Raw genomic sequence first — 144,179 nt, 5'->3', positions numbered from 1 at the left:
TGCGACTGCATTCGATGATGGACGAGCGACTGGTAAAAGCGAAGGACGAGCTCAGACTTAGCGTGCGAAGGAGTCATGCGCACAAATGAAGGAGAGTGACATGTTTATAAGCGTGGGGAGCATGGATGGATTACACTCGTGGCCAACCTATACTTAGAACAAAAGTCGACATGTGTTTAAGAGCGTTTGCGATGGAGTATAGGGCATGGGCAGGTCGGCTGGGTAGCTAAGACCTCACCCAACACACGATATAAGTTAGCAAAGTGTGGAGGTCATTTGGGACATCGCTCAAGCATTCAAGCGAGTGTCTTCAAGCAAGAAGTGCGTAGATAAGGCCAAAGCAAGGAGATAGGCGCAGATTGTATGTGCCCAAGTCTTGGGCGAGTCATTTAAGTGTGCATGGTCTTGAATGAAGGCATAGGGAGAGGAGCGCCCAACGGTTGAACGAAGGTGTGGGCACCCGGTTGTGCAAGGCGTGCACGGGTGAAGGCGTGGGCACCCAGTTTGTGTGAAGACTTGACATGGGTGTCTCGGGTAGCTCGAGTGAGCACCTGCCTGTCTTGCAAGGGTGCACAGTGCGAAGTTGGTGAACGATTGTGTGAAGGGGGTGTCTTGGTGACTTGGTGGAGTCACCCACCCGTCGTGCATGAAAACAAGGTTCGGTTGTGAAGTGCCGAAGGCAGCTCATGTGAGGGTGCACCCGCCTGCCTTGGGCAAGGAAATCTTGGTTGTCACACGGTGGTGTGACAAGGTTGTAAATTTGGCTAAGTATGAAACTTGGGGTTTCCAAGTATACTTGTAAAGATTTGTAATATTGAAAATATTGTATAATATATTGTTCGGGTAGACTCATTGTTCAGGGAGTTGCCCCTCCCTTTATAATGTGCAATTGTGTTCTCTTGTATAATTGTTGATGTTAATGAATGTGTATGGGTGTTCATTGGTATAAAGGAAACATAATAATTACTTGGTTGTGAAACACAAACTAATTAGGATAAATGGTTAGGCGTAGTCCACGAACATAAGTATTGGTGAAAAGAAAGTGTTCGGTGGTGTTGCACCTCGCCAAGCATGGTTGAAAGACTACCGGCAGCCTGGGGGCGTGACACCAGTGGCCCAACGACCCGTGAGGGTGGCAGGATGATTCTGGGAATCACCTCGTCCTCCACCCCACGCCAACGACCCAACGGCTTGCGAGGGTGACAAGGTGATTCCGGGAATCACCCCACCCTCTGCCCCACCTTGGCGGCCCCAACAGCTCGCAGGGGTGGCAGGGTGATTCCTGGAATCACTCCACCCTCCTCCCCACGCTGGCGGCCCAATGGCCCTCGGGGGTGGCAAGGTGGTTCCGAGAATCACCCCGCCATCCCCGCGGGCCATTGAACTGCCAGAGAATTGTTATTGTCAAGTTTCAAGGGGAAAAAAAATTTAAGGATGCATCTGGCATGGTAAGATGTTTAAAATGCATATTTGATTAATGTTAAAAAATTCATTTATGTACAAGTTAAATGAACTTTTACTATTTCATCTTACAGGCAAAAGTCAAATCTTCTTAACCGAGAAGATCAACTATTTATAAATGATTGTGAGCTCATCCATATTGAAAGTTGGGCAAAAGATGATAGCTATATGTCTATGATTTTTAATCGGGTAGATGGAAAGAGTCATAGCCAAATACTGACTTATGATGTTGTTGTGGAAAAACTAACATATGAAGACAAAGAAGCAAAAGGAGAGATAATTAACATTGATCAAAAACCACAATTATTGATTACCTATCTTATAGACGTATGTTCAAATGAAAGAGATTGAGTTCTGGATTATATTCTGGCTCAAAGTTTTATTATACGGAATTGAATTTCAATATGTTATTTCTTAATTTATATGTCATTGTACTAATTTACTTTATTATTTCTTTTGTGCTTGATAATTATGTACAACACTAGCATGTTGTCTTCAAAAAGGAAGAAATTGCATTTCCATTGAAAAAGATCCAATACAGTGCAATTTTATTCAGCAAAGGATTAATGCTTTTCAATTTCTTCGAGATGCAATGCAAGAAATTGGGTTGAAGAAAGGGGACTTTAGTGAATCACGTGTGACAAAAAAGACAAAGGAACCCCAACCACCATTACACAGAATGATTGGAAAGGCATACATTGGGAGATTCAGAGACATCAAAGATCCATTAGAAGAGGAAAATGAGCAAAATGAGGCAGAAAATATTGTGGAAGAAGACAATGATGAAACTCTAGAGGACGAAGAGTTTGGATTACGTGACATTGTTGATTAAATTTAAGTTATGCTTGGAAAGCAAGCTTATTTTTTGTAACTATTAATTAGTTATACTTGTACTGTTTTGACTTTGACATTTTATGAGAAGAATAAGCACTCAATTAAGGTTGTTATGCATTCAATATTTATATTATGTGATTTTCGCATTAATTTTTATGTTAATCATTATTTTTTGAAAAAACGGTGATTATTATTTTATTTTTTTACATGAAATTCATAAAAAAAAACTATTACTTAACCATTTTTAGTTAAAATTTTCCTATAAAAATTGTGATTTTGACATGTCATTTCTAGCAAAGAATTACAAAAAATTATGAAAACATGTAGTTTTTTAGTTATATTTGTATTAAAAATGGTTATTTTTATGTTAATTGTTAAAAATTATTGTTTTTTAGAGACAACTATTTCATGTGGATTGAAAAATTAATTAACGATGTATAAATATGTAGAATATCGAAAATTCAAAATATCGACCTTCTTCTTTAAATATACAAAACAATAAAACCTCACTACAAAAAGAAAAAAGAAAAAAAAAAGATATATATATGAAGAAGAAGACCACTTCAAAAATTATTAAATTTCTAAAATAATTATTTATATTTCATACATTAGAAAATTTAAAGTAAAAAAATAGGTCTTTTAGAAAAAGAGTCTGATGCAGAATTACCACTTTTTAAAGTCAGCATGAAAATCACTACCATTCTAAAACGCAATGTACATAAAAAAAAAATTGAAGTGCCAAAAACTATGCTCTAAAAAAAACATGTGTGTTCTGCATCACCCCTTTTCAAAATCGAGTCACGTTTTTGCTATCTCTACGAAACAGGTAATAGTATCAGTTCCCGTTTCAAAGTTTACATTGTTAGAACCTGTTGATGATCAGGTTCTTTTAATTCAAAGTATGTTTTCTCAAATCGCTGAGAGAAACCAGAAGGTGAAGTTAAATATGGAGGCTCAATCTGAGTCTCAAGTTGCTCCTGAACAAACTAGATTGTTATCTATTATGGATTTGGAGAAGAGACAACTTAAAATTGCTTTTTCTCATCCTACTAAAATATTAATTGGGTCCACTAGTAATTTCAAGACTGTAAATTTGACTGTTGACACTCACAAGCTTCCAATGCTTGATAAGATCAATTTGCATATGCAAACTGGGGAACTGATCATAAATCATCTACATAAAACAAATGCAGCAGCTGTTAAGGAAGAAAAAATGTTAAATAAGGTAATTCAGCAATTAAAGTTGGATAAATCCAACTCCAAAGCTTTGAATGCTTAGGTGGATGAACTAAAAAAAATTATCATAAAAATAGGTGTCAATCTTGATGATCAACCTACCATTCAGAAATTATTGCAATCTGCTAGGTCAAAGATTGGGGTTTTGAAGAAGAAGTTGAATCTACCTACAAGTGAGCATCCCATTGTTGTAGGGATAGCTGAAGTAGAAAATGAAAAGGAAAATCTCCTATAGGATGTGTTGCAGAAAACTGAAGAAGTTTCTTTACTTAAAGAATCTTTGGATAAGCTGCAACGACAGGTAGACACTCATGTTTGTACAATAGTAATGCCAACCAACATAGATGATCCAGCAGCACAGGTTTTACAGTTGGGAACATAGCTTAAAATGGTTGAGCATGATGTAAAGAAAGCACAAAGAGAATTGGAAACAGCTTGAAAGCCATTGAATTTGAGTGAAGAAGAAGCAAGAAGGGAGAAAGAAAATGCAAAGAAGTACATGGAAGATCTTCTAAGAGGTGAAGATGAAATTAAAAGGCTAAAGGAAAAAATGAAGGGCAATATGTCCTTGATTCAAGCCAAGGAAATCCTATGGGATGAAGTCATTGAGGTTATCAAGGGCATTTGGGAATTTCTTGTTATTATATCTGAAGAGAAAACACTAGTCCGAGACATGGAAGAGATGGTCATGAAAAATAAACAAAAAGATTTAGATAGATCAAAGTTTGCAAAGAGGATGATAGATTTCATTAATTCTAAATCTACTGCAGAATTGAAGGAGCATGACTTGCCAGACAGAACATTATGTGCAATAGATTTCAATAAGTTGATTGTCAGAAATATTTATAGGAATATTGCTAAGAAGAAGATAAATGAGATGAAGGAAGCAATTTCCAAGTTTAACATCCTGTTTGATAAAATAGTTAGAGTTGGACCTCCCTCTTGTTGGGATCTACAAGGAAACTTGTTGCCATGGAAGACATATGAGACTTTGCTAGTTAAGGCAAAGAGCAAAGTTGATAACACTCATGAAAAGACAACAATATTAAAGGGAGCCACCATTGAGAACTACCTTAATAAAGATTTTAAGCTTCTTTGGATGTGAAGAATCCGTTTATAGATGAGCCTACTTATAGTAGGATTATAGCTTGCAGAATAACACTTGACAAGTTAGAGGAAGCACCAAAGTCAAATGTACCATTATGGAGAGAATGAAAAGAATGGATGATATAGCAGACCAAAGATGCATCAGTAGGACCATCTATTCAAGCCACAGATTCAAACATCGAGCAACAATCAGCAATCATACTTTAATTTCTATTACTTCATGTTATCTTATTTCTTGAGGAAAATTAGGTGTCTTTTACCCTCTAATGTAATATTCTGTAATGACTTTTACTTTAGACAGTTAGAAGGTAGTTAAGCAGTTTGACAGTTTTGGTAGTTACCAACTATCCCATGATGTATAAATAGAGGCAAAATTATAGAAGAAAGGTTCGTTTGAAGAACCTGAAGACTATGCTATTGTGTACTTGATAAATTGATGATTAATGAAAAATGAGGAGTTTTCCACACAGTGTTGGGTATGATTTTGTTATTTCTCTATTATGTGCCATTATGTTTCTTCCTTTCTTTAAATATGGTAATGAAGCTGCAAGTCTTTGTTTACTTATGTGAATAGAGTTAAAATTCCTTAAAAGAGTGCTCCCATATTTAAAGCTCCTACCTCTGTATTTCTTCTAAGTTACAGATAATAGTTCCTATCAAACACAACATATTATCTTTAATTTTTCAAGACATTCTTCACACAACATTTATATCCAGCATCACATGGCATTTTGAGATTTTCATATCAGCTAAATATTAAAGGTTAAAAGTCAGGTCCTTCAGGTCCTTCACATGAAGATACATTATACAAATAAGTGGCATGCATAATAAAATTTAATGTCTTAATCACAATTTCTCCATAGCCATGAAATTGGTTTCTTAAGGGACAACATTAATTGGCGCCATTGACGGGGATTGAAAGCAAGAACATTTTTCCCTGGGTTTTTAATATTTTCCTCTGGTTGTTCAGTGAGGAGGAAATATTTGGTTGTATTGAACAAAAAATAACAACTCTGGCTTCAAAAAGGCCTCATACAAGGTTAGATACCTCACAGCAGAAAGCTCAAGTCCTTTCGGACCCTAAGAGATTAGTTTCCAAGAGGGTTGGAAAGCCAAAAACTCCATTTACACCAAGTCCTACACTGTCTACACCTGGCAGCAGTTCAACACATCTTTCACCCAAACATTCACCTCTTATTGATCAAGAATTATCTTTTACATCCACTTTATTTCAAGAACCCAACTATCAAGAACAGTCTTTAGAGTCTGTTTCTTTCTCAGTATTCAAAAATATATTTGCTATAGTTGTTCAACTTGAACCTATATCTACATTTCCACCTTTTCATACTCTATTTACCCCTCAAACAGGTTCTACATCTACTGGTACTGAAGGTTCAGTAAGTTCAGGTGCAAACATGGCAGCACCTGCATTCTTGTTAAATAGGTATGCACCTATTAATTTGCCTCAACAATTGAATCCAATGCCTCAAGAATACCTAAAAATTCTTCCTCGTTTCTCAGGGGAAGATGAACAAACAACAGAGAAGCATATAGCAGTGTTTTGTAATTTTGCAGAAAATCTGAATGTTGAACACCTTGATGTTGTTTTAAGACTTTTTATGCAATCCTTAGATGGTGAAGCAAGAAATTTGTTTAAAGGGCTTCCTAATAACTCTATTCCTACATGGGAAGAGATGGAGCACCAGTTCACCAAGAGATGGGGAGAGAAATGAGATCATGGGTATTCACTTACAGAGTTCAATTCTATTAAAAAGAAATCTGATGAAAGTGTTGTTGAGTTCATCAGAAGGTTTAATAAACTTTACAATAGTCTTCCAGTGGAGATCAAGCCCCCTCCTACTGGTGCAAAAATAACTTTTGCAGGGGCATTTGAATCAGATTTTGGGCTTACATTAAGGGAGAGAAGATCCTCAACCCTTGATCAGATCCAAACTGATGCTTTAGGAATAGAAGCAAATCTAGTGGTTGTGGGTAAAGGACAAGAGGCACAACCTACCCAAGATGAGAGAAAGGCCAAAGTGGAATCCTCTCAAATTCAAACATTAGATGATATGAATAATGTGATTAAAAATTTGTCTAGAAAAATGATTAAATTGGATTTGGAGAGTAAAAATTCTCAAAGGCAAGTACAACAAAATAGAAACTTTAATACCAAATATAGAAGACAATCTCTGCAGATTTTGTAGAAGGAAAGAAAATACCAATATCAGGTTCAAGCACCACTTTACTTAGAAGCATATCCTGATGAAATTCAGAAGAGCATTCTAAGGATCATGATGATCATATTTCCACATTGTATGCAGGAGATGAAGATGAACTAGGTGTTGAGGGGGAAGAATATACTGAAACAGATGTCATTTATGATGAAAATGAAATTGATGAATACTGGAAGCAATTTACTGATTTTATGCAAGCAGAATTATGTAAGAAATATGACTTGAGATCAAGGTAAAGGTCTAGAATTAAAAAAAATGAAGGTGAGTAGCAAGTTCCTGCTCCCCTACAAAAGGCGACTCCACAAGAAACACAACTTGCAAAACAATTAAATAAAGGAAAGCAACAACAGAATACAAATAGAAAAACTCAGATACTTCAAGGTGAGTCTTCCTAGGATAAAATTGATAAAATTCCTTTAGAAAAAATTGTTTCCATTCCACAAGAGATTAAAGTGATGAAGAAACATAAAAGAATACCAAACAAGTCCATGCATTTAGTCTCACTAAAGAATTGGAAAAAATCATAATTTAGGTGCCTCTCACAGAGTTGGTCAAAACACCAGTTTATAAAAGAGAGATTGTTGATTTTATCAACTTGTCTCAGAATATAAATATAAATGACACTGTGAATCTACAAGAAGATAAACCAATAGTTGTTTTTGCTCCACATGTGGAGGAGGTAGACTCTTCAACACCTCCTTTCTACATTTCTTTATTAATTCATGACTCCCTCTTGCATAATTGTATGTTTGATTCAGTAGCTTCACACAACCTTATGCCACTATCAGTAATGAAACAATTGAACCTACAAGTTACTAAGCCTTACATATATCTATGTTCTTTTGATTCAAATAAAGTCAAGTGTCTCGATGTCATTATGGATATGGTGGTGTCATTAGCCCATATCCCAACTAGAAGCTTAGTAATTGATGTAGTAGTAGCAGATATCCCTGTTAGGTTTGGAATGTTGCTATCTAGGTCATGAGGGGCTAAATTGGGGGGAGTCCTGAAGTTGGATATTACTTATGCTATCATACCAATTTTTAGTGGAGAGGACAGAAGGCTGTACAGAGAAACAAGGTTTGTTAAAACAACCACAAAGAAAGGAGTAAGTAATTCACCTGTGTACAACCAAGAAAAATATGACTTTTCTTGTTTTATGTTGCATGACAATGCAGAGTTGGCTGAAGATAATCAAAGGCAGCTTACTTCAGCCTGTGTAAATACAAAGCCGCAAACAGAAGGGGTGTGGAAGTGCTTCTGTGATGGAGCCTATTCTAAAGAAGGAACAAGTGTTGGTTTCTTATTAATTACACCTGGAGGTAACATGATCCCATTTTCTTTTAAATTAGAGTTTGAAGCAACTAACAATGTGGCAGAATATGAATCCTTAATCATTGCTCTTCAAACAACAAAACAAATGGGAGTCCAGTCTATTTCTATTTTTGGAGATTCATAGTTGATTATAAAGCAAATTAAAAATCATTGTCAAACAAAACACCCTAGGCTTAGGGCATACATAAATGAAGTGTGGGATTTAGTTGAGAATTTATTTGAGGCTTTCAACATACAGTTCATCCCAAGAGATGAGAACAGGTTAGCAGACTCCTTGGCTGTGGCTACCAGTACCTTTAGGCCTCCTATAAATCCAAGGCTGAGATATGAGGTTGAAATGAGGCACAGGCCATATGTTCCAGATAACATAAAACAATGGAAGGTTTTTTAGGATGATCAACAGATTAAGGAATTCTTGACTATGATTGAAGATTTTCAAGGCACCTAAATTGATTAAGATGGAGATGAAACAACAGAAGTTGCAGAAGTAAGTGGTTTTAAAAATTCTATGGTTAATCGGAAAATTATTCAATTGAAAGATAATATTTGCCAAGAGGACTTGTCCCTCTTGAAAGGCTTTTTAACTCTAATGATGTAGTTGTTAGTTCAAAGATAGTTTCACAGGATGAGCAGATTCAAGATCACAATATTGGAACACAGAAGGAGCCCAAATTAGTCAAATTGTTTAAGGGAGTTCCATTTAATTATAAAGAGAGATATATTGAGATTTTCAAGAGGTACACTGATGTTTTTGCTTGGTCCTATGAGGATCTCAAGACATATGATGTGAGCATTATTCAGTATAATATTCCCTTGAAAGAATGGAGTAAACCATTTAAGCAGAAACTCAGGCAGATCAATCCTTTACTTTTACTATTGATTGAGAAAGAAGTTAAGAATCTTCTTGATGCCAAGATAATAGTTCCACTCCGATACTCTGAATGGGTGGCCAATTTAGTACCTATAAGGAAGAAAAATGGAGAAATAAGGTTATGTGTGGATTTTAGAAATTTGAACAAAGCATCCTTAAAAGATAACTATCCATTACCTAAAATGGATCATGTGTTGCAGAAGGTAACTAGATCATTTAGAATGTCAATGTTGGATGGTTTCTCCAGGTATAACGAGGTGGTTGTTGATAAAGAATATCAGAAAAAGATTGCATTCACAACTCCTTGGGGAACCTTCATGTATGCTCGAATGCCCTTTGAGTTGATGAATGCAGGTGCAACATTTCAGAGCGCTATGGACATTGCATTTGTGGGTGATAAGTTTGTAGTGATATACTTGGATGATATCATTGTTTTCTCTAAGTCAGATAAGGAGCATTTGGACCATCTTAAAAAGACTTTTAAGAAATGTAGAAAATTTGTGCTTTCTTTGAATCCTAAGAAGTCTATTTTTGCTCTAGAAGAAGGCAAGTTGTTGGGGCACATTGTTTCAAGAGATGGAGTAAAGATAGATCCAGCAAGGGTGCAAGCTGTGCAAAAATACCCCTGCCCAGAAGTAAGAAAGACATTCAAAAATTTCTGATAAAAATAATTTTTTTAAGAAGGTTTGTGTCCAATTATGCTAAAATTGTAAAGGAGATTACTAATATGTTGAAGAAGGAAAATGAAGTAAATTGGACCAAGGAAGCCAGAGAGTCATTTTTCAGGATCAAAGAAGCATTACAAGCAGCTCTAGTTTTGATTGGCCCTGATTATCAAAATCCCTTTCAAATATTTTCATTTACATCACTCAACTCAATAGTTGTTGTTTTGTTACAGAAAAATGATGAAGGAAAAGAACAACCAATTGCTTGCTTTAGCAAGGTTCTTAGAGATGTTGAACTCAAATACAATATTCTTGAAAAATGGGTATATGCCTTGGTAAAGGCCCTAAATGCCTTCAGGACTTATGTGTTACAGTCACAAGTCATTGCTTATGTGCCAAATGCTGCAGTGAAGGATGTTTTAGTCCAGAGTGATATGGAAGGTAAAAGAGGAAAATGGATAGCTAAGATCCAAGAATATGATATGGACATAAAGCCCACCAAGCTAGTGAAAGTGCAGGGATTGGCAAAGATGATGACAGAGTCAAATTTTCAGGCATTGGGAATCAACTTGCTAACACCTGTAAATGAGGAAATTATTGAAGAGGGTAAAGAAAAATCAAATCCAGGATGAAAATCTGATATAAATTTTTATGTTCAGAATGGTACAAGCACATACTTCATTATTTATGTTTTCTTTCTTGTCCCCAGTCATTTGATAGAACAAAATATAGATCATTAAAAATCAAGGCCCAACCATATGTGATTGTGGAGGGCAGATTGAATTGGAAAGATCCTGTGGGAACTTTATTGCTATGTTTAACAAAAGATGAATCTACAGAGACAATTAAAGATTATCATGAGAAGTTATATGGTGAACATTACAGTTGGAAGGCTACTACACACAAAATCCTCTAGGTAGGCTTTTATTGGCCCACCTTATTTGGTGATATATATAAGTTTGTCAAAAGTTGTCAAAAGTGTCGGCTTTTTGCTAAGAAAAAGAGGTTAGCTCCCTTGCCATTGATCCCAGTCTTCATAGAAGAACCATTCAAACAATGGGGGTTAGACTTCGTTGGAGAAATTAACCCACCTTCAAGTGGGCAACACAAGTGGTTTCTTACAGCTACTGATTATTTCACCAAGTGAGTAGAAGCTATACCTAATAAAAAGGAAAATGACCAGGTGGTAATGAAGTTTTTAGAGGAAAACATTTTCAGCAGATTTGGGTGCCTTGTCAAAATCATAACTGACAATGCACAAGTGTTCAATTCAATTAAGTTTGTTGTTTTTTTTTTTTTCAGAAATATAATGTCATTTTATTTCATTCAACAGCTTATCATCCTAAGGGAAATGGATTGGATGAATCCACTAACAAAAAATTGATGAAAATTCTTAAGAAAACTATTGCAGAGAATCAAAAATATTGGGATTCAAAATTAAATTTTTCTCTTTGGGCTATCCAAGTGACTACAAAAAGGTCTACAAGCAAATCACCTTTTGAGTTAGTGTATGGAACTCAAGCTCTATTTCCTAGTCAGCTTGTGAAGCATGTGATTGCAATGATTCAGGAGGCAAAAGAAGAACCCAATGCTCTAATAAGAAGGATGCATAAGGTAGTGGAGTTGAGTGAAAGCAGAGATAAGGTAAGAGATAATTTGATTATGTATCAATAAAAAATGAAGGGTATTTTTGACAGAAAAGCCAAAGAAATTGATTTTAAAGCTAGAGACCTGGTGTTAAGGTGGGATACTAGAAGAGAAGATAAGGGCAAACATGGGAAGTTTGATCCTCTCTGGTATGGCCCATTCAGGATTATAGAATTAAGGGAAAATAATACATTCTTCTTGGAGAATCTTGATGGTGAAACTTTACAGCTGCCTGTCAATGGGCAGTACCTCAAACATTATTTCCAATTCTGAATCACAAACACCCTGTCATTGTAGATACCGGAGTGAATTCATTGTACAATTTCCATGGAATTAAAATTGGCAAAGAAATATATGACTCTATACCCGAGGTGAAGGCACTAATATGCGGTTCTTAGTGCTTCTATGGTAAAAGCACTATCCCCAGGTGGAGCTAGATGTTGTAGCATCCATCGTCATTTGAACTTCATTTGTTATATTATCACAAAAAAAAATCAAATATTATGTTTTTAAAATTAAAAGATTATTTGAAAGTCCAAAGCGGTGATTTAATTTATACTACCGATGGCATTCAAATATAATATAAGGTGGGCCCGACCCATATGCTAAAGTTCGAGCGGTATTATGAAATGTAAACAACAATGGCTTGAGAAGCGGATAAAGTACTATGTGGGGGAACAACGAGCACTGAGTTATAACGCAGGCTCAACCCTCGCAGTTGACCATGACGTTGATGCAGTTGACTAAGATCTACGGCCTGAGATCGTTGCAGGGGTTCAAGCCTGACGAACCTCTCGTATGCTCCCTACCCCTGCAGCGGGCCACCCCCATCGTTTCACTCCACCTCGTCTTCTCCATGTCATTTTCCACTCTCATGCATTACTGTCCAGCTCACCCACCGTACCCCGTCACCTCATCTGCCACTCCATTAATTAGTTACATTAATTACACGGTTTCCCTCTGTTTTGCTTACTAGATATATAAAAGAAAAGTAAAACCCCATTGCATTAATCTTTTGTTTTTAGTACTGAGCAACCTCGCCCCCAGTTCGACATTCTGAGTCAGCAACTATCCCGGCAACTGTCATCAACAACTGTCACCAGCAATTGTCATCTACAGACACCATGGCCAAACAAGTAAGTTCTTCTTCATTCATCCATACCCCATTAATGGATTTTGAACGTGATATTTCTGATACTGTCTGCACAATTAAACATCTTTCACTGTATCAAGAAGTCATTCATAACCCCTAAAAGTCCCCTATATTCATGGCAATGGTTAGGTCATGTGTTTTAGCAGCTTTTGTCCCAAGGACTCATTTGTTCCTTGAATTTATTCAATGGCTAGCCTCAGCAATGTACCCCAAGAAGTGTTTTGTAATGAATCAGTCAGGAGAGAGTGTTTTTCAAGTAACCTTACAATTAATTCACCAAGCTTTGAATTACCCTGTATTTGGAACTTACACCACCTTTACTGAATAGTCTTTGGTTTCATATTATTATAACCTGTGTCCTCAGGAGTTTTCTCATGTTACCTCTTTCCTCGCTCCTAAATCTAGTCAATTCTCCCTAGATGGGAATCTATTCTCTTTAGAAATATTTGCAGTTGATGTAAGACCTGTTTTGCAAATAATTTCTAAGATTCTAGGAAAAGAAGACTCCAAGTAGGTTGATAAAGTAGTGTTGGGATTTTTCTCTTTAATGATGAAGCCAGAGATAGTCCTAGATATTCCAACATTCTGGGTGGCAACTATCAATACCCAATTCATGACTTTGCCTCTCACTGGGTCCTTCAAGTTTCCTTCAGTTGTTACTTATTTATTTCTGTACCAGAATGTTGAACATTTTACAGATTTGGGACTAAATGTTGTTGACATCAATAAAAAGAAGCAGCCAATGGTATTCTGGACAAACCTGATAAGGGGTGATCCAGGAGATAGTGATTTATTTGAGTTCACTTCTTTATTCCTTCCAATGGCTTATAAAATCTTGAATGGAACCTTGCCCCCAACATTTCTTCCTAAAGCTCAAGAATTTCTTCAATTGAGTAAGGATGTGAGATGTGGAGATTGGTTCATCTTTGAAGAGCATGCAGAGATTAGGCTTTATGGAGCCTCTGTCAAGCCTTACAGGTTACCAAAATTTGTGCCAATGAGGCTTTTTGCCCTTGAATTTATCAGGAAAAGCTTGAATGTAGATCAAGTTCATTTTGTTCCTATGAAGAAAGGCTATTTCTTTAAGTTTCCCAAAGCAGTAGGACCCTTCATTGTGAACACTAGACAAGCTGCCCAAGAGGTGGAGAGGATTATTGAATGACATGTGTCTTTTACAGGTGGTTGAGTGGGCTTATGACCCTCATCAAATTATTTCAAAGAGAAGGTTGGAGAATGGATATTTAGCCTTTGTACATGAAAGTAGACCTGAAACAGAGAAATTGGCAAATGGAGGTTTGCAAAACACTCAGGGGACAGAGATTGAAACCCCTAGTATCACAAAAAAAGGTGTCAAGAGGGTTAGAGAAGAAGTCATTGATTTAGATGAGGAAGAATCTGAAGCAGCAAAAAGGACTAAACTTATGGATGCAATGTCTTTAGCACAACCTGGTTTGGTGATTGAGTTAGGAGAAACAGAAGGTGCCCCATCTTCCAGAGAACCTGTTCATGATCGGGTTCCTTTAATTCAAAGTATGTTTGCTCAAATAGTTGAGAGAAACTAGAAGGTGAAGTTAAATAAGGAGGCTCAATCTGAGTCTCAAGTTGCTCCTGAACAAACTAGATTATTATCTGCTATGGATTTGGAGAAGAGCCAACTTAAAATTTCTTTTTTCTCATCCTACTGAAATATCAGTTGGGTCCACTAGTAATTTGAAGACTGTAAATTTAACTGTTGACGCTCACAAGCTTCCAATGCTTTACAAGATCAATTTGCATATGCAAACTGGGCAATTGATCGTAAATGATCTACATAAAACAAATGCAGTAGTTGTTAAGTTAGAAAAAATGCTAAATAAGGTAATTCAACAATTAAAGTTGGAGAAAGCCAACTCCAGAGCTTTGAATGCTCAGGTGGATGAACTAAAGAAAATTATCATAAAAATAGGTGTCAATCCTGATGATCAACCTGCCATTCAGAAATTATTGCAATATGCTAAGTCAGAGATTGGGGTTTTGAAGAAGAAATTGAATCTACCTACAGGTGAGCATCCCATTGCTGCAGGGATAGCTGAAGTAGAAAATGAAAATGAAAAGCTCCTACAAGATGTGTTGCAGAAAACTGAAGAAGTTTCTTTACTTAAAGAATCTTTGGATAAGCTGCAACGACAGGTAGACACTCATGTTTGTACAATAGTAATGTCAGCCAACACAAATGATCGAGCAACACAGGTTTTACAATTGGAACATAGCTTAAAGTGGTTGAGCATGATGTAAAGAAAGCACAAAGAGAATTGGAAACAACTTGCAAGCTATTGAATTTGAGTGAATAAGAAGCAAGAAGGGAGAAAGAAAATGCAAAGAAGTACAGGGAAGATCTTCTAAGGGCTGAAGATGAAATCAAAAGGCTAAAGGAAAAAATGAAAGGCAATATGTCCTTGATTCAAGCCAGGAAAATCCTATGGGATGAAGTCATTGAGGTTATTAAGGACATTTGAGAATTTCTTGTTATTATATCTGAAGAGAAAACACTAGTTCGAGACATGGAAGAGGTGGTCATGAAAAATAAACAAAAAGATTTAGATAGATCAAAGTTTGCAAAGAGGATGATAGATTTCATTAATTCTAAATCTACTGCAAAATTGAAGGAGCATGACATGCCAGACAAAACATTATGTGCAATAGATTTCAATAAGATGATTGTCAGAAATATTTATAGGAATACTGCTGAGAAGAAGATAAATGAGATGAAGGAAGCAGTTTCCAAGTTTAACATCCTATTTGATAAAAGAGTTAGAGCTGGACTTCCCTCTTGTTGGGATCTACAAGGAAACTTGCTGCCATGGAAGACATATGAGACTTTGCTAGTTGAGGCAAAGAGAAAAGTTGATAACACTCATGAAAAGACAACAATATTAAAGGGAGCCACCATTGTGAACTACCTTAACAAAGATTTTAAGCTTCTTTGGATGGTGAAGACTCTGTTTAGAGATAAGCCTACTTATAATAGAATTACAGCTTGCAGAATAGCACTTGACAAGTTAGAGGAAGCACCAAAGTCAAATGTACCATTATGGAGAAAATGAAAAGAATGGATGATAGAGCAGACCAAAGATGCATCAGCAGGACCATCTACTCAAGCCACAGATTCAAACATCGAGCAACAATCACCAATCATACTTTAATTTCTGCTACTTCATGTTATCTTATTTCTTGAGGAAAATGAGGTGCCTTTTACCTTCTAATGTAATATTCTATAATAACTTATACTTTTAACAGTTTTGGTAGTTACCAACTATCCCATGGCGTATAAACAGAGGCAAAGTTATAGAATAAAGGTCTAAATTTTGAAGAACTTGAAGACTATGCTATTGTGTACTTGATAAATTGATGATTAATGAAAAATCAAGAGTTTTCCACATAGTGTTGGGTATGATTTTGTTATTTCTCTATTATGTGCCATTATGTTTCTTCCTTTCTTTAAATATGGTAATGAAGCTACAAGTCTTTGTTTACTTATGTGAATAAAGTTAAAATTCCTTAAAAGAGGGCTCCCATATTTAAAGCTCCTACCTCTATATTTCTTCTATGTTACAAATAATAGTTCCTGTCAAACACAACATATTATCTTTAATTTTTCAAGACATTCTTCGCACAACATTTATATCCAGCATCACATGGAATTTTGAGATTTTCATATCAACTAAATAATAAAGGTTAAAAGTTAGGTCCTTTAGGTCCTTCACATGAAGATACATTATACAAATAAGTGACATGCATCTTAAGCACAATTTATCCACAACCAAGAAATTGGTTTCTTAAGGGACAACAGAGGCAATGGAAGGACAAAAACGACTGGCCACACACGAATGCAATCTACCCCTGGGAGGAGTTCTAAGAAATACTTGATAATAAACAAATTAGAGTCTCTTAGTATCAGGATATTATATGATGGGGGCAACAATTATCTGACACCTTCTCATTAAAAGAAGCATATTTCTTACTTGCGGGGCCTCAAATAACTCATAATGCAATTCTATGGAAAAGATTGTGGGATGGCTCATGGTGGCCAAAGATCTCAACTTTTCTCTAGTTGATTTCTTGGGGTTGCACTCTCACCTAGAATCGCCTTCAAAAAGAGGGCTATGGGGGCCCGTCTTCATGTCCACTATGTTTTCAAGCGGAAGAGTCAACTAGAAACACATTTCATTACTTGTCACTTTGCAAAATTTATTTGGGAACTCATCCCACAAATATTCATATGTATTTTACACTACTTAGGAGATGTCAAAACTTTATCAAATCAATGGTTTGGTAGAGGATTTAAGAATATTGTTGTTTTACGAGCCTAACAATTGGTTCTTGGCTTCACCCTATGGAACTTGTGGAAATAAAGAAACCTGAGAGTGTTAAATGAAGAAAAGGACTACATATACATTAAAAGAAACCATCCTTCTCAACATTTGGGAGATTTTTCTAGTGTCCTCCTTCACTATGAAAAAATGGTTAGTTGACGAGTCTGAGGCTCATTTTTTTAAAATCCTTGATCTTCACCACTCTATGTTGATCCCCTCTCTAACTATTGCACAAGGTTCTAAATATAGCAATGAAAATTCATTTACACCTCCTTCGAGAGCCTTCATGAAATTGAGTTCCAATGGAATTTCCAAGGGAAACATGGAGCGACTGGTTATAGTGGGATGAACTGAGACGAAAATTCCTTCCCTTTGCATGTCTATGCGTTCTCCTTTGGCGTCACAACTAATAATCTAGCAACATTTCATGCTCTTGAGAAAGGTTTACAAACTGCCTCTAAAGAAGGGTATCGTTTGATACAGGTCCATGGAGACCCTCAACTTGTCATACAATGTTTACATAAGATGATTCATGGTCACCCGGTGGATAAATTGAATCACAACTGGCACCTTTAGGAAGTGGTATTAAATATTTAAAACTTGCTTTCAAAATCTAACTATATTATTCCCTAGCATACGCGGTGGGAAGGCAATAGGGCAATGGATACATCGGAAAATTGGGGTAGTCTCAATCAACACCTGGCCTTCAATGAGCCATGGTGGATTGAACGACTTAATGAATACATCCAAGAAATTAATTGGTGTGGGGAATAAGACAAATCATAAGCAGAGGCTAACATCCCTGATGGGGGTGGTATTAAGGGTCATAATGGAGTCTGACAACATGATTAACATATCATACATATGAATGGAAAATAGGTTGGTGGACCTGGGATCGAGAGCCATTCTCTTCACCTATCATGAGCTGATCCATGTGTGGCGCCCCTATTGTCCACAAGCCCTGAATCACCTACCCTAGTCCTATCGGCTTAAATACGAGCAAATCATTGCATATGGGTTTGAGTATGAAATTCCTTTTGGCACAAGGTTTCATCCCTCAGCGAATGTAATGGGTAGCCTTTCTCATGGTGGATTTGTTATGGGTGGAGGAGGCCCTGACATGCAAATTATAGAGCTCATTCATGAGCACATGATTTTTGGGTTTAATGTGCTTGTTAAAGAGCGTGCCTTGTCCTACACATGTCTCTCCACGAATTTTGCACACTCTGGTTTTCTGACTCAATGACTTGATCCTCTCATGTCTACGCCCTATTATAAATGCATGGGAAATGTCTCAGGGTGGCGACATTTCTATGTTTTAGGCTCTAGTGATGAAGGGTTCCAACTGCCGCGTTGCTCCTAGATGCTGAGGTTAGTTTCTTCAGGTCTTAAGGAAGTTTTGTTTCAGTACCTATTTCCATCATGTTCCTACTATTGTTTATCATCTAACTGCTTATTTGTTTGGTGTCATCTCTGTAGTTTCTTCAATTTATGAAGGGTTCAATGTTCTTCGTGCTTTTTCTCCATAACTCGAGGTCAAGTCTTGCTTTTGAACTAGTGGTTGTGTTGCCCACCTTATTGCCTCAAGTCTCTAATTCGACTGGAATCTTGTTCAACTGTCTAGTGTTGGTGTGTGGAGTTTGGTATCCATGTACCTTATCCAATTGGTTTTGATATTGTCGAAGGTCCAGTTATTGGTGCAATGACCCTAAGATCTTTGGCCTCACTTTCTTTCCGTCCCTTGCAAATTACGGTCTTTTGGGAGTTGGGGTTAGCTTTTGTGTTCAAGCCCCATTGAATCATTTATATCCTCCATTAAAACATAGTTCATTCTTCTTTCTCATGGTGGATGATGTTTCATTGTTCTCAGTTTCACTTCACCCTTAACATTGTGTATCCTTAATTGTCTGTTGTCGGTCTCTCCCTTATTCTCCCACTATCCTAGTTCCTATGTAACCATGGCCCAGATGCAAAGATTTCCTAGTTGTCGTCATGGTGCACCAAGTTCATCTTCTTCTCGTTGTCGACGTTTTGATTAGATGGGAATCAATGGCCAACCACTTCAATTTAATTCCTCCTGATGTGAGGAATGAAATTCTTCACTTAGAGGCAAACGAGTTTGGGGACCGCTTATATTTTTTCGATTCTAAGGTTGGTGGCAATCGCCTTAAGTTGATTCTTGATCCAGGGAAATTCTGGAAGAGGAGGCTCCACTTCCTTCATTCCCTATCTATGCATTGTTAGTTGGAAACACTGCTCCATATGGTCATCAATGAAAAACAAGTCGATAATTCAAACTATTTGCAGGTGAGGAGGAAATTAAGAGAATTCTTCAGGATATTCGCTACAATTTGGATGATATTGTGGCCAGGCTAACAAGGGTCGAGTAGTTTGTGGTATTTGACTCATATACTGAGTTTGATGAGCAACATGAAGTTCCAAAAATCATTAATGCTCCTGCTGGGATTTCTCCTTAGGAGAACTCCTCTCCCCTCTCTCTGATCATCATTTCGGACTAATGATTCACCATGGATATTGAAATTCTCTTTGTAGCTGGTTATTATTGTTTTTTTGTATTAGTTTTTATAATGGGTTGATGGCATGCCACTTTGGAACACTGGTTGTTTTTTGTTTGGGTCTATTCATAGTAAAATGGATGCAGCTTGACTGTAACTGGGTAGTTGGTATAGTAGTAATCACCATGTTTTGCATAGTCCCGTCATCTCAATATCGTCTTCTTTTATGTTTGTAAAAGTCTTAGGATAGTCAAAATATGGTATCTTTGGATTTCACTACTAGTAATGGTGTATTTTTGGTCACCCCTAGTTGAAGATATGAGCTCTCAAGGTGCTTTTATTTTTATGTAAAAGGAGCTATCAATGTAATATCTATTATCAATAATGGAAATATATTGACCAAGCTTACAAAAAAAGAAATTTTACTTCGACATTATATAATATTTAGTATTTTAATTTAATTCAATCTATGATATATCGACGGTTATAGTGGTAAAAATGAAAATGTGGAAAAGAGTAAGCTAACAGGCATATCTGTAAAAAGGAAGACTTAGCATTACCTATCTACAAACCTAATTATCACATAGAAAGTACACACACACACAGTAGTTGGTTATGGATTTTTATTTTTTATTTTTTCTTAGAGATATATTGTTCTTTGCTTTGGTAATTGCATTTCTTCATTTACACATTAAATTCACCCCATAACATCAGTGTTCAACAACATATGCAACTATGTAGAAAGAACAATATCATTATTGATGTAGCAAAACATAAAGGAACAACAGAAGAAAATCATTCACACATAGAGACAACAGGATTGGTCGAAGACTAGGGCAAAACCAATCGTTGGGGAAAACCCATTCAAATTCTTCTTATTATTAGATTGTCATTGAATGATTCAGTAAATGAGAGTATAATAATCCATATCTTCAACCATAAACATATCCAAAAATAATCAACTAAACAATATTCATAAAATGAACCATCAATGCTTATACTCAAAAACCCTGATTCAGAAGCCTGTAATGAACTGTCACTGTCTGCAGTCAACCGTCGAACCCTGCGGTCAACGAGTGAAAACTTCGGACAACTGAAAAAACAACATTTAGGTCTCGGTCGCATGGAGGAGTCATGCGTGCGACTAAAAGGGTCCATTCACTCCCTTGAGCCTATAAGCCAGTGATTGTGGTGGAATTCAACCTTTGGAGAGCCTGCAATTATGATTATGAAACCATAGATTCTAGTCTTATGGAGGACGAGTTGTGCGTGCGACTAAGATGATTTGGTCACACATATGAGTCGGTTAGCTAGCGACTATGGTCGAGTTCTTCTTGTGTTGTGCCTGCGACTAACGTCCAAAACCCTAAAATAAAAATGCGAGCTTCAGACCCTATAATTTCATCTTCGAGTGAACTTGTTTCTCTGTGGATTTGCCTTAGACTTATGCGAGCCAAAATCAAGAAAGAGAAATAGAAGAGTGTCTCATGATGATATCCAAATGAGGTAAAGGTCACTTGTATTTATAGCCTTCCAAGGGTGTCCACTTTGCTTTAGGGCCGACCTGATCAAATATGCACATGTGGGCTTATAATTCAAAACACACTTTCCTTTATCCAAATTAGATGGCCTTTAGGTTGATTTTGGTCCTCTCAAAAAGAGGAATTCGATGCAATCATCATCTCCATCAAATGAGTTGTTCAAAGTGGAATTTGCCTGCTGTTGCATATTTTAACACTCCCTCTCAACTAGGGAGAATTCCACTTTTCAATATTTGACCATCGATCAACATGTCATCCTATCATCATATCATATCCAATATCATCATTGTTCATCTCGATTCATCTCTTGCTTATTCCTTCTTATTTCTTGATTGTCCCTACTCATATGTTGAACATTATCGAATCTAAAAGAAGAAGAATTTGACATCGGAGGGGATATCAATCTACCACCCTCTATCCATCGGGGAGCATGGAAAATTTTAGGGGCTAATGTTCGCCCAGTGGGCTAATTTTCCTTGATTTTTCCAAAAAAAGATTCGCCAATTACCAGTTTTTATAAAAGCCGATTCGCCCAAATTTTAGAATATAAAATTATTTTACCTCAAAAATCGCCAAAATTATATAGAGACTATATATAAAATCATTATAGATTTGAATAATTTTACAAATATATCAATACACATTTTATAGTTTGCATATTAGGGATTAGTGAGATTCGCCAATGTTTTTAAACTTCAAGAAAATTTTCCATCCTTAAAATTTTCCTTGTCGGGGAGCCACTGCTACCATGCGAAATCTCTAGCCAACAGGGAGCCCAATGCTACCACTTGGGAAACATTAGCGGGGAGCTAAATCTACGATCCACATCATCAACAAAGAGAAGATCATCAAGGAGCACATCTCAACCTGGAACCACATAGGGCAGCATATCTCAACCCAAAATATCACGGTGGAGCTAAACATCTATGACCCCATATCGAGCAATAGGTGATATAGGGGAGCTACTACTCGACCCATCCTATTGCCTACTGATCTTCCCAACAATGACCCTCAATAGTCATGTGGTAGAACAACTCCAGTATAATTAACTTTGGCTGTACAACCCCAAGTACACTCTCAACCCATTGACTAAACACATGTAACATGTTAATGTGTATCACTTTTTCCCTTTTTGTGGCAAAGAAGTTTTATAAAAATAAATGGAGTTGGAATGTTTACTCTTAAATTCACAAAATCATCAAAAACTAGGTGGTGGTAAAAGAAGACAAAACATGTCAATTTAAATTCAATTTCATGTCATATTTTTTCTAAAATTTAATATATAATTTTTATCTAATTTATTCATTTTCTTTAAAAGGTATCATTAATATTTTACATAAATTTTTAAGTAGTGACAAAACCGCGACCCCCCATTTCTCTATTGATTTATGTTTTTCAATTCCAATTTCTTTAAGAGATGTGTTGTAAACATTCTAAAGATTGCTAAACAAATTTAAAAATAAAAAGTAAGCATATTTTTTAATTATTATTAAAATACTAGTAAAAATGATCATATTTTCGTATATATAAAACCGCGACCCAAGAAACTACCCTTTCAAGTTTATAAAATCATTTTTTTTAATAGAAATTTGAAAATAACATATAACAAAATGTTAAAATTATTTTTTGAAATTTTTTAAAAGATATTTTATATTTTTTATAATAAAATTTTTAATTATGATTATAATAACGTATTTTATATTATTCGAAATATAATATATAAAATTATTTGTTTAGAAATTCTACTTTTATATATATATATATATAAAAAGAGTTTTAGCATTTCATATAACTTTACATTAAGTTATTTATATTTTGTAAGTGATTAACCATAGCTTTTACCAATATTTACTATCAGTTGACTTATTTGCAAATTTAGTATTTACTTTTTATAACATTATTTATATTTTCTAAACCCATTAAATAGGTTCACTATAGCTTTTACCAAAATTTATTGTGAGTTAGCTTTGTTACAAATTTAGCATTTATTTTTTATAATTAACAAGTATGAAACTCAAATCATTTAATTGATATTTTTATATTATTTTTTTAATCTTTTTTTATTTGAGTACTTTTTTGCTTTTGCCATATAATGAGACATATTAGCATGTTTTTACCAACAAGCTAAGCTTGTGGGTATAATGATAATTGGGGTATACTCTACAAAGACCAAGATAGGGGAGCAACATCTCCAACCCTATGGGTAACATATACGAGAGCAACATCTATGACCCTATTATTTAGAGATCCCTCAACCCAAGGAGCCCTCTATCTCAATTTCTCACCTGGGAGCTCAGAAAAGGGAGGAAAAACAATATATTTGCCAACCATTTCCAATACAACTTCACCACACTTACTAAAAATACCTCTTTTATTACAATTTCTAAAATCTATTTTAATAATTTACTTAAACTTTAAACTAAAAAATTCTATAAATCTTATATCCATCTTAGCCATCAATCTCAACAATCAAAACTATAAATCTATTCATCAAAATTAAAAATATAATGACATATAAACATAAATAAAACCCCACTCCTCCATTTCCATAATAGTTACATACATTTAATTAGCCAAATAAAATAAAAGGAAAAATGCATAAGCCAACAAAAAAAATACCCACTCCTTTAACCTCGTTGGCAAATGATTCCTTCATGCCCTTTTCTCTTTCACACGCTGACAGAGATACTTTTCATGTAAAATATGTTCAAAGGAATAGCAACAATTACAAAAGCAACAAAAGCAGGGGAATTCAAATTATGTAAAGTATGTTCAAAATAGCAACATTTACAAAAGCTACAAAAGCAGAGGAATTCAAATTTTCTTTCGACTGCAAATTCAAATTTGCGTGAATTCGAACTGTAAATGAGATGTTGATGGCATGTCCACTCCTCCCTCCCAAAAAGCTATCAGTTCAGAGACATTGGAACCGTTTGAGACGGAGAGTATATAAGACACTCTCTTACACATCGCTGTCTCATTTTCATCTCATCTTCTTCTTTTCTCCTCTGCATTGTATTGGCTGCCCTTGTTTACTGTCCATGTTTGTTTCCTCTGTTGCATGGCCATGCATTTTGGATTTTACTGTATTTCTTTGTTGGATTTTCTGTTTTGATTGTAATTGATACTCTTCGTTTCGTTTGTTTGTTTTGAATGTAATTGATACTCTTTTTTCTTCCAATCTGTTTGCATTGTTTGCCCAGGAGATTTTATTTTGTTGTTGTTATGTAGAGGAGAAGAATCGGTAGGGATGAAACTGTTATTATCCATTGAAATGGAGGAGCAGGTATGCGTTCGAAAAGTTTTTCAGCATATATAATTTTGACTAGTAATTTGTACAGTTAAAAACCCCCTGGTAGACGATGGCTATGCAGAAAACTCAAACTGTTCAACAATTTTTATTCATTGTTTCTATTTCACAGTGAAGCCATGGAAATTTGCAAGAGCTATCACGGTAGAGATCGTGCTTTTATTCTATTTGGCGGTTCTTGCTTAATGGTTTTGTCCTTCTTACTAATTTTGCAACAGGGGAAGAGAAGAGGTTACCATGAAGGGAGAATTTATTCATTGTTTCTATTTCACAGCAAAGCGGTGGAAAATTGCAAGAGCTATCACGGTAGAGATTGTGCTTTTATTTTATTTGGTTGCTGTTGATTAATGGTTTTGACCTGCTTAATAATTTTGCAACAGGGAAAGAGAAGGGATCGCCATAGGGGGAGAATTTATTCATTGTTTCTATTTCACAGTGAAACCGTGGAAACTTGCGAGAGCTATCACAGTAGATAGTGTGCCTTATTCTATTTGGCGGTTCTTGCTTAATGGTTTTGACCTGCTTAATAATTTTGCAACAGGGGAAGAGAATGGTGGAGAATTTATTCATTGTTTCTATTTCACAGTGAAGCCGTGGAAATGTGCAGGAGCTAACACGGTAGATGTTGTACCTCTATTCTATTTGGCGGTTCTTGCTTAATGGTTTTGACCTGCTTAATAATTTTGCAACAGGGGAAGAGAAGGGGTTGCCGTGGAGGGAGAATTTATACATCGTTTCTATTTCACAGTGAAGATGTGGAAAATTGCAAGAGCTATCACGGTAGATATTGTGCCTTTATTCTATTTAGCGGTTCTTGCTTAATGATTTTGACCTCCTTAATAATTTTGCAACAGGGGAAGAGAAGGGGTGGCCATGAAGGAAGGCTTTATTAATTGTTTCTATTTCACAGTAAAGCCATGGAAAATTGCCAGAGCTATCACGGTAGAGATGGTGCTTTTATTCTATTTGGCGGTTTTTGCTTAATGGTTTTGACCTGCTTAATAATTTTACAACAGGGGAAGAGAAGGGGTCCCCATGGAGGAAGAATTTGAGACAAGAAGCTACGGATTCTTAATCTGTAATGTGTTTTCTTATTTTGTTCTATATCTGTTTATCGTTGTGTTTCTCTGTCAACTCTGTCTAAGGCGGTGTTTAAACTTTAATGTTTGACAGTGAATTTGGGGAGATGAGAACACACGCTGGAGAAGAGTACAATAGTGCCAGAGGATGTTCGTATACCTTTTTGTCTTGTTCATTCTATTTTGTTAGGCGAGCAATATTAGGTAAGTACTGATTCTTCTTTTCCTGTTCCTTGAGAGAGAGAAAGTATCGATTCTTCTTTTCCATTTCCTCAAAAACAGAGAAAACATTTTGTCATTCTCGCTATACTATCTGCAGGCACAAATTCAGTCAATCTATGTAGACAGGCATTCCATCATTTCTTAGATACTTACAATAGACTTATCCCGTAAATCTATATAGTAAAGCTAACCCAGTAGAGGATGAAGGTTAAAATTAATTTATTTAGTGTTGCCCTTTGCTGCGGCATTTTTATTTTATTTTGTTGCATATTAGCCAGAATTGATGTTTCTCGGTATTCTTAACATGGTTCCAGAGTTAAAACATTTTATCTATTATTTAACACTAGTAAGGGCTTTAATTTTTTGCACAGAGCAGCGATAGTTGCCTTATGGTCTTATTGATATAAACCGTGTGCAGCTTTTCATATTTTTTTGGCAGTTGCTTGCATTTTGGTTAATTACTTGAAACAGGTAAAAAGGTTTATAACGGGGCTCACCACAAGGAATCGAAGATGACAGCTCAGGTTTGTTTTGTTTTTTTTTAAGCCGTGACTCTATACTTGTCTTTCCCTCTCACAAATCGTTTGCAGTGGAATTGCAGGGAAAGGATGAGGTAGAGTTACTTGATTTTCTTGGAGGAAGAAGAGGACACGAAAGCCTTTCGTACTTATTTTGTCAGTGAAATTGAGAACAGGGGATGGGGATGGTATACATAAGATCTTTTCATACTCATTTTGTGCGAAGATGGGGTAGGTATGTGCCAAATCAATGGATAGTCACTCATGTAGCCCTTTCTGTACTTTCCTGCTAGGTGAACCGTTAACCCCATAGAAGATGCAGTTAAGCCAGTGAAAAAGTCATGCTAAACGGATGTAAAATAACTATCTAGAAATCTGTTTTACCAAATTTCACTAAAGATATTCTGAAGTAAGTTCAACCAGAAGTCATATAGATGAAAGGCATATTGTGAGCTACGCTACTTGTGCTTCTGCATTTGTTTAATTGGGGGATTATTTGTTGCAGGATGTACGACATAATGGAAGAAGGATGGTAGAGATGAAACTCATTGGAGTGGAAGAGTTTGATAGATGATTTTGTTGGGTGGATTAATATACTTATAACTTCGAAAGTTTTGTTTGTAAGAGTTGTTTTATAATCATAAGCTTTTTATTCGTAAAAGTTGTTGCATACAGAGGTTAAAGTTTGTTGTTGTTGTTTATTTCAATTATAGATTAAATGTTTTTATTGATTATTTCATTTTAGAATGATATTTGTTTCAACAATAGATTAAATATTTTATTGATTATTTCATTTTAGGATGAGATTGGTTTGTTTTTAATTTTTTTAATAGGTTTTGGTTATTTATTTTAGCTTGATTTATGGTTTGAAATGAGTCACGATTAGGTTACTAGGGTTAGCTATCTACGAAGAAGATGAAATCAAGAATATTTTGTTTCAACTTAAAAGTCTCGGATGTTTTTCCTATGTAGGTTTGTTTATCTTGATTGATTATATCATTTATATTTAATCTTAATCACTTTGGAGATTGATTCATTTTCAATCTTTCTTTGCAGTGGTTGCAAAGATGTGATTACGTGTTGAAGAAGGAGAAATGTTGATAAAGAATACGATCAGGCTACTAGTCAAAATCAGGTAGGCAGACATTTTTTTTCATATTCTTTGTTAGATGGTTATTCTATAGCTAACTCCATAGGTTATTTGACTACTCTTATTATTGCTAGTTTTCTATTAATTTGATGGGTGCTTAAAACTATTATTTAGAAATATTTTTGTTGAAATTTCATTAAATGATATAGATGACACTAGTATTTTTGTTGAAATTTCATTAAATGATATAGGTGACACTAGAAACAAGGTTAGTTAGAAGTTATATTATTATAGATGGTTACAATGACCAAATATGTAAATGTATTAATATCATGTATTGGGTATGTCAAATTTTAGTTTGTTCATTTATTTGAGACGTTTTCCATAGAAATTGCTTGATGTCCATCATTTTTCAGCAACTCATATTTCCTCTCTGGTCAGAAATTGGTGTGGGTGGTCATGATTGGGATAAGGTTAAAAATTTATAGAATTTTTAGTTCCAGTGAGGAAAATAAGCTTCCTAAATGCAAGCTAGTCTTTTCTTCGAAATGCAAAATATCATTACTTCGATACCAAATTAGTGTGAACTTATTCACCATAATAAGAAATTAGAAGTGTAATAAATCTGAATCCATAATCACAAATGTAATGCATTAGAATAAAACAAGATAGATGATAATTTGATTAATACAATAACAATAACTAATCTAATACCATATTTGTCAAGTTCTATTTTTAATTATGTTTTTATAAAATATGTGATATCTATTTACTTAGATCACTTTACTATGGTGATTGTCACATATAGTGATAAAGACTTCCCCAAATTTAAAACAAGGCTAAGTAATTATTAAAACTAACTAAAAACTCATTTAACACAATTAATATATTCATATCAATAATTTACCAATTAATTCTTAATCAATGAGCCATTATCCAATAAAATTCAAAAAATAATTAACCAATGCCTTATCTGGCTTCCTGCCAATCTCGAACAATTATCTTCACCACTTATTATAATTCCTAAACACCCACTTATTATAATTCCTAAACATATTATTGTCATTCAGTTTATATAATTTTCCCTCAACTTATTATTGCTATTTATTTCATACAATTTTTTTTTAAATAAAAATAACTGATATAAAGAAAATATTGATCAATTATCACTTTTATTACAATTTCTGATTTTTAGATGTTTAAATTATACATTATATAAATCTTATATACATCTTAACCATCAACATTTCCATATAGCCACAAATATTTAATTAGGAAAAATGCAAAAGAAAAAAAAAAACTCACTCCTCTAACCTCGCTAGCAAAATATTCCACCATGCTTTTTCTCTCACGCGCGAACAGAGATTATGCTAATGAAAAATATGTTCAAATAAAACACAGCTTGATAGAGTTTGAAAGAGAGAACAACCATATTCTAGCAACATTTACAAAAGCTACAAAATAGAGGAATTCAAATTTGCTTTCGACTGCGAGTTCAAATTTGTATGAATTCGAACTGTAAGTGGGATGTTGATGGCATGTCCACCCCTCCCAAAAAGCTATCAGTTCAGAGACATTGGGACCGTTTGAAAGGGAGAGTATATAAGACAATCTCCTACATTCATCTCATATTTTTCTTTTCTCCTCTGCATTGCGGCCTTGTTTCCGGTCTATGTTTGTTTCCTCTGTTGCATGGCCATCTAAGTCACCGGATTCGTCCTAAACCCCCTGCGAATCCCGAATCCGGCGAATCCGACACGATTCGGTCCGGATTCGTGTCCAAATCACAGGACACGTCGTGTCCGAGGGCGTGTCGCGATTTTCAAAAGCGTGTCATGATTTTAGGACACGTGTCCGGTTTCCAGGACTCGCTAAGCTCAGCGCGGGAATGAAAAGGGCGTGTTTGCTCATTAAAATTGTCATTTGGCAAGTGATTTGTGCTGTTGGAGCAAGGAGTAAAGCATTTTGGCAGCTTCATGATCAAGTCTAGGCCCTAGTATTGATATGCTATTCATGGTAATGTTAAATTCTTAAAGTAAAAGTGACATTCTCCTTAATCTTCATTTTCATCCTTTTACTTAAATTTTTAACATTACCATGAAATGACTCAGGATGTTTGAGAGTGGTTCCGGCCTCATTGGATTTCATATGGAGAAAGTAGAATTTTAGATTTCATTCAAAATCCAGCAAACTTATCAGTTTTTCAGGATTTTAGGATTGGGGGATTGCAATGTTTCCATTGAATTTTTTCATTTATTAGGGTATGGAACCCGTATTTAATCAAGAGCACCAAACCAAGAGCTTCTGAATATGTCGCTCCCGCTCCCATTTTCACTCCCACTCCTCGCTTTCGCTCCCGCTCCCAAGTAACACTGTTCCTGATGATATGCGTCTGGACACCACTGTTGAGTTGGCATTGGCCAACATGGATCTCAATGATCCAGTGCTAGAGCCTGTTAGATTTGATGACTTAGAGGGGTCAACCTCCATACCAGCAGATGCAGAGGCGGGGACCATGATGATGGGGACAGTGATGCTGATTCTGATGCTGATTGATGCCTTGAGGCTTGTATACCTGTAGTTGTTTTATATTTTCTATTTCTATTTTCCATTGGCATTGCACCAACACTACCTATGTAACACATTTTGATTTGATGACTTAACGAGAAAACTACAGTTGTCAGTGTGTTTATCTTACTATCTTGTAGTTGTAAGTTGTCTTTCAGTTATGAATTATGAATCATAATTTAAATTTTTAATAGATTTATCATTTATGTGACCAGTACCACTGACATTTATTTGAATTTTGTATGTACTATGAATGCTAATAGCTATAGATGAAGATCTATGTTTGAAATCAATAAATTTGTATCATTAATTAAAATTTGTGTAAGAAATATGATAATATCTAATTTTTAATATATATGTATATTTTTTAAATATATATATGTATATTTTTTAAATATATATATATATATATATATATTTAATAAAATAATATATAACGTGTCCTAACGTGCCCTGTTCCGGGGGGTCAACGTGTCTGAATCCGACACCACGAATCTCGAATCCTACGTGTCCCGAATCCCCGTGTCAGGTGACTTAGATGGCCATGCATTTTGGATTTTACAGGTTTTTCCTTTGATTTTCCGTTTTGATTGTTTTTTTTTCATGTCTTCTTGCATTGTTTGCCCAAGATATTTTATTTTTTTGTTGTTATGCAGAGGAGAAGAATGCTAGAGATGAAATGCTTATTATCCATTGAATTGGAGGAGCAGGTATGCCTTTGAAAAGTTTTTCAGCATATTTAGTAAGTTTGTACAGTTAAAAGCCGACTGGTAGACAATGGCTATGCAGATAACTTAAACTGTTCAACAGTTTTTATTCATTGTCTCTATTTCACAGTGAAGCTGTGGAAAATTGCAAGAGCTATCACGGTAGAGATTGTGCTTTTATTCTATTTGGCGGTTCTTGCTTCGTGGTTTCGACCTGCTTGATAAATTTGCAACAGGAGTAGAGAAGGGCTCGCCATGGAGGGAGAATATGACACAATAAGCTACGGTTTCTGAATCTGTAATGTGTTTTCTCATTTCTTTCTATATCTCTTTATCCTTGGGTTTCTCTGTCAACTCTGTCTAAGGTGGTAGTTAAACTTTAAATGTTTGTCGTGGTTAAACTTTAAATGTTTGTCAGTGCGTTGGGGAGATGAGAACACATGCTGGAGAAGAGTACGAGCGTGCCAAAGGATGTTCGTACGCCTTTTTGTCTTATTCATTTTCTATTATGTCAAGCGAGCAACATTAGGTAAGAAGCAGTATCGATTCTTCCTTTCCCATTCCTCAATATATACGTAGACAGGCATTCATTTCTTAGATTACTTAGAAAATAGAGTACCCCGTAGAGTTATTCAGTATTGCCCTATGCTCATTGTTTGCTGGGGCATTTATATTTTATATTGTTGCATATGGTCTAAATTGATGTTTCTCGGTATCGTTGATAGGGTTCTGGAGTTTAAACGTTTTTATCTATTATTTAACACTCATAGGGCTTTAATTTTTTTCACAGAGCAGCGATAGTTGTCCTATGATATAGACCATTTGCAGCTTTTCATATTTTTTTGGCAGTTGCTTGCATGTTGGTTAATACTTGAAACAGGTAAAGAGGTTAAGAGCGGGGCTCGCCACAAGGAATCGAAGATGACCGCTCAGGTTTGTTTTGGTTTTTTTTTGAGCTGTGTCACTATACTTATCTCTCCCGCTCACAAATCGTTTGCAGTGGAATTGCAGGGGAATGGATGAAGAATACTTACTTGGGTGTCTTGGAGGAAAAAGAGGACACGAAAGCCTTTCGTACTTATTTTGTCAGTGAAATTGAGGACAGGGGGGTCAGGCTGTGAGATTACGACATTTTGGTGGTTTACATAAGATCTTTTAATATTCTTTTGTGTGAAGATGGCGTAGGTATGTGCCATATCCATGCAGCCTTTTCTGTACTTTCCAGCTAGGTGAACCGCTAACCCATAGAAGATGGGGTTAAGCCAGTGAAAAAGTCTTGCTAAACAGATGTAAAACAACTATTTAGAAATCTGTTCTACCAAATTTCACTAAAAATATTCCTAAGGTTGGTTAACCAGAAGTTATATAGATTAATAGCATATTGTGAGTTGTTTTACTTGTGTATTTGCATTTGTTTGATTGGGGGATTTATTTGATTGCAGGATGTACTACAGAAGGGAAGAAGGATGGGTGGAGATGAAACCCATTGGAGTGGAGGAACTTGATAGATGATTTTGCTTGGTGGATTAATATGCTTATAGCTGTAAGAGTTGTTTCATAGTGTAGGAGAGGTTAAACTTTTTCTATGATTATTTCAATCATAAAATAAATGGTTTTATTGATTATTTCATTTCAAAATGGTGCTTATTTGTTTTTAATTTCTTTGATAGTTCTTTGTTATTTATTTTGGCTTGATTTCTGATTTGAAATGAACTCTGATTTGCAATAGGTTATAGGGTTCGACGAAAAAGATGAGACAAGGGATGTTTTATTTCAATAAAATAAAAACTGTCCAATGTTTTTCCTAAGTAAGTTTGTTTATTTTGGTTGATTATATCATCTATATATAATTGTTATCACTTTGGAGATTGATTCCTTTTCAATATTTCTTTCCAGTCATTGCAAAGATAAGATCACATGCCGAAGAAGGAGAAATGCTGATAAATAATACAATCAGACTACCAGTCAAAATCAGGTAGGTAGACTTTTTTTTCATATTCATTGTTTAGATGGTTATTCTATAACTAACTCCATAGGTTATTAGGTTATTCTTCCTATTGCTAATTTTCTATTGATTTAATTGGTGGTTAAAACTATTATTTAGAAATATTTTTGTTGAAATTTCACTAAATGATATAGATGATTACACTGGCCAACTATGTAAATTTATTAATGTCATGTATTGTGCATGTCAAATTTCAGTTTGCTCATTTATTTGAGATGTTTTCCCTAAAGATTGTTGAATGTCTATCATTTTTCAGCATCTCATATTCCCTCTTTGGGTCAGAAAAATTCGTGTGGGTGGTCATGATTGGGATGAGGTCGGTTAGTGCTACTTTGTGTGTAAGCTTGGATTTTGTGGTGCACAACTTTGTTAGGATGAGGAGAACTAGATGCCACCTGAAGTCCCCAAAGATACTAGGGTTGTAAATTCATCTTTGCTCAGAGAGAGACTAGCATTTTAAATTCATCTTCACCCCAATTATTTGATGTCATAAATGTAGCCATTGATCATTAATAGAGTTAAGAATCCTTATTTTTTCACAATTAAATACGACTATTTGTGTTTCAATGAGGATATCAAGACCCTCCCAAGGGATCTACGGTGTGGAATTTGGTAACCCGGAACAAACACCTTATCCAATAGCATGCCTTCTGGGAGGTTTGCAATGGCAAAACGACCCGATTTTGGACGGAATCTTGGCAGCAAAGGGAAAAAATAGTGGAAAGATAGGAACTCAGGGAGATATACCAGCAAACCAAGGATAGTAATATGCATGTGGTGAAACATTATTGGAAGGAAGAACAAGATGCGGAAAGTTGGAGGAGATGGAAGACAAAAGATGACTGGGAACAAGCGGCAGAAACAAATCAATGGGAAAACCTAGACAAAGAACTAAGGACAAGGCAAATAACAATCCGTCAAGACCCGGGCATCTTGAGATGGGGCTACACCACTAAAGGTACCTTCACCATAAGCGAAGCCTACGATATCCAAGTTAGACAAGAACAGGAAGGGCAAGATATCATATGGAAAAAAATCTGGAAAGGTGGGTGGTGGCCAAAGGTAACCCACTTCCTCTGGATGGTTAGTAAAGGACGCATATTGACCTGGGATTAGTTGCAGAAATGAGGCTTCCAGGGGCCCTCCTTCTGCTGGCTATGCCACCAACACTGGGAAGACATGGAACATATCCTCAACACTTGCCAGTTTGCAGAACAGAAGTGGAGGCAAATGCAAGGAGTTTTTGAAAGGATGGACAGAGACCAAAACAATATCAAAGGAACAATTCTCCTGTGGCGAAATCATATCTATTCCAGCCCTGTAGTAAATCGGGCTTGGAGCCTAGGCCTAGGATTCACCCTCTGGGCCATATGGAAGGAACGAAACCATAGAATCTTCAAGAACAAAGTAACTCCGCAGGAAAAAGTATGGGAAGGTATTGTCCAGAATATAAGGGAAACAATCCTGGCAGAAACATGGCACAAAGAGGACTGGCAAGTGCCGCCCCAAGAAGCCCGAATCTTACAAAAGCTAAATCTAGCCCCGAGGATGATCGACACCAAAGCATGGAAGACAAGCAACGTAGGCATGACCTCCGGGTCCCATTTTACCCCCCCGAAAGAAGGGTTTATAAAACTTAACTTTGATGGGGCTTCCAAAGGAAACCTGGGAGAGGCAGGTCTTGGTGGCCTCTTTAGAGACCCCCAGGCTAACACCCGTCTCATCTATGTAGAGAGCTGTGGGATTGCCAGTAACAATGAGGCAGAGTTTGCTGTAGTACGACAGGGCCTCTTAATAGTTGTCAGAATGGGATATAGAAACCTGGAAGTGGAAGGGGACTCAAGCCTAGTTATAAATACAGTGGCAAAATTAAACAATGGCACTAAGTGGGACAAACTTAGCCAAAGCTGGAGGACTGCAAGACTTATCCAGGAGATAGGAGAAATCATTCCCAAATTTGACTATATACAGGTCAAACATGTCTGGAGAGATGGAAACAAAGGGGCTGATTTCTTGGTTAACTGGGGATGTAAGCGTCAACAGGACATGATGGAAAAGCAATGGCCGGTTCGACCATGGGATACAACATTTGAAACCCTGGAGGCAATTTTGGCCCAAGACGTCAGGCAGAGCCAAGAAAGCTGAAACCAGACAATCCAAGCTCTTGATCGGGATGCGGGTCGATGTTAGAGAGGCTAGGTTGGGAGGTGATATGGGTAGTACGAAGGCCATAATGACCGTTTCCCCCCACATGCTCAAGGCAGGGGGTGTGGTGTCCTTCAAAATGAATGCATGGATGGTGAGTGGGCAAGGTGGCAGAGAAAGGAATAAGGAAGGGTGGCGGAGAAGGTTAAGGCATTCAACGTGCAGGATAGGAGAGAGCAGTTGTGGAGACGGGAGGCGACTCAGAGCTGGGGAGGGGTGAAGGCAAGCAAGGAACCTTGGCTGCGGACAAGAAATGGATTCCCGGTATGTAATTTGGTCCTGCTCCTGTGTTGATTCCATGATTTGGCTTGGGGGAAGGGAGGGGCAAGCGACCGTTGCAATGGGGATTAGCTTTGTATGGGATGCATTGGGGGCGGAAAGGGTATGCCATGGCCTGGTTCTGCGTTCTGATTCTATCCCAATCGAACCAGAACCTTGGTTGCGGAATTGGCAAATGCAGGCTGAGAAGATATGTAGGTCTATCCTTAGTCTCTCAGGCCAGGGGAATAAGGGATAGTGGGATTGCCATTCTTGGGGGGTTGGGTGCTGAAGAGAGAGGCACGAAAGAGATGAGGGCAGGGGGATGGGAATTCAGCCATGGCAGTAGGATGCAGAGAGATCCTTGGGAAACTGGGCACCCGCATAGCACTGAGGGCAAAGCTAGGGATCCCGGGCAGTAATCTGGGTGGAGGGGCAAGCAAAGCCATGGCTCGCATCTGCTGGTTGAGGGTGCAAAAAGTGGGTATAATTGCAGGTGTCCTGCCAGGCTTTGGACGGGCCTGTGGGCTTGGCTCTAGATGCAGTGGGACGATCGACAATTGAGCCATAACAAGGGGGAGGGGTACTATGAGGAGCCCTGGGAGAAGAGTCTGAAACCCACTTCCCTTGGCCACTTGTAGGCTTTGGGCTACCTTAACACTTAGGTGGAGAAGTATGTAAGAGCGACACTATATGAATGGCACAGATGGGATGTTGAGCAAGGTTTGACGAACCTAACTTTGTTTGGATGTCAACAGGGCTCCACTGCACAGGTTATGGCTCGAGCAGCGAGAGGACGAGGGCGTGGTAGGAGAGGTCCAGCTCCCGGACAGACAAGGGGCTGAGCACGTCAGAAGCTCGCAAGGGTCGTAAGCTTGTCGAGAACCTCATAGCAGAGGCAACAACGGCATACCGAGACGGGACAGACATGGAAATTCAAAAGCTAATTGAAGATTGGGAAGCGGAGATTAAGCAGGAAAGTGAATTAGAGGAAGAACTCGACAATTGGAGGACGTTGGTCCTAGACCCAGGGAATACCTGTGGGAGAATTACTTAGTTTAAACACACCCTTTCTCTGTACTTCTTAATGAAGAGTCTTCTTGGAAAAGCAATGGAAAAAATCTTTGTGGGGATGGCGGTTACAGTGTAGGGCCTGCCAAACTATAAAAAAGATATGGAGAAAATCCTCTTCCAGTTGCACAAAAGACATCAGGATGGATCGAATCGACCACAACATCCCTTGCGTTTTGGAGATGTATGGAATGCCAGGGGCGACTGCTGAAGATCCTGCTCCTGTTGCTTCTGTCTTAGATGAGCAAAAGGACTAGACTCCCCATGCATAGTTTTTGTTTATGCGGTTAGCTTTTAATTTTCCTGTTGCATACGCTAGTTTTTAGAGTTATGTAGTATCTGGACATGAGATTGAGACTTATCTAGCTTGGCTAGAAAGACTGAAAAATTCTGTTTTTGGATGGCTTATAACGCTAACCGGTGGCCAATAGACTTGGTTTCCCCTTGGGGCAAGTTGAGGCCACCTGGTCAACCTGTGTGGTGTAAATTTTCCTATATATAATAGAAAATGGATGGATCTGCCAAGCTTAACAAAAAAAAAGGTGTTTATCCAATTGTAGGAGTCATAGAGATGAACTCTAGATAACAACTATATAAATGCTATTCAAAATTTTGTACTTTTATAGCAAAGCTTAGGTGAATTTCGCAAAACCATTTTAATATCATAATTTGATTTTGTATTTTTATAGCGAAGCCTATGTGAATTTGTAAACCATAATAGAGAATTTTCACCATAACTTGAGCATAGATACTATTTTGGCCATACTCACACCCATCTTTAAAAAGATAAAAAAATACCTATCAAATCACATTATACTAGAAAAGGATTTGAAAAAATTGCAAATTGGGTTCACAAAATTGACCTAGACTTGCATAGTGCATATTCTACATGGTGATCAACCTAACTCAATTGGTGATGGGAGTTTTTCTAAACACACCAAAGTTGAAATTTATAACTTTTATTACATGGTAATCTCTAATTTTTGCGTAGGTGTTGCTTGTAATCTCGTGAATAGCGAAATCAGATAATGTTTTCCTTGTATCAATTATAGTCTTGTTCTCCCAATCCATTGAAAAGATGCACTTTTAGTTTGTTTTTCAAGAGGGTCCTCAAGTCAATCTCAAATGCGTTTCCCTCCATCCATCATTGTAGAGATTATTTATGAAGGAGCATGAGTTGTGATGCACATCATAATCTCATTTTTTCGTAGTCCATCCATCTTGAGTCTGACTATATCTTTTGCATTGGAGCTTTCCTTAATTCAAATAAATATACTTTCTATTTTAGCCGGATGATTTTAGGATTTTCTTTTTAAATTAAATGTCAATTTTTTTTTGAAATAAAATGTCAAATTTATGCCACTCATTCAAGTCACTTGGTGCTCAAAGGCTTTGAATCTTTGTACTAACAAGATGAGATTTATTATACATGCTTCCCTCATTAATCATGGCATCAGACTCCATATTTTCAAACTAAACATTGTTTTCTCAGAATGAAGCTTTTGATATTTGAATGCTATAAGATTTAAACTAGTTACCAAATATATTTTCCCAAATGAGAGGTAAATATGTGTTCCCTCATGAATCCCCATACACAATCATTTTCTATCAGATCCCATTTAATTCTTTTGGATTGCTTTTTGTCCAATCATATATCCCACTTCCCTCATGGATTATTTTTTAAAGCATGAGTGCAAGTCATGCATCTTGGTCGGTTTGTCTACTTGCTACCTAGAGTTTAACTAATTTGAATCAAGCTTTGTTTGTGTGCCTACTATTTGGATTATTTGTTGTTGCCATAAATGAGATTGACATCCAAACTTGCAAAAATCTTTCTTTCTTACTTATTTTTACAACTTAATTATTTATATTTTGCAAGGGGAGCTCAATGACTTTGTTTATTGCAAGGGGAGGTCAATGAATTTGTAGGAAATAATATATTTGCTAAACTCATCTCAGACAATGGCCTAAGGAACCAATTCAATTTTGTTTTGGGATTTTTCAATGGTTGTGAAGGAATTTATCCCCCTTCTTTCAGTTTGGTGTTTTTACTAACTCATCTAAACATAATAGGCTAATGTGAAAGGAGTGGATAAATGACGTAATTATTTTTCTTTTACTATGACATATGCAAAACATGGAAAACATGAAGCAAAACGCATCGAAACAAGTACAACTCCAACAACCTATATTATTAAATCTTCTCTTTTTAGCCTATCATTGCTTTGTCCTCATATTTACCTTGTACCTTACTTGGCTTAAGCTAGCTCTTGAGCCATCTGCTTCCTTTAGATTGTGACAAGTATTTTGACTTCTGAACTATTTGTTACATTTTTTGTTACCCCACTATGTCCCCACATTAGAGTCTTGAACTAGTTCATAATTTAAGTGGGTTCCTTGTGGTTGAATCCCACTATTTGTGGGTTGCATTCATTGCTTTTTAGGTAAAAACCCTTCCCCCCCTCCCATTCCCTTTCTAGTTCCTTTACCCTCCCTTTTAAATAATTGCTCCCCTTGTCTCCCAACAAGGCCTTTTTCATTGGTGAATCCTTTGGTATCTCTTCTAACCCTTGTGGTTTTTGTCCCAAGTCCACATTGCATTGTTTTGAGAAAGATTTTGAAGAATGTAACTAGGTTCGGTCTTCATAATTGTATTTGAGTCATAATGAAATGTATTTATCAAAAGAATGAAAAATAGAATTTTTTTAATTATTATTGTGACACATTAAAGCATGGGTTTCATGCTTGGGTCATCATGTTTTAGGTCAAAGTTCCCCATTGAGGACTTCTAGGATTTATACTGAGTCATTAGAGTCATTTTCCATTTAAAGAGACGCTTCTTGGGCTTTTGAATCATGTAAAAAGAATTAATATTGAGTAAAATAAGTCATTTGTCACGTCCACACCAAGTTGACCTCAAGGAAATCAATTCAGCCTCAAACAGGGTAATTCGACCTCATCAGAAGGCTATATATTGGAGTAGTTCGATATCCAAGAGAAGGAGCAAAAAAAGTGCGAAGTTGTAGAAGAAGTAGAAGGATTGCTGGAAGATCGGATTTCTAGAACATCTCTTTGAGACGTGTAAAATTGTTGGGTTACTTCTAGAAGATCGAAGATTTTGTTGGGCTACTGCTGGGTCGAAGTTCTGTTGCTGTTGCAAGTTAGGTCGAAGTTATTACTGAAAGGGTTATCATCTACTGAAGGAAGAAAAGGCTGCCTTGGTGTGGAGGAAGACTATGTCTAGGTCAAGAGTCTTGGATTATCTCGTGAAACTATTAAGGAAGAGTTGTTGACTAGGTTTTCCCTAGATAGGGGTTTTCCCTAGCTGTTTTCCTACATCTGGTGTCTGTGATCTTTGTGTTATTGTTTTGATAATTACTTGGTGAACTACAGATAAAAGAGGAACATAATAAAACATAAGAATATCACAAGTAATTATCAATATAAATAAAATATTTCCGCCTTTCTGATTTTCTAACAAAAGAGGCCTTCTTGTTCCTTTTCATTTTAGGACCTTGTCTCTCTCCATGTCCCTTGGTGCATTAGATTTCTTATGCCCTTCCTCTATTTTTGACTAGCATTGTCCTTACCTAAACAATTATCATGCCTACTCTCACCCATGTTGGTGAGGCCTCTTTTCCTTTCTCTAGATTTATAAGACAACTTTTGCTCCAATCCCTAATACTCACTTGGCCTTGCTTCTCTGGTTGTTCCTTCTTTAACCTTGATTTGCTTTCTTTGTAGCCTTTGCTCTTTTCCAAGGGAATCCTCTACTACATTGTTTTGTTCCCTCTTTATTTTTCTCTTGTTCTATATCTTTTAATAAGTAGGGTAGTTTAGTAGATCCCTTTCTATAGGCAAGATTACATCCTCCTATCACTGTTAGTGGCGTGGAAACTTGTACAACTTTACTTTGCACATTGCCTCCATTGATCCATTAATCGTCCATGAAGGTTATAAAGAAGGTATTTATCCTATTATCATTGTCAATAGCCTAGAAGCTATTACAACTTTCTTTTCCAACCTTCCTCCATATGCTCATTCTCCCCTCTTTGGTTTTCCGTTTCTTGCAATAGCTTGCCCACTTGCATAGCCCACATGGTATGCCTCACCCTAACTAACCTTTGACTCAAAACCATTGTGTGCCCTACCTCTTAGGCTTGTTTGCATCCCCAAGTTAGTCTTAGCCTTGCCAATGACACGCTTTTATGTCATAATTAGTGTGAACCATTGCTCTTGTAGTGTTGCCCATCATAGTTTCATGACTTTATCTCATCTATAATTTGTTGTCCTTTGTGCTTGAAAGTGTGTTTGTGGTCCACATGTGCCAAACCCTACATTAGTCATTTGTTCTTTTGCTATTTGTCACTCGACACTTCCTTCCCTCCATGCCTTGAGCATAAGCCTTCCTACTTTGGCTTCCTTGCCTTGAGTTATTCTAATACTTCTTTTGGGCACCTCCAATGCAATGAGGGAAAGTTTTCTTGTTTTTTTCTATTTTATGAGTGGCAAGTCCATTGGTTGTTTTCTAAAATGTTGGCTTAGAAAAACTTGGGGGCTTGGTGCTCTTGCATGGTCATTTTTGACCTCTCAAATGCCATTTCAATCTCTAACCTCTTCTTTTGGTCTATTCCTAGTATGGTGTCTTGGTCTCCCTTTCAACCTCACTATTGCCCTTTTTGGCCTCATGGCATCTCTTTTTGGTCTCTTGCCCCCTCTTTTGGCGTTTCGGCCTCCCTTTAGCCTCTTAGCCCTCTTTTTGGGCCTCTCAACAAACATTTAGACTTTTGGCCTACCTTTGACTATTATTATCTCAATCCATCTTCTCCTTATCCTAATATGTTTTTTGTTGCTATAGGCGATGTTAGAGCACAGGTCTAGTTTACTTGTTGGTAAAAACGGAAGCACATCCTTCCTCCTCTTTTCTTATAATCACCCAATCATCATTTCTCTTCATCATTACCCCATTGTGTGAAGGAAATATTGGTGAAGAGTCAAATAGTTGGGTTCATTAGTGGTAGAAACCATGTTTTCACTATATAGGTCATTTTCCCTTGACGACGAGAAAAATATAGCACAAAAAATTTGACATTTCATGCTATTTTGCCCAATGACTTTGGAAAGTTCTCCAACTTGACACAATGGTTCATTATTCTTTTCCTATCTCTTTTTCTACCCTTAATTTAATTTATTTAATTGGTCTTTCTATTGTAGTGGACACTTACCAACATTGACTAATCACATCATATTATTAGCCATTCCAATACTATTGTCACCGCTGTTCTCTATCCAAAAGAAGGGCCAACCAAAAGTTTTGAATTTGACTTCTTGGTTTAATGTGTAGGACACATACATCTAATTGAATTGGTTTATTGGAGGGTTCCTTGCCTTTTTCTAGCCTTTGTTTTTGTTAACGAATCCTCTGCTAGGTGGGGCCTATGTGTCTTTTTCTTCATTTGGGAATCAAACGTTTGTCCTTTTCCTTTTGGTCACGCCTTTATAATTTGGAAATTCCCACCCTTTGTGTCCTTGTGTTTCTAAGCCCGTGGACAAAAACTTCATTAATCAAAGGAAGACAAACCCAAAATCGCTAGGAAATTAGGTGGTTTGATTGAGTGAAAGTTGTAATATAAACAAAAAAATATCAGCCAATAGAAAGTAGAGAAAAATTGTGGATGAATTGTTCAATTATCATTCTTCATCAAGGCCTCAATAGGCAATTAGAAGTTAAAAAGCGAAGAATAAATTTTAGAATATTATCCAACCCTATTACAACTAGTCCTCCATAATTTAATAGACCCTCGAGTCTACCTGAAGGATGTGCTCTCATTCTATTAGATATGAAAGTGAATGTAACATGGATGCAATCTAGTATGTTCGAAATCCATGCATCCCAAGTCTAGTCTATGCTTTAACTAGAAAACAAAAACACATTGAGAATGCATAACTCTAAAACTTTTGCACATAAGAATATACCAACAATTAGATCAATGCACAAGACACAGAATTTAACACCCTAAAATTATTTCTTATTAGTCCTTCAATAAGAAAGCTTATTGCTCCCGTACCAGGGGAAGTGGCCCTTTACAATCCTTCGTAAAACAAAATACACAAAGAGGAAATTACAATTGTTTTGTCTCTTCAAACTGCTGTCTTAGGGCACCTTGCAAACCTTGCACAAGTTAGCCCTTCTGCTTGGCCACCGTTGTGGCACAAACTAGCAGGCTTTGTGAAGAGGCAAAAGCTAGAGGGCACAACAACACTTGGGACAGAGGCCCACTGTCACCACAACCCAAGTCCCCTACTCTTCTCAGATTTTCACTAATGGGAGGAGTCCCACTACTACTCACTTGTGATGAATGTCTTTGTGATAGGTTTGAAGTGAGGTAAGGTAGCTCATTTGATGGAAAGTTCAACAAAGGTGCAAGCTCTGGGAGAGGCTAGAAATACCTTCCATGAAAAAACCCTTTATAACAAGGTTACCCGAAACCTAGGGTTGAGATAGAACACAAGATATACGTAATATCCTAGGTTAAGGTAGATGAGAGAAAAGGCAATGATAAATTTACTTCAACAAGTACCAAAATTTTGCCTCAAACAGTCCCCAAGTTGAACGATTAGCCTACTAGGGTTCCCTCTTGGTATGAAAACTAGGGCTTTCAAATTTATGGATGAAATCTAGGTGGGTGCCCACCAAATTTGGTGAAGAGGTAGTCTTACACCTAACATTGATGTTTAGGCTCCTAGATTATTGAAAGAGTACCCTCCTTGAATTTCGCACCAAGCCCTAGTTAAGGCCTCCTTATCCTTAAGAGTACGAAAATATAGGTTAAAAGAGAAATAATTTGAGTTTTTGGTGACCACCAAGGAAATTTGACTAGTGCCTAGACCCTTGCAATTCTCTCTTCAGGGAGACCTAAAGGAACAAACTTTCACTACCCCTTTAGATATTTACCTCTTAGACACTTGTTAATGGAATTTCAAGGATAAAATGCAATAATTCCCTTGGAACATTCATTCATCCACTATAAAAAAAGTAGCACATGCAAAATTCCCAATTGTTACAATTTGAAACAATATTTAAACAATTAAGGCACATTAATAGCTATGAGACATTATTCCATGCATTAAACATTAGCAAAAATCAGAAATTCATCATAAAGGAGCACTTACAAGATAGTGAAGAGTGTATCCATCCATAATAGAAGCTCCAAAAATGAGACAATTTATCTACACATAAAAATGCATCCATTAACCAAAGATCCTCTCCAAAATTGTAGGTCTGAAATTGCCAATGAGACTGAAAATCCAAAGAGTGATGTCGAGATCTCAAATGAGGTCTCCCTAATATGTACAAGATCTGTGAGGTTGAATTACAAATGAACAAGCCCCTGTAATATGTCTTGAATGCTAATTAACCCACCCATGGTTACAAGCCAACCATGATAGCTTTTAAAATTTAATTTATGCCTCTCCTAAGCCCACACAAGGCTAACGTCATGCATGCAAAGAGGCCTAAAGAAGCAACGTCGAGGCCTCTTATGCTAGAACTATGGTAGAGGGACTCAAAAATCATGATGAAGAGGGTGATGTACTCATTATGTTGCAAAACATCTCTGGGACCCCAATTTTGGGTTTGGGGCTCCAAAATGAGTCTCAAAGTGGCTCAAAATAAAGTCGATGCTCCAACAATGAGGGCTCAAGGATGATACATGCCCTCCCATGTATCCCTAGGAAAGAAATAACCTCTGCTGGGCCTTGGATCAACTGCCAAGTGTTGGGTGCAATGTGTAGCCAGCTAGGGCATCATGGTCCAAGTGCATCATCTCTCGAACAACTAGGGAAACTAACAAGATACTAATGGTGTTGAAGAAGCCATTGCATGGAAATCAATGCTTTAGATGAATGGAGGCCCATGGTTCTCAATGTGCACCCTACAAATGCCATTGTTATCCTTTGGAGCGCTTGGATCCTGTATAGGGAGGCCAAGTCCAGGGTGAAAACCCCCCTGCAATCCTGTATAAGATCCAATGCATCTCCTCACCTTTAGACACAATAATTCATTGGTGTAATTGAGTAAATAAGCTTGTTAATCAAGGGAAGAAATGAGACTTCATAATGGGTTTCCCTTCCAAATCTAGGCCTTTGATCATGTAATGGTGTTACCTTCCTGGGTAGGAGTGGCTAATAAAGAACCCTATTGGGTGTTCCAAATTCCTAAAGGGAAGGACATTTTCAAGGTACATCCTTCAATTGGTAGGTGTCATGTGGAGAATGATGAGGTGGATGGTGACACAGGGGTCTCAAGGCCAAACACCATGGGCTCAAGGGTCGTAATGATGAGGGATGTCCACATATTTGAGTGTATGAATGTAGGGTGGAGCAATTGTGGTACATGAGTTGCCCCAACCTTTGTGTTTCCTGTGAAAATTTCTAAAGCGAACAAGTCAGAAATCCTATTGTAGCAAACTGATTTGCATTACCTACTTGTGTTCATTTTAACAAGTTATTTTCAAAATTATTCAGAAAATATTAATGCAAATACATTGTAGCCTACACCAATATACAAATCAAATAATGAAAAATAAATGAGACAATCACACAAAGGACACACTTATTTTTGTACTAAATGTCCTCGGAAAAACCCAATGCGGGAAAACCGGTGTAACAAATATGAGGGTTTTATTATTAAGCAGATTTCTGAATACAACTAGGGTGCCAAATCCAACTCACCCAACAGAGAATAAACCTGGCAGAAGTACCCCTATCCGGAGACAGATATTTTGGCGAATCTAGCAACTGGATGAACAAACCCCATAGGTGACTGTGTTGTTCCCAGTGCTATGTAGTAATGGCTTCTCCAAGCTTTGCGCTGGAACTGCGTCACCTCCTCTAGGAGCTGTGTCACCTTCCTAGTGAGCCTTCCCGGCTCAGAAATCGATTTGCTGAACTACTGCTATCTCTGCCTCACGAAAACCCCAACGTTGCCTCGAAGTGACTGCATCAGCTCCTCTAGCCTCTGTGTCACACTTTCTAGAGTTGCGATGTCTCTACTGGTGCTGCTCTGCCTCTCTGCTATGTATTCTCAGCCTTGGACTGAAGTCCCTCTACCGAACTGCCCCTCTTTGCACTAGAAACTCACTCCGAAATTCTTAGCAAACCACGCCCCATAATTTCAAACTAGCTCAAGTGCCTCTCTTTGTGTGTCTTCTCCAACTGACTCTAAGCCTCCATTTATACTTTTCCTGTTGAGAAATCAACGGCCGAGATTAAGTCTCTAATCAACGACTAAGATTAAATTAGATTTGATCCTTGTCTCTTAGAAGCTTCTCACCCATATTTTCATTAATGCCCATTAATATTTTAATTTTCCTAAGTTTAGACTTAGGAACCCCATTAAAAATATTAATTATTTTAACAAAATACAATTTGGGTGGAATTTCTCCAAATGAAATCTGGGTCTTGGAGATCTCATTTGTTCTAGCCCCTCTACAAAATTTCGGAGCTAGAGCACATCGGATGCTACCCAAAAATCAATACTCCCTCTTAGAGAGGAATGTGCTCTAGCAATACTTCGCAACAGAAGTATCACTCTGATCCATGACATCTGTCTTCTGTGTTGTTGATGCTTGACCTGCTACCCTTCATCCACTGCGCTGTTGCAATTTACAGTGCTGCCCATGACACTGCCACTGTCACTGCCGCATCTGTACTGCAACTCCCTCCCAATATGATGCATCATGTTGCCCATAGCACTGCCACTGCAACTCAGTTGCTGAGAAGTAAGCAACTAAAAAGCCACCCAAAAGTTGACATGTTGGTCAGTCGGGATGTCCCTAGATGTTGAAGCATCCTCTGTTGCTAATCTGTGCTGGCCCGCTGATGCTACAATGTTGTTGTTGTATCTGCTCTGTGCCTCCCACACTGCTGCAACGCTCTACTACGCTACTTTAGACTTTGGCACTCTAGCTCTGCCATTGTTGCTCCATCATCCCTCGCACCAACTGACTCTTGTCATTCTGCTACTGTCATTAAGGGCTCTCGTAGCCGTATGTGATCCAAGAGTTTGGGCACCTAAGAATCCTGCCCCCTTTTTTATTTTTATTTATTTTTATTTTATGTAGTCCTCTTGACTATAGCTCAATATTGCCCCACCTCTTCTCTAGAGGTGCATGAGCACTCATGGTTCTCGTCATCCTTCTTGTCAGCTTGCATTGGAGCAACCTTTGAGTCAAATTTGTCTTCTTTTCCCTTGTTCCGAGGGCATTGCATGGGGAAATGACCCATTTCTCCACATCTGAAGCATTTGACTTTGGATATGTCATTTTTCTTTCTCTTCTGCTGCCCTTGTTGTCCCGCTGATGCGAGAGCCGCATCCTCCTCTTCCTCCTTCTTGCCTCTGATCCCTTTGCTACTGCTTCCTGCCTTGGTCAACCATTTGATCTCTTCCTGTCGAAGCGCTGTCCACATCTCCTTCCAACCGGGAAGAGAAGCCCTACCCAAGATGCTTTGGACAAAGTTTTCCCAGTCTTTAGTGACTGCATTCAAGGCAGTCCTGACCATGAATTCAGGATCTGGTGTAGCCCCTATGGAAGTTAGCTGGTCATGGATCGTTTGCAACCTGAAAAGGAAGGGATCAATTTCTTCTCCCTTCTGCATAGGAAATTGTTTCAGTTGACTCTCAAGCAACATCTTCCGCTGAACGGAAGTTCCCTCATATAAAGTGGTCAAGGCCTCCCACTTTTCCCTTGCTGTGTCTTTCTTAGCAATATGTGGGATCACATGATTCTTGACTTCGCCCAAGATCATGCTCTTTGCTTTTGCTTAAGCCTCCTTGTATTTCTTGACAGGATCAACATCAACCGGAATAATAACCATCTTCAAGGCATAATCCTTGATGCGATTTTTATCCAAAACTGCCAGGGTTTTGGCCTTCCAGATGAAAAAGTTGGATGCTCCATCCAACTTGTCCTGATCCCTCAGTCCATTAATGACCATCTTTGCTCAAATAAATGTCGAACTAGTTCTCTTCTCCCTCTTTTGTTGTTGCCTCAACAAAACTCGGATCTGGATTTCTTCGGCACTAGAAATCCTCTAAGGAACAAGATCCCTCTGAATTTCAATTTCCTTCACTGAAATCCTTCTGCCAATCACTGTCGAACCATTCCTCTCTAATCTCTCTTTGTTGCTGCTTAGCGATGGATCTAGATTTCTTGGCAAGAAATCTTCTGAGGAACTGATTCCCTCTACTTCGCTTCTGCTCCACTAGGTACTATTATGCACCAACAAAATCAGCACCCCACCAACAACTCTAGATGAAATTTGCGCTGTACCTCTAGCCATAGCAACCGGAAAAAGGAGACTCAACAGTGTCTGCGTTGGCCCAGTAACCATTGTGTGCCCTCTGCAACAACAACGTCACCCAATCAGGCTGATGTAGGCTCTGCGTGAGCCTCCCTTGGTGACTACGTCACCCCTCCTCTGCTCTCTTGGCCTGAAATTGCGCTGTCTCTTGGGACAATTGCCTTCACACCTAGATTTTCTTCTGTCCTTTAGCTGATGGCTTCAATCCTCCTTGAGCTGCAATCGCTCTGATACCATGTGAAAATTTCTAAATTGAACAAGTCAGAAATCCTATTGCAGCAAACTGATTTGCATTACCTACTTGTGTTCTTCATTTTAACAAGTTATTTTCATAATTATTCAGAAAATATTAATGGAAATACACTGCAGCCTACACCAATATACAGATCAAGTACTGGAAAATAAATGAGACAATCACACAAAGGACACTTATTTTTGGACTAAACGTCCCTGGAAAAACCTAATGCGGGAAAACCGGTGCATCAGATATGAGGGTTTTATTATTAAGCAGATTTTTGAATACAACTAGGGTGCCAAATCCGGCTCACCCAACAGAGAATAATCCTGGCAAAAGTACCTCTATTCGGAGATAGATATTTTGGCGAATCCAACAACTGGATGAACAAACCCCACAAGTGATTGTACTGTCCCCAGTGCTGTGTAGTCATGGCTGCTCCAAGCTCTGTGCTGGAACTGTGTCACCTCCTCTAGGAGTTGTGTCACCTTCCCAGTGGGCCTTCCCGGCTCAGAAATCGATTTGCTGAACTGCTGCTGTCTCTGCTTCACAAAAACCCCAACGCTACCTCTAAGTGACTACGTCAGCTCCTCTAGCCTCTACGCCACCCTTTCTGTAGCTGCGCTGTCTCTCCTTGGTGCTACCCTGATTCTCTGCTATGTATTCTTCGCCGAATTGCCTCTCTCTGCACTAGAAACTCACTTCGAAATTCTTAGCAAACCACGCCCCAAAATTTCAAACTAGCTCAAGTGTTTCTCTCTTTGTGTGTCTTCTCCAATTGACCGCAAGCCTCCATTTATACTTTTCCTGTTGAGAAATCAACGGTCGAGATTAAGTATCTAATCAACAGGTAAGATTAAATTAGACTTGATCCTTGTCTCTTAGAAGCTTCTCACCCATATTTTCATTAATACCCATTAATATTTTAATTTTCCTAAGTTTAAACTTAGGAACCCCATTAAAAATATTAATTATTTTAATAAAATACAATTCGGGTGGAATTTCTCCAAACGATTTCTGGGTCTCGGAGATCTCATGTGTTCTAACCCCTCCACAAAATTTCGGAGCTAGAGCACATCCAATGCTACCTAAAAATCAACATTTCCATCCTTCTTCATTTTCCTTTTGCCTTTTATTGATTTTTCTTTCATTTTACTACTCAGGGCGCAAGGGAATGAGAGCATGATGTGTATGATATAAGAATGATTACCCCCTTAAGGTGAGACAATTCATTGCCCACTAGGTGATGGCCATAATGATAAGGGGTAAAGCTCATGTTTGGCTTTTGCCCATGTGCTAAACTTCATCTGTCCCAACTATTTTTTGCATTTTGTGGTATATTTCCTTATGTATGTGACCATGATATGCTTTTATCTCGTTTTTTTAGCTACATCAACCTTCGAGGCATCGTTCCAGGGCTGACCCAGACATGTGGACAAGGCGACGGGAATATTATAGCCTTGTGGGCCTAGAGGGTGTAGATGATGAAATAGGGCATGTAATGTATGAAGGGGAGTGAAAAAATGTGGAACGGGAAAATGGGACCACACTACCAAAATTGGGGTTTCCCAAGTAGTGCCCATCCTAATGCTATAAGCCAATAGAGGAGATCCCACGGGACTAGGGTTGAGGATTAACCCCCTAGTTAAGATAAGGGAACTAGAGTATAGTCAAAACCCTTCCTCCTTCCAAGTCGCCCAGTAATCCATACCCAAGTGTACATAAGAAAAACAAGCATAAACACCCAATTACATAATGAAAAATAATACCTTTAGGATTGGATGGCCCACCTTTAAACATACGATCTCGACAAATGGGCGAGACTACACAATGGCTGGTTTAGGTGGAGGAGATAAAGTATCACATCAAAGCTATCTGGTGGCTGTCAGGGGCTGCTGCTGCCGACTGAGGGAGGATACATCGGAAATAAAATCTCTCCAAAGGGGTACCCCACTTTTGGTGGGCTACAGTCACTTTGGCACCTTTGTTAGGCCCAATGACCTTCCTTCCTTAGATGCTTAACAAATTTTAGGCTGCTGTTCGCTCCTGCACTAGATGTTGCTCCTTTAGCCACCTTCAACCATCTTTGGACTACTCCCTGGTGACTTGACAACCCTCTTGGCATGCCCTGCTCACACAACAATCCTAGTTGCACCCTTTATCTGTTAGAACAACCCTTAATCCTTGCTGCTGTCACCTTAGGGCATTCCTAGCCCTTCCAAACACCACAACAGGATACTCCTTTAGCCCTTAACTTGTGACCTATGCTATTGTAGCTTGCTACAACCCTTCCTTCTCTACCAAAAAATATTCCTTTGTTCTTGCGGCCTGTCCCTCTACTGCAACTTCCTTAGAATGGTTGTGGTCTCCTTAGAACAACATTGCAGCCTTTCACACAAGCTTGCGGCCAACCCCTAAGCCTTGCGACCAAATCCTTAAGTCCTTGGCCTGCCTCTTTAGCCCTCACATGCATCTACAAGATTGCGACCTGTCTTTTCTAGGCCTCTCCCCCTCTACATAGAGCTCCATAGGCTTGCAACTTTTCTGCACCACTTCCACTTGACTTCCTTTGTGTTGCCAACCTGCAGCGAGTTCTTTCTAGGGCTTGGCCCTCTTTCTTCAACACTTGGTCTTGTCCTTTAGGCCAGGGTTTGTTCATTTAGACCTTATCTTAGAGCTTTGAATTCTACTCCCAAATTTTCATACTATCTTGTCCATGTTGGTTTATTTATACTCGTTGCAAGGCCATGCGAATGGGTGCGACTCTCGAACTGTTGCGACTCTTTGGTTCCCAACAAACCCTTCATATGCCTGAGTCAACCTACCATTTCTTAAGCCGACTCATCTTTAGCTCAATATAAAAATTATTAAATACTTTTCCTTGGGTGCAAAGCCTATTAACCAAACTAGAAATCCCCAAGGATTTTTCCAATCGGAAACACCTTTCGAGCTACCAAATTTCAACACAACATAGGTATGCCATTATTCCAACAACTGCATCCTCACTTGCTACTAAAAATGGATACGCATTTGCTGAAAACTAGATGTATGCATGGATTTGAATGTAGGTCTAAAGTGTGACTCCCTTTAGGTGCTAATATGATGACCAAACTCCCTATTTGTCTCATCTTCACAGATTTTGTGAACTCAACACATGAATGGGTCTAAGAATAGGCCAACAACACTGAATTTGATGTATTAAAAACAATAGAGAAGATCTCATCTCCAACTAAGTGCATCCTCATTCTCGCATGAAGTATTCCACTAGCTCTTCCAAAGTCATGCACCCCGTAGACTTTCTAAAAGTATGGCTATAATTTCTGACGGGTAAGTGCATGAATATATTTGAGGTCCTGAATGGAGTGTTCCCTCTTATGTCCAAAAAAACCAAGCACAAACAAGAAAAAACCACCAGGGTGATGTGTTCCCTTTGTTCTAATACATAACCGACATATGCTAGAAATAGGTATCAAGAGAATCACATGTTAAGAGTGCCATGGATGCATGTTGCATCTGGTAGTGGCTATAAACTCTCCATACTCCAAAACAGGCAAGGTATTATCTAACATCAATTCTCCAATCCCTAGTTTATCCATATGCCAAAATTAACCAAAACAATTCAATGTGGGAGTGTAGCCTAATAAAAATAAAAAATATATGGTAACTCCACTACATGCATGAGCCTTCGAACTACTGGGAAAAGGATAAGTATGTTGTTGTTTCATCTTATCTCCTCTTTACAAGGGCTATGTAATATTCCTAGTAGAAATTTTACAATGATAACAAAGACATGCAAATAAATAACATATAAAATTTTAGAAATGCATACCCTTAAACCAGAAATTTCTGCAAATCCCCAAACTGGAAAATTTTTATTAATAATATCTGTTGTGGTACAAATTAGTTGGAGAAATTGCACTTGGGCTTGCACAAGGCAAGCTACAAGTACCAGGTGATGAGTACGAGAAAGCCAAATGATTGCAATAATCAACACCTCTAGAAAACTGTGCTGCTGCTCCAAAACTACATTGTTGCTTGACTTTGCCCCCCTGATTTGCCCACTCTAGAGTGCCCAGAAAATTCTATAAAATTAGGAGAGTGCTCCTTGCCAAAACCCAAAAAAACCCAGAAAGGGTTTCCCTTAGTTCCAACTTTCAAAATTTTACCCTTCACAACTTGGCCCTCCACCAAATTCGATTTCTATCACTCTGGCTACTCCTGTCAATCTCTTCTCTCCAAACTCTAGCAATCCTCCTCAAATTTCCCTCCTAATTATTTCCCAGCACCCCAGCTCCAAACTGCCCGGATGATGCTGCCCCAAAAGAGTCTCACTCCAATGACTGCGCAGCCATGGAGGAGATGATGCAGTCCTATGTATGATAAAGTGGGAGCTGCATGTAGTTTGGTTCTCTTGGCTATAGCTGCCCTCCACACTCATGAAAGTGATCAAAGAATACTCATGTAGCTTATTCGGTCAATTCCCCAATAAACCAGCTCCACAAACAATTAGTTAATCCTCCCTCTGTGTAGTGGTGGCTCCCAGACTGGGTGGGACCTGTAGTTGATGCCTCTTCTAGTGTTAGTGATGAAGGAAAACCTTCCTAGGGTGGCACTCGAAGTCCATCGAAGAAAGGTTGAACTTCTCTCTTTGGGAAGCTCTTGTGCTAAACAACATAATTAGCTCAGCTGAAAAGCTAAGGAAAATTCGATTTTCAAATAGACAAAAGACTCCTATTGCTCCCTCATTCCTTCCTTCTATAATTACTGGCCATGCATTCTTTGTGGGTCCCTCCACCAATTCAATTTGCCTTAAGGAATTCAAATTCTTTCTTCCCCAAGTGTGTACTTTATGTGGGCCCCATATTCCACTATCAATTTAATCTTTCATTTTCTCTAATGTTGGTGGCCTCCATCTCTCCAAAAATTAAGTGGGGACTCCCTCCACCTAATTTTCCTAAGTTTACATGCCAAAATATTTCCCAACACCCAATTGCAAAATAGAAATTCATCTTAGCAAAATTAATTTAATTGGGGACATTATAGTCCTCCCCACCTAAAATTGCTTGTCCTCAAGTAATGCCTGAACAAGCACCCTCTCAATCAACTGACCCCAACAGTCTCTGCACATAATAGCTGGGTCCCAAATGTACCACCCAGCCATCCCTGATCTCTGACTTGTCTTGCCAAGATCCCAAGCCATCTTGATCAGAGTGAGGCATCCCTTGCTCCACTTGCTGTTCAACTCAGCATAGGCACCAGACGTCCCTTGCATACTACCACTAAGTAGAGCATCATGGTAGTATAAAATCCTGATCATCTCCTCGTGAAAATCCTCTACTGAATAGTCTCTCCCATGCACTTCAGGAGTAGATCCCTGAAGACACAATCCAGTCCTTGTGGGATGGAATCCTCGCCTGCCGGCGCTTCCCCAGATCTCCTCCTGCTGATCACCCTGCCACACTGGTGAAGTCCGCCACACTACCAACAAGTCACTAAAACCTAATGGAAGATATGTATGACCTTTCCCTATAGAAACCCAGTCACCTCCATGGGCAGTTGAACTGCTAAGCCTTGCTAGGCCAAAATCCCAAGCTAGTGCAAAAGGGGTGCCACCATGATGTCGCTGCACCACTCTGATCATGATGGTTTGCCTGTTACACGCAAGCTGTATCCCCCTCTCCTAGGACCTGATGGAAAAACATCTATGGAGTCCCAGTGCATTTGGCCTAAGAATCGCCACGATGTCATGACCTACCCATCCAACACTCACTCTGATTCGTAGCAGCAACAAGGAAAACTAGTCGTGCCATGCGACAAAGGCCTCAACGCTCCCTTGAACGTCAAACCAAGTGGGAGTTGGGTCATCCTCTGTCCTGCTCCTGCTCATCATGAAACAAAGTGTCCAATCAACCAACCAGATCCCTGGATCTCACGACCAGAATGGCTGCGACATAGTCTTGACAGCTGCTGCCGCCAACCCATACCACATCTCAAGCCCCTGCGTGCAATCGATATATGGCCTCCTTACATCACGAACCAATCTGGTGCATACGAACTTGCCCTGCGTCGGCCATACCACGTAGTGGGATCTATCATCTTGCCTCCTGAAAGCGCTCCCCAACACCGCCTGGAGTCTAAACATCCACCTGCATGTAAGGTCCACAAACAGTTGTGGATGCTCCTTAGACACCTCAGAATGTCTTACCCAAAGGGGGTCATGCATCTCCCTGAGTGTGGGCTCAAGTGCAGTGCAAGTGTTACCTCTACAGAATATTGGACTACCCCCAAGCCTGCATCCACCAACCTGCGCCTTGCCCATATGCCACAACTGGAAAGCCTCTCTCCTGATGCACCGTGCCTCGTGCAACTGTCTCAGATGAACCTCCTGGGTTTTGTTGCTCTCAATGAGAGCATCAAGGAATGGTATTAAAGCCCCAGACATCAGTGTGCAATTCTGGTGAGTGATAAGGGGAAGCTCACGGTCGACCCTATGATCAACTCGCTCTCCAAATTTGAGTGTGCCAAACCTAATGGATTTCCTGATGCCCTCGTCAAGAGATCTCTCTGGCGAAAATACCTCAAAAAATTGTTGTGCATCATCATGCTCTGCTGCACACAAATGCACACCCCAACACTCCACTACATAGCCTTGAACTCCGTGGCACAAATTCATGCACCATTGGATATCAATGCTCAGTGCCATGCCACCATGTACCATAGGCCATCCCATATGTGCCCATGCATCTGCCACTTTGCTAGTACACCCACCATGATGTGATCTACACCTTCTCATCTACCTAGGTACACCTATGTGGCTCAACTCCTCACATGCAATCGAGACTAACGCTACCATGTGAAACCTCAGTAGCTCTAGTGCCCAATACATCAATGAGAAAGCACTGTCTCCATATGAATCCTTGTCCGGTGGCCTGACAATGCCACCTCCTCCTACCAACTCCTGCCAGAGTAGTCTAACCATCCTACAATCCCATGTCAACCCAACATGCCATGACAACTCACGAAATCTGCCTGCTCCTTTGCCAATCCATCCCGTCACTAGTGTTGTCAGGAACTCTGAAGGGGATATGAAAAGGTGTGTGCACCCAACCACCGAGTCCATCACGTAGCTGCTACCATGACCTACCGACTCCATGATGTGATGGAGAATCCCACCTGGATCCCAACAACAGTCTGGCCCTCGAGCTCCTCTGGTAATCCACAGCCTCTACTGAGTTGTGGCCATGGATGCATCTAACCTCCTAGCTAACTCCACTAGATACCAACTCAATATCTCTAGCCATCCAACCCCAAGGGAAGGATTGAGAGCATAAACTCCCGTACATGGAACTAACCCTCCATCCTGCCAAGGATGCACCCTGCGCAACTCATGTCGCCTCATCTCACTATCTTGGTCAACACATAAAATATGTCGAGGTGACTCTGCCTCTCCCTCTCTAATGTGTAGTGGTAACCTGCTAGTGCTACTGGCCTGTAATGTCTGAGTAGGGTTGCCCCATCGCTCCAATGTGCATTCCAACTGAACCATTAGGGAACCCAACCATTCCCCAACGTGAGTCGGTTGGCCACTGACTCAGCACAAACCGTTCTCATGCCCTCCATCTCCTCGTTCTGCTATAGAATGGCCTCTCACACTGTCGTGGCCTTCTTTCTCAACGGAAGGCTAGATTGGAACTGATGAAACTGTGGAGGGCGATTATCCTCTGTAAAATCGATCACCTCTCTGGACCCCTCCGTCTCTTCTGGTACCTCCTCAATGATAAGTATGCCTCCAGGCACCTCATCAACATGGTGTGGGTGGCCATCGTCTAGAAATTGGGTCATATCACTGGTTACCTCGTCAACTCTTGGCATCTCATCAATAGATGGCCCTCCGAGTGTATGCTTTACTCCCTCAACTGAGGTGTTAGCTGGAGCTACCAAACAGGCCTCTAACAATGGTGACTCCTGCGCCACACTGGGTATATCGATGTGACCCTCACCATCCTGCATGTCCTCTTGCTCAACCTCCTCCTCGAGCTTCTGACATCTAAAGCCCGGTCTCCACCAGTAGAAATGCCTCTTGGTCCCATCCTCTAGCTTTCCTCATCCTATCCACTCCCTTTGAAGGGGTCTGGTGTCCTTTTGGTCAAATCTCTCCACGAGCCTCTGTGTGAACTCTTTGCAGGATGAGATACGTACATGACCCAAAGGGATCAACACTCGGTACCACCATTCCATAACATCTCCATTTAAGTGCAAAGTGGCATGTCTAATAACGTTTGCCTCCCTCATGGGGTTTAGTTGGAAATATGTGTCCAGTTCTTGTACCCATTTTCTAACAGAACTCCTAGCTGAACCATCAAAGTGGGTGAGGGTCATTTTTCCCTCAATGATATTCACTCTCCCTTGAGCCATGGGTTTGTCTATAGTTCACCCATCACAGTGCATACATGCCCAAATCTTCCATGATCTTGCTAGATACTCCACAACTGGCCAAGATCATGCTCTGATACCATTGTAATATTCCTAGTAGAAATTTTACAATGATAACAAAGACATGCACAAATAAATAACACAAAAAATTTCAGAAATGCATACACATAAACTAGAAATTTTTGCAAATCCCCAAATTGGCCAAATTTTATTAATAATATCTGTTGTGGTACAAATTAGTTGGAGAAATTGCACTTGGGCTTGCACAAGGCAAGCTACAAGCACCAGGTGATGAGTATGAGAAAGCCAAACGGCTGCAATAATCAACACCTCCAGAAAACTGTGTTGCTGCTCCAAAACTGCATTGCTGCCTGACCTCGCCCCTTGATTTGCCCACTCTAGAGTGCTCAAAAAATTCTATAAAAGTAGGAGAATGCTCCTTGCCCAAAACCTAGAAAAACCCAGAAGGGGTTTCCCTTAGTTCCAACTCTGGAAATTTGACCCTTCACGGCTTTGGCCCTCCACCAAATTGGAATTCTGTTACTATGGCTTCTCTTGTCAATCTTTTCTCTCCAAACTCTGGCAATCCTCTTCAAATTTCCCTCCCAATGATTTCCTAGCACCCCAAATCCAAACTCCCCCGGATGATGTTGCCCCAAAAGAGTCTCACTCCAATGACTGCGCAGTCATGGAGGAGATGATGCATTCCCATGTATGATAAAGTGAGAGCTGCATGTAGGTTGGTCCTCTTGGCGGTAGCTGCCCTCCAGACTCATGAAAATGATCAAAGAATACTCCTGTAGCTTCTTTGGTCAGTTCCCCAACAACACAACTCCACAAACAACCAGTGAATCCTCCCTCTGTGTAGTGGTGGCTCCCAGACTGCGTGCTCTACTCCAGAAATGCGTGGGACCTGTAGTTGATGCCTCTTCTAGTCTCAGTGATGAAAGAAAGCCTTCCTAGGGTGGCACTCAAAGTCCGCCGAAGAAAGGTTGAGCTTCTCTCTTTGGGAAGCTCTTGTGCTAAACAACACAATATTGGCTCAACTGAACAACTAAGGCAAATTCGATTTTCAAATAGACAAAAGACCCCTATTTCTCCCTCATTCCTTCCTTTTATAATTGTTGGCCATGCATTTCTTGTGGGTCCCTCCACCAATTCAATTTGCCTCAAGGAATTCAAATTCTTTCTTCCCCACGTGTGTACTTTATGTGGACCCCATATTCCACTATCAATTTAATCTTTCATTTTTTTCTAATGTTGGTGGCCTCCATCTCTCCAAAAATTAAGTGGGGACTCCCTCCACCCAATTTTCTTAAGTTAACATGCTAAAATATTTCCCAACACCCAATTGCCAAATAGAAATTCATCTTAGCAAAATTAATTTAATTGGGGACATTACATGCTATGCTTTTGTTAGCTTGTCAAAGCTAACATATATCCTCCTTCACTGGAAAATTTGTGCCAACATGCCCTTAGCACTGGTATTTTCCCGTCCTAAATAAGACCTAGATCTGGAAAAGAATGAGACTAATATTTGCATTCACACGTTGTCTAAGAACAAGGCACAATTCCTTAAAAGCATACATTCTAACTTGTTAATAGCTTTAGGAATTGAACATGTCATCTAAAAGAGATCCATTGCTATTGCAAATACCAAACCCGCTTCTCAACCATTCTCCTAGCTAGGCACCTAAACATAGAGGTAAGCTATCCTAATTATTGCACTGTCACTTTGCTGCAAAATTCAGCATTCAAAACAATGTTTCTGCTGATTGAGGGTAGAAATAACCAGCCATAAAAATTATGCGAATAGATCCTAGCCTATTTTGTTAATAATTTACCCAAAAGGTCATTGAAAGCACACAAAAACACTCTAAACACCACTGACATTTTGCTGGTTTGATGATAGTATCTAGGGATGCAACCCTAGATTGTTTATAGCTCCTAAACCCAAATGTCTTATTGTTGCTACATGTTGTGTATTAATGGTTGTGCTTTGCGTTTAGAATCAAATAGGATATAAACCCTAGATCATCGAAGTTAATGCATATCTAGGAGATTTCACAATTTGATTACTATTCAAACTATCATTAGCTAAAAGACTTTCATATGAATCCACTCTGACAAAATTTGGCCAGCTACAAGGATAACATACACATCTTCAAATAATATTGTAAAATCACGTTGGCAATACAAGGTTATGTCCTTGAAAATTTTGAGTATCACCAATAATCATTATAGTCTTCTAGTAGATCAAAATTAGGTCTAAAGCTCTGCTTTCAACAATATTTGATCATGCTTCTGCCCCCAACGCCCTCTTTTATACTTTTTGAATATCCCAATGGCATGGAGGATGTATTGCTTAGAGAACCTTTACTACTTCAATCAAGTACACCACCAACCTCATCTTGATTACTTAGATTCAAATGGGTAGCATCTTTGCAAGGGAAAAATTTGTTGTAACAAGTCCTTAGCCATCCATGGAACTTAGTCTTTGTAATATTGCTTTTATTTTCATGTCTAAGAATGAGGAGTTGCTTTATGACTCCTGTGGCACTCAATATAGTGTCTATTGACTCTATTAGTAGTGATTTTTTTCACAAGAGTCCAGATTCAACTCATTTTTCTTTGATTACCTTGATGGTTTGTTTCCATAATAGTGGGAACCCTTAATTCATGGAGGATCACTAAGGTCCTCACCTCCAATTCCCTTTTCATCGTTGAAACCTAGCAACCTTGCACTATGCCAAGCTACTTCCCTCATTACCCCTTTCAAATGTCTTTCTCGGCCTTTACTCTATGTCATCTTTTCTCAATGCCTCCCATTCTCACCTTTGCCTGGCCTTAGGTTCCTTTGCTTGGAGATTGGAGCTATAGGAAAGAAATAGCCTTTGATATCGCCAAAAGGCAATGAGTTAAATAACCTTATTTCTAGTAACTCTTGGAGCACACAAAATAAGATCTCTTTCTTTCCTTGTAAACGTTTATGCACTAGAAACACAAAGTAGGTTTGCATGAATGAAATTGAGGGAATAAACTATTTTTTCCCTTTTCAATGGCACATAAGGTAAGTCCAATCTTATAGGTATAGGTCCTAGGGAAATCTTGAAAGTCTCACTCACTGTCACCTTAGTAGAACCTCCCTTCACTTTAGGTTGGCTCTTCTTTGACACAAGGAGGGTTTCCTTAGCATAAATTTGAAAATTAGACTAGTGATTTTTGTGTTTAATAATCTTATTTGGAATAAAAGGATGGGAGACAAGCTAGAGTAAGTGCCTTTCCCTTTGGGAAAAAGGAATTAACGCTATACTTGATGAAGAAGATTAGAATGCAAGGAAAAGATAGCAAGTTATAAACATTACTGCTCCAAAAATCCATATGGATGTACAAAACAAGTGAAAATCTCTTAACAATGTCATTTCATCTCCAACTCAATATCAACCAGAAAATGATACAATTTACAATGTAAAGAGAGTTGTAAACAATCATCAAAATTGTGAGTGAACAATAGCCTATCTTCATTAACAACTCTGGTTACATATAAGGTTTAGAGGGGTGGACAGCTCTCATAAAACACTTCCCTAATACCCCAAAGAAACCTAGAGAAAAGGTGTAACAACCATAAAATAGCAGAATCATAGGATATTCAATGCAGAAATATACTTCCACCTATGTAACTTCATAGAAATATTCAAAGCAAAATATAGTTCCAACTATGTAACTTTGCCATGGAATATGTGATATACATCCTCAATGTGTAAATATGCATGAAAACATGTGGATAAGGGCCCAAAAAGGTGTATTTTTGCCATGTTACCTACCCATGTGGCTGACCGATAGGAGAATTTTTCTCCCATTGTTTCAACTTGCTATCCAACAAACCTATTATGATCCAAAGATAACTAGTCTTAGGTGCCTCTCATCCATGCTTAGGTCAATGATCTATCTCATTTGAGAAAGGTGGGTCATGTATCGTAAGGTACATTAACCATTTTTATATTTGATTGTTTTCATAATGTTTGAGGGCATTCTAACATGGACCATAGGTTGAATTGGATGATAGACCACTTTTGGTTGTACTATTGTTCCCATGCTTCAGCTTGACGGTTATCACTTTCCCCATGCTTCCTTGAGGCCTTTCTTTCATTGTTTAGGAGAGGCACAAATAAGAGGCTCTAATTGATGTTGTGTGTCCATGGTAATCCATACTTAACACTTTCCACCTCTCCCTTGTATCCACATCCCATCTTTAGGTTGATTGCTACTTGTCACATGTATCAACTACCTATTTTCCTTATCCTTGAGTAGGGGCCTGCAAACTTTTCCCTAAGAGATTTATGCAGTAAAAACAAAGGAAAGAGCATGATTCGTACTTTTAAAATGCAAAGGATTGGCAAGGACAAATGGAAGTTCATGGAAAAAAGCCTAGCTTGAACTCTATCCCCTCATTAGCAATTTAGCCCTCACCCAGTTTTTGGCTAATGCATGAGCTATCTAAATGAAAGGAACTTTGAATATCCCAACCTCGATGAACAATGAAACACTTCACCTTTACGGGGTCAATGATGAATCAATTAAAGTTTGTAACCCAACCTATGCATGTAAAAGAAAAATCAATGAAGAAAAAGGCCCACAAGAGGGGTGGTAAAAATAGTTTGAGGAAACGGGTAACTTAGGTCCCACCATTGTTCTCTCTTCTCATCATAACATCTAAGGATGTTGGAATCTTCATAACTAGTAGTAGTCTGTGGTATCTTCCATGAAGTAAACCCCATACCATGTCATTGATCACTTGCACCTGTTGATTGATGGGTTGGCCTAGGAACTATTCCTCCCCTTACGGATGGAAGCACCTAATAGAGCCTTATGATAACCCTGCCATATCTAAGCATGGAAACTTGTTTACAAATCATAAACTGGAAAGACATTTGAAGATGATATTTGTGTAAAGTACTTTGATGCCTTTTACATTATATATGGCCCACTCTGATACTCTTATGGTTTGTGCACCTATAATGTTATTATCACTTGATTGCGTGAGTGGTGTTAGATGTTTGCTCCCAGGTACAACTACCATCCGTTAAGGGATTGTGTGATGCTTCTTCAATACTTCACGGAGGACGTCCAACCCACTTAATGACTTCAATGGGAACTTTGACCGAGAACGTTGACCACTTTTGAGGATCATTGACCTTGGGATTCCTTATGCACAATTGATGACACTCTTCTCTCCCTCAAGGACCTAAAACGCTGCGCACCTGAGCTAGGACATTTCTTAGAGAGTTGATGTACTTTAGAGATGACAAGATGCCCCTAGGCAAACATTGCACCTTCTTGATGGATGTTGCTATGTTTTTGACGTGATTTGATTGTGATGGTGACTTGAGACTACTTTGGTGGGGCTGGTACATTCTTTTGCATGATGTCATCATGCCCTAGCTCCATGACATCCCTTCATGTGGCTTGGATTGATGATGTGGGCTTATTTTGATGATGATGTTTTGTTGAGGGAGCATTATGTGATGATTGGACACCATTTGATGAGGAGATGTGACTTTTGGGATGAGATGCACCCCCTTGAGTCATCCATGGTACCTTTTGATGAGAGACATCTCTTTTGGAGGATGACATCACCATTGGAGAGATTTTAGCTCACACATGTGGATTAAATGAGCTTGCTTTTTATGCTTTATCTTTGAGTTAGCTATCTTTGGGGGTTGACTTGTGACCTATGCAACTTGTAATCACATTTAGTATTATTTGTAGGGATTTTAGTTTAAATTAAGAGAAAATTGACTTGGTTTCGCTCGTATAAATAGAGGAAGGTTAATTTCTCTTGGATAGTTAGCTTCTTTTCTCTTGGTCGCTATGGAGCATTAAATGAGAAAATATGTCTTGGGGGTACTATTGTGATTGGATGGTTCTCTCTCTGATGTTGATTGATGATTCTATGATGATTTTGTGCTAATTTATTGTTTGTATCTTCTTCCATCTTGTACTTGTTGAAGAATTAGGTTTTTGATGAGATTTTCACCAAATTGTTGTTTGATGTTTTATGGCTCTAACATTTGCTTGAATTTTTTTCATCAAGTTTCTCTTGAGGAACCCAAGTGTAGCTTCCTCCCATTTAGTCTTCAAAGAAGACATAAGGATGGTAGGGTTTAAGGGATTGAGAGAATAAGTGCAATTTTATCTCTCTCCTTGAAATTACTCACATATAATTATAGCCTTATACTTCATTAGCCCTTGATTTAGAAGGGCACTAATCCGTTATTTTTTGTTAGTACCTGTTACCACACAATCTAGTAGGGCCCTAAGGAAGGGAAATCCTAAGGTACAACTACTAGACTAAGTGACAACAATGGGACAATGACCCACTGTCACCTTGGTCTAAGTCCCCTGTTCTTTATGGACTTTCATCGATGGCAGGAGTCTTGGTAGGAAGGGAATCACTAAGAATGAATAGATCAATGATTTATGTATAGCATGATTCCATAAGTTTGATTCAAGGAGAGACACATCAATGGCTCATTGTTTCAAGGAAGCTAAATGATCTCCACGAAATGCCTAGGAGGAGATCAAGACCTAAGGTTTTAGGTATGACAATAGTACTAGGTATTTCTAAGGTCAAGACTCTAAGAGATGAGGTAGGACCTCTCAAAGAAGCTTTATGTGATGATTTAACACTTCCCAAAGGATGAAACTTGGGTGGATACCCACCAAACTTGGAGCATAGGTAGCCTAGACCCTGAGCTTGATGTTTGGACCCTCACATCAAGCCCTAGATTTCCTAGGTTTTTCCTCTTAGAGTAACACCTAGGGAAAGAGATTTTATAGATGAAACTCGGGTGGATGCACACTAAACTTGGAGCATAGTAGCCTAGACCCTGAGCTTAACGTTTGGATCCTCAAATTCCCAAAAAGTCACCTCCCTAAAATTTCTCTACAAGCCCTATATTTCTACCCTACCTTTAGGGGATTGAAATTTATGAGGAGAAAAGCAGGAAAGAGAAGTTGATCACCAAACCTCTTGCACCAGTGCCTAGTCCTTCAATCTATGGAGTCCTAGATGTATTAGATTGGCCAAATTTGTCGTCAAGGAGGTCAAAAGTTGATGCCCTAGCTACCAACCTTCATCAATTACCTACTTTTAGAATATAGAGTTTTATGAAGAAAAATAACATTTCATCTCTAGGAACATTCATTGCATGTTATATCATGAGTAACACATGCAAGAGCCAACCAAATAGCTTCCAAAAAATTTTCTTCAACAAAATGAGGGCACAATAGCATTTACATTAGTTGCAGAAATTACATTAGACATTTCCAAGAGAAATAATTCATCAACAAAAGAAATTACAAGATAATCATGCAATATATCCATCCATATTCATAGTGCATCCAAGACAATATCAAAAATCAGCTCCAAATATCATAGTGCATCCAAGATGCTCCAATAGCTTCCGAAGGAAAAGTGTGGGTTTTTTTACAAGTGATGATGATGATGCTCTCATAAATGAGAATCATTTTTATTCATATGATCCTCTAAGTAGTTTGAATTAGCCTAAGATGCCCCTAAAAATATTTTAATGTGCAAAATAACATAACTTTTGTGACAAGCCCACCAAATAGTTCATAATATGAAGAATAAGCCATCCAATGCTTGTAGAAATGACATAGTGATAGCCAAAAGGGTTGTTGGAGGGCCAAAAGGAGTCATCTAAGTGCCATGATGAAGAGGAGGGCTCCCAAAATCATGATCAAAGCGGTGGCCCCTTGATTCCCAAGTAAAACATCTTGTGGTGCTCCCAAGTGGCTGTGGGGCTTAATCAATGGTCTCATGGTTCTCCAATGGATCAATAACAAGTCGATGCTCCATCAGTGAGGGCTAGAAGATGATGCTTGCCCTCCCATGTCTCTTCGGATGAGAAAAACCCCATTTGGGCCCTTGATCAACTGCCAAGTGTTAGATGCAAGTGTGTGGTCGGATGGGCAATGTGGTCCAAGTGCATCATGATCTTTGTATGACTAAGGCACGAACAAACAATGTGTGATGTTGAAGAAGCCCATGGCATGGCAATCAATGCTCTGCTATGGTGGAGGCCCATGGCTCTCAACGCTCACCATACAAGTGCCATTATGACCCTCTGGAGGGATTGGACCCCATATAGGGAGAACAAGTCGAAATGGAGGCCCACCTGCAATCCTGTATAAGATCCAATGCATCTCTTCACCTTCTAGTACAACAATCCATTAGTGTAATTAAATAAATAAGCTTCCTAACCAGGGGCAAAAGTGGACATTTCATAGTGGCATGCCCTTCCAAATGGGCTTTAGAAGGTACTTGTGTTTCTTTGCTCAATAAGAGAGGTTAATAAAGGACCTTATTAGGTGGTTTCAACCTCTAAGGGAGCAACATGTCCATGATACATTTGTCAAATGGGAGGTGTCATGTGAAATGATGGTGGAATGGAGTGGGGCAACAGGGAAAGCTCCAAGCCACATGCTATGGTACAAGGGTAGCTATAATGAGGGAAACCCATACAATTGGTGTTCAAATGTAAAAGGAAGCAATCGTGGTACACGAGTTACCTCGACCTTTGTTTTTCCACCTTTCTTCATATGCCTTTTGCCTTTTATTGATTTTTCTTTCTTTTAACTACTTGGGGCTCCAAAGGATGAGAACATGATGTGTGTGATAAAGCAGTGATTACCCCCTTAAGGTTGGGAAGTTCATCACCCACCAGGGGTTGGGACAATCATGGGCTCCTTAATGATGCAGGGGGCACTCATAGGGGCCCTAGGATCCAGGGCGATGACCATAATGATAGGGGGTAGAGTTCATGTTTTCCTTTTGCCCACATGATAAATTTGTATGTCCTGACCATCTTTTGCATTTTTTGGTACATTTCCCATTGTCAGTGGCCAAATGACACTTTTAACTTTCTTTTTGTTGCATAATAATAAAAACCCTCAGTTGCTGCACCGGTTTTTCCAAGTTGGGTTTTTCTGGGGACTTCAGTCCAAAAATAATTCTGTTAATTTTTATGTGTGTGCTAGCATTTCTTAGTTTCTATCACTATTTTCTTTCAAAGTTTATTTGTGAAGGTTGCAGTGTGAATTATTTGGTATTTGCCGTAGAAGAAAAATGTTAAATGAATTAACAATTAGAAAAATAATTTCTAGTTGTTGCAATAGGATTTCAATCGTGAAATTTTCACATAGCTCAGCAATATAAGCCTCTACGCTACCTATCTACCTCAACTGTGCCAACCCTCTAAAGTGCAGTATGGGTCCTTCCTGTCAAATCACTCTATAAGCCTTCGTGGGAACTCCTTGTAGGAAGTAGTAGCTACATGACCCGAGGTGATCAACTAATGATGCCACCATTCATGTGCATCTCTATCCAGGTGCAAGGTGGCGAACTTAATCGAATCTGCTCCCTCATGGGGTTCAGTTGGAGATAGATGTCCAACTTTTTCACCCACACCCTAGCAGGACTCCTAGCTGACCCATCAAAGCTCGAGAGTGTAATCTTCCCCACTATCCTCTGCAAGTCCTAGTTTTTCCGACCTCCCCTATATGATGAACCAACTCTACCTCCATGCTTCTCTTTCAAGTGGAAGAACTCCCAAAAGACATGGCCATCTTGATTCTTAGGTCCAATGCATCATACTCCTCAATCCCCTTCAAGAATGACCTCATCAAAGCTACGAATGAGTCTGGCTCTCCTGAGGGCCCATCTACAAATTGTGTTATAGTGGAACGGTTGGAATGACCAGTTATAGGCAGGGTCTCCTGGTGGTTTATGCATGCATGTGTTTGGCTCCCTTCACTAGTGTGGGATCCTCCTTCCCCATTATTTCCCTGCCTCCCCTGGTTCTGTAAATGGATGCTATCCAATTGCATTAGCATGTCCATCATGAGCTTTTGTTGCTTGGCCAGCTATACCAATGTCAACTCCTTGCCCCTTGTTTAGACTCTCCTTTGTTGTAATGCCCCACTTAAATCTTATCATGCAAATTTTATTAATGTTTACATTACCTGAAAATATTGAGAAATATTGGTGAATACCTTCATTTTGGAAACTATAAATTTATTTACTAATATAAAATTCATTATTTCTATTTTATTCAAATTCCCAACTTGCCTTTTAAAATTGAATCTTAGGTAGGATATGGTCTCCTTCCATTATATCAACTTATATATATATATATATATTCATCTCACATTCCCAAATGTACTCTCACATTTACTTAGGAGAAGACATGGTACTCTCCATTTAATTACATATCACATTCCCAAATGTACTCTCACATTTACTTGGGAGAAGACGTGGTCCTCTCCATTTAATTATCAATATATATATATTCATCTCACATTCCCAAATGTACTCTCAAATTTACTTGGGAGAAGACATGGTCCTCTCCCATTAATTTCCCAATTTTATATTCATATCACATTTCCAAATGTACTCCCAGATTTACTTGGGAGAAGAGAAGTCAACTGTAAGGATGGAGGAGAAGTTAATGACATTAATGAGAGGTGGTTGAGATGGAGAAGAGAGGGAGGGTATAAAAGGGAAGGAGGAAGGGAGAAAAGGCCATGTGGGGTCTTGATTTGATTTGGGTTGGCTGTGATTTTAGGATTGCTGTGATTTTGGAGACCTAAGGAACCTGTGGAGGTTTCTGGGGTTTGTTGAGAGGAGGGAAATATTGTTCATCTTGGTCTGGATTATTCATCTTGGACACACATTACATCTGGTTGGACTTGGGCTCAGAGGGCTAGGGAACCTGTGGAGGTTTCTTGGGCTAGGAATTATTTCCTAGTTCGCTGGGAGGTAAATCCAGTTGGGTTAGTCAAGAGGAGCGTTTAGCAGGAGCAGCAGCTCAAAGGCATCTCCACCAGCCACTGGTACAATTATTCTTCTATAGATTACTCATGTAAATTTATTGAAATAAAATGTTCACTATAAGTTATAGGGATTAGAATGCAAATGGTAAAATTTTCATTGTTTAAAAAGTCTTGTAAGAAAGTAAATCATTGCCTTTTATTGCATTTAAATTCCAGAGGAATAGATATGTTAAAAGACCGTAGGATAGGGCCTTACACGTGGTATCAGAGTGGGTTCAAAATCTGGACCCAAGACCCACTAAAGCCAAATCTACGCTAAAAGAGCTTATAAACCTCAATTGAAATTGAATGTCTTGGAGTGCTTGACCATCCTCCCAAGTCAAGTACTCCAAGGCATTCAATTTCAATTGAGGTTTATAAGCTCTTTTAGCGTAGATTTGGATCTAGTGGGTCTTGGGTCCAGATTTTGAACCCGCTCTGATACCACGTGTAAGGCCCTATCCTAGGGTCTTTTAACAGATCTATTTCTCTAGAATTTAAATGCAATAAAAGGCAATGATTTACTTTCTTACAAGACTTTTTAAACAATGAAAAATTTACCATTTGCATTCTAATCCCTATAACTTATAGTAAACATTTTATTTCAATAAATTTACATGAGTAATCTATAGAAGAATACTTGTACCAGTGGGTGGTGGAGATGCCTTTGAGTTGCTGCTCCTGCTGAACGCTCCTCTTGACTAACCCAACTGGATTTACCTCCCAACGAACTAGGAAATAATTTCTAGCCCAGGAAACCTCCACAGGTTCCCTAGCCCTCTGAGCCCAAGTCCAACCAGATGTAATGTGTGTCCAAGATGAATAATCCAGACCAAGATGAACAATATTTCCTCTCAACAAACCCCAGAAACCTCCACAGGTTCCTTAGGTCTCCAAAATCACAGCCAACCCAAATCAAATCAAGACCCCACATGGCCTTTTCTCCCTTCCTCCTTCCCTTTTATACCCTCCCTCTCTTCTCTATCTCACCCACCTTTCATTAATGTCATTAACTTCTCCTCCATCCTTACAGTTGACTTCTCTTCTCCCAAGTAAATCTGGGAGTACATTTGGAAATGTGATATGAATATAAAATTGGGAAATTAATGGGAGAGGACCATGTCTTCTCCCAAGTAAATTTGGAGTACATTTGCTCCGTGTTCGGGATGAAGTTTCTGTGCCAACTGTTTAAATGACAAAACATCCTGTTTACGGGCCTGTTATAGACTCTAGAGCAAGTAGCCCAATTAATCTCTGAGAGTTTTAGTGTCCAAGAGCATGCCCCAGTGAAGATTACACAGTGTCTAAATCTTAATGCAACCATACTCTACGGTCAGGTTAAACTCATGGGAGGAGGTGACTTGATTCCTTGGTCTAAGCGTTCCGCTCCCACATCTCCAAGGGCTTGTCAGGCTCTTCTTCTTTTGCCTCATCTGGAACTGACCCAATTGACATACTTGGTTGAGAAAGTGCTGATTGAGAGCAACTTGCCAAACTATAAGCAAAACATGTGTTCTTGTTCCACTCTGCCTATAATTTATTTATTTGTCCTTTGAACTTTTTCCTGTGTCACTATTTTGAGAATTTCTACATACCCATTATTTTGGACCTTTTCCTGAGATGACATTCTCCCTAAAATATTGAAAATGGAAGTCTGGTTATCAGCCAAAACACTCTCATGCCTTAATAAAACTCAACAGATATCCATAACTTCACAGAAGGCAAAGTGAACCAGATGATTGTGATGCTCCATATTGTCAGATTCCCAAGGAGCCTGAAAATTGGTTCAATTCCAACCCACTACAAACTCCCAAGGGCCTGTTCTGCAAGATCTCAAGCAACAGAAACAAAGGAATTGTAAGGTCTATTCCACACCAATTTGCTGCAGTATGCTAACTCTGGAAACTTCCATAATCCACGGCGGTTGGCCCTGAATTCCAGAGTAAATGATGTGCTTCAGGTCTCAAGAGTCAAAACGTATCTCCATTTAGTGAGGAAGGTGACTGAGCCAGGCTTCCGATTAATCCCTTCTTCATCCATTGCATTAATAATGGCCAGCATATAAATTGAGTCTGCCATTGAAATCCAAATGTTTGAGCGTATCTTAATTTTCCCAAACACTGAGACCTGTCCTCTTGACTTGAATTCTAAGAGCCACTTGTCATGGCTGGTAAAGTGCCTAATAGTTTTTAGTTTATCCATCATATGATATACTATGGGATGGGTGATAGTCCATCCTTTTGCTCTTAGCTTCCGCATCCCCAGAGAGGAGGCATCATTTGCTAAATGGTCCACTGGGTAATTTCGCACTCTTAGGACATGATAATGCTCATTGGAGTCTTATCTTTTTGCCTTAATTGGTATTTTCAATATAAGCCTTGCCCAACTACAGTCCAATGGGGTGGTGGAGTTGTGCATGTTTCTAATTATAATTTCTGAGTCTCAAATGACTATCAGGTTCCTTATCTGCCTTGGATCAATGATCTTAAATCCTTGATAAAGGGCTTAATAAAGGGCTAATGCTTCAGCCTGGTTATTAGATGCCATCCTAATGCCCATTCAAAACTTATTTCTTGTTGTCCATCGGGATTGTTGTCTACGGTTGCCTTTCAAAGCTTCATCAAAGAAAAGAGCAGACTTTCTCTGCCATGTCAACCAACTTTGAAATTCATCTTCTAGGTGGATTTGCCATGGTGCTCTATGACTGGGTCTTTCCATGATACTTCTTGGATTCTGGATATCTCCCATCAAAAGATCCTTGAGCCAAATTTTCTCTTCTTACTACAACGTCGTCACATTATGGCCTTTCAATCCTTTAACGCAGATTGCTTCTAACAGGAGGCCACAAGGTTTCACTGCCTCTGTTCTAGGGGTGGTGTTCTTTTACTGAAATATGGCTCTGCTTCTAGCTAACCATATTTCCCAGCAAATAAACTTAGGTGATTGTCATTCATGCCCTTTTCACAAATGGCTTATTCAGAAATGTTCCATTATATATTTTGTGCCAAGTGATTAACATTTCACTCTAGGACAGAGGAAGAGCAATCGTGTACTCAATTTCTGCAAATGTATCCACCTGATTGGAGAACAACTGACCAAAGAAACGATGCCACTGGGATTCCTTTGAAGAATTGCATGATGCACATTGAGAGGGTCCTTTTATTTGTTTTTGGGAGGTTATCAGCAGCTAACACTGAACAGCCTTTGATGTACCATGATCTAGAAGAGCATATTTACTTTTGGCAAACCATCTCCTCTCCAAATGTGTTTCCAAATCATTGATCAAGTAGGTGAAGGAAGCTCCACCAATGGGATCTGTATCCCTTCTTCACAGCATACTCATAACTACCCCAACCCCTGTTATCTGAGGTTGATTTGTCCACTGTGCATCCATAGAGAAGGGGGAGACGGATGTCCCTTTGGAAGGAAATATGACCTGGTTTAGGGTTTTCAGGATTCTATAAAGATGGCATGAAGAGGACAGACAATAGAGAGATCATTGAGCAACACTCTACAACCAGCAACATTTTCTTACATTCTTCTTTCTTTCGTTGCTGCCTCCACTCTGCATTGATTGTTATGCAGTCAGTTTTGTACTTGCCATCATGATGCAGACAATTTTTTTTTGGGTTAATACAAAACAGGGGGTGATTTTTCCTTGTGTTACAAAGTTCAAATCAGATGCTGACTTATGCACCATATAAGTTGATCCAACACCATTCACAGTCAAATCTTTTTTTCTTCTATTATTGAATACCTGGCTTGAAATCAAATAACCCAAAATACACTCCATTTGATGAAGAGAGTCGCCATGTGACTGTCTCCTCTCCAAATCATAAGTGTGTGGAAAATAAAGATCTCTGGCACAAGACATGCCCTTGGAAACCTTCATTGGACTGCCAGTTTAAGCCATTTCTCAAAGTTGCACTTCCTGTAATCACTGCTTTTGCAATGAACTCCAATAACAAAAAGCATCCATCTCTCAAGAATAAAAAAAATAATATTGAATTGAATTTCCTGAACATCTCTGGAGAGCACGACCAATATTTTCCCCTATATCCTGTTTTGCTTTCAATGACACAGGCTCTTCTCCAGCGTACAAATAAAAAAAAATGCCCTACATAGGTCATGACTATAGAATGTCCATAGTCCATCTTATGTTGCTCGTAGCATAGGTTGAGGCAGCCCTGTGAACTGTAGTAAAAGATCTCCTTTAACATTAAAAAGTAAAAGACCTCAAGTGGGACCTGTGCAAGAGAACTTTGCTAAAAGACGTGATCGACGTCGTCCTCTTACAAAGGTTTTAGAGAACAGCACAAAATTACCAGTTTCCAGTGTCTCTGATTATGATTATAGTGTAATTGAATCAGTTCATAAAGGGGCAATGGAGAGTGAAGTTGGTATTTTGCAGTCAAAGCAAGTGAAAGAATCAAGTTTATCAGCACTGCCTAGAAATAGTTCAGACTATACAGGAACCTCTTTGGAAAGAGAGATATCATTGCCGACTTCTCCACATGCCTTTGAAACCATAAATGGAAACTTCCGTTCTATTTCTATGATCACTGACAATGCATGCTCTAACTTGTCAGAGTATATGGATGTCAATTGTTGTGACCAAAGCTACTTGCATCTTGATTTTCATATGGAGAAAAATGCCCTTTAAGGTATAACTTTTATAAATTGCTTTATTTCAGCCTATTTCAACCTGTTCATTTATTTCCCCACCCCTTCTGGCAAGCATTGGTTATAATGTGGTTGATGTGGCCCATGCACATTGATATTGGTCTAGAAACTAGAGTTCTTTAAAACCCTCTTCCATTGATAAGTTTCCTTGTCGACACTCCATTGAGCTGTGAACTGGCAGGTACATTGAACTGTCCAGAATATGAATGTACATTTGCTGGGAATGCCTCCCAGTGATAAGCATGCATCTTTAGTAGCAGATAACTTGTGACATATTAAAACCCAGTTTTACATGTTTCTGTTTTAATATATCCATTGTCTAGCAAGGCCTATCCCTGTTGTAAGATTGGTTTTAATAAAAGGTAGCAACACCTGTCCTAGTTAAAAGATTGGTTTTGATAAATGGTTGCAAATGATTTGGCAAGATGGTATTATCCCTGTGGAAAAATTCGCTCCAATGGAGTAATCAATGCCAAGAATAGCTAAATTGGCAGGGAAGGCCACAGATGAAATCAATCAAGCAAAACACTGCAAGGGTTATTGTTGTGTGAGTGGAAAAGAAAACTGCAATTGCAGTTATCTTGGAAGAATATTTACTAGATGTATGTATGTGCCTCCTAGTTAATTTTTCTGATATATCTTATAGTCCACAAAGAGCCATAAGGAAAATGATTCCTAAAGGGAAAAGTCTTAGTCACACCACCAAGTATCGGCTCATCAAGAACCTTACACAGTTTAACAAGCCAGGAATCAATGTAGGCATCGTTGACAGCACAGATAAAGCTCAAAGGCATCTGGAACATTTAGAGATGGCTGTCATTGTCAAGAATTGTTCTGACCATGTAAAACTTTACATGTCAACTTCTGCTTCATTTTTCGTCAGCTTTTCTATAAAACTGATTTATGTCTGGTGGAGGTACCTAATTCATTCCTGTAGCATTGAACATAGAACTAGTTTATTTTTGGATTTTCCATTTCAAGTTGCAAGCATAGTTTTGACATTTGGAATGTGAGTTTGTAAAAAGGCTGAAGCCAACAGATTACATAACTTGGTACAAGGCATTCCAGAGGTGGAAAGAAATCATTTATTGGAAACATTTTAGTCAAAAAAAAGAAGAAGTAATTTGATCAACCTGCTCCTTGTGAGTGCTAACATCACTTGACCATGCCTATCTACTTTGTAGACATGGTTACTGGAGTCAATGGGTTTGACTTGGGACTCGTGGGCCTGATTCACTGGCCTGCTTGTGCTGTTACAAAGTGGCAGTGAGTCAAACTTGCCACGGTGCATTTTACCTGTGGGTATTTGCATGTCAAATTTGGACCTGGCAAGTACTTGCAGGTCTTTCATAGGTCAAAAGTTGATTCATTGATCCATTGACCCCTTTTGCTCATTTTTCAGCATCATTGGAACACTGGTCATCCTCAAAACTGTCTACAACAACACAGTTTAGGACCACATAATCTTGCTTGGAATTACCTACATTGTCCCTTTTATCATCCTTTATAAAGAAAAAGGGGGAAAGTTATCCATGACAGTACTTGAGTTAACATGACATTTGGATCCCAAGGGCACATCCACCTCCAAACCCTCAGCTACATTCTTTACTGTTTTTGAAAAGTATTTCTCTTTTGACTTTGCAATTAGATCAATGGAAGGAGATAGACTAGATCGATCTCTCTCTTCATTCTTTATTTAGCACTTGAAACAACCATGAGAACTCTCCATTAGTTTCATTCACATCATCTTTTTTTTTCAAGCTCCTGTTCAGTGCCAACACCTCCCAGAATAACATCACCTGGCTTGGACATTTCTGGTATATTGTTTGCCTCCATAAGATACATTTTCTTATCATGACATAATTTTATTAATGATGGGCATCCTGCAGTAGTTTCCATTTTACTTAACCCACCCACAAAATTTTCCTATTTTATATCTGTAGAAGAGCAAAATGGCACTATAATTTTTAATTGTCTCTGGTACTCAAGAATTTTCAGGTCTTCACTTCAGTTGAAGTCTCTGCTCATAACAACTTAGCTTCCATATGTAGACTGCAATTTGGAACAGGTATCTTTGGCATATTATGCTCACACATCTCAGCCATTGATGATTGTAAAATGATGGCATTTGACCTTGGTCTGGATCTGATCAGTTTGTTTGGAATCGAATGCTCGAAGACAATGCAAGAATAGATTTGACTCGATCTCAAGGGATTTGTAATGGGCTAAAGTTGAATGGAACATGAGGGCTTCATGTTTGTTTCAAGGACGTTTGTCCAAAGTCGATAGATTTTGAAGCTTGAACGAAAGGTAGTTGATGACTTGCCTTGAACAGAAGTCTTGGAAGAAGTCAATACTTAAAGCATGTCACTGACAAAGATGCAGAAAACATGGAAAATGGTTGTTAACTAAACGGATCAATAACTGGATCAATTATTGCAAACCCAACACAAAGGAGAATTGGTTCCATTTGATCCATTTGGAATTAGATTCCTTGACTTCCAGAGTGAATTTACTTCTGTGGGATCCAATTTAGAAATAGTTCTGGACGGTACATTAGAAAGACAAATATTAGAGAGAGATTATGGATAAGTGCCTTTAATTAATAAAGTCACATGTTATAAATAATATTAAGTTAAACCGGGTTAGTCATGTCTTAATGAAATAGGGTGGTTGTATGGGGTAGTCTTGCTCCTCTTTATATATCTAATCTTGACAATTTCCAAATTTAGTTATAACAAGCAATACCTCCATTTCTTCTATCTCCTCCTTTTGCAAATATTCAACAATTGTGCATGTCCATTACCCAACCAAAATGGGTCCAAAGACCAAGGTAACACGAGAGTTGAGTGTATTTAATCACCAGAAAAATATAGAGTTAGTGGCAAATTCAAATTGCGTAGAGTTAGAAGCAATCAAACTAAGAAGGGAATAAACTAGTAGGTGACCGAGTCAAGATATTGCCTAGCATCCATGGACTTGAGATTGAGCTGATCATATTCACTGAAGTATTAAAGAAATTATATGCATGAAACTTATACTAGCACTTTCTAGTGGAATTGATAGTGCACCAATCCGTTGCTTGCCAAATATTTTGGTCATTTTTTTTACTTTGGCACCACCTTGTAGTATATCCGGGTTCAAATGCTATTTTCCATTGCGGATAGTTGAATCTTGTTTCAACTCTAATTGTTGTCAAGGGGTTTCACAAGGTTGTCACTTTTTGAGCATCCGTGATGCCCATTTTTGACTTAGACAGTCATCTATGTTAAGGTTCTATTTTGCAGTTCCATGTTATTTATTTATGAACATTATGTAATATTGATGCATTTGGTTGAACACATGAAACTACTTATATAAATCAATTGATAGATTTGGTATTGATGATAGAAATGGTTGATGCATGGCCTAAATGTATGACTCACCTAGCGATGAATTATCTAATGCGTGACTTATCAGAATTATTTTGGTTCATATATGGCTCAAGTGGATATGATTTGTTAAATGAATGACTTAGTGAATTTATGATGTATTTCCAGTATGAACTGCAAGATCGACACGTGGATACTAAACTTAATAACATGATGATTATATATCTTGTTGTTATATAAATACTGAATGAGAGCTAACCCACAGGGGGAAAGAACTATATGATAGCCGAGATCTACTCTTCCATTGAGGGAAAGTTGAGACATCCCATGAGGAAGGTATAATGTACATTGTTCTATTACATTTGGTATCTACCTGACATGCACTCATATGACATGAGTAAAATGCAAGTGACAAGTGGCAAGACTACCTGACTAGATTATTCGATGACAAGTCCAACCAAATCTGTAGTGTGGTCCGTGTTAGGGTGTTGACCCTAGTTGTGAAGGAGGGGTGGAGGCATTTCCCACAGTGTATCCTCCTAAACCTAGAATCGTGGGAGGGCAGTGGTGGACACGCTCCCCTAGACGTGTGATGACGATTGCCAGTTGCCTGTTGGGGAAGTTAGGTTGATGTAGTCGACGCTTCCACCATGTCAATTTTATTAGTGGTTAGTATGGTTGTTGCCACTGATAAAGCAGTAGGGACGGATAGGGTGGGAACAAAAGTAGGTCAAGATGGATAGGAGGATATAGATCAGTTGGAGACTCTTGATGGCAAGTAATGTCATTCTCTGACTTATCAAATTTTACTGCTGTTGACCTCTTCGGGTCAACTACCCATGCAGTGCACCCCGTTTTTCTTGACAGAAAGAAGCAGCACCTGATCAGCATGTCCGTGCCATCCTGCCATCATCAGCAGCTTGATATTTTTGATTGTAAACCCAGTCTGCATGTATTAAATTGTAAATAATCTTAGCAGACATGAGTCATGTATGTAATTTGCCTAGGTGGACCTAACTTTCTGATGATAATTTACGTCTCGGAAGGTTTTTTGTCTCACCGACCCACGGGTCGGCAGAGTTTTCCTTCAAACCTGACCCCAAAGCCGGGATTGATTTCGTCATCAGAACTTTAGGAGAATCTTATATGTTAATCTGCTAGATTATAGTTGTGTCGCAGAACTGGGTGTTTTGTGAGGGTCTGTATTAAATGGGTTTGTCCCTTAAGATGTAATTTTGTAAAAGTCATGATGTAATGTGTCTTGAGGGTTGAGAAATGTTTAAATCCCCTCATGAGTCCTAGGTCCTAGGTCCTAGGGGATGTTTCCAACGGTTTGGTTCAAATGATCCATTTAGAAAATAAACAAAATATTAAAATAAAATTAAAAAATAATAAAAAATAATAAAAAAAAATAAAAAATAAAAAATAATAAAAAATTCATAAAACAAAGCAAAAATCCTAAATAATAAAATAATAATATTTTTTTGTGAACACATGCAAAATATCTTTTTTAAATAAAATCGACGGATGAGATCAAGAGATGTCTTGATCCTCATCAACGGTCGAGATCAGTTCTACATGGATCACCCAAAACTAGCCGTTGGGATCATTTCCTTTTTATAGGGTCTTAGGGGGTCATTTTACAGGTTTATCTGATCTGTGAGTCTGTACTGAAAAAGCTCTCTTGTAATCTGATTTTCTGGTTAATAAAAAGACTTTGGGGTCCAAATCGTGTTGGTGTTACTCTCTGGAATTGCTGTGAGATCTTTAATTTTTTGCATATTTCAGCTTTCAGCCATTAATCATAGCTTGTTTTTTTTAGAGTAGTTTGAGCACATGTATCTTGTTCACCTGCTAGGGTTTGAGGGCTGCTAGGGTTTCTGAAATAATGGCAGGTATCTCCATTATTTTCTGAGATCTAGCAGCACTCTCTCTCTCTTTGCTGATGGTTGCTTGAGATGTGCAGGAAAACCTTTCTGAAGGAAATTGTGGGCGTTTGGGGAAGTTCTAGGCTGAACCAGCCGACTCCCACTGGCTTTTCTGTGCAGAGCCCAGCTGATTGTTCCCTGGGTTAATCATTCAAAGTTTCTTTTCTGTTTTACATTGAGAGATTTTTTTTCTGTTCACAGTGAAGTTCAAAATTTCTAATATATTGAAAACATTACTGCAATTATTGTCAAATCTGGCATTTCAGGGGCCAAAAATTTGTACATTAATCAGCTGCCTAGGGTTTTTTTTAAATTTCTGTTTTATACAGTCTTCATTAGGGTTTTGTTTTTCTGTTGCAGGTATATGGTTTTGTCTTTTTTTTTACAATTGCAGGACTGCCGTCAGAAGCCTCTGCTGGAAACCTTAAACCCTCAAACGATTATCACTAAAAAGGATCCTGCCATCCAGTTGATACCAAGAAAGCTGAAGAGGGGTAGTTGCTTAGTTCTCAGCCGAAAATCGAAACGATTGTGGCAAGCATTCAGCGTTCAAGAACGAATGGTCGGATTTCAACGTGGGCTCCAAAACAGAATACACTGATCAGTATGCCATCTGCAATCGATTCAAAGCCGCCATATCAGCATCATGCGGTCCCGTCTGAGGATACGCACCAGTAAAAGCCAAGCCTTCTCTCAGCTCAACAGTCTGCAGATCAATGGCATCGTGTGTCCCTACTGACCGTCGAAAGCCCCCACGTGAATAAGTTTTGAATTGAGGGTGCGTGCGGAAATAGGTTATGTGCCATTTTCAAAATCGGCCCAGCATCAAAAAGCTGTTACATCAACCTCAAAACCGTCCTGCGCAGAAATCCGCTGCCATCCTGTACACACCCAGCGCTCAAAAATTTGTTTAAATTTTATTGACAAGGTGTTTCCAGTTACAATCGATTTCTGCAGCGTTCTTCCAAATCGTAAATGCAAATGCCCTCATGATCTGCTGCGTGGTAAGGATTGGCGGTGTTTATCTTTCCATTCACAAACGCTCAGCCGCCGTCTTATCCTTTCGCTGCCTGTGCCCTGCTCACCCCGCCATCAAGAACTGGAAAACGCAGGATATCCACCACCGGGCAAGGTAATTGCTTCAAGTACCTGCATATCATCATCTCCAGGTATGCTTGCGTTTTTATTTTTCAGCGTCGGAAAGTCAGCTCGCAGCTCAGGGTTTCGATGTCATTTTCGTGCCAAGTTTTAAGCGTTCAGCGTTTTAATCGTAAAGAAATCGGAATTTAATTTGGCTTATTTTGATTTGGATTTAGGTTATGGTTTCATGCGTTTAGGTTAGCATCGATTTAGTTTTTTTTTTTATTTGTTTTATTTAGATTGTAATTTGTTAGATTTGTTTTATAAATTTTTGATTTTGTTTTAATGTACGATATAACAATTAAAAAAAAAAAAGTCCATTTTTATTCAAAGTTAGAATTTAGATTTATTTCTTTTATTAGTTAGGTTGTAGTTTAAAAATTAGCTTTTTCATTTACGATTAAATATTGTTAATGCTTTTTAGTTTTGACTTAGATTAGATTTTAATATAGTTTTTTTTTTTAATTTTCTTTTAGATTTTTAGTTTAATGTTTTAATTAAAAAATCATTGAAAAATAAAAAAAAATAAAAAAAAAAAAAGATTTAAAAAAATTCGAAAAAATATAAAAATTTCGTGAAAAATTTATTTTTGCCAGATTCAGTTGTTTTCATGTTACATCTTTCATGCTGAATTTTCAAGTCGAGATGCGAAATTGATATCTGGTTAATGGTTTATGATTCGTGGTGGTTCAGAGCATTCATTTTTTTTTGGTTGCTGGATATCGTTTTGGTCATTCTAAGAGCATTGTGATTTAGCTGATGACAAATGATTGTTGTTCACAGTTTATTTTTCTACATCATCTAACAAGTAATCGTCTTAAACACTATCTCTTAAGGCACTGGTCTGCTAACTAATTAAATCTTTTTAGTGCTTATCTTAGTCGTATCTCGTGTCTCCCAGCCAACTGGTCGACAGTTGGCCTCATCATCTCACAGGGACTACCCCCCTTAGCCGCGGGAGACAGGCTTAAACGGAGGGATCGGGGATCAGAGTGACAGCCCCCGGTCTGAGCGTTGTCGTGTCAATCTGCGCGACAACATTTTTGGCGCCGTTGCTGGGGAATGCTTTTTCTCGTTGTTTCAAACGACAAATCATTTTTCTCATTTCTTATCTCTTCATCTGGCCCGACAACGCCAACATTTTTGGCGTCGTTGCCGGGGATAGAGTTTTTTTGTTCCTGGATTTTCATCGACATGCATCTTCTCATCTTCTCATCTCTCATTTGAGCTGGCAGATTCAATATTTTGCATCTTTTCATCACGTATCAACAGTACCTCTCGGGTTTGTTTCTTGTTTGGGTGGCGACTCCATTTTCTTATTTTTTCCCAGACAAGAAGCCTCCCGCATATCTGTTTGTTGTTTACTTTTTGGATCCTAGAATCAGATTCGTTGTTCAAGTGGCGACTCCACTTCTCTCATCTCTTAAATTTTCTTGAACAGAAATCTCTTTCTATCATCCATTTGATCCCTTACTGTTCATCATGGATTATTCATGTAAGCCATGTCATTTTACTAATAATCTCCATGATCTTCCGAGAGAGGCCATTTCTAAATTATTTAAGTTCTCGGGTGATGATCCGGTCGTTGTTAAACATCATTTAAACATGTTTACTTGTGTAAAGATCTTATATTGTAGATTTCCTCAATATAATCATGAAGATTTCAAGATGCGTCTATTTGTCCATTCTTTAGAGGGTGATGCCTTGATTTGGTTTAATAATTTTCCTAATGATTTTTTCACTTCTTTACAAGACATTCTCGATGCTTTTAAAGATAGATATGGTAGTCCAAGCAGCTTGCCTTCTACCTCTAAAATTGTGCAAAAAGAAGAAAGTAATCATATTAAAGGTCAAGCTGTTGAAGAAAGAGTTCAAGATCAGAATATGTCAGATCAAGTTCAGGATAGTGAAAATTCAGGGATAAATGACAATGAAAAGGAGGAGAAAAAGCAAATAATACAAGATTTAAAGATGCTGGTGAAAAATCTGGAAAGCAACCAAACTAATCTTATCAATGATGTTAAAACTTTACGCACCCATCTGGAAAAACGTAATAAGGAGATTGAGGACACGCAAAATCAGCATGCCAAGGAAATTGAGGCCATGAAAACTAAACATGAAACGGAAATTGGAAACATGCGAGCGAATCATGAAGAAGAAATAAATTCCATGCAGCATTGCTTGATGAACATAAAGGAAGAAAATGTTAAAGTAATAAAAGACATGGAAGAACATCATGCCAGACAAATTAGTGCTATAAAGGTTGAACACTCTAGACAGATGGATGCCATTAGAATACAGGTTCAAAAATTTCAGCAATTGGAAAATGAAAGAAAACAGATAACATCAATAGATCAGGAGCCTTCTCATTTGTTGCAACAAGATCCATCTTATTATGAGGAGGTTATTAGTTCAGTTGAAAGATGGTTGATTGAGGATGGACTTAAGAATGATAAAGATCAGATGCGGGTTAAAGAGAGACATATCACGCGTACTTCATCTAATAGTTTCGAGACAGAAAGTTCCAGTTCATCAGTAATTCATCCTGCCAGAAAGAAAAAGCGCAAGAGGAAGAAAATGAGAAGAAGATTTGACGCATCAGACGGCCGCGAGCAGCTTGATTTTCGGATAGGAAGGAGTCCTACCATATGCAAAATTGGACATGGCACATCCGACAAGCAGCCGACAGATTTGCCTGAAAGCAGGCAAATGCTCAGTATGCACTATATTGAACACATCTGATGTCGTAGGGCATCCTTTGTAGCGTATTTCTAACCCTACTCGTTTTTTTTTTCCGCATTTTCATTTCTGCTTTAGATAGTTAATAAATGAAGAGCTTTTTTCTTTCCTGTGCTTAATGTATATGCTGATTTTTGGATGGACGCTACTTATTTTTGGTGTTGCATGGATGCAGATTCTGGATTCTCACATTCCTGCAAGCAGCAACGTGTCCCCAAGTAGAGCCAGTTGTTGACCTCTTCTGGTCAACTACCCATGCAGTGCACCCCGTTTTTCTTGACAGAAAGAAGCAGCACCTGATCAGCATGTCTGTGCCATCCTGCCATCATCAGCAGCTTGATATTTTTGATTGTAAACCCAGTCTGCATGTATTAAATTGTAAATAATCTTAGCAGACATGAGTCATGTATGTAATTTGCCTAGGTGGACCTAACTTTCTGATGATAATTTACGTCCCGGAAGGTTTTTTGTCTCACCGACCCACGGGTCGGCAGAGTTTTCCTTCAAACCTGACCCCAAAGCCGGGATTGATTTCGTCATCAGAACTTTAGGAGAATCTTATATGTTAATCTGCTAGATTATAGTTGTGTCGCAGAACTGGGTGTTTTGTGAGGGTCTGTATTAAATGGGTTTGTCCCTTAAGATGTAATTTTGTAAAAGTCATGATGTAATGTGTCTTGAGGGTTGAGAAATGTTTAAATCCCCTCATGAGTCCTAGGTCCTAGGTCCTAGGGGATGTTTCCAACGGTTTGGTTCAAATGATCCATTTAGAAAATAAACAAAATATTAAAATAAAATTAAAAAATAAAAAAAAAATAATAAAAAAAAAATAAAAAATAAAAAATAATAAAAAATTCATAAAACAAAGCAAAAATCCTAAATAATAAAATAATAATATTTTTTTGTGAACACATGCAAAATATCTTTTTTAAATAAAATCGACGGATGAGATCAAGAGATGTCTTGATCCTCATCAACGGTCGAGATCAGTTCTACATGGATCACCCAAAACTAGCCGTTGGGATCATTTCCTTTTTATAGGGTCTTAGGGGGTCATTTTACAGGTTTATCTGATCTGTGAGTCTGTACTGAAAAAGCTCTCTTGTAATCTGATTTTCTGGTTAATAAAAAGACTTTGGGGTCCAAATCGTGTTGGTGTTACTCTCTGGAATTGCTGTGAGATCTTTAATTTTCTGCATATTTCAGCTTTCAGCCATTAATCATAGCTTTTTTTTTTAGAGTAGTTTGAGCACAGGTATCTTGTTCACCTGCTAGGGTTTGAGGGCTGCTAGGGTTTTTGAAATAATGGCAGGTATCTCCATTATTTTCTGAGATCTAGCAGCACTCTCTCTCTCTTTGCTGATGGTTGCTTGAGATGTGCAGGAAAACCTTTCTGAAGGAAATTGTGGGTGTTTGGGGAAGTTCTAGGCTGAACCAGCCGACTCCCACTGGCTTTTCTGTGCAGAGCCCAGCTGATTGTTCCCTGGGTTAATCATTCAAAGTTTCTTTTCTGTTTTACATTGAGAGATTTTCTTTCTGTTCACAGTGAAGTTCAAAATTTCTAATATATTGAAAACATTACTGCAATTATTGTCAAATCTGGCATTTCAGGGGGCCAAAAATTTGTACATTAATCAGCTGCCTAGGGTTTTTTTTAAATTTCTGTTTTATACAGTCTTCATTAGGGTTTTGTTTTTCTGTTGCAGGTATATGGTTTTGTCTTTTTTTTTACAATTGCAGGACTGCCGTCAGAAGCCTCTGCTGGAAACCTTAAACCCTCAAACGATTATCATTAAAAAGGATCCTGCCATCCAGTTGATACCAAGAAAGCTGAAGAGGGGTAGTTGCTTAGTTCTCAGCCCAAAATCGAAACGATTGTGGCAAGCATTCAGCGTTCAAGAACGAATGGTCGGATTTCAACGTGGGCTCCAAAACAGAATACACTGATCAGTATGCCATCTGCAATCGATTCAAAGCCGCCATATCAGCATCATGCGGTCCCGTCTGAGGATACGCACCAGTAAAAGCCAAGCCTTCTCTCAGCTCAACAGTCTGCAGATCAATGGCATCGTGTGTCCCTACTGACCGTCGAAAGCCCCCACGTGAATAAGTTTTGAATCGAGGGTGCGTGCGGAAATAGGTTATGTGCCATTTTCAAAATCGGCCCAGCATCAAAAAGCTGTTACATCAACCTCAAAACCGTCCTGCGCAGAAATCCGCTGCCATCCTGTACACACCCAGCGCTCAAAAATTTGTTTAAATTTTATTGACAAGGTGTTTCCAGTTACAATCGATTTCTGCAGCGTTCTTCCAAATCGTAAATGCAAATGCCCTCATGATCTGCTGCGTGGTAAGGATTGGCGGTGTTTATCTTTCCATTCACAAACGCTCAGCCGCCGTCTTATCCTTTCGCTGCGTGTGCCCTGCTCACCATCAAGAACTGGAAAACGCAGGATATCCACCACCGGGCAAGGTAATTGCTTCAAGTACCTGCGTATCATCATCTCCAGGTATGCTTGCGTTTTTATTTTTCAGCGTCGGTAAGTCAGCTCGCAGCTCAGGGTTTCGATGTCATTTTCGTGCCAAGTTTTAAGCGTTCAGCGTTTTAATCGTAAAGAAATCGGAATTTAATTTGGCTTATTTTGATTTGGATTTAGGTTATGGTTTCATGCGTTTAGGTTAGCATCGATTTAGTTTTTTTTTTTTATTTGTTTTATTTAGATTGTAATTTGTTAGATTTGTTTTATAAATTTTTGATTTTGTTTTAATGTGCGATATAACAATTAAAAAAAAAAAAGTCCATTTTTATTCAAAGTTAGAATTTAGATTTATTTCTTTTATTAGTTAGGTTGTAGTTTAAAAATTAGCTTTTTCATTTACGATTAAATATTGTTAATGCTTTTTAGTTTTGACCTAGATTAGATTTTAATATAGTTTTTTTTTTAATTTTCTTTTAGATTTTTAGTTTAATGTTTTAATTAAAAAATCATTGAAAAATAAAAAAAATAAAATAAAAAATTAAAAAAAAAAAGATTTAAAAAAATTCGAAAAAATATAAAAATTTTGTGAAAATTTTATTTTTGCCAGATTCAGTTGTTTTCATGTTACATCTTTCATGCTGAATTTTCAAGTCGAGATGCGAAATTGATATCTGGTTAATGGTTTATGATTCGTGGTGGTTCAGAGCATTCATTTTTTTTTGGTTGCTGGATATCGTTTTGGTCATTCTAAGAGCATTGTGATTTAGCTGATGACAAATGATTGTTGTTCACAGTTTATTTTTCTACATCATCTAACAAGTAATCGTCTTAAACACTATCTCTTAAGGCACTGGTTTGCTAACTAATTAAATCTTTTTAGTGCTTATCTTAGTCGTATCTCGTGTCTCCCAGCCAACTGGTCGACAGTTGGCCTCATCATCTCACAGGGACTACCCCCCTTAGCCGCGGGAGACAGGCTTAAACGGAGGGATCGGGGATCAGAGTGACAGCCCCCGGTCTGAGCGTTGTCGTGTCAATCTGCGCGACAACATTTTTGGCGCCGTTGCCGGGGAATGCTTTTTCTCGGTGTTTCAAACGACAAATCATTTTTCTCATTTGTTATCTCTTCATCTGGCCCGGCAACGCCAACATTTTTGGCGTCGTTGTCGGGGATAGAGTTTTTTTGTTCCTGGATTTTCATCGACATGCATCTTCTCATCTTCTCATCTCTCATTTGAGCTGGCAGATTCAATATTTTGCATCTTTTCATCACGTATCAGCAGTACCTCTTGGGTTTGTTTCTTGTTTGGGTGGCGACTCCATTTTCTTATTTTTTCCCAGACAAGAAGCCTCCCGCATATCTGTTTGTTGTTTACTTTTTGGATCCTAGAATCAGATTCGTTGTTCAAGTGGCGACTCCACTTCTCTCATCTCTTAAATTTTCTTGAACATAAATCTCTTTCTATCATCCATTTGATCCCTTACTGTTCATCATGGATTATTCATGTAAGCCATGTCATTTTACTAATAATCTCCATGATCTTCCGAGAGAGGCCATTTCTAAATTATTTAAGTTCTCGGGTGATGATCCGGTCGCTGTTAAACATCATTTAAACATGTTTACTTGTGTAAAGATCTTATATTGTAGATTTCCTCAATATAATCATGAAGATTTCAAGATGCGTCTATTTGTCCATTCTTTAGAGGGTGATGCCTTGAATTGGTTTAATAATTTTCCTAATGATTTTTTCACTTCTTTACAAGACATTCTCGATGCTTTTAAAGATAGATATGGTAGTCAAAGCAGCTTGCCTTCTACCTCTAAAATTGTGCAAAAAGAAGAAAGTAATCATATTAAGGTCAAGCTGTTGAAGAAAGAGTTCAAGATCAGAATATGTCAGATCAAGTTCAGGATAGTGAAAAATCAGGGATAAATGACAATGAAAAGGAGGAGCAAAAGCAAATAATACAAGATTTAAAGATGCTGGTGAAAAATCTGGAAAGCAACCAAACTAATCTTATCAATGATGTTAAAACTTTACGCACCCATCTGGAAAAACGTAATAAGGAGATTGAGGACACGCAAAATCAGCATGCCAAGGAAATTGAGGCCATGAAAACTAAACATGAAACGGAAATTGGAAACATGCGAGCGAATCATGAAGAAGAAATAAATTCCATGCAGCGTTGCTTGATGAACATAAAGGAAGAAAATGTTAAAGTAATAAAAGACATGGAAGAACATCATGCCAGACAAATTAGTGCTATAAAGGTTGAACACTCTAGACAGATGGATGCCATTAGAATACAGGTTCAAAAATTTCAGCAATTGGAAAATGAAAGAAAACAGATAACATCAATAGATCAGGAGCCTTCTCATTTGTTGCAACAAGATCCATCTTATTATGAGGAGGTTATTAGTTCAGTTGAAAGATGGTTGATTGAGGATGGACTTAAGAATGATAAAGATCAGATGCGGGCTAAAGAGAGACATATCACGCGTACTTCATCTAATAGTTTCGAGACAGAAAGTTCCAGTTCATCAGTAATTCATCCTGCCAGAGAGAAAAAGCGCAAGAGGAAGAAAATGAGAAGAAGATTTGACGCATCAGACGGCCGCGAGCAGCTTGATTTTCGGATAGGAAGGAGTCCTACCATATGCAAAATTGGACATGGCACATCCGACAAGCAGCCGACAGATTTGCCTGAAAGCAGGCAAATGCTCAGTATGCACTATATTGAACACATCTGATGCCGTAGGGCATCCTTTGTAGCGTATTTCTAACCCTACTCCTTGTTTTTTTTTTTCCCGCATTTTCATTTCTGCTTTAGATAGTTAATAAATGAAGAGCTTTTTTCTTTCCTGTGCTTAATGTATATGCTGATTTTTGGATGGACGCTACTTATTTTTGGTGTTGCATGGATGCAGATTCTGGATTCTCACATTCCTGCAAGCAGCAACGTGTCCCCAAGTAGAGCCAGATGTTGACCTCTTCTGGTCAACTACCCATGCAGTGCACCCCGTTTTTCTTGACAGAAAGAAGCAGCACCTGATCAGCATGTCCGTGCCATCCTGCCATCATCAGCAGCTTGATATTTTTGATTGCAAACCCAGTCTGCATGTATTAAATTGTAAATAATCTTAGCAGACATGAGTCATGTATGTAATTTGCCTAGGTGGACCTAACTTTCTGATGATAATTTACGTCCCGGAAGGTTTTTTGTCTCACCGACCCACGGGTCGGCAGAGTTTTCCTTCAAACCTGACCCCAAAGCCGGGATTGATTTCGTCATCAGAACTTTAGGAGAATCTTATATGTTAATCTGCTAGATTATAGTTGTGTCGCAGAACTGGGTGTTTTGTGAGGGTCTGTATTAAATGGGTTTGTCCCTTAAGATGTAATTTTGTAAAAGTCATGATGTAATGTGTCTTGAGGGTTGAGAAATGTTTAAATCCCCTCATGAGTCCTAGGTCCTAGGTCCTAGGGGATGTTTCCAACGGTTTGGTTCAAATGATCCATTTAGAAAATAAACAAAATATTAAAATAAAATTAAAAAATAATAAAAAATAATAAAAAATAAAAAATAATAAAAAATTCATAAAACAAAGCAAAAATCCTAAATAATAAAATAATAATATTTTTTTGTGAACACATGCAAAATATCTTTTTTAAATAAAATCGACGGATGAGATCAAGAGATGTCTTGATCCTCATCAACGGTCGAGATCAGTTCTACATGGATCACCCAAAACTAGCCGTTGGGATCATTTCCTTTTTATAGGGTCTTAGGGGGTCATTTTACAGGTTTATCTGATCTGTGAGTCTGTACTGAAAAAGCTCTCTTGTAATCTGATTTTCTGGTTAATAAAAAGACTTTGGGGTCCAAATCGTGTTGGTGTTACTCTCTGGAATTGCTGTGAGATCTTTAATTTTCTGCATATTTCAGCTTTCAGCCATTAATCATAGCTTGTTTTTTTTAGAGTAGTTTGAGCACAGGTATCTTGTTCACCTGCTAGGGTTTGAGGGCTGCTAGGGTTTTTGAAATAATGGCAGGTATCTCCATTATTTTCTGAGATCTAGCAGCACTCTCTCTCTCTTTGCTGATGGTTGCTTGAGATGTGCAGGAAAACCTTTCTGAAGGAAATTGTGGGCGTTTGGGGAAGTTCTAGGCTGAACCAGCCGACTCCCACTGGCTTTTCTGTGCAGAGCCCAGCTGATTGTTCCCTGGGTTAATCATTCAAAGTTTCTTTTCTGTTTTACATTGAGAGATTTTCTTTCTGTTCACAGTGAAGTTCAAAATTTCTGATATATTGAAAACATTACTGCAATTATTGTCAAATCTGGCATTTCAGGGGGCCAAAAATTTGTACATTAATCAGCTGCCTAGGGTTTTTTTTAAATTTCTGTTTTATACAGTCTTCATTAGGGTTTTGTTTTTCTGTTGCAGGTATAGGGTTTTGTCTTTTTTTTTACAATTGCAGGACTGCCGTCAGAAGCCTTTGCTGGAAACCTTAAACCCTCAAATGATTATCATTAAAAAGGATCCTGCCATCCAGTTGATACCAAGAAAGCTGAAGAGGGGTAGTTGCTTAGTTCTCAGCCCAAAATCAAAACGATTGTGGCAAGCATTCAGCGTTCAAGAACGAATGGTCGGATTTCAACGTGGGCTCCAAAACAGAATACACTGATCAGTATGCCATCTGCAATCGATTCAAAGCCGCCATATCAGCATCATGCAGTCCCGTCTGAGGATACACACCAGTAAAAGCCAAGCCTTCTCTCAGCTCAACAGTCTGCAGATCAATGGCATCGTGTGTCCCTACTGACCGTCGAAAGCCCCCACGTGAATAAGTTTTGAATCGAGGGTGCGTGCGGAAATAGGTTATGTGCCATTTTCAAAATCGGCCCAGCATCAAAAAGCTGTTACATCAACCTCAAAACCGTCCTGCGCAGAAATCCGCTGCCATCCTGTACACACCCAGCGCTCAAAAATTTGTTTAAATTTTATTGACAAGGTGTTTCCAGTTACAATCGATTTCTGCAGCGTTCTTCCAAATCGTAAATGCAAATGCCCTCATGATCTGCTGCGTGGTAAGGATTGGCGGTGTTTATCTTTCCATTCACAAACGCTCAGCCGCCGTCTTATCCTTTCGCTGCGTGTGCCCTGCTCACCCCGCCATCAAGAACTGGAAAACGCAGGATATCCACCACCGGGCAAGGTAATTGCTTCAAGTACCTGCGTATCATCATCTCCAGGTATGCTTGCGTTTTTATTTTTCAGCGTCGGTAAGTCAGCTCGCAGCTCAGGGTTTCGATGTCATTTTCGTGCCAAGTTTTAAGCGTTTTAATCGTAAAGAAATCGGAATTTAATTTGGCTTATTTTGATTTGGATTTAGGTTATGGTTTCATGCGTTTAGGTTAGCATCGATTTAGTTTTTTTTTTTTTATTTGTTTTATTTAGATTGTAATTTGTTAGATTTGTTTTATAAATTTTTGATTTTGTTTTAATGTACGATATAACAATTAAAAAAAAAAAAAGTCCATTTTTATTCAAAGTTAGAATTTAGATTTATTTCTTTTATTAGTTAGGTTGTAGTTTAAAAATTAGCTTTTTCATTTACGATTAAATATTGTTAATGCTTTTTAGTTTTGACTTAGATTAGATTTTAATATAGTTTTTTTTTTAATTTTCTTTTAGATTTTTAGTTTAATGTTTTAATTAAAAAATCATTGAAAAATAAAAAAAAATAAAAAAAAAAAAGATTTAAAAAAATTCGAAAAAATATAAAAATTTCGTGAAAAATTTATTTTTGCCAGATTCAGTTGTTTTCATGTTACATCTTTCATGCTGAATTTTCAAGTCGAGATGCGAAATTGATATCTGGTTAATGGTTTATGATTCGTGGTGGTTCAGAGCATTCATTTTTTTTTGGTTGCTGGATATCGTTTTGGTCATTCTAAGAGCATTGTGATTTAGCTGATGACAAATGATTGTTGTTCACAGTTTATTTTTCTACATCATCTAACAAGTAATCGTCTTAAACACTATCTCTTAAGGCACTGGTCTGCTAACTAATTAAATCTTTTTAGTGCTTATCTTAGTCGTATCTCGTGTCTCCCAGCCAACTGGTCGACAGTTGGCCTCATCATCTCACAGGGACTACCCCCCTTAGCCGCGGGAGACAGGCTTAAACGGAGGGATCGGGGATCAGAGTGACAGCCCCCGGTCTGAGCGTTGTCGTGTCAATCTGCGCGACAACATTTTTGGCGCCGTTGCCGGGGAATGCTTTTTCTCGGTGTTTCAAACGACAAATCTTTTTTCTCATTTCTTATCTCTTCATCTGGCCCGGCAATGCCAACATTTTTGGCGTCGTTGTCGGGGATAGAGTTTTTTTGTTCCTGGATTTTCATCGACATGCATCTTCTCATCTTCTCATCTCTCATTTGAGCTGGCAGATTCAATATTTTGCATCTTTTCATCACGTATCAGCAGTACCTCTTGGGTTTGTTTCTTGTTTGGGTGGCGACTCCATTTTCTTATTTTTTCCCAGACAAGAAGCCTCCCGCATATCTGTTTGTTGTTTACTTTTTGGATCCTAGAATCAGATTCGTTGTTCAAGTGGCGACTCCACTTCTCTCATCTCTTAAATTTTCTTGAACAGAAATCTCTTTCTATCATCCATTTGATCCCTTACTGTTCATCATGGATTATTCATGTAAGCCATGTCATTTTACTAATAATCTCCATGATCTTCCGAGAGAGGCCATTTCTAAATTATTTAAGTTCTCGGGTGATGATCCGGTCGCTGTTAAACATCATTTAAACATGTTTACTTGTGTAAAGATCTTATATTGTAGATTTCCTCAATATAATCATGAAGATTTCAAGATGCGTCTATTTGTCCATTCTTTAGAGGGTGATGCCTTGAATTGGTTTAATAATTTTCCTAATGATTTTTTCACTTCTTTACAAGACATTCTCGATGCTTTTAAAGATAGATATGGTAGTCAAAGCAGCTTGCCTTCTACCTCTAAAATTGTGCAAAAAGAAGAAAGTAATCATATTAAGGTCAAGCTGTTGAAGAAAGAGTTCAAGATCAGAATATGTCAGATCAAGTTCAGGATAGTGAAAAATCAGGGATAAATGACAATGAAAAGGAGGAGCAAAAGCAAATAATACAAGATTTAAAGATGCTGGTGAAAAATCTGGAAAGCAACCAAACTAATCTTATCAATGATGTTAAAACTTTACGCACCCATCTGGAAAAACGTAATAAGGAGATTGAGGACACGCAAAATCAGCATGCCAAGGAAATTGAGGCCATGAAAACTAAACATGAAACGGAAATTGGAAACATGTGAGCGAATCATGAAGAAGAAATAAATTCCATGCAGTGTTGCTTGATGAACATAAAGGAAGAAAATGTTAAAGTAATAAAAGACATGGAAGAACATCATGCCAGACAAATTAGTGCTATAAAGGTTGAACACTCTAGACAGATGGATGCCATTAGAATACAGGTTCAAAAATTTCAGCAATTGGAAAATGAAAGAAAACAGATAACATCAATAGATCAGGAGCCTTCTCATTTGTTGCAACAAGATCCATCTTATTATGAGGAGGTTATTAGTTCAGTTGAAAGATGGTTGATTGAGGATGGACTTAAGAATGATAAAGATCAGATGCGGGCTAAAGAGAGACATATCACGTGTACTTCATCTAATAGTTTCGAGACAGAAAGTTCCAGTTCATCAGTAATTCATCCTGCCAGAGAGAAAAAGCGCAAGAGGAAGAAAATGAGAAGAAGATTTGACGCATCAGACGGCCGCGAGCAGCTTGATTTTCGGATAGGAAGGAGTCCTACCATATGCAAAATTGGACATGGCACATCCGACAAGCAGCCGATAGATTTGCCTGAAAGCAGGCAAATGCTCAGTATGCACTATATTGAACACATCTGATGCCGTAGGGCATCCTTTGTAGCGTATTTCTAACCCTACTCCTTGTTTTTTTTTTTTCCGCATTTTCATTTCTGCTTTAGATAGTTAATAAATGAAGAGCTTTTTTCTTTCCTGTGCTTAATGTATATGCTGATTTTTGGATGGACGCTACTTATTTTTGGTGTTGCATGGATGCAGATTCTGGATTCTCACATTCCTGCAAGCAGCAACGTGTCCCCAAGTAGAGCCAGATGTTGACCTCTTCTGGTCAACTACCCATGCAGTGCACCCCGTTTTTCTTGACAGAAAGAAGCAGCACCTGATCAGCATGTCCGTGCCATCCTGCCATCATCAGCAGCTTGATATTTTTGATTGTAAACCCAGTCTGCATGTATTAAATTGTAAATAATCTTAGCAGACACGAGTCATGTATGTAATTTGCTTAGGTGGACCTAACTTTCTGATGATAATTTACGTCCCGGAAGGTTTTTTGTCTCACCGACCCACGGGTCGGCAGAGTTTTCCTTCAAACCTGACCCCAAAGCCGGGATTGATTTCGTCATCAGAACTTTAGGAGAATCTTATATGTTAATCTGCTAGATTATAGTTGTGTCGCAGAACTGGGTGTTTTGTGAGGGTCTGTATTAAATGGGTTTGTCCCTTAAGATGTAATTTTGTAAAAGTCATGATGTAATGTGTCTTGAGGGTTGAGAAATGTTTAAATCCCCTCATGAGTGCTAGGTCCTAGGTCCTAGGGGATGTTTCCAACGGTTTGGTTCAAATGATCCATTTAGAAAATAAACAAAATATTAAAATAAAATTAAAAAATAATAAAAAATAATAAAAAATAAAAAATAATAAAAAATTCATAAAACAAAGCAAAAATCCTAAATAATAAAATAATAATATTTTTTTGTGAACACATGCAAAATATCTTTTTTAAATAAAATCGACGGATGAGATCAAGAGATGTCTTGATCCTCATCAACGGTCGAGATCAGTTCTACATGGATCACCCAAAACTAGCCGTTGGGATCATTTCCTTTTTATAGGGTCTTAGGGGGTCATTTTACAGGTTTATCTGATCTGTGAGTCTGTACTGAAAAAGCTCTCTTGTAATCTGATTTTCTGGTTAATAAAAAGACTTTGGGGTCCAAATCGTGTTGGTGTTACTCTCTGGAATTGCTGTGAGATCTTTAATTTTTTGCATATTTCAGCTTTCAGCCATTAATCATAGCTTGTTTTTTTTAGAGTAGTTTGAGCACAGGTATCTTGTTCACCTGCTAGGGTTTGAGGGCTGCTAGGGTTTCTGAAATAATGGCAGGTATCTCCATTATTTTCTGAGATCTAGCAGCACTCTCTCTCTCTTTGCTGATGGTTGCTTGAGATGTGCAGGAAAACCTTTCTAAAGGAAATTGTGGGCGTTTGGGGAAGTTCTAGGCTGAACCAGCCGACTCCCACTGGCTTTTCTGTGCAGAGCCCAGCTGATTGTTCCCTGGGTTAATCATTCAAAGTTTCTTTTCTGTTTTACATTGAGAGATTTTCTTTCTGTTCACAGTGAAGTTCAAAATTTCTAATATATTGAAAACATTACTGCAATTATTGTCAAATCTGGCATTTCAGGGGCCAAAAATTTGTACATTAATCAGCTGCCTAGGGTTTTTTTTAAATTTCTGTTTTATACAGTCTTCATTAGGGTTTTGTTTTTCTGTTGCAGGTATAGGGTTTTGTCTTTTTTTTTACAATTGCAGGACTGCCATCAGAAGCCTCTGCTGGAAACCTTAAACCCTCAAACGATTATCATTAAAAAGGATCCTGCCATCCAGTTGATACCAAGAAAGCTGAAGAGGGGTAGTTGCTTAGTTCTCAGCCCAAAATCGAAACGATTGTGGCAAGCATTCAGCGTTCAAGAACGAATGGTCGGATTTCAACGTGGGCTCCAAAACAGAATACACTGATCAGTATGCCATCTGCAATCGATTCAAAGCCGCCATATCAGCATCATGCGGTCCCGTCTGAGGATACGCACCAGTAAAAGCCAAGCCTTCTCTCAGCTCAACAGTCTGCAGATCAATGGCATCGTGTGTCCCTACTGACCGTCGAAAGCCCCCACGTGAATAAGTTTTGAATCGAGGGTGCGTGCGGAAATAGGTTATGTGCCATTTTCAAAATCGGCCCAGCATCAAAAAGCTGTTACATCAACCTCAAAACCGTCCTGCGCAGAAATCCGCTGCCATCCTGTACACACCCAGCGCTCAAAAATTTGTTTAAATTTTATTGACAAGGTGTTTCCAGTTACAATCGATTTCTGCAGCGTTCTTCCAAATCGTAAATGCAAATGCCCTCATGATCTGCTGTGTGGTAAGGATTGGCGGTGTTTATCTTTCCATTCACAAACGCTCAGCCGCCGTCTTATCCTTTCGCTGCGTGTGCCCTGCTCACCCCGCCATCAAGAACTGGAAAACGCAGGATATCCACCATCGGGCAAGGTAATTGCTTCAAGTACCTGCGTATCATCATCTCCAGGTATGCTTGCGTTTTTATTTTTCAGCGTCGGTAAGTCAGCTCGCAGCTCAGGGTTTCGATGTCATTTTCGTGCCAAGTTTTAAGCGTTCAGTGTTTTAATCGTAAAGAAATCGGAATTTAATTTGGCTTATTTTGATTTGGATTTAGGTTATGGTTTCATGCGTTTAGGTTAGCATCGATTTAGTTTTTTTTTTTTTATTTGTTTTATTTAGATTGTAATTTGTTAGATTTGTTTTATAAATTTTTGATTTTGTTTTAATGTACGATATAACAATTAAAAAAAAAAAAAGTCCATTTTTATTCAAAGTTAGAATTTAGATTTATTTATTTTATTAGTTAGGTTGTAGTTTAAAAATTAGCTTTTTCATTTACGATTAAATATTGTTAACGCTTTTTAGTTTTGACTTAGATTAGATTTTAGTATAGTTTCTTTTTTAATTTTCTTTTAGATTTTTAGTTTAATGTTTTAATTAAAAAATCATTGAAAAAAAAAAAAAAAAAAAAATAAAAAAAAAAAAAAAAAAAGATTTAAAAAAATTCGAAAAAATATAAAAATTTCGTGAAAAATTTATTTTTGCCAGATTCAGTTGTTTTCATGTTACATCTTTCATGCTGAATTTTCAAGTCGAGATGCGAAATTGATATCTGGTTAATGGTTTATGATTCGTGGTGGTTCAGAGCATTCATTTTTTTTTGGTTGCTCGATATCGTTTTGGTCATTCTAAGAGCATTGTGATTTAGCTGATGACAAATGATTGTTGTTCACAGTTTATTTTTCTACATCATCTAACAAGTAATCGTCTTAAACACTATCTCTTAAGGCACTGGTCTGCTAACTAATTAAATCTTTTTAGTGCTTATCTTAGTCGTATCTCGTGTCTCCCAGCCAACTGGTCGACAGTTGGCCTCATCATCTCACAGGGACTACCCCCCTTAGCCACGGGAGACAGGCTTAAACAGAGGGATTGGGGATCAGAGTGACAGCCCCCGGTCTGAGCGTTGTCGTGTCAATCTGCGCGACAACAACTGCTATAAGTCTCTCAGCGTTTCGGGCCATACCTGTACCCGAAACTCCAAAACTTGGCAGAAACTCAGCTGAAACTCGACCATCATGTAATGATCTATTAGAGTTAATATAGACTTGTTTTTCCTTTTAAATTGTCATCTATGGCTCTTATTCCCTTTTTTCTTGCAAGATAATGTGTTATTCACTTATTTATTTATATACATATTTTTATATATACATATATGACATTTTGGTTGTGATGTTTTGGCTGGCGTTTCCATTTTTGGGAGGTGACGTTTATAAACGTACCCGTTTCGGAAACTCCGAAACATTTCAGCGTTTCGTGCAACTTAGTTTTTTGACAGTCATCTTCGGAAAAACCCAACTTGGGAAAACCAGTGCAACAATTTTGAGGGTTTTTATTACTAAGCAACTTTTCTGAGGACACTGGGTGCCAAACTTGCTCACCCGATAGAGATAAACAATTTGGCAGATATTTTGAAAGTATGCCCCACGAAACCCTCACCAGCACAATCTGAAGATCTGCGTTAGCCCTCCTAGCCTCTGCGCCAGCCCTTTGAGGCTCTGCGCAGCCTCTCTGACCCTCTGCGTCACTCCTGCAGCCTCTGCGTGGATGATGCAGGCCCTTTTGGCCTCTACACAATCACTGCTAGCCTCTATGTGGCTCCTTCTGCCTTTGCATCTGTCTCTCTGCTTCTGTGCTGGTCTTCCGGCACTATCTCTACCTCTCTGACTCGTACTCACTACCCCTCGTTGCAACTCTGATCACTAATTCGATTTCTCTTACCAAACCCCGCTCTAGAAAATCGAATGACTCCATTAAAAATATTAATTATTTTAATATCTCCTTAACTGGGCAGAATTTGCCCAAACCATTTTTGGGTCTTGGAGATCTCATGTGCTTTAGCCTCTTCACTGATTTTCATGGCTAGATCACATCGGATGCTACACCAAATCAACACTCCCTCTTAGCGAGGACTGTGCCCTAGTAATACTCCACCATTGAGCATCACCCTAATTATATGACACCGGTACCTGTGCTGATGCTAGGCCTCCCCGCCCAACATCCTTTGCACTGCTGCATCCTATACTGCTGCCCATGGCTCTGCCACTGCCACTGCTACATCTGTACGACAACTCCCTCTGCATCTGTGCTACTGCTGGTCCTTTCTCCCAACACTGTATTTGCATTGCAGTTCTCTCTCATCATGCTGCATTATGCTACTGCTACTGCACTACAACTTAGTTATTGAGAAGTAAGTAGCTGATCCACCCAACTATTGACATCCTTTTCAGGCTAGAAACTCTCCTAATGCTGAAGCTCTCTCTGCCACTATCCTGTGCTCCCTCTGCTACCTTTGCATTGCTGCAACAAATTTGTGCCTCTCGCACCGCTGCAAACCTCCTCTGTGCCATCTTGCACTGCTGCAACCTCCTCTGTGCCTGTCGCACTGTTGCAACCCTCTTCGTGCTGCCTGGGACTACTGCACTCTAGCACTCTTTGCGGCTCCATCTGCATCCGCTTCTACCAACATCCACCATCTTGCCACTGTCACTTCGGGGCTCCCGTAGCCAGGTATGATCCAAGAGTTCGGGTACCTCAAGGATCCTGCCCCTCATCGCCTGTAGTCCTCCAGACTACAACTTGATGTCTCGCCACCTCTTCTCTAGAGGTAGATGAGCACTCATGGCACAATCGTCATCCTCCTCTACCTCTTTTTTTGCCTTTGCTGGCCCTGCCTTGGAGTTAGACGCCTCTCCCTTATTCTTCTTCCTCGGACAGTGGTTCGCATAATGCCCCAGTTCCCCACAGTTGAAGCACTTTATCTTGGAGAGTTCCTTTTTCTTCCTCTTCTCCTGCTTCCCTGCAGATGCCAGAGCTACATCCTCTTCCTCTTCTTTCTTGACCCAAGCTCCTTTGTTGGTACTTCCTGTCTTGGTTAGCAGTCTGATCTCTTCTTGGTGAAGAGCTGCCCACAATTCTTCCCAATCTGGAAGATTCGCTTCGCCAAGAATGCTTTAGACGAATATCTCCCACTCCTCGGAGACTGTGTTTAGGGCGGTCCTCACCATCAACTCTTGATCCAACGTGGCCTCTATGGAAGTCAGTTGATCCCGGATCTCCTGCAACTTGATGAGGAAGTGATCTACATGCTCCCCCTTCTGCATCTGGTACGACCGCAGTTGATTAAAAATATTAATTATTCTAATATCTCCTTAACCGGGTAGAATTTGCCCAAACCATTTTTGGGTCTTGGAGATCTCATTTTCTTTAGCCTCTCTACGAATTTTCATGGCTAGAGCACATCCGATGCTATCTCAAATCAACAAGTCCCTCATCCTCTCCCACTTCTCTTCTACCTCGCCTCTATGGAAGACTACACCTCCAAAACGGGTGGCATCACCAGTTCCTGCTCCCACAACTAGCCAAGAACATGCTTTGATACCACTATAATATTCCTAAATGGAAATTAACAGAAAATACCAAAGCATTGTGCAAGGAACAACAAAATAAATAAAAACCAGAAATACAATTCAGTACACAATAGACACCACCAAAACATTCTGAGCCATTTTATTAATAAACTAGGAATGGGTACATAGAGTGAGCTGGAATGATAGAATCTGGGCTTGCTATGCAAGCTATGCAAAACCCAAAAGAAATATCCTTGACCCAGATGAGAAATGGACTCGAACTGGAAATGTGCACTGCCCGAAAACACTCTATTGTTGGCTGCTAGTTGGAACAATGATTTTAGGGCTGCATACTCCTCAGAATGCTTTGAAAATTTAGACCCAGACTCCTCACCCAAATCTTGCAAAAACTCGAAAAGTGTTTGTCTCCACTCCAAGCAATGATGAAGCCCTCCAAAAAGTGCATGCGACCCAATTGGTTAACTGTGCGTGCCCCTATGAGAAATCAACTTGTTGGAAATACCCCTCAACTTCTGGTCCAAAAAACTCCTCCAAATCCGAAAATTAGCCTCTAAAGGTCCAACTCCTTGGCTCCTCAACTCCCCAACAATTCTGCTCCAAGGCCTGCGAAACCTTTGCCCAAGGAGGCTCACACATTGCCAAGAAAAAGGAAAACTCGGCCCTCATGTATGGCCTAGAACCACTACTACAAAATGCCCCCAAAACTATGGCTTCAAGAGGGGAAATGCAAATTCTAGTCACCCTAAACAATTAGGTTGATCTGAAAAACCAACGGGTCGAACTACTTCTGTGCCTAAGAAATGCACACCATTGAATAAACTACTGCAAATAACACCCTGTGGAAGCCTGTAATGGACTCCCCAAATTTTCAGCTAGGGAAACACTCGAAAATCTCCGAAATTTGTGTGGAATCTCACTTGAAATCTATTGGAAATACTGAGAAGGGGTTGAATCAATGTTTCCCTCTCTTTTTACACAACTGGTTAATTTTTTTAATTATTCAGAGTATTGAAAGAAAGCACGAGACAATACACAATTTTTGGCTCAACAAAAGCTCAATTATGTATGATGTACATACAACAATTTACTAGGTAAGCCTAGAAGGAAGTAAAGTACTCCTTAAGGGTTTTTCTAGCAAGTTGGAAGGAACTAAATGCTCCCTTAGTGGTCGGGCTCCAATACTAGGGATAATGGCCCAAATACAATGAACTTCTCTTGCAATCTCTACTACCGTTGCCTATGTCAACTGTTGTTGTTTTGTTGCTGCAACATTCACTATTACTTACTACCTCTACTACCACACTCACTACTACTACCCATACACATCATCAAGCCATACTGCTGCCACTAACACTGATATTGTCCATCATTACTGCTGCCTACTATTGTTATCACTACTACTCAATCTAACCACTTCCACTATCACTGTCAACATGGTTCTATCATCATCAGGTCATTGTTCTGCAATACAACTATCAAGTCATATTACTATTCCACACTTACCTACTGTTGTTACATTTAAATCATTGCCAGACCCATATATCTTTTGCCGCAAACCTTGGCTCATTAATCAAGTCTAGGTCACTGTTCTGTTCAACATACTCTCGCTGAAGACCAACAACATTGTTATACATGTCAAGAGTACAAGATTTATAATGCAGGCTATAGGGATCAAGGTCACTGTACTTATCATCACATAATATATGTTTGGGTTGCTTTCTACACAAATCAATACATAAATGTCACTAATGTCATAGACAAGAGTCACTGTTACAAAAGGTTACATTTATATCGCCAATTTACTATCAAGCAACCATTGTCACCATGTCATAACTTCATTAAGTTTATTTTGGTCCTTGTGCAAACTCAAACTAACAATCAAATGTGACACTGTCAACTAGATGTCTCATATGTTTTCATTCATCAAGGGGCTCGATCAAGACTTGCAAGTCACTTAATTATGAGAGTAAGCCAAACACAAGAAGATCATGTAGGTTTTGCACTGTACTGTTCAAATGAAGAACCAAAATTCATACTTCATTGTCCAAAGTTCAACGAAGTCAAATGGAATAGTTACTGTATCAAGCAGGTCCAAGGTTCAATGAAGAAAAATGGAACAGTTACTATATCAAGCAAGTCCATGGTTCAATGAAGAAAAATGGAACATTTACTGTATCAAGCAGGACCAAGATTCAATGAAGTCAGTTGGAACAGTTACTGTATCAAGTAGGTCCATGGTTCAATCCCTCGTAGAGCATCCGAATTCGAAACAACTTGAGGGATGATATCAGCAGTGGCTCCGAAGTCCTTGTTTTCAAGTGAGGGGCCTTATTTATATAAAGGAATTTATCACTTAATTTCCTTGAAAGGTTATTGAAAAAAATCAGTCGCTCAAGCCACACAAAGAATGAGAGTCGAGAGTGTTGCTCTGTAACGAAATCCAGATCCCAACAAAGGGATTAGCAATTATTATGGTGATAGATATGTTTAAATATCATTAGAGGCCACAAGCAAGCGTAATATGGAACCTCAACTTTCTGAATGATCGGAATAGTAATGAGGATGACGCTGTCGCGACAACAACTCCAAAATGTCAAAACATTCACAACAGGGAACCAAAATGTAGGTCGAATTTGACTGCATATCAAGATTTTCTCACCCTACCACCGGCTATAATGTCACTCAGGGCGGTATTACAGAAATCTGGTGTTGTAATTAAATGCCACCGTGAAATAAATGTGCCACATAGATTTAAAATTCAAACAAATCCCATGTAGTCAGCGTAGAATATAGACCATATAACACAAGGTCACAACATGTTTAAGGCTTATTGATTTCTCCCTGGTTGAGAGCTATAATAGAAAAGAGACCAAACTTCTTCAAGAGTTGCAGTTGTGTTTTGTCTTTATCTCCTGGAACAAAAGACAACAATACCCTAACCACAATTCATAAACCATTGTTTGTACCAAGAAGACTTTTGCTTGAACTCTTCAGAATTATGGCTGAGATGTTTTGTTGTGGTAGCCCTCCATCAAACCCTGAAATTAAAATAAGCCCAGACAAAACCCTTGAAACCACGTCACGTCAAAATGGTGATTCTCCTTGCCGCAGAGAAGACCCTCTTCGTATCCAGGTTCAGAGAGCGAGTAGTCAAATCTATTAGCTAAGAAAAAACGATGAATCACAGGTCTCCCAAAAACCCACAGAAATATTGCAGAGATAATCAGGGCTTTTGAAGCCTTCAAGATCTACAAAATAAAAGAAAAATGAAAATCCTTGTTCTGATGAATAAAGAAAAATGTTGTACTCTTCCGGCCGCAGGAATATTCGAGAACAACCTCTGAAAAAGTGAGTCGATTTGATACCCTTGAGAGTCCTCATACCTTTTCTTATATAGAGTTTGAAGAATGATCTTGAAGATGTCGATTTGATACCCTTGAGAGTCCTCACACCTTTTCTTATATAGATTTTGAAGAATGATCTTGAAGATGGCCGACTAATTTTTTTTGAAGGGAGTGAAATTTAATATTTTGACTTAATCCCCTTGGAGAAATGTCTAGAAGGGTGGCACATCAATACTTAGAAATTTAAATTCCTTTACCTTTATTTTTTACTATGATAATAGTCTAAATAACTTGACCTCCGTAAATATATATATATTTTTTTTGAATTAAAATCTTGTCATACACATCACCTTGTCATCCTTTTGGACCAAAAATAATTTTCCACATCATCAACCCTATGGGGTTTTGGTCATACACTGGGGTGCAAACTTTGACTAAACATTTCTATCAAACCGTGAAGGTTCAAAGAGCGCTCCACATACCACCAGGATGAACAAGACGAGTAGAATCTAATGACAAGGGTCTCCAAGGCAAATTCAATGATATTTATCATCAAAATCCTTAATAATTACGAGGTGTCCTCATCGTCTCAGGAACCCGAGCCCTAAAGCTAGGGTTTCATCTAGTGGCTAGGGTTTTATCATCTATCTGCAACCTCAATGATGATCATGACCTCAACAAATCATTACATTAAGCTATGCATCAATATCTCCAACATGGGATCCAAACCCTAGGGTTATGGTTTCATCCCTTTAATTAGGGTTTCTGCTCCAACTAGGGTTTCATAGTCACACTGCATCATCTTGTGAACCCATCACATCAATGGCCTCCAAACCTTGACATCAATGATGACATTTGCATTCGACACCAGCTTATACATGCTGCATATGCCGCTGCTTTGACATCAATGACAACATACACAACAATCCTATGCTCAACAACATTCCAACCCTTGAGCTAAACAACTCCAAGAGAGGGTGAATTCTAAAATTTAATAGTCAAAGGATGAGGAGAAATGCTTCCTTGCGTCTTTCCATAGTCATGGTTTCCTTCTCTCCCCTTGGTGGCCCCCACAATCCACAAATTCGTCCCCCTTCCTTGAGGTTCGAATTGCCTCCCTTTCTAGAGCGTGGGACCCATCTACCCACTTCTCCTAAGTCCAAAATGCCCCAAAATTGTCTCCAACGCCAAAATTACAAAATTATGCCACAGTTTAGTTATTTATGAAATTGGGGATATCACATGTACCTCAATATTGGTGGCATTGATTGTTGAATACCTCTATCATGGCCCTAGTAAAAATGTATCCTTCACTCAAGCAAAATCATTGATTTGGCATGTTAAGCTTCTTCTATTTTACTTTAATGCTTAGAAGGTGATATTCATCATGAGGATCCCAGTATAGGCAATAATTTTGACGATATGTAGTTGTTTATTGTAGCATGATTTTTTCTGGACTTTAAAGGCCATTTAGAACCTCTTTGTTAATCTATGTAGCACAGGGACCCATCCCCCCTAAAAAAGCCCATGTACTCTGCATCCCCATGTTCCAATGACTTGTGAACACTTAGGAAACGTCCCCAAATTGTTGGGGACTTCATTGGAGACTCAAGGACTTGCTAGCCATCCCCAACGCATTCTGGTAGATTTCAGGGACGTTTTGAACAGATTTCAGGGACGTCTGGAAAAGATTTCAAGGATTTTTTGGGCAGATTTCAAGGATAACCTGGACATATATTTTCAGTTTTTGAAAATCACGGACATTGATGATTGGACAATATGATCACTTTTCCCATCCCTTATTTTTGGATTGCACTGAATCTAAATCTGTTATACAAGTTGCAGCTCAAAACATGGGTTTTGTATGATGATGGGTTTCAATTGGGTTTCTAGTAATTTAAATACTGTATTTTCAACAACAAAATTACAATAAGCAAAGTCTTTATGTCAAGAAAATAGGAAATGCAACATTTCAAAGGGCTGATCATTGTGGTTATTGCTCTTTCTTTTTCTCATTTTTCAGGTCATCTTAGCTTTACATATTGTACATGGGTTTCCAAGAGACATTCAAGTCTAATGCTTCCACCATCCCAACCTCAAGCATTGTGAAAAACAATTAGATAGTAGTGACTTGGATTGGGTACTAAATGTTTAAATAAATTCCTATTCAATCACCTTCTTAATAAAATATGAATCTAATCTCTTTATAGAATCAAATTGTTTCATAGTGGTTTTAATACTGTTGTATAAGTTTGCAAATCCTCTTCTCTATCTCATTGACCGCTAATGGACTTTATTGCAAATTGAAAATAGTTACACTTAAGTATCCTAAAGCTAAACTACATTTCACTCATGACTAGTGGCCAATAATGGAAAGTCACTCACCCGATTTTTAAGTTGCTTGAGATTTTTCAAAATTGGCAAGTGTAAGGGCTGTGCATAATACTATAAAATATAGATTGTTATGCACATAAGCTTGAAACAAATACAGATGCTAATAGTGAATTCTAAATTTTTAATATATATATATATATATATATATTTTTTTCCATCCCCTAAAAAATTTGGGGGTGCACTCTAGCCATCCTGGATATCTGTTCCCCCGTCCCGAAAACAATGCAGCATAGTTGTTAATGTATTTTTGGTACAGAGATGAATTGCAGCTTTGGTTAGATGCACCCTTGCTTTATATATGAGAAACTTTGCATATTTGTGTATAATGGTTTGGATTCATATATATATATATTCAATTTTTGAATAGTTTTTTGGTCTGATTTTTTCTGATTCTGGTCCAACTACTGGTTTTGGACTTGACTGGTTCAATGACTGGTCTGGTTCTGGTAACATTGTTAGAACATCATCATTTCATATGCCATCTGAACAAAGTTCAAAAAAATGGTGAAAATGAATGAAACAACGATTCGATGCTATAGGGAAGAGACTGGGAATAGAAGTGAAGTGGGATGTAAAGGATGTTGAGATTGAACAATAATTGCATTAGCATGTGTTGTGGTGAATGAATAAGACATAACAATTAGTATCAGAGTTATGTTGACATAACGAGGGGCAATCTTTTGGTTTTGAACATGAGAGAACCATCAACAAGATTGTAACAGCTCTCATGATTCTTATGTTGTTGTTATTTGATTCCTTTTTATTTTCATATATGTCTTTCAGTGTGTTGTCTCGATAAATCAAAAGCTACAGGATAAGAGGGGTTATGTTGAATAACTAAAATGTAGAATATCAGCACATCACTTGTGTTGGTATTCTCACCCCATATGGATTAATCCACTGAAGTTTTGAAGTTGTTTTTGGGACTTTCTTCTCCTTCTATGACTGGCATGTTCACGGATTTGAATAGTTCTGCATCCCTTGTGGACACTCAGTGATCAATACATATTGGAATCTAAGCAAAAGTTGCCCTTGTTTATTTGGTTTAGTGTGAAAGTGGTAGTGGTGGTATGAAAGAGAGCATTCTCTTTAGATATGTCATAGGGGCACAATAATAAGATAAGATCAAATAATTTTATTAATGTCCAACAATGTAATTCAAAGTGGAAGTGCATAATCAGGTTTTACAGCTACATTAACAACAACAAAAAAAAAAAATCTAAGAACATAAATAAAGACTAGCTCAAAGGCTGAAACAGACAAATAAAATGAATACACAAGAAAAATCTCATGAAAGTCATGTCCATGGGTATTGGAACTAGAGAGCTTCATGGTAGATAATGTCCTCCATAGAGCATAAAGAAGAGGCAAGGTGTAACGAGCTCAGTGTCAAATCATAAATGGATCTACGAGTACCATCACAAAGTTGATGAACTCAGCAGGATTTGCAATGACATTCTCATAATTATTGATATCTCCTCCCCTTTAGCACGGGAGAGTCTACAGTTTTCTACTACAAGATGTGAGACCATTCTTCTAATCAGTTGGCTTATGATGTGAGTGTAGTGCAATTGAATGGGACTTTTGGAGTTTGGGTTGCTAAATGCAATTTGTGAAGTCAGTTTTGAGTGACATATTTTTATATTGGAAAATATTAATTTAATTTGTGTTGGATCAATATTATTGTTCCTTCTACCAGGATTTGTATTTACTATGATAGAGAGATACCATTTCCTTGTACTGATTTTGTATGACTTCTATATTTTTTAGGAAGGGGAATTATTATTGACATTTTGCAGAATTTGGCACTGGAAATGAAAGGAAAAAAGTTGCAGATCAATCTTGGGAAGCTTATCAGGTGGAATTATTAAACATTTTTGGGAAAATCAGGCTATAAATATTTTACAACTGGAAGACAATCAAGATTCGGCATCTAGCATTCAATCAAGCTTTGGCTGGCATTGAATTTATCCATTTTCCAATATGAAATTTTGAACTTGCTCGAGAGGTGAATTTTGGGAGTTTCATTCAGTGTGGAAAAAGTCTGCAAAAAATCCCGATTTAATCCTAAAAATGCGATTTTTTGAACTAAACGATTTAATCCCCCGACTTTTTGGCAACTTTTTCACAAAGGAAAAAATCGCGATTTTTTCCTTATACTCCCGATTTAATCGGGAGTCGACCCAAAAAGTCTTTCTCCCTTCCCAGGCCGCGGATAAAGAGGCCGCAAAGGTGAAAAAAACTATAAATTGAAGCTTCCGTCCATGCATTTTCAAGTTATTGCATTGATTGTTTGTCATACTTCTTGCGAGCATAGCAGTCTCATTTGTAATCTGTTAGTTTTGAGGTTAAGATATGTTTTTGTTTTCCAAGGAAAAACAAATCTTTATACTTCATATTTCTAGTTAGAAAGCAGATTCTACATTGGCTAAGCCTCCAGGCTTTCAGTGATCTAGACTCTAACAGCCACTGCCCCTTCAAAAGATTACAAAAGTACCAAAAGGACAGGCATACACCAGTCTTCCGTAGAAAGAACCCCACACCATCAAAAACATTGTTACAGTTGTTGAATGCTTCCAAGAGAAACAACAAAGAGGAGGTCATGAAGATCAAATAGCAACAACCTGTCCAAAAAAAACAAAACCAGTGCCTCAAAAAAGAACCCATTTTTCAGACAGGAACAAAGTACCTGTGAAATCTTGTGACAACAAAGATCCTTCCTACAATGAGAGCACGTTTTGAAAGGGAATCTTCTTTAGTGGTGAATTCCCTGTAAATGTGGGGAAAGGTTATGTATCAGAAATGGATTTTACCTCCAAGAGTTTTTGAATAATAGATGCCAAGGCTAGGTTAATAAACTGACATCTACTGTTTTCTCAGAAAATAAGCAGCTTGGATTCACCAAGCATTAATTTTCACATCTACTGTGATACTCACTGTTAATTTTCATTGGACCTACCACCTGACACCTTATTACCCAAGCAGATTACAATCTCCTGAATAAATGCATGACTTATTTCTTAATACAAGTAGCGGAAACAAAAATTAAAAGGGGAAGAGGATCTCAATGGTTGATTACTTGATGACTTTTAGATGACTCATGATATACATTTATTATAATTTTTGTTGATATTTTGACTCTTGAGAGTTGAGACTCAGACAAGACTCAAAATTCAGGAGTTGATTCACTATTTTGATATGTGATGTAGAATTAGACTTCATATACATATTATATATTAGCTTTCTTTACATGTTTATGTGGAAATGCATTTATTTGATGTTGTGGATACTCTAGATGTTAAAAAAAAAATTTAAAAATGAATAATTTTGTGTTTTTTTTTTTTAATTTTGCCGACTTTTTGACGACTTTTTCAAAAAACTCCCGACTTTGACGAGTTTTTCAACTTTTGGACCCTTGCCGAATTAATCCCGACTTCGACTTTTTCCACATTGGTTTCATTACGTTGAGGTATTTAACTATGTCCCAGGCCACTTGCCAATCAGGGATGAGTATGCAATCCTCCTTAGAAATTCCTCTTTGGTTAAATCATCCGACTTTCTAGTAGCAATGCTTATTCACCCTCCTAGTCTGTACTCCACTATTTTAAACACTGTCATTCCATCAAACTTGTTCTAACTAGTTTCAGTAGAGGATATAACTAGAAAATGTAGTGGTCAAGAAATTCCATGGTGTTTAGTTCTCGAGGCATACATGGACTTACTTTCAGCTCCATGGACTTACTTTGAATGATATCCTGTTTCGTTTTATCTACAGTGAGTGAGTATGTAGGACAACAAACGTTAACCTCTTCTCCTCCATCGTTCTGTCTGGATGGTAAATCCCCGTAGATGTGTTTTATATGACGCAGGGACAGTTAGATCCAAAGATAGGCTTTGGAAGAGATTGACTTTACCTACTTAGGGTTTGGGCATAACGTGAAGTCCCTTTCTCCACAATTCTTCAGTGGTGGGAAGTTGAGCACAATGGAAGTTGTCACTTGAATCAATTCAGCTGCTAGGAACTTTTGATTGCATTTATTTCCATCCTTGTACATCAGTGTTATGGTTGATACTGTCAACACTTCCGGCTATGTTAATTAGATGTCCCATTGATGTTTGTGCTCAATTTTCTGAAAATATGCAACTAACATTGCCATGTTATACTAGTCTTTGAAAGGGAGGGTTTGGTGTATCTTTCACGTCTTGTTCAGAGGTGTACTAAGCATGACATTACTAACTAATCCAAATAGTATCAGCATTGACACAATACCCAATTATGATTTATATAATAAGACGTAAATATATCGATATAATGTAATGCAGATTGATAGCATATTCAGGTGGAAAATAAATTGTGTCGAATGAGAGGCTATATTGCATACTTTCCATGATCCTGGGCATGCAATTTTGGCTGAATATTAATTGATTTCAACATTTGTGTTATGTTTTCTTGCGATTGTAAGTTTTGGGTTTCATATGCTCGCAAGGACGCTAGTTTTGACCCTTGTTGTCTTTGATATGTACTCTTTATATTGACTCATGAAGATTTTTTCTCTATGAAAAAAAATGTTTTATTGCGATTTTACAATCAATAAAATAGGAGCTTCTGGTTGTCATATTATTTATTGTTATAATTTTCTTCTGGACTCTCAAGTTGAACTCGGGGATTTTGCTGCAATTTTTGTTACTATTTTGTATTAGATTCCAACTCAAAGCTTAAAGATAATTGGCACTAATTTGACGTCCATAATGATTTGTTTTAAAACATTTTAGACATCCATGTTGTTGTTTGTGAATGCATTTTTGTTTAATTTTAAATTAATTTGGTCAAGTATTAAATATGATTTCATGTGATGTGCTGATTGAAACTTCATTTTAACCTTGGTATGGGAATCTATAAATGTATAGGGAAAAAAATTAAAAATGCAACTTTTTCAATGTTTTTTTTTATCACTTTTAAAATTAAGATTAAAAGAATTTTACATTATTTTATTTATAGATAATGTTTGAAATTATTTTAAAAAATGAAATCTAGTTTAATATTATTATAGAATATTTGGATTTAGTTTGCATTTAATATTTTTCATTGAAATATTATATTAGGATAAAAGTTTATTTATTTTTTTACTTATTTTTGGAGATATGTTAATTTAAGAATCTTCTACATGGTTTGATATTTCACTTTATATATAACTTAAAACAATTGAAGATGAAATACTTTGAGATAACATAGAAATAAATTGTTTGAAATAAGTGGTTTAAAAAAACACTTAAATGAAATTGATGTTATTCCTCAAGTTTTAACACAATGTTGTGTTTATTGAGTAAAGCCAACCTAGATCCATTTTAAGCTTGGATCTATTAAGCACTGAGAGATTCAATTTCTCAAGGTGCAAACCTATTTTTTGAGTGCAAACCATGAGGAAAGGTTTGCACTTCAAGAGATTTGATCCCTCTTGGCACTTGATAGATGTGATAAGATGGATCTAGGTTGGTTATATAATATCTATATTTGTATCTACGTGCCTCTTTCTTATTCCCTCTCTCTATATCAACCCCCAAACATACACACACACTCTCTTTTCATATCTCTTTCTCTCCCTCTTCTTCTCTTTGTTTCTCTCCCTTCCCCTTCTCTCCTTCTCTCTCTCTTGGCCCCCACTCTTCTCTCTCCCTCAGTCTCTCTCCATCGCTCCCTTGTCACTCCCTCTCTCTCTCCACCTTTCTCCCTCTATGTATTTTTTTCTTCCTTCCCTCTCTCTCCCCCTCCAACTCCATCTCTTGCTCTTTCTCTCTCTTGAGTCCTCCCTCTCTTTCTCTCCCACCTTCCTCTGTCTCTCCCCCCAATCTCTCTCTCTCTCTCCAACTCTATCACTATCTCCCTCCCTCTCCCCTTCTCTCTCTTCCCTCCATCCCTATGTCTCCCTCTCCTCTCCTTCTCTCTCTCTCCCCTCCTCTCCTCTCTCCCTTGTTACTCCCTCTCTCTCTCCACCTCTATCTCTCTTTGTATTTTTTCTTTCCCTTTTCTCCTTCTTTCTCTCCCGCCTCCCTCTCTCCCTCTCCCTCTCCCCCCATAACTCCCTTTCTCTTTCGTCCCTGAGCTTTGTCACTATCTCTCCCCCCCCTCCCTCTTAAATTTGATCCCATTATATTGTGTTTAAGAAGTATCTAAATTAACAAGCTCAATTCGTTTGTAAAATATTAAACCTATATTTTGGATCAATCATGTCAACGAAAATACAATAATGAAAAACTTAAAAAAATCATGTATTATCTTTCATCTATTATTGTTAGTCACTTTGCTTGCTCTCATCACTTTGATCTATAGTCAAGAAAGAAGAAAATAAGACAGACAAGTAGCATTGGATTGAGCGCTCTCACCAAAAGTTTCTTTGGCATTTCCGCCTACCAGAAAATGCCAAGGTGGACCAGGTGAAGGCCATAATGGAGAATGGAGTGCTCACTGTCACGGTTCCCAAGTAACCTCAGCCTAAACCTGAGGTTAGAGCCATTGAAATCTCGGGTTAACTGAAACAAAAATTAGTGTATATAGCTGTTGGATTAATGTATGGAGGTTTACCCTTTAGCGAATCATTGTTCCGTGTTGGGCGTTTGTAAGGGTATGGAGACTAACCATAAATGTATTTTCAAAAAGTTGAAATAATAAAATAGAGATTAACTGTGATGCCATAAATATATTTTCAAAAAGTTGAAATAATAAAATGTAGATTGACCGTGATGATTGTATTGTCCTCTTACTTTGGTGGGGTTTGAATGAGTACAAACTCTTGAAACATTAGTGAAGTGGATATATCAATGAAAACTAAAAACTACCTTTTTCCTAGGGAAGAGGGAGAATCCATAACTACTTTCAAATTATAATTATATTATCATATTTTTGTGTTTGCATTCAATCTGTTGGAATATATCGCACCCTCCATACAAATGGAATTATGATAAGATGAAAGAATCCATTGCAATTGAGAAAACATTCTTTACTATAAAGTACAAATGGAATTATGATAAGATGAAAGAATCCATTGCAATTGAGAAAACATTCTTTACTAGAAAGTACAAATGGAATTATGATAAGATGAAAGAATCCATTGCAATTGAGAAAACATTCTTTACTAGAAAGTACAAATAGAATTATGATAAGATGAAAGAATCCATTGCAGTTGAGAAAACATTATTTACTAGAAAGTAATAGTATTTGACGATATGATGAATGTCACCAATATTAATTTATCCAATATAGATTAATATATTTCGAACTCAGGTTTTTGTGATTCTTCTTATAATGAAGATGATAACTTTTCCGAATTAATCACAATATTGTTAGGGGCTAATTTAGAAGAAATAATATTGGAGCTAATCTTTAAGAAATATTGTTGGGAGATTTTGAGCCTTTTTATAATGGAAGGTTTTGAGTTTCATATGAGTGTTTCTGCATTAAGAAATAAAACAAAGAGAGTGTTTTTTAATTACGAAATGAAACAAAGAAGATCATGTTGCATTAATGAAATTAATTTGAAAAGTAAATTTGAATTATTTGAGTTAAAAAATGAAATTTAAAAAATAGAGGAAAAAAGAATATATATTAGATCATAATTAAAGATAATCAAATAATAATAATAAATAAAAAATTGAAATATTTTGAATTTAATGGTGGTGGTTTTATCTTAGTTATATTGAGATTTATTTATTTAAATGGAATTTAGTTGAAATTTGAAAATATTAATTAAAAACATCATTTTATATATATATAATTTAAAGGTTTTTATTAAGTGTAATTTAATTAAAATTTGAAAATATGAATTAAAAGCCCAACATAGATGAACAACACAGTTTTTTTTAGATAGTATCTAAAGTGTAATATTATCCTCATATTTATAATAATATGTGAATATTTCATAGAAGTGTATTTTTTTAGGCAAATGTGCAAGGGAGGTCTAACTAGAATGCAAACAACATCTACTCATTTAATTTAATTTTATTTGCTTAATATTTTTTTCAATTATATAATTAAAAATAAAAAATATAAATTAAAAGTGTCATATATATATATATATATATATAAGGGTTTTTAGTATGTAGTGTTGGATTTGATATGACTTTTTTTATAAATTTAAGTAACAATTAAGATGTAACATTGGGATATATATATATATATATATATATATATATATATATATATATATATATATGGGTTTCCTTAAATTTAGATAAACCCTGGAGCTTAAATTAAGTAGAAAAATCTTTAGAGAGATAATTAAGATTTTTTCCACTGGAAAAATCCGTAATATTTCATTATAAATATGAAAGATTACATATGTAGATGCTTTGAAGCATATGCCAACTGTTCTGTACATTTTCACAAAAAATTTGCATGTCTGTGCTGTATATCTGTCTGTTACATTTTCAAAAATTGTGCAAAATTGGTGCCATTTTTGGCAATCCTCAATCTATTTCAAATTATATCATGTTGTGCAGTCAAATCCTCAAAAAACTGTTATGTTATGTCGCCTGTTGACCCGCAGTAGGATATGTCGGGTCTATATATGGCCGATGGTAGTATTTCTGCTCCTGCTGATCCAAACATTCAGTGATTTCCCATAACCCATTCTCCATCACCGCGGCCTCCTTGGAAAGCTTGTCAGCAGTCTGGTTATGTTCTCTGTATATATGAGAGATGTGAAAAAAGTTAAAAGCATCCTTTAGTATAAATACTTCATCAAGCAATACATTTAGAGTGTGTGAGTGACATGTGGTAACTCTATTGACCCAGTTTGTAACAATCTGAGAATCGCCAAATATGTTGATGCTGGTGCATTGGTGACTGAGTGCAAAATGTAACAGATGTCGGAGAGAAATGAGCTCAGAATAATTGTTTGTGCCAGCCCCCAATCCTACTTTGATATGAAAGAAGTGCCTCGAGGATATGTGTAAAATGATACCCCCTCCGCAGCCATGTTCGTTTGCAGCCCCGTCGAAATAAGCCCATGGCGAGCCCATGTCGATATTGGGAGGAGGGGTCGGCCGTCGCAGTTTTGTGGGAGGAGGATTTGGTAATTCGTTGTATGCTGTGATGATGCCAGCTTCAACGAGTGGCCACCTAGCCTCCCATCCATCAAATATCATTCTATTTCTGGACTTCCAAATAGACCAGTTAACAATGATAGGGAGGTTTACAATTTTCGAGCCACTGTGTTTGTTCCCCCAATCTATCCAAGCGCTGATAAGGTCTGTACCAGACCAGTCTCCCGTGTACTGTATGTGAAATTTGATATTATGCCATATTTGTATAACAATGGGGCATCTTAAGAATAAGTGTTCAGTGGTCTCTGTGTCTGCTTTGCACAGCACACAACGCGAGGGTCCTGATACTGCCCTACGCTTGAGGTATTCATCAGTGGGAATGCGATTGCGGAGGACACACCAAGAAAATAATTTGGATCTGGGCGATGCAGTTAACTTCCATATCTGGTGCCACCATCTGTCTAGCACTTCCGGCTTTCTGTGGTTAATGATGAGTTTATATCCTTCACGAGGAGAGTAAATCCCACTATCAGCAATCTGCCAGATGAGTTCATCCGGCCCTTCCACAATTCTGATATGGGATTCAGAGAGGGCATCGCAATATTCTTTCCAGGGTTCGTGCCATCTGATCGGGATATCTAATTGAGTGCCAGATTTCCAAGCCTAGTGTAGTATGTCAGAGCCCTCAGGATCAGCAATCTGTGCAAGCACCCTGATGCCACGGGAGTTTAGGAGGGCAATCAGATCCGGTGGAAGCCTGTGTCTACCTCCGCATCCACTCCATGGGTCCATACCTATGCGAGCTCTGTTTCCACTTCTGATGCGCCACACGATATTGCTTCTGAGAAGGGGGAGGGAGTGTAGGAGGGCTTTCCATATGGAAGAGATGCCCGTTCTGTTCCAGTTTGGAAGTCTAGCCCAATCGATGATGTCGAGAGGCCAGATGTACTTATGGTATGCTATGTCAGTCCATAGACTGTGGGAAGTCAGCAACGCCCAACCCATCTTTGCAGCAAGAGCTTTTTCCAAGGATGCCAGGTCCTTTAATCCCCATCCCCCCCATTTCTTGGGGAGAGCAATCTTGCTCCAGGAGATCCAAGCAAAGGTGCGCTTCTCTTCCTTTCCAGCCCACAAGTATCTGTTGCATAGTCTCTGAATCTTTGAGAGGATGTTCCGGGGGATCCATGCTAATGCCATCCAAAAAACAGGGGTCGCTTCCAGCACTGATTTGATCAGAGTTAACCTTCCCGCTCTGGAGAGGTATCTGAAGTACCAACATGATATTTTCTTTTCAATCTTGGTGACAAGCCACACCCAGTCAGCTATTTTTTGATTTGTAGGCTTTAGCCAATATCCAAGGTATTTAAGACCTCGATCCAGAGGCTGAGTGATAAATGGAAAAGCCTGCATAGCCGAATATGATTCAGCTACAGAAGTACCTACCAAAGTGATGGAGGACTTCTCCTGATTTACCACCATTCCCGTGGCATGAGTAAATAGTTTAAGGATTCTATTGAAGGATGAGGTGTCCCGGATACTTCCATCAAGGAGAATAAGGACATCGTCCACGAACAGAAGGTGTGTTAGAAAACATGCTTCTGAGATCTTTAAGCCTCGGATAGTTCCCTCCCTTTTTGCAGAAATGATGAGTCGACTGAGCGCTTTTGTTACCAATAGGAACAAGAGGGGGGAAAGGGGGCATCCCTGACGGAGTCCCCTCTCTGAGTGGAAGAAATGGGATGCAGCGCCGTTAATCAGAATACTATAAGTTGGTGAAGTAATGCATGCCATAATCCAAGTGATAAGCTGATGCGAGAAGCCCAGATGGATGAGAATCATCTTGATGTAAAGCCAGCTGACTCTATCAAAAGCCTTAGAGAGATCAATTTTGAGAAGAATGCTCTTGAGGTGCTTAGTCCAAATAGAGTGAATGGCTTCCTGTGCAGAGCCAATGGCTTCATGAATCTGCCTGTTTTCCAAGAAAGCGAATTGCTGTGGAGCGATGTGTTTGGATAAAATGGGTCTGATCCTATTTGCAATGATCTTGGATATGATCTTATAGAGAACATTGCATAGCGAAATGGGACGAAAATCAGCGAAGGATGATGGAGAGTCTGATTTAGGTATGAGAGCAATGAAGGTGGTATTAATAGCATGATAGATCTGACCAGAGGTTCTGCTCTCTTCCACCACCTTCAAGATGTCTTCTCCAATGATGTCATAAAAGGCCAGATAGAATTCAATGGTCCATCCATCGGGGCCAGGACTCTTTTCCTTCTGAAACCATTTTATGGTGTGCTCCAATTCATTCATGGTGACCGGTGCATTAAGATCCTCCAAGTCTTCATTGTTAACAAACCTCGGGAAATGGGATGCTACGCGGATGATCTCAGCAAGGTTGGTTCCCTCAGGGCATTTGAAGATACCCTTGAAATAGGAAGTGCCTAGACTGGATAGCTTGATGAAGGAGTCTGCCAGACCCCCATCAGGATAGGGTAGGTTCCAAATGGTATTTGCCACTCTCCTCCCATTTGCAAAATTATGAAAAAATCTGGAGTTTTCATCCCCTGCCTTGAGCCAAGTAGCTCTACTTCTCAACCTGATCGATTCCTCTCTGAGCTTGAGTATACTGTGCTTCTGCTTCTCTAGTTCGACCAGCCTGTGTTTGCTTTCCACAGAGATAAAGCCCAGGTTTTGTTCATCCAGCAGAGCGTGAATGTCTGCTTCTATCGAGATGAGCAGTTCATCTTCCTTGGCTTTTTTCATCTTTGCCCATTCAATCACAATATGTTTAAGTTTCGTCAGATTTTTGACAAAACCCCTAGCCAAAGAGGGTTCCCTGCTAATAGGGTGTGCTGCCCAAAAGTCCGTGACCAGTTTAGAGAAACCAGGGTCTTGCAACCATAGATGGTTGAATTTGAAAGGGGCTTTTGGTTTAGGGTGAGGACCCATAATTTCCATCAGGATGGGAGAGTGATCCGAAATTCCCCCAGTACTCACCCACTGCTTATAATGATGGAGATGGCGAAGCAGCGGTCCTTTGATCAAAAAACGATCAAGTCTACGAGCCAAAGCTGCTGGCCCGATCCTTCGATTTCTCCATGTGGGAAGAGGGTGATTCATGGGGATGTCGATGAGATCATGTTGATCGAGCAAGTTCCTCATGAAGTCTGATATGGGGTCTGCTTGTGCCGATGAGCCCCATGATTCACCATATCCCAAGGAGAAATTTAGGTCTCCTCCAATGATCAGGTTTTCCTCTTGCATCAATGATCGATCAAGGAGGGTGCGCCAAAATCCTTCTCTCTGCTGACAGGGTCCATAGATGTTGATGATACGCAGTGGCAGCCCAAGGTCTTTGGAAAAAATGTCAGCACCCAAATATCCTGGCCCTCCCCATGAAGAGTCCAGTCTGATGGAGTAAGGATTGAGTCCAATGGCCATTCCACCCGAACGGCCCATAGCATCCAGCCCAATGTACTGCCACTTTGGCGCAATCGATTTTAGGGCAAGAGATATAGATTCTGCAGAACCCAAAGTCTCTTGAAGGAAAATGATGTCTGGTAATTCGACCTGAAAAAGTCGTTTTAGGGCTAGTTTTTTGGGGGAGCTAGCTAAACCCCTGCAGTTAAAGGATAGGCACTTCATGGGGGACCCCGCTGTAGGGGGTTTGTAGCTCTAAGGGCCCCGACAATGGTGGATTGACGTCCCGAAGCAACTTCAGCCCCAGCACGCCGAATGGCTTTGTTCAAATTTGATTTTCGTCCCCTGTATGAGGTGTGACCAGGATCAGGGGGAATAATGCTCAGCCCCGAGGTACCATCAGAGACAGATTGTGAGGGTCGGGGCCGGAGAGAATAATGGTGAGGCGGTTTTGATTCAGGGAGAGGCACAATAGGGCGAGATGGGGACGAGGAATGATCAAGGGTAAGGGAAGGAGGGATTGTAGCAGTAGTAGGAGGGGGCGGCGGGATAGAGCACTGAGCCTTTGATACAAAGATAGAATTAATGCAATCAGATGATAGGGAAAGAGTATGAGATGAAGGAGATAGATCAGTACCCGATTTCTGAATTGCTGCAGCTGCTGCCCTTGTCCTTGTCATGGGAGGAGTGGATGTGCCCTCAGTAGTAGACGGAGGATGATGAAGCGCTCCATGTGGAGTTGATGTAACCATCTGAGGCGGGGAGATCTGAGGCGCAGTTCTTCGAGGAACGATAGGAGTATATTTAGGAGGGCTGTTCTCGCGTTTATTGAGAGGGCAATCCTTATAGAGATGCCCTACCTGGTGACACCGGTTGCACCGAAATGGAACACCCTCATAATCCAGTATCTGAATGCGCTTGTGCCTTTCCCATTGCAGGGTGATGTCCTCCTCTAATCCTTCCCTGGTGTCAAGATGTACCAGGATGCGCGCCATGGTTCTTCTCCGAGTATCTACATAAGAGCGATCGTGATCCAAGTATGTCCCCAGAGCGTTTCCAATTTTGATGAAGGCCTCCTCATTCCAATATTGCCGGGGGAGTCCAGGTAACCTTACCCACAGAGGTCCAGCAGCGATCTGCTCCCTTTCAGGATCAAATAAAGGGGTCCATCGCTTCAAGAGTACGGGAGCTATCTCAATGTGCCAATAGTTCTCAAGTACAATGTTCGTATGATCTTCCTTAGCGAATTGGAGGGTGAACCATCCCCGGGGGAGTACCTCAACCTCAGGGAGCTGAGGGAGAAGGGAGCCCCAGATTTCCTTAACCCATCGAAGCAAGCGGTCCGCCGAGAATGTGCGTCCTCGCACGTGACCCACCAAGACGGTGCAAGCGAGCGCCATAGTTTCCTCGAAACTTGTCGAATTCCCGAAAGTGACTGTGGTTTCCTTCCTGATAGCCCTAACGCATCTTGCCTTCTGCTTCTTTGTTCTCGGGGCGGATGGATGATCTGAAAGAGGGTTTGAATTGCCCGCCGAGGAAGGCCCTGGAGCACATGAATTTACCACGGGAGTACCGAAACATCCTGAGGGCTTGGGCCCTTTTGACGCGGAGGGGGTAGCCGGGTTCGACTGCGGGGGCACATGAACCCTAGGTTCCGAGAGCGAGGAAGGTAAAACAATCGGTGTGGGAGGGATATCTTCGAGAGTCAGAGCCTCGGGGTATGAAGATGCGAGCAAGAAGGCGGTCCCGGGAGATAACGGCGGAGCCTCGAGATCCTGTTCCGGCGAGGCAATAGACGTCAGGTTAACCCTAGTCAGAAGGTCATTTGCAGGATTAGATGCGAAAACCGAAGATGTGAAAATGGGTTCGGTGAACACTGACTGTCCAGATAGCGGATCCTCGGAATAGTCCACGAGGTCCGTTACCGGAAAGTCCTCCATGCCGTCCGAGTTCATAACTGCTCCCGTCGCCGTCGTGCTGTCGCCTGTTCCAAAAAAAAAACCCTAACGCCCGACAGAACTACCGTTCCCTGTGGTCCTGCGGCCGTGCTGAGATGTCTTCAACCGAAACCGTCGCGGTCTTCTGCGGAGCGCGGTTTCAGAGCCATTTTTCCCCTCCCTCAGAGAGATAATTAAGATATTTAGATGGAGATTTTAAATTAAAAAATTATTTGGGTAGAAAAATATTTTTAACAATATTTTATAATTTAGAAATGAAAGTAATATATTGTTTAAAAAGTTAAATATTAAAATTATAAGTCATTAGTGGGTTATTAAATATTGATTTCATTTTTAATTTTGATCATCTTGTTTTAATTAACCAATACAAAGAATAATTTTGAGAAGTTAATGTATTTGTTTATTATAATTCATTAACCTGTTATTAAATATTGATTTCATTTTTAATTTTGATAATCTTGTTTTAATTAATCAATACAAAGAATAATGTTGAGAATTTATTGTAATTGTTTAGTCTTGGATGATTTGTATGGTATTGAATGATTTGTATTTGTAAGCTTAGTAGTGGGTATGCAATCAAATAGTGATTTTGGATATTTTGAATGATCATAAGCCTAACTTTGAATTATAGATCTTTAAATTTTAAACATTTTATTTTTCAATAGAAATTGCCAATTTATAAGTCATTCTTATAAAAGAAGTCCATTCCTATAAAAGGCATAATTCAGGTTAAATAACTCACAAAGTGGAAAGTTAAAAACATCAAAGATTACCAAGTACAAATTTTGGAAAGTGGAGGATCTATCTTCGCCCCTCCCATATAGAAGCTCATTAATTTAACAAGTGTGGAGGTTATGGAAACCTTAAACTCAAAGTCCCATTGTACCCATTTTTAAAAGTGGGAATAAGGGCAATACATTTAATTATAGGACCATTATATTTAGAGTATTCTAAGTTATATGGAAGTTTATTGGACAAGATTATGGGTAAACTGTCATAGAGAAAGAGTTAAAGACTAGACCAAATTTAGAAGCTATCATTGAGCTTTGTACCACCTTGTTCTTTTTAGAAAAAGTGCATGGGAGTTTAGCTATAATAAAATAAATATTTCATGTTGTTTTGTTAGTTTTGGAAAATATTTTGACAATAGTGTCTGCAATGAATCTTTGGAATAAGTTAGAAGAGCTAAAATTTTATTTCATGGTGTTGTGATAAGGTCACATGAAAATTTGATTGCCAAGTTTAGGAACAATTCATATGAAAACATTATTGCCAAGTTTAGGAACATTGAGGGTTGGTTAGAAGAAACTAATTTAATATACAAGTTAATTAAGGTTGTCCCCTTTCCTCTAATATTTTTTCCATATACATTCATGAATTATGGAATTATTTGGAAGTAGGTTGTATTGACTCAAATGTTATTGCTATAGTTATTATCATTCTTTTTAACGTCAAAAATATTATTCTTATGGGAAGGAGTTCTTATGTGTTAGGAAAGTAATACAAACCTTCATAGATATTTACTCTAGCATGTGTATGATTGTTAACGTTAACAAAATGGAGTTATGATAATGAAATTCAAAAGCAGAACTTATGATAGTTTTGTGTAGGACAACAAGAACATGGAGAAAGTGACTTGATATAGATATCTCAAATATGATCATCACAAGCTTAATTGGGAGTATAGCGTTCAAAGAGAGTTGAAACTTGATACAGTTGATATCTCAAATTTGATCTTCATCACAAGATTAATTGGGAGTATAACATTGAGAAAAGGGAAAATGGAGGTTGGAAAGATTATTATGGACTTGAAAATTAATTGTAAATTAGCATACTTGTATTTATGGTATAAGAATAAATTTCTTTTTAAGACTATTGGCACTCATGTTATATTATATGATGGTGAAATTTGGAGTTACAATATCTCTAGAGAATCATAGAGGAACATGAAAAAATCCAAGAGCGTTTTATAACTTATAGTTTCAAATTAAAGAAAATACATGCTATATTGTCCTTTTCATAGAAGTGAGTTTTTCTTATAATAATCCTAGTTGGATCTTCGTAATAAAAATGCACATTAATACACGGGAATGTGCGTAAATGAGAGTGCAAAATCTAGGGGATATGAATGTAATACCTCCATTTAGATCCCCATAATATAAATGCAAATGTATACATGATGAAAGGTTGAGAGAAAAATAATGTAATATATAAATGTACATTAAATAAAATACACATATATTGCAAACATAGAAAGACAATGAATATGGAGGGCTATGATTCCACAAAATAAATAAATAAAGAGGCCTTAGGTGACTCAAAGGGGGTCACAATAATATAACAATATTTTATTCATAAGCCTAAATATTTTATTTTATATTATTTTTAAGTTATATCAACCTTAGGATGAGTTTCCAAGGGAGATGCGTGGGCTTCTTATGAAAATATGTGACATCTCCCATCCATGCATTTTTATTGACGGAAAAATCGCTCTTGCAGACAAAAGTGATCTCCTTAGGTTCAAAAACCAAATGCTAGAACAAAACACACAAAAATATACAGGCTTTCCCTAGAATACAATTGTAAATGTAAACATTGACATACGTAGTAATCTGAAGTTTGTCCTCACTCATTATTTGTTTGTTGTAGCTCTTGTTTTTCCTTTGATCCCCAAAGCCAAAACCTGCAATATCACCAACAAACAACTAATCAAAGCATTTGATATATAAAATACTCAACATATTCAAATGGGTGAACAAGGAGTTCCATTACAATCATTCATACAGTGAGACAACATATATGGGAAAATAAATATTTTGTATTAAAAAGGAAAGGATATAGTGACAACCATTGCCTTGATGTTGATAGCTTCCTCCCAATAGTCCTCAATTCAAACCTCGCATTCAAAATCCTTTAATAGATACTTTAGCAAAGTGAACTTGTATATTTCAAGAGTTCAAAAGCAAACCCTTTTTCTTTTTTAGAGTGTTGTATTTATAGGCCAAAGATAGAAGTTTGAAATTCACTTAGGTAGGGATTAGATCCATAATGGAAGGGATGAGATCCACTGTGGTAGGGATGAGAACCACTTAAGAATGGATTCAAGTCCATATCCTCACTAATCAGAAAGATACATCCATGAGGCTTCTAGAATGGAAGCTTTGTGACCTTTTTATTTTTTATCCATACTAAAATATTGACACACCTTGTAGTGCAATAAGGTGTGATGTTGACGCAAGGCATTAGATATGCAAGTTGTGTCGTCGCAGGTCATAATGAAATCCATGGCTATATCCAAAATATGGCTTTTTAAGGAATTAAACCAAGATTCTTATATTTCATGGAGAGGTATTTCTTCCATTTGCTTTAGGGATTGATGGCAATAATTTTTCAGATAGTGAAAGATTTGGATTTGATATCATTTGCCTAATGCAAAAAAATAATGTGTAATAGATTTCCCTTAAGGTACGAAGTCAAAAATGGTATGATGATTGAAGTGCTTTATAATGCAAAGGTTTGAGTCAAGGAACAACTAGTTGGGAACCTGTAAGTCAACAATCAAAAGATTATAATGCAATAAGATCATATGATCATCTTTGAGGTAGGCATTCTCATACTCATAATACAACTCTTAAGTGTAAAGACCTATGTCAACAAAGCAAATTCATGGCCACTAGACATACATCAAGGATCCATCCTCGGGCGATTTAATATGATCATAGCTACCAACCATACATCATGCATCCATGCCACAGTCATAAATAGTCAAAACTCTACGCAACCTAGATACAATAGACAAGATCCAAGGTCTTCATTTGTATCTATTGGAAGTATGAATCTTGCCACGTGAATAAATTTCTTAAAGTCGAACATGCACTACAACAAAGCGGGTCATTAGTGTTGCAAATAGCCCCAGAATCCAGTGTTTTTGAGCATGCGAATTGGCTTGAAGTGGTGACACAATATTCGACGAATGAAGGCATGTTGAATATTGTGCCGCCTATTACATCTAGCTTTGCTTCCATTATGACATCTTTTTTAGCTTCTAATATGGCTTCCATTATAGTGTCTTTTTTTGCTTCTAGTGTTGCTTCCATCATTGCTTCTTGGTTGGCTACCTAAATGGATTTTTTGTTTTCTTCTTTGGGAACATCAAGTTTGGCTTCTAATATTGCTTCAATTATTACTTCTTTGTTTGCTACTTGAATTTCTTTTGTTTTTTCTTCTTAGGTAATGCCAAGTTTTACTTTAATAATTACTTCTTTTTTGGCTACCTGAATTTCTTCTGTTTTTGCTTCTCAGGTAGCACCCAGTTGGGCTTCTAGTATTGCTTCCATTATTACTTCTTAGTTTTCTACCTAAATTGCTTATTTTTTTGCTTCTTAGGTAATGCCAAGTTTTGCTTCCAAGATTTCTTATGGTGTGCTTCTATTTTGACTTCCATTGTTGCTTCCTTTTTTTCTTGCAAAATTGCTTCCTTGTTAGTCTCATGGTATGCTTCCTGTTTAGTGCCTTGTTTTTTTGTTTTTAAGGTTCAAGGCTGCTTCCTTTTAATGTTGGGATTCCCTTCTGAATTAGCCTCAAATTTTGCTTCCTGTTGAGCAACCAATTTAGCTTCCTAGTCAAAGCTAGTAATAGCTCCAAGTATAGCTTCCAATTTAATGTCAAATTTTACTTCCATTTTACAGCTACATTTTGCTTCCATTTTAACAACTCATGATGCTTCCTTTATAGCTTCCATTTATTTATTTAATATTTTTTATTTCAATTAAATTAGTTAAGCATGTCATACCTCTTAAATAACTTATATGATTATAGAGTAAGTCATATTGTATTTGAAATATTTTATAGCATACAACTCATAAATAATTTTTAGGGAATTAGACATCCATACAAACTAACAACATTTTTTTTAACTGTAACCAGTATTTTTATATTATTAATAACCAAAATTTTTAGTCATGACTAGCTACACATAATGCAAGCCCAAATTCACATCATAAATATTTCTAGAGCATAGCTCTTTCAAGTTTCTTATAGTTACAAACCACACCACAACATTGGAATAAAATAACAAAATGCATTTATTTTTAACTATAACATGTATTTTTATATTAATAATAAACAAATTTGTTGATCCATAACCAACTACACATAAATTAAGCCCAGATAATACATGTCCAAATGATATAAGTCAAAATTATGCATGTCCAACTTATACAACTCAATATGGTACTGTAGGCGAAAATGATACATATGATAATAAACATGAAAAGAGGCATCATAATGATTTATCAACAATGATCCATGATACTAGTTGGTAATCGAAAAAAATAAAAAATAAAAATAAAAGTAAAAAAACCAAATTAACTCGTAAACTTGAGATAAAATTGACCTCATTCAACGTCTCCGTATTACTTATTATATTAGTCTTCATATTGCTAAATAAACTTAGCTTACACCATTAACAATAAGAACATGTAGTTTTGATACTAGTTGCTAGGATCATGAATGGTATCTAAAGACACTGTTGTTGGGATACCACTAGCTACTAGGACCAATTTACCTAAAATCTTTCAGTTGTTAAATAGAGTATATTAGAGATGAATACCATGGGAAAAACTATGGTTTATTGTAATCTCAGGGCTTGAAAACTACTAGTAACTTGACGAAACAAGTTTTCCTAACACTCACTTAGAAAGACCAAAACCAAATTATGCAAACTTGATTATTTTGTTAATGAATATGCAAATTGGTTTTGTTGTCTTCATGTTTATTATTTTATAGCCTATGATTTTATGTATTATTCAAGTTCAATTTTTCACCGACACAACGTTGGAAGGAGTGATGATGGCATCTAGGGTTCCTTTGTGTTCTGGTCTTCCACCCCACATTGATGTAGCGATTCTAGGTCTAATTTTCCCTCCCGAGGGCACCATCAAGTGGTAGCCTCTTTCACATGGGATGTTATAATACAAGGCCTTTTCCCACTAAATCTTGTGCTTTGTGCGGTTTTGGTCATTTGTTCATTGACGAAGCTATAAGGCAGAGGCATGCTGAAAACATAAGAGGTTTTGGTTTTGTGGTAGCCACCTGCGAGGGGTCTTTGTTGTGCACAACATTTTTCTTGAAATATTACTCCAGGTGCCTCGCTGCTGGCATGGAAGGAGGTTGTAATTCCTATGTTTTTCTTTTTATATTTGAATATGCATCATTTGGAATGTACTGTGTTTTCGACCCTTGGGGAAATGAGGGTCGTGCCATTTTTGGGGTCGACCATCCCCTTATGCAATGCCTGCATTTGCAGTTCTTCCTCCCCATGATTCTGTGTAGTTCCGACATTTTTTGGAGCATGGAATCCCCTATCGTCCTCCCCTTTCAAATGTTACAACCTCTCTCCAAACTGAATAGGAAAAGGAAAAAAAAAACTTTTAAATTTTCATCAAGAACATGGGGGGTAAATCTATTATTGTATGGGAAAAAACCACATACTTGGTTTTATCCCTTAAAAATAACATTGAAGAGAAATTGGGCATACCCATAAAATTCCCATGTCTGCAATATGAAGGGAAGGTTCTCCATGACTTCTCCTTACTCAAAGAAACCAATATATCCAGAAATTGAACAATAACAATGAACACTAAACTATGTGGAGGTGCTCCTAGTACTAGGACATCAAATGGAACAATTGTGCCTTTCAAAGTAGTTCAAGGAGGGGCCTTTGGATCTGCAAATCAACCCCAAATTATCCCATGCCCCTATAGTGCTTGACCAAATGAAACATGTCCCGGCTATGGAGGTTAACAATGCAAGTGCATATGCTTTTTTTTTTTTTCTGCCATTTCGAAAAGGGAAATTATTTGTAGATTCAATGGATTTTGGTTAAAACTAGAAGTTCTTATTAAAAGGATCTTCTCATTAAGGACACCAAATTGTGACATATACCTGTGCTCCAAAGGATTCTGCATAGTCCAATTTGACACTCAAAAGGACTTGGATTTTGTTTTACATGTAGGGCCATGGTTTTGGGAAAATGCGGGTTTATTCATCACCCCATGGTTTCCAAAGTTTCATGCCTCGACAATGGCGGTCACTACCATGTAGATTTGGGTGAGGCTTCCAAACCTTCCCCTTCCTTTCTGGCACCATAAAGTTATTGAAGACATAGGAAATGCATTGGGTAAATTCAAAAAATAGGATATGGAAAGAACATAAAAAGGTATCTTCACATTTTCCAGAAGTGGAAATAGACCCGAGCAAAGGACTTCTAGACCATATAACCTTGAAGCACAATAACTTCTAGTGGTCACAGGTCTTGGCCTATGAAAATACGACATTATGATGTTGTGAATGTTTCCAAACAAGTCATCTATAGAACACTTGCTCGTTGGCTAAGAAAACACCAAAAAAGAAAAAGAGGTAACCCAACCATCCAAAAGGAGAACAGTTTCAGAGTCAAACCCTTCTTATGAGGAAGAAGAAGAAATTAAAGAGAATCCTCAAGCCTAACTTGATGAAGGAAATATGGTTCACTCTAGATATCAACTGGAAGAGGCCTCCCTGCAACATGATCGATTATATAGATTCAGAAGAACCATATCCATATTAGTATGCATATTTCAAATGGTGTAGGGGGCACAAAAGAAACCCATGTTTCAGAGAGCTCTGATTCCAATAAAGAATCGCCCCAGGTGGTCTTAGAAAATTCTTTTGCAATGGTTCCTATAGAACCAGTTTCAAACGTTTGGCCCAAGGTGCAAAAAAATCGACTAGTGCAGTAAACATTTGTTTAAATATGGTCACTCCTATGTTATGCCCGTAAGTTTGTTTATGTTGTGTTTTGTTTTTTAGCTTTATGCCCAAAGACATTTTATGTTAGAAATACTCTTTAGCATATGCAAAATGTAATTTTATTTTTCTTCTTGATTAATAAAGGAAAAGAAGTATTATTCAATTTCATTTTAAAGACTTGTGTATTATCAAACATGTGAAGGTTTAAAACTTATTAATATTTTTGTATGGTTCATGCATTTTCATGTTCGTAAGGGGTCAATATTTTATTTCTAGGTTTTGTGGATTATCAATATCTTTATATGGTTCAGGCATTGTCATGTTCGTAATGGGTTAACATTTTATTTCCATATTTTGTGGGTTATCATGATCATGAGGATAATCAAACTTATGCATTTTCTTCGGATCGAATCCAAGATGTTTCAGAAAAAAAATTAAAGTACTTTTTGGGATGTACGTGTCATATATTTTGAAGATAATGCTTCAAATTAGTTCACAAGTTGAAGACACATTTTTTGTTGTTGTAAATTTCTGCTAGTGATTTATATTAAAAGATAAAAGTATTAAAATATTATCACTTCCATACAGTTTACAACAAACCAAAGGAAATAACATGGGAGGTCATGCCTCCAACTAGGTATGGCATACTAAGCATACCAAGAATCTTTTCACCCTATAAAAATATGTGAAAAAATCCCTTCTGATATCAAACACTAGAGGTGATCAAGGTTTTTCTTTTTACACTTTTCTCCTATGGACATCTACCCATCCTACAGTTGTATGAGGTACATTTTAGGATAATTCAATATCCTCATTTGTTAGAGAAAGCTCCATCATTGCCACCTCCTTAGAGTGCAAGACCTCCTTATCGCTATCTGAATGATCGAATTCATACGGTCCTTTCTTCCCACCAGTTTTAGCCATGACTAATGCTGATGAACTTTCCTTGTCCATATTCGGATGGTTCTTTTTGTTAATTTTCAGATTGTTCTATGCTGTATCAATTACTTTAACCCAATTTAATACTTCAATTAGAAATATTTCCAATTACAATTAGTCTTTCCATTTATCAACAATAATTGAAGATAGAACAATAAATGCAATGAAAAAAGAGACAATCAACACATCAACAAGAGACACCAGGTTTGATCAAAGACCAAGTAAAAACCCCACTATGGGGAAAACCCTTTTAAATTATTCTTTTATTAGATTGTCATAAAATGTTCAACAAAGAGTACAATGAGCCCAATACAATATCATCCAACAAAACAACCCAACATTATTAAAAAATATGTTTCCAACATCAAAATATATCATAGACAACTTTTCTCATTTGCGGTCAATTGTAGTCAACTTCAGTCCTCGGTCAAATATGAGTCAAACTTCTCGGTCGCATGAATGAAGAGGTTGTGCAAGTGACTAACGTTTTTTTTCCGCTCCCTCGATTATTGCAAACCAACGACTGTGGATCATTTTTCTCTATGACGTGCCTGCGACTGTAGACCAAAGACCCTAAAACAAGTGTGAGCCTCATATTCTGTAATTTAGAACCTTTGCGAAATTTTGTTGTCGTCTCTGCCTCAGACCTGTGCAATCTAATCAATGAAGAAGAGAAGAAGATGCTTGGTGATGTCCAGATGAGCTTTAGGTCACTTGTATTTATAGGCTTCCAAGGGTGTCCAATTTTCATTAGGATTGACCTTGTTCAAATGTGCATATGTGGGCTTTCCTTCATAAGTACACTTTCCCTTATCTGATTTGAGTGATCTTTAGGTTGATTTTGGTCCTCTTGAAAAGAGGAATTCAATGCCATCATCATCTCCATCAAATGATATGTCCAAAGTGGAATTTGAACGTAGTTGCATATTTTTAACACTCCCTCTCAATTAGGGAGAATTCTACCTGCCAATATTTGTCCATCGATCAACTTGTCATGTTGTCATCATATGTCCCATATATGCTCAACTCTATCTGCTGAAACATCTCGAATCTAAAGAAGAAGAATCATCAAGGAGAAAATGTTACCACACTCTATCTCATCGGAGAGCATGTCTCAATCCAAAACCACATCAGGGAGTACATCTCAACTCAGAATCTCATGGGGGAGATAAATATCTCTGACCCCATATCAAGCAATAGGTGACATAGGGGAGCATATCTCAACCCATCCTATTACTTACTGATCTTCCCAACAATGACCCTCAAGATTCATGTGGTAGAACACCTGCATCATAATCCGAGCATGGGCGAGATACCTGACTTACCAAAAGGTAAGGATCACACGCCCCCAAGCCTCCTCAACCCGTTGGCCAAAAGGGGAAGGACTATCCCAACAAGCCCATCTTGTGGGTATGATGCCAACTGGGGTATACTCTGTAAAGACCAAGATAGAGGAGCAACATCTCCATCCCTATGGGTAACATATAGGGATGATACCCTATTGTCCAGAGATCCCTCAACCCCAGGAGTCCTCTATCTCAATTCCTCACCCTAGGAGCTCAAACAAGGGGAAGAGTTGGCTTAGTGTCCTCGATCAGCTATGCCCCTTATCACGAGGAGTCACATCCATCAGTCCAAGCTTCTCTTTGAAGACCAAGAATGTCCCTTTTGTTAAAGCCTTGGTGAGAATATATGTAATCTACTCATTTGTCGATATGTGATGGAGTTTAATGGCTCCTCTCTACACCATGTCTCGAATGAAGTGATATCAAATATCTATGTGCTTGGACTTGTCATGAAATACGAGATTCTCTGCCAGACGGATCCCATTCTTGTTGTTGTAATATAACATTTTAGTATCTAGGACCTGCTCAAATAACTCTCCAAAGAGCTTAATCAACCAAATTGCTTCGCATCTAGCCACACTAGATACAATATACTTTGCTTCAGTGGTACTCAATGCTACTAAATTTTGCTTCCTGCTCATCCAAGATATCATGGCAAATAAAAGGCTAAAACAACATCTAGACGCACTCTTCATGTCGACAATGTTTCTTTCCTAGTCAACATCGGTGTATCCATGAAGTCGAACATCTCCGGCAGAATATCTCAGACCAAGTGTGATCGTCTCATGAAAATATCCCAAAATGTGTTTTGCAACGATCTAGTGTGCATGGAGAGGCTCAATCATGAATTGACTCAATGTATTCACTGCATAGAATATGTCCGGATGAGTGTTCACTAGGAACATCAGAGCCCCAGTCAACTGTCTATACTCGGATGGATTTTCCAAATTTAGTCCTACAACGTCTCCACATATATTCTTGAAGTTCATTTCCATCGGTGTGGGTAGTGACTTGCATTCTGTCATTCCAAATCTTTCCAGCAGCTTCACAACATATTTTCCTTGTGAAAGGAAAATCTCACTAGGCCTTTACTAGACCTTAAGGCTTAGAAAGTAGTGCATGAATCCAAGGTTCTTCATCTTGAATTTAGAGGCTAGCTCCCTCTTACACTCGATCATCAAGGGCTCACTATCTATCAAGAATAGATTGTCAACATATAAAACCAACATCAACGACATATCTTGGACTACCTTGAAGTAGAGGTTGGGATCAACATTGCTTCTTGGGAATCACGACTTCATCAAATAAATGTCTATGAGGGTGTACCATGCTCTAGGGGCTTGCTTCAAACCATAAAATGTCTTCTTCAACCTGCAAACATGTATCTTTCGATCCTTCACTTCAAATCCTTGTGGTTGCTCAACGTACACTTCTTCTTGTAACATGTCATGGAGGAATGCAATGTTCCCGTCCATCTGATGAGGGGTCCATCCTTGACTTGCGGCAAGGGAAACTATCAAATGAATGGTTCTATATCAATTCAAAATTGCAAATATATCATCATAATCTTCTCCCTCTTTTTAGGAGAATCCTCGAGCCACGAACCTTACCTTGTATTTCTCAATCCTACCATCAAATCCATGCTTGATCTTGAATAGCCACTTTGAATTCACCACGGATTTCAATTTCAGTCTTGACACACCATCACATATGTCATTCTTCATAATCAATTAATATTCTTCGGTCATAGCATATTTCCAACCTTGTTCCTTCACAACTTCTTCGAATGTGGGAGGTTCGCCTTGAATCATATTGCTCATTACATCAACATATCCCTCGCACCCGCATGGCTTCTTCCTTTTTCTAAATGATCTTTAAACGAGAACACGTCTCTCATCATCCTGTAATGTGTCTCGAAGCCAAAGTGGCCTCTTCTTGGCGGGAGGATCACATGGAGGAGGATCTAATGGATCCATGGGCTCCATGGGATCATCGACAATATGTCTCATATTCGGGTACAGAAGGACCATCCAAAATATTCATATTATCATTCTTCTTAGGAGGAGGAGGTAGAGGAAGGTCCCTTACTTTTCCAAGGGAAAAATATTCATTGAATGTAACATCCATGCTAATTTCAACCTTTCTTTGACCCATAATATATATTCTAAATGCTTCAGATTTTTCACAATATCCAACAAACATATCTTTTATTCCCAAGGCTTCCAACTTATTTCTTTTTTCCTTCTAAACATGAAAGTATACGAGGTAGCCAAATATACGGAGATGACCAATATCGGGCTTGACACCCGTGAATAGTTCTTTAGGGTGTTGTTGTCCAATGCTTGATGAGGTACCCCATTTTGAACATATACAACAACATTTGTTGCTTCTCCCAAAGTAACTTCGACAACTTTGGATCATGGAGCATCGCATGAGAAACTTCTATAATGGACATGTTATTTATTCATCCACTCCATTTTTTTAGGAGTATAAGGCACAATTGTCTCTTTCTTGATACCTTCCTTCTTGCAAAAATTAATGAACTCCTTTGATATGTATTCTCCACCATTTTCAGACCTGAATATTTTGATTTTCTGCACTGTTTGATTTTCGATCAAAACTTTGAACTCCTTGAACATTTCGAAGGCTTCATCCTTGTGCTTCAAATAATATAGCCATGTCTTTCTAGAGAAGTCATCAATAAAGGTGTTGTAGTAGAGATGACCACTAGTAGAATTCATGGGCATTGGACCACATATGTCAGAATAAATGGGATAGGGGATGTCGTTTGTCTTGTTCTTGCTAGAGGGGAATGATCCCCTTATCTTCTTTCTATTGGCACAACCTGGACATACTCCATCATGATGAGGTTGAACCTTAGGAATCCCTGAGATCAATTCCTCCAATCTCGTAAGAGCATCATAGTGTGGATGAGTCAATCTTTGGTGCCATAGGTCGCTTAGATGATTAATATCATGGACCAATGCTAGAAGTGGCCTTCCAATAACCTTGTAGAGTACTTCATATCTTGATCCCAATGTGAATGCATCTCTCATAGGTGATCCAACATGCCAAGTAAGAACCTTTCCCTTAATGAAGGAAACCCTCATTCCTTTATCTTCCAAAGAGGATATTGATACCAAATTCTTCTTCATTCTTGACACATACATCACATCATGGAGAAAAATAGATTCCCTGGAATTCAAATGAAATTTGACGGACCCAAAACCTTTAACGAGATGAGTGGAGTTGTCTGCAAGGATGATTTTCAAATTTGACTCCCTCTCTACCAAATTAGAGAGAACTTTCTTATAACCAGAGAAGTGAGGAGTGGCCCCACTATCAACCAACCAACTATCCCACAAATCTTGAGGAGATGAACTAGTAAGGCAGAAATAAGAATATATTCAGATTGATCTGCAACATTTCTTCCATACCCGGAGAATCTTGACTTCTTCTGTGGACAACATTATTCTTCATGATTACTTGGATCATCTCTTCTTCTTATTTCATCTCCCCCATTGTGATCATTCCTTCGGCCATATCTCCTTCTTTAATCATTGAACCTATTGTTGTTGCTTCTAGTATTGTAGTGTGATCCATTGTTCTTCTCGAGGCAATCTCGAGCATAGTGGCCTTTCTTATGACAATTGTAGCATTCAATGTGCATAAATTCCTTCCTTCTATTTGGATTTTGAGGAGGAGGCTTTCTTGAATTTGATGGAACTCCTTTCCCTTTCTTCTTCTTTTCGTTATGAGTGATAAATGCAGTGGGTTTTCCTTCTTAATGATTTTGAATCCTTCCTCTTGATATCATCCTCGATTCCTTTTTAGTGATATTTCCAAAAACTTCATCAAATTATGGAAGGAAATTTTCTTTCTTATTGTAGTAATAAATGTTTCCCAATTTGGAGGGAGACCTCTTAGAGTCACAATCACCAATTCTCTATCAGGCACAGATTCTCCAATTCTTTGCAGTTGATCTCTAAGATGAGATATCTTCATTATGTAGTTTTGTATAGATTCTCCTTTGCTCATTTTTGCATCTTTGAGTTGATATTTCAAGGAGATGATTTCATTCAAATTGTTGGATTCATACATGCCAACTATCTTATCATACATATCCTTAGACCTTCTCAAGTTTCCAACATATGCAAGTAAATTATCTTGTAAACCATCACCTATAGTTTGCTTTTCTTTTAACTCACCTTTCTTATGCTTTTTCTTGACAACATCGGAAGCATTCTCTAGAGGCTCAGGCACCTTTCCTTGAATGTAGTCTAAAACATCATTGTTATCAGCTATGATCTCTAACCTGACTTTCCATGCAACAAAATTGGATGAGTCACCCAACTTCTCATTTTCCTTAAAGAAGGAAGTCATTTTGAATTGGCTACATCGGCTCTTTTAACTTCCAAAGATGATTGCTTCAACGCTTGCCTCCTTTTGGGCTTGTCCATCACCTTAGCTCTGATTCCATGTTAATTTTCAGAATGTTCTATGTTGTATCAATTACTTTTGCCCAATTCAATACATCAATTAGCAATTTTTCCAATTACAATTAACCTTTCCTTTTATCAACAATAATCGAAGATAGAAAAATAAATGCAATGAAAAAGGAGACGATCAACACATCAACAAGAGACACCAGGTTTGGTTAAAGACCAAGGAAAAGCCCCATTAGGGGGAAAACCCTTTGAAATTCTTATTCTATTAGATTGTCATAAAATGTTTAGCAGAGAGTACAATAAGCCCAATAAAATATCATCCAACAAAACAACCCAACAATATTCAAAAATATGTTTCCAACATCAAAATATACTAGAGACAACTTTTCCCATCTGCGGTCAATTGTGGTCAACTTCAGCCTTTGATCAAATCTGAGTCAAACTTCTCGATAACATGCATGAAGAATTTGTGCGAGTGAATGAAGGTTTTTGGTGCTCCCTTGATGTCTATAAGCCAACGATTGTGGATGATTTTTCTCTGTGACATGCCTGCGACTGTAGCCCAAAAACCCTAAAACATATGTGAGCCTCAGAATCTGTAATTTTGTACCTTTGTAAACTTTTGTTGTCATCCCTATATCATACCTGTGTGATCCAATCAATGAAGAAGAGAAGAAGATGCTTGGTGATGTCCTAATGAGCTTGAGGTCACTTGTATTTATAGGCTTCCAAGGGTGTCCAATTTGCTTTAGGGTCGACCTTGTTCAAATGTGCATATGTGGGATTTCCTTAATAAGTACACTTTCCCTTATCAATTTGAGTGATATTTAGGTTGATTTTGGTCCTATTGAAAAGAGGAATTCAATGTCATCATCATCTCCATCAAATGAGCTGTCCAAAGTGGAATTTGACCGTCGTTGCATATTTTTAACACTTCTCCACTGAGGGCGAGGGTGTATCTACTTTGGGTTGTCTAAGATTTTGTGGGGCTGAAGAAACGTGAGTTGTCTTCTGCTGAAGGTTGTCCTTCTTGTTACTTGTTGCATTCTTAACGTTTGAATTTGCCTTCCAATCTCGCGATCCTTGGTTAGGTTTTCGCCGCTCCAGGGATCCTAACACCCCTTTAGGGCATGCACTTCGTAGATGTCCAGGCTGTTGACAAAATCTACATCTAAAAGTTGTATTTTCGTAGTCTAGAGGCTGATGAAGTTCCTTGCCATCCCATTTTAGGATGATTTTATCTGAGAGACCTGCACCCAAATCTTGTTCAACACAGATGCAGATAAACGAGATGAACCCATTAGTTTTTTTGTCACTGCCTATTTTGACAAAGCGTCCAAGAGCATTTTCAATAGCTTGTAGAGACTTTAATTGAATCCACTAGAGGGGTAAGTTCGGGAGTCTTACCCATACCAGAGTAGCTACAGTCTTTATGATTAGCAAGTTGAATTTTGGGAACCATGACTGAATAGAGAGTCTTGAATGACTCCAAAGCCAAGGATCTTGGTAAAAACCCTTTGTCGGTCTGTAAGATCTTTGAAGACGACTACAAAATAAAATTTGGAATGAAATAACATATCTAATTTCTGTGTCCAATAAACCCACTCTCTAAGGGCAGAAGTTGCAGGCTAGAATCCATTAAAACGACAGATGAACGCATGTTGGGTATAATAATGAATCTTTAGCATGGTAAAGAGCCCATTCCTCTGGAGCTCTGGAGCTTCTAGTGAGTGTTCAATCTCAAAAGACTGACTAGCAAGAGCCTTCGAGGGACTAGAGCTTGAATTAAGAGCGTCTTTAAATGAGAGGGGTTTTGGGGTAGAGGATGCCTCGTTTCCTTTGGCACCTCCTAACAGTCCTATAATAAGGCAAATAGATGCATCCTTCTTGATACCATAATCCCTCAAAGTATTTTCATAATTTAATTGCCTCCCCTCATAAAGGATTCTCAAACTCCCCTCTTGAATACCTATCACCTTGTAAATTTTATTTATTATTATTATTATTTTAATTTTTATTTATTTATTTATTTTATTTTTATACGACCTCCCATTCATAAAGCCTAAGGCACAAATATTTGCCAAAGAGGGTTTTAACAAAAAATGGAAATTCCTGGAACTCAAAATTACCAGTGCCATCGATCAGTCTTGCTTCGTGAGTGTGAGGAAGGATATTGGCTAATGTTGCAACACCCTAAGAAGTGGCGAGGCCTTTCACGACTTTGGAATCAAGATCAACAATGGTGGTTAGGAAATCACCCCCCTTTGCCTCCTCTTCATAGAAGCTCACCAGGTCTTCGTTGGCTCTCATGGGATCTCATAGGATCACCCCCGCCGCCTCCTCTTCACCTGCTCACTCATGACGGTTATGTACAAAAACCCTCATTCGCTTCCTTCACCCACTTCCAAAATAAAAATAAAAATAAAAGTAAAATATTGAAGACACATATGATAAGTACAGTGATTATCATTTTAAGTTTTAGAATGACATATGAGTTAAATTTTTATCTTTTAACAAGCAATTTATACCATTATAATGTATAAATTATTATTATAATTTATAATTTTTTTGTATATAATTTGATTATTCAAATTTACTTATAACTTTATGTGATAAAATAATAATAAAAGAATTGCATCCTATGGATTAATATAAAATATGTTACCAATAATATTTATAAAATTAGATGATTTTTAAATATCAATATAAGTGTTTTTAAGTCCAAGAGGCGTAGAGTATATGATGACAAAGAGTTTGATTAAGGCACTCCTTGGTGAAAAAGTCATTGGTTTAGAAATTTTGTGGGGAACAAATTCAGCCACACTAAAGGTTGGTGTGGCCCAAACTGGTGCAGTCCCTGAGTAATTTTGATAGCCTACTATCCTTGGATGACAACTCATCTTAAGATTCTACTAATAAACAAAAAAAAATATAAATATTTGTAAAATTATAATTATAATTGAATCATTAATAGCTACTCAACTCACTTTACCTAATAAAAAAAATATAAATATTTATAATTATAATTATAATTAAATATTTAATACTATATTAATGTTTTAAAATAAAATTATAATATTATAATATTAAATATACATGGTTTACTCATAATTATTTGGCATACTTTAATTTTTTTAAAATAGATACACTATTTGTATCTAAACCTAATGAATAAAAAATATAAAAGAAATCAATATTAAATATACAACACCTATTTTTTCAATGTGAATAGCTGATATTCACTAATAAACTCAATTATATATAAATGTTTGTGTAAATATTATTAATATTTCAACATTTTAAAAATTATATAATATTTTTTGAAATTTTGAATTTAAATAAATATAAATTTTGATTGATTGATTTATTAATTATATTATTAAAATATTATCATTAAATTTATTCCATATTATAATTTTTTTAATAATAAAATTTGGAAAGTTATTTGATTTAGGTTATTATTTAAATTATATAATTTTTTTATTTAATTAGCATTTCTACATTCTAATTCAATTGTATTAAATCAACATAGATTAATATTAATTTTGGATCTACCAAGTGTCGAGACGGAACAAATCTCTCAAGATGCAAACTTATTTTTAAGTCGAAATATTGAAGAAAGGTTTGTACCTCAAGATACTTGATTCCACTCCTCACTTTATAGATCTATAGATCCTTAGTTAAAATGGATCTATAATGGTTCTTAATAATATTATTTGTATTATATAAATTTCACATCTCTCTGTAACAACTTAGATCCATCTAACTCTGAATCTATCATGAGCCAAGAGGGATCAAATCCCTCCAAGTGCAAAGCTTATTTTTTTTATAAATCTGGAGTTAGATGGATCTAAGTTGGTTCCAGTTGAAAGCAACAATGACACATTTTTAGATTATTATTATTACGTGTTTGCCTGAGATAAACTTCATACTTTGAAATTTACATGTTTATTATTATTTATTTGCTTGATAATTTAAATCATTGACATGTTAATGCAAACTTATTTGTACTTTGAGATTAGTGAGTTCATAAATTTGAATGTGGCTATTATACACAAAAAAATTTAGGTGTTTTTTTTGCATTAGACCATTATTAAAAAGATTTGTGGTGAGCTTGTCACGTTTTGTTTTTTCTGCATTTGACAGATGTTAAAAAGCTCTACTATAGATTTACATCATATTTTATTTTCCTGCTTTGTTGTGACTTTACATTATGTTTATGTTTTCTTTTTCGAACCTGACCATATGGTACAGGAGCATCCAACACCCTTAGACAAAGGGAGGAATCCAAAGTGGAAGGAAGAGGAAGACGTCGACCAGGGGAGCAAAACAGGGAAAAATCTATTTTAAAACAAATTTAAAAGATAGAATGGATAAGTCTCGAAGACTTATTAATGTAATTTGCCATGTGTATACGGGTTGTTGAGCAAATCAAGGAGGGGATGTGATCGGATCCCTCATAGTGATCTGATCCAATGTTTCCATGTTATCTGCCACACATGCATGCATTATCAAGCTTTAAAGGCTTTTTGTTGGAGGATTGATCAGATCCTTCGGTGATCCGATCCAACAATGTTTCCATATATATGTGTGTGTGTGTGTGTTGAACCTGCGTGTTCAAAGTAGTAGAAGAGAGGTTAAGAAAAGAAGAGACAAAGTTATATAGATAGAAATTGTGAATTCAGAGTGTTGCAATGTAGTCGAGAAGAGACTCTGTTCTAAGGCTGAAATGCCTTAACTGTAACTGTGCTACGTATATTATAATAAATATGTGTGTTGTGTTTACAATGTGTCTGTTTATATGTGTCTTTTCAACTCTAGCTCGTATATATGCATGAATGGTTTTAAATCTCGATTGCATGCATGTTGATCGACCATCGACCTCTATAGGATCGATGGTGATGCATTGAATAGTGAGATATTGTTTATATGCGTGCATTGACAGACTGTGGCGGCACTGTGTTTAACACAGAATTGCTTTAAATGGCGGATAAAATCAAGTTAAAGAAAAACAAACTAGAGTGCTCAGGAACCATTGGATCAATATGATCAACGGTCCAGAAGATCTTGCTGGGAGTAAGTTATATTGCATCGACATATTGTTATAAGAGATAGCGATATGTGATTAACTCGCAACTGTCGGACCTAGGATCCAGATCGACGGTTTATATGTGATCAACAATCGCATGTTGGAGAGGTCAAAGGACAAACGGTCAATGGGAACGCTGATGGCCGATGAGCGATAATGCGATATTGCCGATGTACGATGATTGGCGATCGAAGGTGTCAGTGGGTAGAAAGTCCAATGATAAGAGCGGACCCACTGATATTTATAGAGGCGGGCTTATAATATTTGAGGTTCGGCCATGGACTCTAAACAAGGTTCCTTTGTAGATCCCGTGTTCCCATGTTTTTCGATAGTTGTATGACCGCAGGGTTTTAAGGCTCAAACTCATGTTTGAAAGTTCCCGACAGTGTTGTGGTCCATGATTTAAAGGCTGAAGGCCTTATGAACGCTTCTGAGAAGGCTTGTGGGCCATAACCCATAGGCCTCAGGATCGACTTTTTAAGGAAATAGGATTTTGATTAACCCCCAAATTCTCATTCCCATCATTTGGTATCAGAGCAGATGAAGATTCTACGTGCAAGGGAAGATTAGAGGATTCCAGAGAGAAAGAAGAAGAAGAAGGAGGTATAGTTGATAAAGATGGAGAGTTATGGTCTTACTGTCGCACAAAGAACGACAGCGGAAGGTGAGAAAATTTGCAGCAAACCTAGAGCATGGAGTGCTCATATGGTTCCAGAGGAGAGAACCTAAAGGATGCCAAAAGACTGAGTGAGGAGAGCTGGGTGAGGTATCATGTAGTAGAAGGAGATTGTTACTGCAGAGGTTTGCTTGCAGCTCACAGAAGACCATGAAGGCAGTTCCACTAAAGAAATGAAGAATGCAGTGGGTAGAATTGCTAAGAACAAGGAGAAGCATATGACCAGGAGGTCATAAATTTTTGTGCCTCGAGAGGCTGATGCAGGAGCATCCAAAACCCTTAGACAAAGGGAGGAATCCAAAGCGGAAAGAAGAGGAAGACGTGGACTAGGGGAGCAAAACAAGGAAACATTTGTTTTAAAACAGATTTAAAAGATAGAATGGATAAGTCTCGAAGACTTATTAATGTAATTTGCCATGTGTATACGGGATGTTGAGCAAATCAAGGAGGGGATGTGATCAGATCCCTCATAGTGATCCGATCCAATGTTTCCATGTTATCTGCTACATATGCCTGTATTATCAAGCTTTAAAGGCTTTTTCTTAGAGGATTGATCGGATCCTTCCGTGATCCAATCTAACAATGTTTCTCTCTCTATATATGTGTGTGTGTGTGTGTGTGTCTGTGTGATGAACCAGCGTGTTTAAAGTAGTAGTAGAGAGGTTAAGAAGAGAAGAGACATAGTTATATAGATAAAAATTGTGAATTCAGAGTGTTGCAATGTAGTCGAGGAGAGACTCTGTTCTAAGGCTGAAATGCCTTAGCTGTAACTATGTTGTGTATATTATAATAAATATGTGTGTTGTGTTTACAACGTGTCTGTGTATATGTGTCTTTTCAACTGTGTCTCGTATATATGCGTGAATGGTTTTAGATCTCGATTGCATGCATGTTGATCGACCATCGACCTCTGTAGGATCGATGACGATCCATTGAATAGTGAGATATTGTTTATATGCGTGCTTTGATAGACTATGGTGGAACTGTGTTTAACACAGAATTTCTTTAAATGGCGGATAAAATCAAGTTAAAGAGAAACGAACCAGAATGCTCAGGAACTATTGGATCAATATGATCAATGGTCCAGAAGATCTCCTTGGGAGTAAGTTATATTGCATTGGTGGATTGTTATAAGCGATAATGATATGCAATTAACTAGCAACCATCGGATCGAGGATCCAGATCGATGGTTTATATGCGATCGGCAATCACATGTTGGAGAGGTCAAAGGATGGACGGTCAATGGGAACGTCGATGGCCAATGAGCGATAATGCGATATCGCCGATATACGATGATCGACGATCAGAGGTGTCGGTAGGCAGAGATTCCAACAATAAGAGCGGACCCGCTGATATTTATAGAGGCGGGCTTATAATATTTGAGGTCCGGCCATGGACTCTAAGCGGGGTTCCTTTGTAAATTCCGTGTTCCCGTGTTTTGCAATAGTTGTGTGACCGTTGGGTTTTAAGGCTCACACTCATGTTTGAAAGCTCACGACAGTGTTTTGGTCCATGATTTAGAGGCTGAAGGCCTTATGAATGCATAAGGCTTGTGGGCCATAACCCACAAGCCTCAGGATCGACTTTTTAAGGAAATGGGATTTTGATTAACCCCCAAATTCTCATTCCCATCACCATATCATTCTCTTCTTTACTTTAGTCTATGTTGGATGCCTTGAACTGTCTGTAAGTCTTCATTTGGATGCTTTGGGTGGTTTGTGTGTTTGGATTTCGATGGTAATGTTTGTGGATGTTACAATTGTTGTGTTGTATTGATATATTTATATGTAATTGTCTATTAGTAATTAGTTGTTGATAAAGAAGGGAGGATTGATTTTGCACATCTATTGTATCTCAACTTTTGACAACGACTTAATTGTTAATAGTTCTCCTCTAGATATTACTAAATATATCTTGAAGAATATTTTTGATAAGTTACTGCCTCAGGATTACTCTTGAAATAATTCGTTTCTTTGCAAATGTTTGAAATAGTTTATTTACTTCAAGAATATTTTTAAGAAATAACATATCTTTGATTTTTTTAATGAGTGGTCATATTTACAAATTCTCTAAATTATTTGCTATTCCAAACAATTATCACATCTTCATTTTGTATATATTGTTTAAAGTGGATATTTAATAGCATTTTGATGAAATTTTTTGAGACAATTTGTTTTGAATGTTTATATATATATTTTCTTCTGATAAATATTTTGAATAATTAATAAGGGAGACGTTAATAATTAATTTTCACTCTATACATCTATCTTATTTAATTTGGGGTATCTCAAATTTTGATAGTTAATTGATTCTTAATATTGATATATCTTAAATAGTGTTTTAAATAATTTACTGCCTCAAGATTACTACTAAAAAATTTGTTTCTTTGCAAATGTTTGAAATAATTTATTTTCTTCAAGAATATTTTGATTTTTTTGTTTTTGTTTTAAATGTATAGTATGTTTTGCAGAGTTAGGAAATAATGTCTTTCTAATTTTTTTTAATAAGAGGTGAGGTTTACAAATTTTCTAAATTCTCTGTTTCTCCAAACAACTATTATAGATTTGGGTTAGGACAAGTTTTGAGAAAGAAAACTACACATGTTTATCGATAACATTGTTATAGATAATTAATGCAGATATTTTTCATGCAAATTATTCGGAATGAAATATCCTTCTAACATGTAGGATTCCTTGTTGGAGTTCATGAGAGAGAGAGAAGGTTGTTGAATTTGAGTTGGGGGGACCATCAAGCTCCTTGGTGTCAACATCATCTAGGTGATAGTTAGATGGAAGCTAATTTACCAACTATCAGACATATTAATTAATACTTTTCACATAATACCCTAGATGTTTCTCTTCTAGTTTAAAATTGGATTGAAGCTATTCAAAAAGAAGTAAAATCAAAAGGAAATATCACACCATCAATTAGAAGACAAAGGGCAATCAACATACCCTTTTTTACTTTTCACATAATACCCTAGATGTTTCTCTTCTAGTTTAAAATTGGATTGAAGCTATCTAAAAAGAAGTAAAATCAGAAAAAAATATCACACCATCAATTAGAAGGCAAATGGCAATCAACATACCCTTTTTATGTAATGGCACTTGCCCTCTCTCACTACAAACATACAATTACACTACATGTTACAATTTCTCTTATATTTATTGATATGAAATTTGGTTGTCATTTCTCTAATCCAAAGCTTCGGGGTATCTCAAATTTTGATAGTTAATTGATTCTTAATATTGATATATCTTAAATAGTGTTTTAAATAATTTACTGCCTCAAGATTACTACTAAAAAATTTGTTTCTTTGCAAATGTTTGAAATAATTTATTTTCTTCAAGAATATTTTGATTTTTTTGTTTTTGTTTTAAATGTATAGTATGTTTTGCAGAGTTAGGAAATAATGTCTTTCTAATTTTTTTTAATAAGAGGCGAGGTTTACAAATTTTCTAAATTCTCTGTTTCTCCAAACAACTATTATAGATTTGGGTTAGGACAAGTTTTGAGAAAGAAAACTACACATGTTTATCGATAACATTGTTATAGATAATTAATGCAGATATTTTTCATGCAAATTATTCGGAATGAAATATCCTTCTAACATGTAGGATTCCTTGTTGGAGTTCATGAGAGAGAGAGAAGGTTGTTGAATTTGAGTTGGGGGGACCATCAAGCTCCTTGGTGTCAACATCATCTAGGTGATAGTTAGATGGAAGCTAATTTACCAACTATCAAACATATTAATTAATACTTTTCACATAATACCCTAGATGTTTCTCTTCTAGTTTAAAATTGGATTGAAGCTATTCAAAAAGAAGTAAAATCAAAAGGAAATATCACACCATCAATTAGAAGACAAAGGGCAATCAACATACCCTTTTTTACTTTTCACATAATACCCTAGATGTTTCTCTTCTAGTTTAAAATTGGATTGAAGCTATCTAAAAAGAAGTAAAATCAGAAAAAAATATCACACCATCAATTAGAAGGCAAATGGCAATCAACATACCCTTTTTATGTAATGGCACTTGCCCTCTCTCACTACAAACATACAATTACACTACATGTTACAATTTCTCTTATATTTATTGATATGAAATTTGGTTGTCATTTCTCTAATCCAAAGCTTTTTTTGTTTGTGATTACAAAATTTATCATTTTTCATGTGGAAAGGTATGTAAAGAATATATGCAATTATAGAGATCTTCAATGTCTTCATTGCCATTATTAAGTCAGCAAAATAATATTTGAAAAAGTGCTACATGACACATTTTGAGAATATATTTAGAAATTCTAAATCAAGTTTGTTAGACCCTATCTAATTTTATACATATTCAGAGAAAAACGTTAATGATTTTCATTAGTTTAAAAAAACCAGTACATATATCATATTGTTCTAATGGGTTGTGTTCAGCTATAACCATCCAAACCAGGTCCACGTAGACCAATTTCAACATGAACATAAATTAAAGATAAAGTTTATCCCTTTACAGGGTGTCAAAATTCCTCCAATAAGTATATAAATATCATACCTATATAAAACAAAAAATGCATGCTATAACAGGAAAAATAAAAAGTAAACATAATTAGTAGGGATAGTTATTTTATCTAAAAAGATTCCTCCTACCATTAGTGTCAACTCGGTAAAAATATATATATATCCTAACCTCACAACTAATCTCTTCAATCTCTTTCTGAAAGTATGATTGAAGTAGATGTTTCTGAAAGACTTCTTCAAATTTTCTATATAAGCCATCCAATTCGCCAAATTAAATATATATTAAGAAGCCATTTATCCAATCTATAATGACCTTAACATCACCCTACAAAAATATTCAACATCATCAATTTTATTTTTTTTATTCTTTTAGCATAATATATAAGACTCCACCAAACCATTCAACTGCATCAAATTTATTCTTTTAGCATAATATATGAGACTCCACACAGCTATGACTTCTGCACTTGTGTTGGAGCCATCTCCACCCAACCAATACAACTGGATATGATGATTTGGATCCGAATATAATACAGCACCAACACTTCCCCTATTGTGCTGCCCATCAAAGAAATCGGTTAGATAAGACGTTAACAATTTGTTAACCAATATTTTGTTCCATTTTTGGGTTTCGGATCCTGAGCGAATTCTCCAAGTGTGCATAAATTTTGCTGACAGCTCTGCCTATGTTAAGGGGAGAGTCTTCAAAGGTCATCGAATTATGGACTCGCCATATGCCCCAGCTGATAAAAGAAGATTTTATACATTTTTATATTCAAAATATGTAGTGTTTTCAGAGCGATTTTGATTGTCATCGAATTTTATTCCGGGGGCAAAGCACTAGACACGTTGAACTGAATATACTAACGAATATGTGACATCTCTTCAACCGTTTGGAAAAGCAAGAAAATCATTCTCGAATCCCATGGTAGTCCTTGTCTGCATTTACATTTTGAAGTACACCCATGGAAACTAATAGAAAAGGAGAAAAATATATCCTATATAATATAGGATTTTTACTCATATTTTTACAATTTTAAACTTCCATTAATTTATCTTCTTTACCATTGCCATTATTCTAATTCGTATCATTTTGAGAATGTCCATGCACCCTGAAGAGAATCTCGTGGAATTGTCTACATGACCAGGCGATGGCATAATCACAATCTACATCGTTTGAGATCTATAGTGGATGGTAGCTTCGCGTTGTATATTTATCCAGAGTTTTGGATAATACAACCATAACCGGAAGTTCAAAGCCCAGCCTTCCTTGAACTGGATCCATTCTGCAGCTTGCAGATTTAAGTTAAAATTAATTGAATTTTGTATGTTTATATATAAATTAATGTTTAGTTGCTTTTTATTTTAATTATAAGAAGATATGTGTCAATTTCAAGTTGAGCATAGATATACTTACACATCATACTCATACTAAGATGTAGAATGTGCTTTTCAAGGCAGTAAGAGTATTCTCATTTTTAATTTTATTAAAACCTTGATTTAATCTTATGGAATTTCCATATAATATTTTTAGTACTAGTGAAGATAAAAAGTTTAAATATAGCTCAAAAATGATTATAATTCTTTTACTTTTGGATTTAATTAATAAAAAGTCATAAAATTAAGTTAAAATATAATATTTATAAAATATTTTAATTGTGAAATGGGTTATATATCTATAATTAACTCCAAATCTACCAAAGGTCAAGATAGATCTCTCAAGATGCAAACTTACATTTTTGCATAAAAATTGAGGAAAGATTTGCACCTCAAAAAATTTAGTTACTCTCATTGCATGGTAGATCCTTAGTTAAGATGGATTTATGTTGGCTATTAATACTATTAATTATATTATATAAATTTCACACATCTATATATAAAAGTATTCCCATTTTAAATTTTATTAAAACCTTAATTTAATCTCTAAAATATCTTCTAAATATTTTTAGTAGTAGTGAAGATAAAGAGTTTAGATATATCCAAAAGTAATTATAACCTTTTAGATTTTAAATTTAATTAAAAAGAATGTTATAAAA

General features: G+C 37.7%; 1 protein-coding gene and 1 long non-coding RNA gene across 3 annotated transcripts; one reads left to right on the top strand and one right to left on the bottom strand.

The window, feature by feature from the left end:
- Positions 1-31,082: 31,082 nt before the first annotated feature.
- On the top strand, positions 31,083-104,950 carry LOC149241355 (uncharacterized). Of its 2 annotated transcripts, none has more exons than XR_016245616.1 (6): positions 31,083-31,382; positions 31,461-31,634; positions 31,892-31,992; positions 32,179-32,257; positions 32,346-32,424; positions 104,727-104,950. It is a non-coding gene; the product is annotated as an uncharacterized LOC149241355 (long non-coding RNA). The 2 variants fall into 2 exon arrangements; XR_016245615.1 differs by having other exon boundaries at positions 31,450-31,634.
- A 6,494-nt stretch (positions 104,951-111,444) lies between these two features.
- LOC149241354 (uncharacterized) lies at positions 111,445-115,428 on the bottom strand. The gene is made up of 3 exons (XM_089370517.1): positions 114,034-115,428; positions 112,678-113,430; positions 111,445-112,503 (listed from the first exon to the last, which is right to left on the bottom strand). The coding sequence occupies exons 1-3, from the start codon at positions 115,426-115,428 to the stop codon at positions 111,445-111,447; spliced, it is 3,207 nt and encodes a 1,068-aa protein (XP_089226643.1).
- Positions 115,429-144,179: the final 28,751 nt, after the last annotated feature.

Source organism: Pinus tabuliformis, chromosome 8 (assembly GCF_031772625.1).
Source record: "Pinus tabuliformis cultivar Carrire ecotype Pingquan chromosome 8, CPIR1, whole genome shotgun sequence".
NCBI lineage: Eukaryota > Viridiplantae > Streptophyta > Pinopsida > Pinales > Pinaceae > Pinus > Pinus tabuliformis.
The sequence above is the reverse complement of the archived record's forward strand: the minus strand, read 5'-3'. Positions and strand labels throughout refer to the sequence as shown.

Bases quoted from the DNA above. Each gene is read 5' to 3' on its own strand.
- LOC149241354 (XM_089370517.1), bottom strand. From the start codon at position 115,428: ATGGGCCGTTCGGGTGGAATGGCCATTGGACTCAATCCTTACTCCATC. The intron at 113,431-114,033 runs GTTCTCTATAAG...GTGGTAAATCAG, and splicing joins GTCCCATTTCGCTATGCAAT to GAGAAGTCCTCCATCACTTT. The intron at 112,504-112,677 runs GTGCTTGCACAG...CTCATCTGGCAG, and splicing joins TAAACTCCCGTGGCATCAGG to ATTGCTGATAGTGGGATTTA.